Genomic DNA, 139204 nt, shown 5'->3' with positions numbered 1-139204 from the left:
CTGCGCCCTGGCGCCCGGCGCTCACGCGGGCCCTTTGTGTCTCTCCTCCTCCCGCAGCAAGATGTTCATCGGGGGACTCAGTTGGCAGACTACGCAGGGTGAGCGAGCCCGGGAGCGCCAGCCGGCCAGGCAGGGCACCCTGGACCCCCCGGCGCCCCGGAACCGGACACCCCAGCCCGGCCCTGCGCCCTGCTGACCCCGGGCGCCCCCGCGCCCTCTTTCGCGCCCCGCCCGGGGACCCCAAGAGCGCAGGGCGATCGGCGTGCGCGCACGGCCCAGCGGGTGGAGGGGAGGAGATGAGGGGTTCAGGGGGCATCGGGGGGTGGGCTGGGCCCCCGGGACCCGCCGGCGGCAGCGCCAACTCCGCTCGCACCTGCGGCTCAAACTTTTGTGAGGCGGCTCCCGGAGCGGCGGGAACCCGGCCGGAGCCGTCCCCCCTCCAGCCCAGCTCGGCCCTCGTCTTCCTGGAGCCCCCGTGGGCGCCAGGAGGCTCCACGGGAGCCGGGTGAGGGCTTGGAGGTGGGGGGGGGGGCAGTGGAGAGCGCGCAGGCTGCTCGGCGCGGGGGCGGCCGGGCCGTCGCGGGGTCACCGGGGGCAAAGGACGGGGGAGGGGGGGAAGGGCGCGGGGCCCGAGCTGGTCCGAAGGCGGGTGTGTGGTTACAGAAGGGCTGCGCGAATACTTCGGCCAGTTCGGGGAGGTGAAGGAGTGTCTGGTGATGCGGGACCCTCTGACCAAGAGATCCAGGTGAGCCCCTCACCCCCTCCTCCTGCTCCCGGCTCGCCCCCCTCCACCGCCACTCACTGCCTTGTAACCATCTGCCTCTCCCTCACTACGGCGCGCAGGGGTTTCGGCTTCGTCACTTTCATGGACCAGGCGGGGGTGGATAAAGTGCTGGCGCAATCGCGGCACGAGCTCGACTCCAAAACAGTGAGTGGCCCTCAGGGCTTCGGGGGTCCTTTGGGAGAGGGAGGCCGCCGGAGGAGAGGGTCAGGTCTCTCCCCAGGGGACAGTTGGACGGGGTCCTTAAGGAAAGAGGGAGTTTTCTGAGTAGAAGGGCTGCCAAGCTCTGAAACTTTGTCACTGGAGTCGGGGGGCAGAGGGAGGAGAAAAACCCCAGGCCTGCGGTGAGATGCTACATCCCCCAGCCCCTCCCTGTACCTACTAATCTTGATGCCTCACAGAGCAGCTTGGGGTGGGGCTAGGTCCCTCCCCTAGCCCAAATTGGGTGAGTCAGGGTTGCAGTGACCCACCCCGTGGCTTCTCTGGACTCTAACTAGTATTTGGCTCCCCACCACCACCGATCCGAACCAATGGCAAAGCATCACTGAATCCCCCCTCCCTCTCCCCCCCACTCCTTTGGTCTATGAGCTCCCCGCTTTGTGTGGAAGACGTGAACCTGCTTTGCCCAGGAAGGGATTTATGAGGAGGGAACTGGCTTGCCTGGAAACAACCCTTCTGAGGGCTGGATTTGAGGAGAAGCTGCTTTTTTGGCATTCAAACTCCTAAAACATTTTACTGCTGTCCCACTGCTCCCCAGTGTCTTGGGCCCTCCAGGGGGCGCTGGCCCAGGCCCCTGCTCTAGGGGAGAAGGAAAAGGAGGAAGTCCGAGGAGGGGTTACTCTGTGATGGGGTGACCCGAGGCCAGGGGACCAGGACAGTGTGATCTCTCTCCACACTCCCCCACTGTCCTCCAGCCCTGGGCCTCCCTGTGCTTGGGTCAGTCACTGGCTCCTGTTTACCTGCAACAATAGCTGGTTGTGCCCAAGAATTTGCTAAATTACCGCCTGTCCCCAGCTCCTGTTATCTCTGCCCAGTGGCTCCCACTCCTGCTTGCAGTAATGAGCAAATGAGGCCAGGCCTCAACTTTGCCGGCTCTGAAAGGATCTTCTTGGCGCAGACTGAGTGACCCAAGCTGGGAATGGAGAGACAGTGGCCTATTGTTTTTGGTGATTATCTGCCATCAAGCTGCCAGTTCTCCTACCATCCCCTGTCCTCAGAATGCACTGATGGCTTCTGCAGCGCTCAGGAAGCTGAGATTTAGGGACTGGGTCTGGGGGCAGGGTGGGGTCATGGAAAATTGATAAGAGAGAAGGGGGAAGGAGGGTGTGATGGGCATCCTTCTGAGGTTTGGGACTCAAAAAGGCAAGGGCTTTGTGTTTGGCATTCTCTGGCCTGGGAGAGAGGGGTGGGGAGGGAGGTTTATTGTGGGGAGTCTATTTTGGGTTCTGACTTTCACCTTTTATTTACTTGTTGGGTTTTATTTATGTTGCCAGCTGTGAGTCAGAGTGGAGGTGGGGTGTGTCAGGGATCGGGTGTGCGTGGGTCTGTGAGACGTGGCTTGGGTACCATCTCCCCATCAGGGTCTGTACAGGGGGACTGTTTGAGGTGCTCTGGTGGCTGGGGAGGCTGCTTCCAGGAGAAAAAGAAGGATGAAAATGTCCGTAGAGGTATGAAATCACACCTGCAGACAGGGGAAATGGGCAGTTGTGATTTTCCCTGGAGCCCAGTGGAACTTTGGGAGAGAGACGGCATTGCCCCAGCATGGATTTTAGAGGCTCCTTCTCTGTGGGCAGATCCACTGGAGAGCCCAGAGGAGGCTGGTCCCTGGTTCATGCCATTCAGGCAGAGAGGAACCAGAGCCGGTTGCTTAGAACGAGGCTGAGTTTTGAACAGAAGGAACTTTGGGAAAAGATAGATCTTCCCTGCGATTGGCTGGTGAACTTCTGAGTGGTATCCACCCATGTGGGTGGCAAGAAGCTCTGGAATGACCAGGCCCCATAGGTCCTGCCTTGATCACAATGTCTTGTGGCCTGGCTTCTGCTGTTTATCAGTGTGAGTATATACCCAGGAGCACCCAGGTGCATCTTGCTTTTCTCCTTTGGTTGTTCACAGCCAAGGGCAAAGGTGGCCCGCTGGTAATAGCACCTTTGTTTGCGCAATGAAGGGCAGTTCACAAAGGGCCGCTTTCACCCATGTTATCTCATTTGATTCCCTATGGCTGCCCCTGGGAAAAGTGGGTGTGATTATCCCCACTTTGCAGATGAGGGAACTGAGGCTCAGAGGGGTGAGCAAGTTACCAAGATCACAGGCTTGGCCGGGGCTCAAAGTTTCTGAGTCCAAGTCCCGTGCCCTTGTGCGTCACCAAAGCCTGCGTTCTGATTCACCCCCAGCCTGGCTGCATTATCAGGGAGCTGTTTGCTTGCAGCCTCGAAGAAGGCTGTTAGATGTCAGTAGTATTGGGGAAACAGAACTGAGTCCATTCCTGGTGATTTATGAACTCTTCTCTTGAACCAAAGAGTATTTCCATCCACTAGGCTTCCAAAGTCTGGATTACATGCCTCACCTAGACTGGTATCATCTGTGTGAAGTCGGTTAGGTGAGGAAGGCCCTTGAATACCTGGTGCTTGAAGAAGTAAGACTTTGCTTACTTTGTTGGGGTTCCTGCTGCGAGCTAGACACCTTGCCAGGTGCTTTGTAAGCATGATCTCAAGTAGTCTGCAGACGACCCCTTTGAGGTGGGTGTTACTATTTGTCCATTTTGCAGGTGAGCTTGGCCCTGAGGCTCAGAGAGGTTAAGTAACTTGCCCAACGTCTCACAGCTGGGAAACAGTGCAAGTGGGATTTGAACCCAGGAGCCTGGCACTGGGGCCTAAATGCTTAACGACTACACTTTTCTGCCAGAGGCTGTGGTGATTTCTGTCCTGTGTCATCTCTGTGTCCTGGGATGAGAGAAGTCCACAGGGCTGAAGGCTGTGGGGTCACCCATCTAAACTGTGATAACCAAGCCCCTTTACCTCTCCCTTCTCTTTCAGATTGATCCCAAGGTGGCCTTTCCTCGGCGAGCACAGCCTAAGGTAGGTATGTCCATGTCTGGGAGGAGTGTGTTATCACTACGGGCAGTGATTTTCCCAGCATTCTCTCCTATGGGAGATGCTTCTGGAACCTTCATTTGGAGTGTTATGGGAATAGACTGGGATGGGAGGAGGGAGGATTCTTAATGTCCTTCGCTCTGTGGATTGAAGACATCCTGCATCTTTCCATCTGTGCTCAGGGGTGGACTGGGAGGGGGCTGCATGTGTTGGGAGAAGGAGGAACCCCTCAGGGGATTCATTGTCCTGTATTTGAAGCCAGTACACTGTGGACCCTGAGTCGAATTCTGACCTCATAGATCACAGCCTCTAAACCCAATACCCCTGGGGAGGTCAAACCCAGGACAAACACCCCCTGAGGCTTAGCTAGAGTCAGGCCAGGGAGCTATCTCTGACCCCCCCTCCCCATCACCTTTCTATCTCTGGGGGTTCGGTATGTTCAGCTTGCAGAGGGGGAAGGGACCATGAGGTTGGTTACCTGTTGTCTTTCAACTTGGGTGAGTGGCTGCCCTCCCCGTGCTTTCTTTACCTAGTGCTGTGGCGAGTTCTTTTGGGTATATGGAAAACAGAATTCTGAGCAGTTGAGCAATATAGCATTCAAAACTTTTGGTGCAGGGTAAGGGCCCAAGATTTTATTCCAGGTCCCAAGGCAACTAGCCAGATCTTAATTTTTAAATGGTTAAATATAGGGGACAGGAAGGAAGGCTGATTACAGTACAGGGAGCCAAGGACCCCTGAGTCTGCTGACTTAACTTGTGTCCTAGGACTAGGTTCCTCTCCAGAAGATCTCAGTTTCCCCCTTTACAAGGGGGTTGGCAGGAGCCAGGATGCTGCCCAGCTCCTGTCACAGTGAAGGAAGAGGGACAGGTTTTAGGAGACAGGAAGGGGACATCTCTGGAAGGGTCCAGCAGAGGGCCTGAAAGCAATTATGGAGCAGGTATTCGAAGGAAGCCGCACCAGGGAGCACATGGTCGGAATTGGGTTAATTCCATTAAGCAGTTTGGTGACAGAAGGTGCTTTAGTGTTAGGATGGGGCTGGGAATTGCTGTGGATTAGCCATGCGCTCCTGGGGTAATTAGGACCATGTGTTCTTCCTAAAACAGGGCTGGGGCCACAGGGCTGCCGGAGGTTGGGTTGGGAGGAGGTTGATGAGGAAAATGTCGGCATTGAGTTCAGGGGAACCCTGTGATGGGCCTCAGTCTCTCCCAGGGGTGCTGGTGGGGTCTCTGAGTTACACTGTGGGTCTGGGTCACTAACCCGTCCCCTTGGTTCTTACAGAAGGCATTTTCCCCTACACAGACTCCAGGGAGGGAGGCACACTCAAGTCAGCCAGGGTGTGGGGTGCACAGCTGCCCATGACAGGCCTAGAGGCGGGGGTCCAAGGGGGAGCTCGTTGGGCGGGGGCTTCCGAGTCGCTAGGGCCACAGAGAGCTTGTCAGCTGGCGCCCTGGCAGGAGGGCTCGAGCCCCTGCTGGTGGCAGTAGGCCACAGGACTCAGATGCCCACTTTCTCATTCCCTCCCCCTAACAGATGGTGACTCGAACGAAGAAGATCTTTGTGGGGGGGCTATCAGTGAACACCACGGTGGAAGATGTGAAGCAGTATTTTGAGCAGTTCGGGAAGGTGGGTCAAAACTGGGGGTGCCTGCTGGAGGTGCTTTCGGGGGCTGTGGAAGCCCTGTAGAATTGGTCAGTATCAGGCAGAGTCCAGCCAGGTCATTCCAGTCCCTGCAAAAGGTGAAAAGGCGGCCGGGTCCTTTTTGTGGGTGAGCCCAGGCCAACCCACAGTCCAGGCTTCTGTCCTATCTGTGGGCCTCAGCCTCTGGATGCATCCCCGGGGAGAGAAGCCACATAGTAGCTGTCTCTGTGGTTGCCCTTCCCCTGTGTTTTTCTCTTGCTTATCTTCATTCTCCCAAGGGAGGCTGCTCTCCCCTAGCCAGTTCAATCCAGTCACCCCTGGGCCTCCTGGGAGTTTGCACCTGTCCAGGCCACGGGCGGTTGCACCTTCCCCCACTCCTTCCTGGTAAGGATGATAAGGAGGCAATAAATACGACTCCCAATTGCACTCAGCACCCTGCTTGCACAGGTGGGAGCTGGGGGAGGTGCTGATCCCCTAGCTATTTGGAGGGAGACTGAGGAGAGCACCCTAAATTTCTGATCAGGCCCAGCAGATTGGCTCTCAGCTCTGAGGTGCATTGAGCTTAAATTTCTGGATCGTTTAGTTTACGAAGGAGATGTGGCATCATCAGACAATAGGGTGTCCCCAGGAAGGTGAGTAATGTGAACATCAAGGTCCCATGGGGATATGACCAAGAGGGGGCCAAGTTTTAAGTCTAGGGGTGAAGGGGGGCTGCTGTGCTTAGTGTCAGGGTTCCTGGTCTTCTCTTACATGAGACGGGCTACGGGCTGTGTCTCCACCTTGCCATCAAGGCATTTTTCAGTTGCCTGTTAGGCAAAGGGCAGAGGAGAACCGCCCCTTGGAAATGGGATGTGAGCTAGGAACTGGGTGGGTTTCCAGGGCCCGGTCTCCAGGGGAGAAGGGGAGAGGGTGGGAAGCCCCCTGGCCAGCGGATGCTGCAGGCGTGGGGGCCACAGGCCTAGGCTCAGGCGCCTCCGTGGGGACCGGGGTACAGGACTGAGGGCAGGTCGGCGGCCTGGGCCCCAGAGGGAAGGGCGCTCCTGGGAAGCAGCAGGCCCGCTCGGCTCCGGCGGGGTGTCTTTGTGTCTGAGCGCCGAGCATTAGAGCTCGCACTAATCTGATCCAGCAGCTGTGATTGGAGGCCGCCTGCCCCCGGGGCCGGCGTTGCCATGGCAACCGGGCCCCAGGAGAAGCCGTCAGCGGCCGCGTCTTTTGTTCGGGCCTAAATCGGCGTTGGCATGTGAAACCGGCCCGGGGAGGCCAGGGGGAGCCGGAGAATAGGCTGCCAGGGAGCGAGGGGGACAGCCGGGAATGCCAAGGGCCCCGCGGCGGGGGGCCCCCCGCCCGGATCGAGGGGCCGCCGCCGAGGGGGGAACAATGGTCAGCCGCCATGGCTGCCACTCAGGCTTAGCGGCCGCCGAACTTGGCGGCTCCCACTGGTCAGCAGGCCTCGGCCGCCTCCCCTCCCCCTGCCGGAGCCCCCCTGCCCCCGGGTTCCCATGGAGACCAAAGCCTATTAAGGACACTGGGCTGGGAGCCTCCCTCCCCTCAGCTGGCCCCAGGAGGGGACACCAGTGGGGGTCCCTGGACCCCCAGCCACTTTCCTTGCTCCTTGCCCTGGCCTCAACCCCACTGCCCCACTAGGGGTCTGTCCAGCCAAGGCTCGAGTTGAAGGTTCTAGGGGGCCAGGAGTGGTGGAGTTGGAAGTCGGGTGGAGGAAGGCAAGAAGGGCAGTGGATTTGGGCTAAATCAGTTTGTGGGTCAGGCACAAACTCAAAGCTGTGGGATTAGGGAAGAGGGTGTGGCTTTTACTCATTCATTAATTCAAAAAATAATTACTGAGCACAAGTCAGGGTGCTCCATAGGATGGTCATCACCATAACTGACACATACTGTCCTCATGGTACCTTCAAAGCAAGGGGTGTTGGGCTGCTTGCTCTCTTGCTTTGCTTCTCCCCCATGTGACTGTAGGCAAGCCCCTCCATAATAAAGGTAATAATAGCTGTTACTTATTAAGCATTTACTGCAACCAGGTACTGTGAGTTCGTGTTACAGTGCTGTCATTTAACTCCTCCATACAATTGATAAACACCGTTATGCCCACTTTACAGATGAGGTAACCTGAATCTGGAGACATAAAGCCACCAGCCCAAGGTTCCCCAACCAGCAAATGCAGGATCTTGGGTTCCATTCCAGCCTGTCCTACTTAAAGCCTGTATTTTTATCACAACTCTCTCTCCTTTTTGGATTTCTCTCTTCTATTGTTTAAGCAAGGGGGTGGGGAAGATGTGCTGAGCCCAAAGTGTCTGCGCAGTTTGGACAGTGAGGCTGGTTTGGGATTGGGACTCAGCGTGCGTCCATAAGGGTGGGAGTGAGAATGGCACTCCGCTGCAGGCCCCTGGAGCAGAAAGCTTTTTGGGAGGGAGGGAGGTGTCATTTCCCTTTGAGATTCTCCAGGGGCCCAGGAGCCTCCTGGCTTAGTGGGGTCCTGGTTCTCCCAGAGGGACTTCGGAGGCCTGGTGCGGCTTGGCGCCTAAGGAGAGCTAGAGGACCACCCTGTTCAGGGGCTGCCCTTGCCACTTAAGCAAGGAAGATGACAGGCTGGAAAGAGAGCCACGGAGAGTCGGGGAGAGACTGTACCCCGTGGCTTCAGGAAGTTTTCCTTCATCCCTCGGGTGTGTGATCATTTGGGGGAAGGTCAGCAGCTGAAGTGGGCTGTGTGTGTGGGTGGGGGGAGGGTATCAGAAGCAGCCCTTGATTTCCACCAAGGACAAATCAGACCTTAGCTTAACCCCATGAGGTGGCTGACATTGGCCCAAGAATTAAGAGGACAGGGGGGAAGCACCAGATGTAGGCAAAGGGAGGGAGATGGGACCGTGGGAGGGAAGCTCAGGCCTTTGGCTATCCATGTATCCAAGGGATTGCCTTGAGGGAGCAACAAGAAGAGGAGACTGAGGTGCAAGGGACTGGGAATCATGTAGACCATCCCCTTTCCTCAGCCCCCTGCCCCTCCCCCAGTCAGTGGGAGGCAAGCAGCCCAGGCACTGAACTCTACTTGCTTTAATTACAGCCTCTAGCAAAAGGAAACCTCAATTAAAGGAAAAGATCTGTACCAGGAGAGGGGAGTCAAGTCTGGCTGGAGTGGCTGCTGTCCTCCTGGCCTTTTGCAGAAAGGGAAGAGGCTTTCATTTCCCCGTTTTTTATCTTGCTCCCATGTTTCCTTCTTTAGCACCCACTCCGTGCCTCCTTCTTCCAGGCTTGGTCTAGGATTTGCTGTGTGACCTTGGGCAGGTGACTTCACCTCTCTGAGCCCATTTCCTTATCTACAAAATGAGGATCTTACATTGCAGGGACTGTAGAGAGTCTGATGGGGCAAAGTGTCAGGCAGGTATTTGGTGTTGCGTATTTGCAGGCTGATCCTTTGAGAATCTGGTGGTTGAATGGGAGGTGCCTTGGCATCCAGTTGCGGGGTGTGGATGGAAAGTGGTCCCCTGCACAGGGAACAGGTTTAAGACAAAGCCTAGCCTGGGCAAGAGGGGAGTGGGTGTGGGAGCCCCTCCTGCTGGGTTGTGGCAGGTCCCCTGGTATCCGGTGGGTCCACCATGGCAGGCTCTGTTTCAGGTGGACGATGCCATGTTGATGTTTGACAAGACCACCAACCGGCACCGAGGTGAGTATGGCCCCCTCCCCCTTTCCAGGCCAGGCTGGGGGCCTGTGGTCAGCCAGGGGGCTGCAGGTCACAGCTGCCCTTTCATCTTGCCTCCTGACATCCTATCCCCAAGGATCTGCATCCTCTCCCGGGCCTGGCCTTACAGAAGGCTTTTGTCCCGCCGTTTCCTGTGCTAGAAACTTGCCCAATTGCAGACACCCGAGAGGAGCAGAGGAGCAACCTCCCCCCTTCCAAACTGAGTCCTCCACCCCCGCCCCAGCCAGTGTCTGCCCAGCCAGTGTCTGCTGGGCTTACCTTGTCCCTGGTAACCAGAGCTTAGGCTGGGCAGCCCCAGGGTCAGGCCGACTCCACAGCCCTGGGCGGTCTGCTCCTGCTCCTGTCTCCCACCCCCACCTAGGACCTGAGCCCAGCTCCCGACCCTCCCCCTTCCCCCCCCCCCCCCCCCCCCCCGAACCTGTGAGCATCTGGGCCACAGTGTGCATTGCCTGGTTGTTTTTCTCCCAAGGGCCTTGCCTTCTGAGAAATCCCATTACAACCCCTGGGGCCTCCCCAGGAGGAGGTGGGGTTGTTTCTCTGGTTGCTCTGGGGCTTTGGGTGTATTAGCCTGTTTGGGGATTGAGGTATGTGCTGGTGTGTGTGTGTATGTTGTACGTTTGTACCTGTGCGTGTGAGGGTGTCTACGTCTGAATATTTATATGTGCCTGGTTTGTCATGATAACTATCCACATGTAGGGGGGCCTTCGTGAGCACTGCCGAGTATTTGTGGGGCAGATGGGTACCGAGGTATACGTGTGTGTGTGCGCCTCTATGTCATGTATATGTGTGACTGTACAAACATATGTTTGGGTGTGCACACTTTTGTGGAAATGTAAATAAGTGTTTGTGTGTGTTCTTTCTTCCTTCTTCGGAAAGCACCTGAGAAAGAAAAGGCATGTTCATCACTGCTATAATGTTTTCTAATTTGCTGTGTGACCTCGGGCAAGTCCCTTCACTTTGCTGAGCCTTGGCTTTCGAGTCTGTAATTGGGGAGCTAGGAATCCTGTCTCAGCGGGTGGGTAGTTGAGAGATTCCCAGGCTTTTGTTAACTCTCAGGAATTTGGCCTGTGAGAGCCGTGGTAGTGTTGATATGACTCAGGCTGGGTTTTGACCACAAACCCTGGTTTTGTCCCTGCCTTTGCCCTCTAGGGTTCGGGTTTGTCACGTTTGAGAGTGAGGACATCGTGGAGAAAGTGTGTGAGATCCACTTCCATGAAATCAACAACAAAATGGTGAGGGGGGATTGGATGGGTGGAGGGGCAGAGAGGAGACGGGATGCTCGGAGGTTCTGGAGGCAGGCAGAGGGGCCTCACGGTCAGTGGGGCACAGCCAGCTCTCCCACCCTCTGAAAATCTGTACAGGAAGCCAGTGTCTCTTGGTGGTTAAAAAGCACGGCTGGTGGAGTCAGAGAGACCTGGATTAACATCCTCACTCTGCCGCTTGTTAGTCTAATCATTAGGCAGATGACTTCCCCGCTCTGAACCTCAGTTTCCCCAACCGTCAAATGAGAGTGGCAATACTACCTCCGTTCTGGGGTTGGTGTAAGCTACTACTGTGTGCAAAGCCATTTACATAACCTCTAGCAGCTAGCGAGCACTCCATAAGTGGGAACTATGAAGTTAATGATAAGGAGGCCTGCCAGGGAACAAGAGGGTCTGCGACCCTATGTCTGTAGGAGGAACTGACCATCAGGTCTCCTTGCAGGTGGAATGTAAGAAAGCTCAGCCAAAAGAGGTGATGTCGCCGACGGGCTCAGCCCGGGGGAGGTCCCGAGTCATGCCCTATGGAATGGACGCCTTCATGCTGGGCATCGGCATGCTGGGTATGTGCTAGGCCTGCACCTGTGGTTACTTCCTGCCCGGAACTGCTCCCAGGGCCACCGGTGGTGGGGGCGGGAGGGGGGGGGGGTTGGTGACGCGTAGGTGTCGCATCTCCTCTGTGGTCGGCCCTCCTGTATGAGTCATTGGGCGGGAGTGAGGACCAAGGAGCTCAAGTCTTGGAGCCAACCCAGGGTGGGGTGATTTGGTTATGGGGTGCTGCCCTCTAGTGGTAGCCAGAAAGTGGTCCTTATTAATTGATCCTTCTGTCCATCTGTCCATTTGTTCATCCATCCATCTCTCCAGTAGTTATTGAGTGACTATAAATGCTGGGAACTATGCCAGAAAATACAACAGTGACTTTCCTTGGAGTTTTGTGGTCTGGCAGGGAAAACAAATTAAGAATATAAATAAATAGGGTTAGGATGGAGAAGTATAGGGTGCCAAGAGAGCATGGTCATAGAGAACATGACCAAGATTTGGAGAAGCCAGAAAGGAAGTTACATTGAAGCTGAGTCTGTGGGTTGGGTAGGTGCTAGTTACAGGAGGTCAGGGAAGAAGGGAAGGGTAAAGTGTTCCAGACAGAGGAAACAGTATTTACAAAGACCCAAAGACTTTTGGGAAGGCAAAAAAAGAAGGTGGCTGCTCCTTGTTCATTCAACTAATATTTATTGAGCAGATTCTGAGAGGCAGGACCTGCCCTCCTGGGCTTCCCCATCAAGTGGGAGACAGGAGTCAATAGGCAATGATACCACATAGTGCTTGGAGGCTGTGGGAGGCCCAAGGAGGCACCCAAACCCACCTGGTGGTCAGGCAGGCAGGCTCCCTGGAGTAAGTGCAGGTTGCCAGGAGCCTGGGAAGTTGAGCGGGGGTCAGCAGTGCTTGGGGCCTACAACTGAGGGTGGAAAATCTGAGCTGGGCCTCCCAGGAAGCTCACAGTCTCCCTGGAGAGACAAGATGCGGACACACAGAAAGAGAACAGTACAAAGGAGTCTTTCTGCCAGGTATGGGGGGAGGGGTGCTCTGGGGATTCGGCGGAGGGGGCATGGTATGGGCTAGAGGATCAACAGGTAGAGTGGGTGAGGAGAGTACCCTCCAAATGGGGCACTGTCTTCTCTTGAAGTTTTAACTTTTTATTTGGAAGTAATTTCACACTTTCAGAAGAGTTGCAAAAATAAAATAGTACAAAGAGTATCCATATGCCTTTCACTGGATTCACCTGTTAATTTTATACCCCATTTGCTTTATCATTTGCTGTCTATGTGTGTGTGTGTATGTGCATGTGTGTATATATATACATGCATATATACATACACACATGCAATACACTCGTGATTTTCCACTGAATCATTTGAGATTAAGTTACATGCATTATGGCTATAGCCCTTTACCCTTAAATACTTCAGTGTGTATTTTCTTTTTTTTTAATGTTTATTTATTTTTGAGAGAGAGACAGAATGTGAACAGGGGAGGGGCAGAGAGAGAGGGAGACACAGAATCCAAAGCAGACTCCAGGCTCTGAGCTGTCAGCACAGAGCCGGATGCGGGGCTTGAACTCACGAACGGTGAGATCATGACCTGAGCCGAAGTCGGATGCCTAACCAACTGAGCCACCCAGGTGCCCCTTTCAGTGTGTATTTTCTAAAACTAGGGGTATTTTTTTTTTCATGAAGCCACATTATATCCAGCTCATACATTTACGTTCATACAGTATTTAAATCTATTTTCCAGTTTTATCTGTTGACCTAATAATGTTCTTTATAACATAGTTTTGCTCTCTCAAATAAGACCCAGGCTAGAATCAGGTATTGCATTTAGTTGTCCCATCTCTTTAACCTCCTTTGGTCTGGAACACTGAAACTGTTTTCTTTTCAAGGTAATTCATTAGCTGGTTTCACCTCCTTTAAAAAATAACAACAAAAAGAAGTGACACTGGTGGTTAAGAGACTTGGAACCAGTTAGCTCTGAATGTGAATCCCAGTTACACTATTGTTATTCACTCTTATCACTCGCTGTTACTCGCTATATGATTTTTCTTGTAAAGCCGCACATATTTATTAGATGCATACAAGTAGCAGGCACCAGGAACTTGTCCTGGAGATACTACAGAAATAAAAAAGATGGGGGAAGACAGAAAATCAGCTCTTAGAAAACCCTGGGGATGAGTTCAGATAATGATCATTGGTGCTATCGGAAAATAGATAAATATTGCAACTGATGAGAGGGAGGACTCTTGTGGAATGACCTCTCCAAAGAGGTGACATATGAGCTGAGACTTGCACAATGACAAGGACACAGTCATGGGAAGACCTGGGAGAAGCGTGTGTGCTCCAGGCAGAGGAAAGAGTATGTGCAAAGGCCCTGAGGTGGGAAGGAGCTTGGTAGATTTGAGAAAGAGTAGAGAGGCAAATGTGACTGGAGAAGATTGTAGATGACGAGAGGAAGAAGGCAGGAGCCAGAGCACAAAGCATCTTGGTACGGATTTGGATTATTCTTAGCCAATGTGTCACCTCTCTGAGCCTCAGTTTCCCTGTTTGTAAAATGGGTCTCCTAATAATACCAGCCTCTTAGGATTCCTGTGAGGCTTAAGGAGAGGATATGGTGTGCAATGGTAAGCACACTTGTGTTTGGTAAATTTGACTGACTATTACTTGTGATACAAGGTGGGGAAGGAAGTGGATGGCTCAGATCCTTCTCCTCTGAGCAGGGTCTGAGCAGTATGTGAGGCATCTGACACTAGCCCACTTGCCCTATCAGGTTACCCTGGTTTCCAAGCCACAACCTACGCCAGCCGGAGTTATACAGGCCTCGCCCCTGGCTACACCTACCAGTTCCCCGGTAAGTCCTGCTTGGTGTCTCTCTGCCGCCAGCATGTCCCCGGTTCCCGGGCAGTCTGACTCCTCAGGGCGGTGTCTGGGGGTGCATGGCTGGGGGTGGGGGTGGTCTGCCTGCTGGAGGCTTGGAAGGAAGGGCATGTCTGAGGAAGGAGCACCCCTCCCCACCCATCCCCTCCTCACCCCTTCCCTAGAAGCTGGGGGCTCCCCCACCCCCACCCCACGTGGTCTTGCATGGCACGATTCTCTCCCAGGCTCATCTCTGCCTGCGTCTTGCCTTTCTCTCCTCCTCACCCCGTCCTGAGTTGCCACTTCCACCAGAGAAGGCATCAGACTCATTCATGGTGGAGGCCTCCCTGAGGGCCAACGCCGGCTGTGTCTTTATGGACATGCTTATAATGACCACGTGCTATGCTGAGCTCCTTCAAGGCCAGCAAGACCTTTTGCGACCCTGAATGCTGAAAAACAATTTAAAAGCCTGACGATCACCACCCTCATTTGTAATTCAAAATAAAAATAACACTAGACCTTAGAATAAGTGGCAGGAAGCCCAACAAAGTTCTGAATTTTGCCATGATAACTATTCAACGTTGTTTTCTTTGAAATATCAGATATCAAATTTTTGCAAGCTTTTTTTTTTTTTTTTCCTGGCCTTATTTTTTTTAGAGGGTCCCTAAGCACTTGCATTCTTTGCCTTTCAGGCTGTCTAGCTTAGAGTCCTTTCTGTACATTATGTTGTCTAAGCCTGACAACACTCTCGTTGGGGAAGTGTGATCATCCTCCTTTTACAGTTGAGGAAATGGTCTCAGAGAGCAAAAGTGACTTGCTAAGAAGACCCACCTAGAAAGTGGTGGAGCTGGGAACCCAACCTGAGCCTGACCTGCTCCAGGGTCATTGTTTTTTATCAGTGCTGCCTCCCCAGCTCCTCCCCCTAAAAACAAAAACAGAAACAAACAACAACAACAACAACAACAACAACAACAGTAAAAGAGGAGGATTCTGGAAGGTGTTTTGGTGCAATGTCAAATCTTTTAAGAAACACCAGAACGGAAGCTCCGGCATTGCCCCGTGGCCAGGGTGTAGGGGGCAACTCTGCCTACTCTCTCTCTCTGTCTCTCCTCTGTGTCTTCTCCACCTTTGCCTGCTGGGGACCGTGCTCTCCCCATCCCAGCTCTCGGGTCCTGTGCATGGCCTGTCCCCTACCCAGTGTCCCTGTGGGTGCATTTGTCCTCCCTGGGCCATGCCCCAGGGGCCTCCCCTGTATCTTCCTAAGCTGTTTTACGTTTCATTTTAGAATTCCGTGTAGAGCGGACCCCTCTCCCGAGCGCCCCAGTCCTCCCCGAGCTTACAGGTCAGTCGCTCGGATTTCGTACACCTCACAGGCCTCATGGGGAGAAAGAGAAGGACCCAGGGATTTTCCCCGGGGAAAGCTAGTGGGACCCTCTTCTCCTGCCCACCAGCCCTCTGACTGTGGGGATACAGCAGACTCTGCCCAGGCCCTGGCCAGTCTGTGTAGCTACTTGGCCCTTAAGGGTGGGGCATAGGGCCAAGCCCAGCAGATGGAGGCAAAATCACTCATTCATCCATTTGGCAAATATTTATCTAGCGCCTCCCGTGTGCCAGGCACCAAGTAGACTCTGGGATCCAGCCGTGAAGAAGCCAGGGTCTCAAGCTCAGAGCAGAGTGGGCCGGGTGGGGACTTTGACAGACTTGTGCACATGCCTCCACTCCTTGCCAGCCGACCTTTGCCAGGACGGGATGCACACCTAGTACTTTCAGATCTCAGTTTCCAAGAGAAGCCAGGAACCCAGCTTTTGCTTTGGAATGGAGTTTCCCATCATTTTCAAATGTTGGCAACAAATTCCAAATTGTTAAACCACTGCAGGCCAAATGAAACCTATTCGAGGGCCAAATACAGCCCCCGGGGCTGCCCATTTGCAACTTCTGAGCAAGTGGATGAAGGTGCTTGGCCATCAAGAGCCTTTTCTCCAGCTGCAGCTTGCGCTTGGGCCAGTCAGCTCTGCTCTGGAGCAGGGGGGCCGAGTCCAAAGGGAGGGGAGGGGTATGTGCAAATGAGGTGGGCTGCAAGGGGTTTCTCTGTTCAACCTGCTTCTTTCCCCACCCCACCCTAGACTCTCCCCCCCAACCTGGCCGTGTGTGGAGGACGTGAGCATGGATGCTGCTTTAGATGAGACCTTCCTTCCAAGGGGTGCCCAGGGGTCCCTCAAAGTGGGGGGAGGGGAAAAAACAGGGGGTGAGGAAAGGGGAGGGAGTAAAGCGTCCTATAGGTGGGGGTGGTAGTGGCCCTTCCCTGAGCAGAGTTGGGTTCGACCCGCGATGAGGGGTTGGAAGCGGGGGTTCCTTTCTACTCATCTAAGAGCTTTGTGTTGAGGACCTACAGTGTGGGACACTCTGCCAGGCCCTGGGGGCACAGCAGGGGCAGGACAGAGCCAGGCCCTGCTCTCACAGGACTTGCAGCCTAGAGAGGAAAACAAATACTTATATAAATGAGTAATCCTTTAGAGTCGTGAAGCTCTTGCTCCGGTTGGCCATGCTGACTTTGCTTTGTGGAAATGCCTCAACAGACCAGGAACCAGACCTCAGAGCCCAGCCCCTGCCCTTAAAGAAGTGAGAAAGAAATGTCCCCTCAGCAGATAGCTTGGTGCAGGGGAAGGGGTTTCCCCTGGAGGTGTGGGGTCTGAACTTTTCTCTTGCCTTCAGGAGACATGGGTATTTTCCTTCACGCATTCAGTAGAGATTTATCATGTCAGATGCTGTTCCAGGCAGTGGGGATACCACAGTGAATGAGACAGACAAGGCCCCTGCCCTCCTGGAGCTGGAGAAAGACAGCAATAAACAAGTAGACAACCAAACGAATAAAATACTTGTGGAGGGTGAGAAGTTCCATGAGGAGAATAAAACAGGGAGATGTTCCAAGGCCTTGGGGCCAGGGGCAGGGGGCTGCCTTTGCGAGGATGGTCAAGGAAGGTGATGTCTGGACGAGGAGCCAACTGTATGGCTCTTAGGCAAGGTGACTTCACAGTGTGGGAACACTGCGGTCCCAGACTTTAAGCCCCCAGACCAAAGGCCTTGCCAGGAATTTTCAGGAGCCATTTCCAGGTCCCTAGCCCCAGGTCCAGTTCCAGTTCAGGGTCAAGGTCACCAAAACAGTCCCCAGAAGGTGCATCTTGGGATGGGAGACAAGTATTCCTGAGGGCAAACCAGCTCAGAAGATCCTGGCTCTGGGTGGGGTTGTAGCCTGAGGGGCTGCAGTGGCAGAGCCAAGCAGTAGGGGGCGCCCACCACCCCAAGCCAAGGGAGCACCAGGTTCAAGCCAATGGCTTATTTAAAAAGAGGTTCCGGAAAAAAAAATAAATAAATAAATAAAAATAAAATAAAAATAAAATAAAATAAATAAAAAAAAAAAAAAAATAAAATAAAATAAAATAAAAAGAGGTTCCGCCCCCCCCCCCCCCCCCGCCAAAAAAGAAGAGGGAGGTCCCTTTTAGGGGCGCATGGCTGGCTCAGTCCATAGAGCATGCGACTCTTGACCTTGGGGTTGTGAGTTTGATCCCCTGGATGTAGAGATTTTTTTTTTTTTTATCTTAAAAAAAAAAAATTAAAAAAAAAAAGGTTTCTTTTACTCCTTCGGCAGACATTTATTAAACACTACTGTGTATAAGGCACTGTGGAGGCGGACTGGAGGTAGACAGCAAACAAGGGAATAGCAATTATCTCTGTGTCTGAAGAGGGGATCTGAGAAAAGGGGGCTAGAGGAATTGGGGGGAGGTAGTGGTCACTTCTGGCTGGGTGGCGGTCAGGGGAACCCGGAGGCAGGAAATTGGGGTGCACACAAGCTACTGAGGGCGTGCTCTCAGGAGAGGGACAGTGAGGGAAACAGGACAGGCAGCAGAAGGGTTGAAGCCAAATTGTGGCCTTGACTGGAATCTGGCTTCAGCCTGATTCCACAGGCAGCTCTGGGGCACTCACCGCACCTCAGATAAGGTCCCACCTTGAGGCAGCAGGCCTGGCTTCTTGCACCCCATGTCAGTCAGTCACTGGCTGCAGTCGGCTGAGGTTGGGATGAGGGCTGTAACCTCCCGGGGACCTCTGAGCTAGGTGGCCCCATTCGGCGGCCAAGGGCACTCTCTGGAGAAGGGGACATCGCTCAGAGCAGCTGGGGGGTGGGGGGTGCCCCGCCCCCACCCTCTAGGAGTTTTATGTGGTTCATATGTGTCCCTTGAGTCCAGGGGGGAAACCGAGGTTCCATCCATTGCTAGGAGGCCATCCGCTCTCCCACCTTTCTCCATCCATTCCGTGGGTCAGGGCATAATTGGTGGCCCAAAGGAGTTCTTTCTGCCTTGGCACTGGAGCTGCACCGACCCTCTGAGGTGGGGTAAGGCTGGAGAGACGGCCCAGAGGGGGCCTCCGTTATCCACCTCCGTGCCTTCAGCCACCACACTGAAGTGACCATACCTTCCCTTTTAGCCATTCCTCTCACTGCTTACGGACCAATGGCAGCAGCGGCGGCGGCAGCAGCTGTGGTTCGAGGGACAGGTAAGGCCTTCTGGGATGCAGGAACCTGACGAGGGGTGGCAGAGAAGTCTAGAGGGAAGGGGAGGTAGCCACTGCCACCCTTTTGCAGAGGAACTTATTCATTTGCTCCACAAACATTCACTGAGCACATTCCTGGTGAGCCAGCCAGGAAGGGGACCCCTTGTCCTCAGCTTACAGGCTGGTGGGGGCATCAGGTTTTATTACAAAGGCAGTAAATTCTGGAGGATGATTCTGCTCTGCTGGGGGAAGTCAGGTCCTAGGGAAGCTCACAGCTGGAGCCTCTCAGGAAGGCTTCCAGGAGGAAGGGGCTCTTAACTTCTAATTTGAAGGCAAGAGGAAGAAAAGTGTCCCCCAGGGAGGTCAGTTAGCATTAAGGGGGAGCACAGGAATGGGGAGTGGAGAGAAGAAGGTAGGAGAAACCAGGTCCTGGGGAGACATGGATCATTTAAGCAGTGGAGTGATGTCGCTTTTAGAAAATGCACTCAGCTGCAGCATGGGGAGAAGTCTGATGGGGCCCAAGAGGGGAGGCCTGGAGGCCAGTGAGGAGGCTGCTAAATGGTCAGACAAGATGGTGGGAGTGGATGGACTTGGAGAGACCTCCAGGAAGTGGACCCACAGGCCCTGCTGGGATGTCGGGTTGAGGGAGAGGGAAGGGTGAAGTCAGGGTGGGTGGAACAGGTTTGAGGGGGTGTTGTGGGGCAACAGTGGGCGCCGCGGCTATCACCGTCTTCTTTCTGGGTTGCCAGGCTCTCACCCCTGGACGATGGCTCCCCCTCCAGGTTCAACTCCCAGCCGCACGGGGGGCTTCCTGGGGACCACAAGCCCTGGCCCCATGGCCGAGCTCTATGGGGCAGCCAACCAGGACTCGGGGGTCAGCAGTTACATCAGCGCTGCCAGCCCCGCCCCCAGCACCGGCTTCGGCCACAGTCTTGGGGTGAGTGGCTGGTCCTGGAAGACTCAGAAGTTGGAGGAGGGAGAGGCTTTGTCTTTCTGTACGGGCAGAAGGGAGCCAAGGGATGATGGATGGAAAAAGAGTGTCACCTAGGGGGAATAGTTGGGGGGGGGGGGGGGGGAGTCATCATTCAGTGTGCCGGGCATGAGGCTCTGGGGACATCACGCAGACTCACCATCTCTGCCCACCCAGATTCTAGCTCAGGAATGTCCTAATTTTAACCAGGGTACTGGTAATATACAGATTCCAGGCCCTACCTGCGGTGGAGGTGATATGCGCAGGGCTACAGAAGGGTCCGTGCTTCACCCTTGGTCTGAAGAGAGGAGCCCCGGGACCTTCTCTGCTTCCCTAAGAATCCAGGAATCAAATTTTTTTTCTTCCCAGGGCCCTTTGATTGCCACAGCTTTCACCAATGGGTACCACTGAAGCAGGAGACAGGTGGCAGGAGGTGAGGAGGTGGGCAGGGGTCGGGTGGGGGTGGCCCTGGGCAGGCTGATATGGGCAGCCCAATCTGGGCCATAGACCTTGTCCCTGCCTTCATGGAGCCCACAGTCCGGGGAGGAGACGGAACTTCCAGCAGCGGTCAATGAACCTGAAAAGCTGCTCCACCCGCTACCTAAAAAATGTAAATGAAAAACACAAGGCAGCACATACTACCTATCAGGCAAAGAGTTTTTAAGATTGCTAATGCCTGACATTGATGAGGGTGTAGGGGAAGCAACGTGTAAATTGACTCAGGGTTTCCAAAGGGCGGACTGACACTATTTATCTAGATTTTAAACATTCATGTCTTTGACCCAACAATTCCACTTCTAGGCATTTATTTGAAAAACTGCAAGGGACTGGGGCGCCTGGCTATCTCAGTCAGAAGAGCATGCGACTCTTGATCTTGGATCATGAGTTCAAGCCCCACGTGGGTGTAGAGATTAAACAAAAAATTTTTTAACTGCAAAGAACTGATATGCCCATCAAAAGGAGAGTGTTTAAATAAATTAGAGCATTTCCATACAATGGAATATTACACAGCCATTAAAACAGGATACTGTCAGCAGATATACACATCCAGAGAGTGTGAGAGAGATAACTCTGTACACACAGTCATATGAGGATACTGTGTGAACCTGGGACCTTTCCTTCCTTCCTTCCTTCCTTCCTTCCTTCCTTCCTTCCTTCGTGCATTCATTCAAACAACTAGTTATTGAGCCCTGTTTCAGGAAAGAAGGGTGTATGAGACAGATGAGTTCCCGCTCTCATTCTACAGACAAAAATCAAGCGAACAAATGAGATACTTCCAAATGATGTGAGAAGGGGTTACTTCAAATTAGAGATTCAGAGAAGGTGTCTCTGAGAAGTTGGCAATAGAATAAATCCAGTCATTGAAAATCTAGGGAAAGAGCATTACGAACTGGGAACAGAGCCTGCGAAGTGTGTGAGCAAAGCTCTTCTAGGAGAGGCTACCTGTGTTCTGGGGACCCTCAAAGAGAGGCTGGGGTGGGGAGGTGGCAGGTTGCCACAGGGTCCCCGTAACCATAATCTCCTGCTGTGTTCCAGCGCCCCAGCCTGCAGCTGACTGAGGACCACAGTGAGCCAGCGAGGGGGCGGGGACACCTCAGCCGCAGCCGCCGCCCCCTCCCCCGCAGCGACTCGGACCGCTACTGCCTGCCCCCAACTCCCTGGGCCCGGCCCCTGCCCTGCTGCCCCGGACAGCGTCTGGCTCCCCTACTAACCTCCTCCCTCTCTTCCGCCCTTGGCTTCCCTCCCCACCTGCTCCTCTCCTGCCCGCTTTTATTTATTTTGGATTAGCCGGTTGCCCCACCCCCACCCCTCTGGTTCTCCCCTCTCAGGTCTGCGCCCCTCCCTCCCTGCCGCGCCCCCATAGGACCCTCCCCCCCAGAAGGCTTTTGTATTTGTGCATAGCTAGAGTGAGGGCGGAGGGGGTCTGCTACAGGCCGCAAGCCCTACGCTTGTTTTTTATTCTGATTTCCCCTCCTTTTCTCTTTCCTTTTTTTTTTTTTTTTTTTTTAAAGAAACCGTTTTTTAAACTATTTCTAGGTTTGTGAATGTGAAGCCCCAGGCCGTAGGGGGCCAGGGGCCAGGTGCCCCCCACCAGCTGAGAACAAAATGTCTATGTGGGTGTGGGCTCCTGGCCACCTCCCTCCAGCCCTGGAAAGGAGGACAGGGTTGTGTAGGCCAGGCCAAGCCCCTGGAACCATCCCGTCCTGTATCATATGTAAATACTGTGAGGTGAAGCCCCTTCCCCTCTCTAAGACCCCTTGGGGGTGAGGGCATCGCCTCACCCCACCCGGCAAAGGTCTCCCCCTGTGTTTCTGTCTCCTCCTCAGACACCGTTACTGTAAGCTTGCAGGCCTCAACTGTGGCCAAGGCAAGCCCACTCACTCAGGCCCTAGGGGTCAAGGCCTTGGGCCTGCTCACCCCAAAAACCCAGCATGGGGGCAAGGGGTGAGGAAAGAGAAGGGCTCGCCCGGAACCACTGCTGGAAAGGAATTAACTCTCCAAAGGTCTCCCCTGCTCCCTGCCTAGGTCAGGCCTTCATGGTTTCTGCTCTGAGCCCCCCATGAGCGGGCATCAAGGGGGTACTTTGGGAAGGGGCGGACCCCAGGGGAAAGCAAAGGGCTTCTCAGGGAACCCCCACATTCTCTCACTGAAGTTTCCCACCAGGATGGTCCCATGGCCAGAGCCCCTTGGCATCCCCGAGCCCCCAAGCCCCCTTCAAAGGAAAAAGAGGCTCAGGGTCTGACTTCATGAACAGTGAGTGACCTGGCTGGCATGGCAGGGCTGAGGCCCACTTACCTGTTGTTGGCCCCCCCTCTATGTCCCTCACCCCAGGTCTGAGGCTGGGGACCTAAGTTCTCTTCCCCATCACAGTTCCCATCCCTAAAAACCCCTTTGGAGAGTTAATTGTCTGTGTGAGGTGCTTAACCTATTAGCCCTGAGAACACAAAGCAATAATCTTTGTTACTGAGATGCGCGGCTGTTCGTGGTTGTTTTTTTTTTTTTTTTTAATGTTTCCTAATAAAAGAGAAGCTGCATTTTATTGGTTTTTATTTTTAATTTTCTACACGTTTGAGCTGAGTCATGAGAGACTCAGCTTCCTTCTCCTCCCCTTCTTGTGACCCCATCCCACCCCACTGGGCCCACCTATGGGCTCAGGGCCCTGGAATTCCGTTTTCTGATTTGGGGAATTTTTAAAAAAGATGTTACATGGTGTTTTGAAGCCAGCAAGTTACCACCCTCCGGTGTCTCTTCTCTCCACATCTGTAACTTCTTTTTCCAGGTTTTATTTTCAGTTTTAAATTCCTAATAAATTATTTGAAAACGGTGCTGGGTTTGTGAATGTCTTGCATCTCTGTGTACATTCAGGTCCAGGTATCCCAATGATACTCTGTTTTCTCTTCTGCATTTCTTCTGAAAGTCTACACTGTCCACTTGGCCCAGCTTCCATGTACAACTTCTTGACCAGCCTCAAAGCTTCGTGTTGACGATGAGATACCACTTCACACCCATTAGGGTGGCCATTAAAAGGGCGGGGACAGGAGGGGCACCTGGGTGGCTCAGTAGGTTAAGCGTCTGACTTTGGCTCAGGTCATGATCTCAAGGTTTGTGGGTTTGAGCCCCACCTCAGGCTCTGCACTACCCATGAAGAGCCTGCTTGGGATTCTCTCTCTCCCGCTCTCTCTGTCCCTTCCCTGCATGCTCTCTCTCTCTCCCCGTCTCTCCCAAAATAAGTAAAACTTAAAAAAAAAACAACAAAGGAGGAAATTCTCTCTTTGGAAAAAAAAAAAAAAAAAACATGCTAAATGAGGGGCACCTGGCTGGCTCAATGAAGCATGTGACTCTTGATCTTGGGGCTGTAGGTTCGGGCCCCACATTGGGTATAGAGATTACTTAAAACTAAAATCTTTTTTTTTTTAATTTTTTTTTTTAACGTTTTATTTATTTTTGAGACAGGGAGAGACAGAGCATGAACAGGGGACGGTCAGAGAGAGGGAGGCATAGAATCTGAAACAGGCTCCAGGCTCTGAGCTGTCAGCACAGAGCCCGACACGGGGCTCGAACTCACAGACCGCGAGATCATGACCTGAGCCACCCAGGCGCCCCAAAACTAAAATCTTTTTTAAAAAGACATTATGGGGGCAACTGGGTGGCTCAGTTGGTTAAGCATCCGACTTTGGCTCAGGTCATGATCTCATGAAAGCATGAGTTGGAGCCCCGAGTTGGGCTCTGTGCTGACAGCTCAGAGCCTGGAGCCTGCTTCGGATGTGTCTCCCTCTCTCTCTGCCCCTTCCCTGCTCACACTCTGTCTGTCTCCCTCTAAAAATAAACATTAATTTTTTTTTTAAATAAAAAAAGACATTATGCTAAATTAAAGAAGCCAGACACAAAGGACAAATACTGTGTGGTTCCACTTATATGAGATACATAGAATATAATAGGGACAGAATGCCATATAGAGGGTACCGGGAGCTGGAGTTATTCCTTAGTGGGTACAGAGCTTCTGTTGGGGGTATTGAAAAAATTTTGGAAATAGTAGTGGTAATGGTTGTGTGACATTGTGAATATATTAATGCCACTGAATTGTACACATAAAATGGCAAAAAAAAATATAGTAAATTTTGTGTATATTCTACCACAATTTAAAAAAAATTAAGGGGCACCTGGGTGGCTCAGTTGGTTAAGTGTCCAACTTCTGCTTAGGTCATGATCCCACCACTCGTGAGTTTGAGCCCTGTGTCGGGCTCTGTGCTGACAGCTGGGGGCCTGGACCCTGCTTCGGATTCTGTGTGTGTCTCTCTCTCTGCCCCTCCCCCACTCATGCTCTGTCTCTGTCTCTCTCAAAAATAAATAAACATTTAAAAAAAATAAAACTTAGCATTGGACCCTTTGCTCTAGTTTGCCTTTAACTCAAAGAATCCTAAGAGGTAAGTTGGGAAACCAGCTCAGATTGGGGTGTGGGTATAGCAAATGGCTAGCTGTGGGGGCTCCAACACCCAGCTCTTCCCCTTCCTAGCTGAAGGACATTGAACAGGTTCCCCAACCTCTCTGAGCCTCAGTTTTGTCATGTGTCAAAGGAAAAGGAAAAAGAAGCCTTAAAGAATAAGGAAGCCATAAAGGTCTATGTAAAAACCACATATTGTGAGTTTCTATTGTTAAGACATATCCAGAAGAGGTGAATCCATGGAGACAGAAAACGGATTGGGAGGGGCAGGTAGGAGGTCAGAATCGGGGAGGGGGGGGACTGCTTAATGGTTAAAGGTCTATGGTTTTAGGTCTATGCCTAAAGGTTTATGCCTCGGAGGTCATAAACATGTTCTGGAACTGGAGAGCGGTGGTGGCGCAACACTGAATGTACTAAATGCTACTGACTCGTTCACTTTAAAATGGTTAGCTTTACGTGATGGGAATTTCACCTCAATAAAAAGCACTAGCTGTAACTTGGGCGACTGAGAATTAAATGGGAGGGCAAATGCAGAGGACTCAACACCAGGCAAGGCACAAAGGAAGTGCTTGGTAAATAGTGGTTACTATTATTAATATCGGGCTGCCCCAGATGCCTGGAAATGCGCGACTGGAGCTCAGCAGTGTCTGCCCTCTCCCAAGTGGGACCAGAAACTGCAGTGCACAAATACTCCTTTAGCATCGACTGTGCACAAAACACTGTGTTAGGCCCTGATAGGGCGACCAACTCATCCTGTTTTCCAGGGACTCAACCAGGGACTTTCCTGATTTGAAAAAAGGAAGCTCCAAGTACCAAGAACCCTTCATTCCCTGGAAAACTAGGACAACTGGTCACCTTAAAGCACTGATGTAGTATGGGTTATGTGGGTGGGGAGGTCAAGGACAACTGAGATTCAAAAGAGTAAGGGGCACCTGGCTGGCTCAGTCGGTAGAGCATACAACTCTTGATGTTGGATTCTTGATCTTGAGGTTTGAGTTTGAGCCCCATGTTGGGATGTAGAAATTACTTTTAAAAAAAGAAAGAAAATGGGCACCTGGGTGGCTTAGTCGGTTAAGTGTCTGACTTCGTTCAGCTCAGGTCATGATCTCGCAGTTCTTGAGTTCGAGCCCCACGTTGGGCTCTGTGCTGACAGCTCAGAGCTTGGAGCCTGCTTCGGATTCTGTGTCTCCCTCTCTCTCTGCCCCTCCCCTACTTGCTCTCTGTCTCTCTTTCTTGGAAGTAAATAAACGTTAAAAAAAAATTAAAAAAAGAAAGAAAAGAAAAGAAAAAAGGAGAAAGAGTAAGAATTAGGCAATGCAGTGGGAGAAACATACCAGGAGGAGAGACCAGCAGGTGCAAAACCTTGAAATGAAGAGAAGCATGAAGTGTTTCATTAAGGAGCTGAAAGAAGGTAGAAGGAGTAGAAAGTATCCTACCTCACTCCACCTCGACAGGTAGGTAGGGGCAGATGAGATTCGGCCTCTAGGCTGGTTTTGTTTCTTATATAAGAGCCATTTGAGAAGGCATTGAGGCTTCTAGGCAGTGGGGTGGGAGAGTGATGAATCAGGCTTACATTTGAAATACAATGGGGAACTGATCTGAGGGAGGCCATTGTGGAGGGGAGCAGGGAGACGTTGAGGAGGCTGCTGTGAGCAACTTGGCAAGAGATACCGGATGAGGACCAGGGTGTTGTAGGTTGAAACAAGGGTGTGGCTTGCGATGGGGCTGGATGGGGAAAAGGGTGAGGTGAGAGTGTTCGGATGAGCTTCTGGATTCCTTAAGGCGTGAGCTTTGAGAAAGATCAGCTTCCCTAGTGGTTGTGCTCCATTAGAGAAATAGTCTCAGCTGAGCTCAGATGCAACTGGAGACACGGTTTGGTAAGAGGAGGGATAGGAATCAGCACCTTAAGGAGCTCTTGGTCAAGTTAAACTCAGCCCAGGGTTACCTAAGGCCTTCTGGGAACCTCCGAACAGCCACACATGGTGCTCAGTGCTTTCTGTGCTTGATCACTCTAATCGTCCCAGCTCTTGCATCCTACATAGGGGGAAACAGAAGCTCAGAGATGTGGAGTATCTTACCTGAAGTCACACAGCTGCTGAGTGGCAGGGTGGTTTTTCAAAACTGAGTCCTTTTGATCCCACAGTTGTTTTGTTTTTCTTTATTTTTCTTCTTTCATACAATATTTGATTCACGTGTAAAAAGACATGTAGCTTATTTGGATATAATTTGGAAAAACTAACTGTAAAAAGACATTTTGAGACAGTCAAAGGTCTCCAAAAATGGTCTGGGTATTACTAATACTAAAAAGTTATCGTTATTTTTATTAAGTATGATGATGGCATTGTAGTTATGTTTTAAAAAATTCATACTGAGGAGGTGCCTGGCTGGCTCAGTCAGTGGAGCATGACGGTTCTCAGGGTTGTGAGCTCAAGCCCTATGTTGGGTGTAGAGATTGCTTAACAATAAAATCTTAGGTGCCTGGGTGGCTCAGTCGGCTGAGCGTCCAACTTCGGCTCAGGTCATGATCTCGCTTTGGGCTCTGTGCTGACAGCCTGGAGCCTGCTTTGAATTCTGTGTCTCCCTCTCTCTCTGCCCCTTCCCCACTCATGCTCTGTCTCTCTCTCTCTGTCAAAAATAAATATTAAAAAAAATTTTGGGGGCGCCTGGGTGGTTCAGTCGGTTAAGCGGCCAACTTCGGCTCAGGTCATGATCTCACGGTCCCTGAGTTCGAGCCCCGCGCGGGCTCTGTGCTGACAGCTCAGAGCCTGGAGCCTGTTTCGGATTCTGTGTCTCCCTCTCTCTGACCCTCCCCTGTTCATGCTCTCTCTCTGTCTCAAAAATAAATAAAAACGTTAAAAAAAAATTTTTTAATAAAAAAAAATTAAAAAAAAAACAATACAATCTTAAAAAAAATTCATATTGTGGGTGGTTCAGTCGGTTTAAGTGTCCGACTCATGATTTTAGCTCAGGTTATAATCTCATGGTTGTGAGATCGAGCCCCACGTCAGGCTCTCTGTACTGACAGTGTGGAGGCTGCTTGGGATTCTCTCTCTCCTCTCTCTGTCTCTCCTCATTCTGGCTCTCTCTCTCAAAATAAATAAGTAAACTTTTATTTTATTTTATTTTATTTTATTTTATTTTAAAGTAATTTATTTCCCATTTTGTGCACTGTTAGCGCCTCCTCCCACCCCCCATAATAAGTAAACATTTAAAAACAAAAATTTTCAAAATCCATACTGAAAGCTTTTCCTCTCAGATTAGGAGCAAGGCAAGGATGTCCACTCTGGTCACTTCTATTCAACATAGTATTGTAAGTCCTAGCCAGAACAATGAGGCAAGAAAATGAACTAAAAGCCATCCAAATTGGAAAGGAAGAAGTAAAATTATCTCTGTCCATAGATAACATGATTTTATATGTAGAAAACCCTAAGGATTCCACACACACACAAAAACTGTTGGAGTTAATAAACTAACTCAGTAAAGTTGCATGATACAAAATCAACACTCAAAACTCAAGTGTATTTCAGGGCGCCTGGGTGGCTCAGTGGGTTGAGTGTCTGACTTCAGCTCAGGTCATGATCTCACGGTTCGTGAGTTTGAGCCCTGTGTCAGGCTCTGTACTGACAGCTCAGAGCCTGGAGCCTGCTTCAGATTCTGTGTCTCCCTCTCTCTCTCTGCCCCTTCTCTCTCTCTCTGCCCCTTTCCTGCTCATGCTTTGTCTCTCTCTGTCTCAACAATAAATAAACATTTAAAAACATTAAAAAAGAAAACTTCATATGGAATCTCAAGGAACCCTGAATAGTCTGAACAATTTTGAAAACGTTGGAGGATTCACACTTCCTTTTTTTGTTGTTGTTTCAAGTTTTCATTTAAATTCTAGTTAGTTAACTCATACTTCCTGATTTCAAAGCATGTTACAAAGCCACAGTAATCAAAACAATGAGGTGTTGGCATACAGACAGATATAGATCGATGGAATAGAATAGAGAACCCAGAAATAAAACCCTTACTTACATGGGCAAATGATCTCTGACAAAGGTGCCAAAGCCACTCAATGTGGAAAGGACAATGTCTTCAACAAATGGTCTTGGAAAAATTAGATATCCACATGCAAAAGAATGAAGTTGGATGGGTAAGGGGCATTAAGGAATCTACTCCTGAAATCATTGTTGCACTATATGATAACTAACTTGGATGTAAATTAAAAAATAAATATTTTTTTAAAAAAAGAATGAAGTTGGGACCCTTATCCTATGCCATCTACAAAAATTAGCTCGGGGTGTGTGTGTGTGGGGGGGGTGCTTGGGTGGCTCAATCGGTTGAGCGGCTGACTTCAGATCTGATCATGATCTCACAGTTCGTGGATTTGAGCCCACATTGGGCTCTGTGCTGACAGTGTGGAGCCTGCTTCAGATTCTCTGTTTCCCTCTCTCTCAAAAATAAATAAATAAACATTAAAAAAAAAATTAGCTCAGGAGAACCTGGCTGGCTCAGTTGGTAGAGCATGTGACTTTTTTTTTTTTTAACTAATCTCTACACCCAACAATGGGGCTCAAACTCACAACCCCCCCCGCCCAAGATCAAGAGTCCATACTCTACTGTCCGTACCCTACAGCATATGACTCTGGATCTTGGGGTCATGAGTTCAAGCCCCATGTTGGGGGTAGAGTTTGCTCAAAAAAAAAAAAATTAGCTTAAAATGGATTAAAGACTGAAATGTAAGACCTGAAACTCCTAGAAGAACTCCTAGAAGAAAGCAGAGAGGAAAAGCTTCATGGCATTGGAGTTGTTAATGGTTTCTTAGACATGATACCAAAAGCACAGGCAACAAAAGCAAAAATAGACAAATAGGACTACATCAAACTGAATCATTTGTGTACTTAAAAGGGGCACCTGGGTAGCTCAGTCGGTTAAGGGTTCGACTTCGGCTCAGGTCATGATCTCATGGCTCATGGTTTGGAGCCTCACATCCAGCTCTGTGCTGACAGCTCAGAGCCTGGAGCCTGCTTGGGATTCTGTGTTTCCCTCTCTCTCTGCCCCTCCTCCACTCACACTCTGTCTCTCTCTCTCTCAAAAATAAACATTTAAAAAAATTCTTAAAAAAGATACAACAGGGGTGCCTGGATGGCTCAGTTGGTTGAGCATCTGACTCTTGATTTCAGCTCAGGTCATGATCTCACAGTTGTGAGATCGAGCCCTGTGTGAGGCTCCTCGCTAGGTGTGGAGTCTGCTTAAGATTCTCTTTCTCTCCCTCTCTCTCTGTCCCTTCCCCGACCCAAAACAGGACACAACAAAGTGAAAGGTGACCGACTGAATGAGAGAAGATATTTGCAAATCATCTATCTGATAACAGGTTACTATCCAGAATACATAAAGATATTCTCTGGATGGACTGCGTGTAGAAAAAAGGTTTAGATAACTTTGGTATACCGCCTCAATTTGCTCACCTGTAAGGGCACTTGATCGTAGGTTAACCTGTGTATAGCTCTTCATATCTTTCCTGGCCCAGCACTCGATGCCGCTGCTGCTGTTCCTGTTTTGTTGCTGTTGACGAGAGCTCTGGACTAAGAGGCAGGTGCACACAGGCTCAAATCCTATCCCTACCCCTTTCTAGCTGTGTGGTTTTGAGCCAGATACTTAAGGTCTCTGAACCTGTTTCATCATCTGTAAAATCGGGAAGGTGAGGACCACGATAATAACTGTGTCAGAAGGTTGTCGTTAGGCCGGAAAACAACGTATGTGAAGCTCTCAGCACAGCGCCAAGCAAATAGAAGCACTCAGCACATGGCAGCCGGTAGCTGCTTTTAAGCATTTCCTGGAAGCAAGAGCTTTGTCCTTCAGGGGCCGGGCAGGTGTGACCTTGCTGGAGTGTGGGTATGCTGTCACCTGAAGAAGCCGTGAAGCTATGCTTAGCTGTTCTTTCCACTGGAGAGTGTGTTTTTCCCAGGCTGGGAGAGGCTGGGTGGTACACACCTGTGCATGAATCTGGTGCAGCATAAGGTCATGGTACAAAGAATGTATGTAGAGCTTGGCGGGGTACTCAGTGCCTGCCGGGTGCATTCCTCCACCAACCCTGTGTCCCCTGCAGAGGTCTGGGTTGTTACATTTAGCACGTCTCTTTCCAGGGGGAGAGGATTCTAGTAGCACGACCCCTCCCCCACCGGGGCTTTGCCCAGCATGAAATACACCTGAGAATTTGTCCAGCTCACCTCTGTGGAAGGCCTCCAGCTGGTTGAGGAAGGAGGAGAAAAGGAGGGAAGCAGGCAGGACTAAACCTCTTTTGGGTCTCAGGGCCCTCAAGCACTCCCCCAACCCACTACCACCGTGCCTGGTCCTGAGGCGATACTGTGGTATCGTAAACACCAGATCCAACTCACATCTCAGTTGTGCTGAGTGACACTGGGGCTGTCCCTTAACCTCTCTGAGTCTCAATTATCTTCTCTGAAAAAATGGAGTTTGAAACTGGACCCATCTCAGAGGTTTATGCCAGGTTCTTAGCATGGGACCTGGAGTAGAGTTCGTTTGCAGTAAACGGTAGTTAATACTATTAGTCTTAGAAGATTTGTAGCACCAACTTCTCCTCCTTCCTCAGACCCACCGGGAGCAGGCTTGGCCCTCTGTTTTGTTCCGACCCCAAAGAACCCACACAAGAAGGATTTAGAATTTTGCTGGCCAAGCCTTCCCTTTCCTTAAGCAGTTGTCACTCATTCTGGAGGCTAACAGACCTACCCTTCAGTCAGGCTGATGTGGGGCCCTGAGCTAACTTTACTCTCCCAGCCCCCGCCCACCCCTTGGTGGGCACTGGGACAGTCCGTGTATCATCCTGAACAGCACTGTCCAATAGAGCCCTCTGTGATGATGGAAATAGTCTATATCTGTGCTGTCCAATACCGCAGCCACTAGACACACGTGGATTGAGAAACTATTTTTTTAAATGTTTATTTATTTATTTATTTTGAGAGAGAGAGAGAGAGAGAGAGCAGGGCAGGGGCAGAGAAAGGGAGAGAGAGAGAATCTCAAGCAGGCTCCTTGCTGTTGGCACAGAGCCCGATGTAGGGCTCGAACCCACTAGCCGTGAGATTATGAACTGGGCCGAAATCAAGAGTTGGACACTTAACTGACTGAGCCACCCAGGGGCCCCAAGAAACTAATTTTTGATATTATTTAATTGTAATGAATTTAAGTAGCTACATGTGGTTAATGGCTATCGTACTGGACAGATGTAGAAACCTTAGGCACATATGGGGCGCCTGGGTGGCTCAGTCGGTTGAGCGACTGACTTCGGCTCAGGTCATGATCTCATGGTTTGTGAGTTCGAGCCCCTCATTGGGCTCTGTGCTGACAGCTCAGAGCCAGGAGCCTGCTTCAGATTCTGTGTCGCCCTCTCTATCTGCCCCTCCCGCACTCATGCTCTGTCTCTGTCTCAGAAATAAATAAATATTAAAAAAAAAAAAAAAACAACCCTTAGGCACATATGAAGCAAAGGATGACTTAAAATCCTGGGTCCAGTGGGGGAAGAGTCAGTCCCAAGCAAACAAATCACTTGCCCTTGCTGGGCCTCAGTTTCCCCATCTGTTTACTAAAAGCTGTTTCAGTGTTATCTCATTAGCTGAAGGAATTTTCCTGGGGTTACTGGTTTGGGATAAAATAGGGGAGCCCTTCCAGACGGATTTCTTCTTTTTTTGGCCCCGGTACATGCTCAAAGGAAAAGTATAGACAGCTGGAATCCTAGAGGACTTGAGCAGAGGCCACAGGGTTAGAATTAGGCCAGTTGATTCTGTACTGACTCGGACATGGCATAACCTTACCCAGCGTAGAAGGAAATGGTTCAGCGGGAAGAAGCAGGTATGGGTTCACGTCTGGGCATGGCCATTTCCAGCCCTACCTCAGGCTGAGCCTCAGTGTCCTCATCTGGAATGTGGCCAAGATGCATCCCAGGACAAGAGATGATTAAACATAACATGGCAGTGCGATGAAAGTGGCACTTAACCTCTGATCTTCCTCCCGCAAACCTATAACCAATCTGTATTCTGATTAGAAGAGAAACATCAGACAAATTGTAACAGAGGGGCATCCTATGATATACCTGACTGCAATTCCTCACAACTACCAAGGTCATCAACAATAAGGGAGTCTGAGAAGCTATCACAGCCAAGAGGAGACTACAAAGACATGACAACTGAATATAATGCACTATCTTGGATTGAATCCTGGAACAGGAAAAGGACATTTGGTGAGAACTAAAGAAATCTGAATAAACTATGGGCTTGAGTTTTACTAATATCCTTTCTGATACTAATCATGTATCGATGTTGGTTCATGAATTGTAACAAATATACCATTTACTAATGTTAGATATGTTACTAATGCAAGATATTAATAACAGGTGAAGCCTATGGGAGAGGGCAAGGTGGGGGAGGAGGGTATGTGGGGACTCTTTACTCAGGAAAAGTAAGTAAATGAATAAACACATAAAGTAAAAATAATAGGGTCTGCCTCCCCACCTCACAGGGCTGTTGCAGAAATCATGTGAGTACTAAGTAGGAGAGCACCAAGTAAACTGATTATAAAATAGAACATATTATGTGAGGAGCGCCTGGGTGGCTCAGTCTGTTAAGTGTCTGATTTCAGCTCAGATCATGATCTCATGGTTGGTGGGTTTGAGCCCCACATCAGGCTCTGTGCTGACAGCTCAGAGCCTAGAGCCTGCTTCAGACTCTGTGTCTCCCTCTCTATCTGCTACTCCCCCACTCATGCTCTGTCTCTGTCTCTCTCATGTCTCTCAAAAATAAATAAACGTTAAAAAATTTTTTTTAAAGAACGTATTAGGGGCGCCTGGGTGGCTCAGTCGGCTGAGCGTCCGACTTCAGCTCAGGTCATGATCTCACAGTTCGTGAGTTCGAGCCCCGCATCAGGCTCTGTGCTGGCAGCTCAGAGCCTGGAGCCTGCTTCGGATTCTGTGTCTCCCTCTCTCTCTGCTTCTTCCCTGCATACACTCTGTCTCTCTCTTTCTCAAAAATAAATAAAGATTAAAAAAATTTAAAAAAAAGAACATATTATGTGAAATGTCTAGAATAGGTAAATCTATAGAGACAGAAAGCAGATCAGTGGTTGCCAGGGGCTGGGAGAGAATGACTGCTAAGGGGTATGGGGTTTCCTTTGCAGGGGTGGGGAGAATGAAAATGTTCTGGAACCAGAGAGGGTGGTTGCACAACACTGAATGTAATAAATGTCTCTGAGTTGTTCACTTAACTTTTTTTTTTTAAGTGTTTGGTTTGGTAATCTCTACACCCAACATGGGGCTTGAACTCATAACAACCCTGAGATCAATAGTCGTATATTCTTTAAACTGAGTCAGCCAGGCACCCCTGGATTGTTCACTTTAAAAATAAAATGGTTGAGGGGCACCTGGGTGGCTCAGTCGGTTGAGTGTCTGACTTCAGCTCAGGTCATGATCTCGTGGTTGGTGGGTTTGAGCCCCGCATCAGGCTCTGTGCTGACAGCTCAAAGCCTGGAGCCTGCTTGGGATTCTGTGTCTCCCTCTCCCTCTGCCCCTCCCCCACTCACACTCTGTCTCTCTCTTGTCTCTCAAAAATAAACATTAAAAAAAAACCTTAAAAAAAATGGCTGGGGCAACTGGGTGGCTCAGTTGATTTGAGTGTCTGACTTTGGCTCAGGTCATGATCTCACAGTTTGTGAGCATTGGGCTCTCTGCTCTCAGTGCAGAGCCCCCTTCAGATCCTCTCTCCCCACCTTTTCTGCACCTCCCCCACTCACTCTCAAAAATAAATAAAACATTTTTTAATGCTTATTGTTTATGTTTGAGAGAGAAAGAGAGAGAGAGAATGAGCAAGGTGGGGGGAGGAGCAGAGAGAGAGGGGGACAGAGGATCTGAAGCAGGCTATGAGCTGACAGCGGAGCCCGATGCGGGGCTTGAACTCACGAACCATGAGATCATGACCTGAGCCGAAATCGGGTGCTCAACTGACTGAGCCACCCAGGTTCCCCATAAAATAAATAAAACATTTAAAAAACAATAAAATAAAATGGTTAATTTTATGCTATGTGAATTTCTCCTAAAAAATGTTATACAAACATTTGATATGTGCGCTTTCATTCTACAAGTCAGATCCAAGTCTTTGGAACTCCAAAGTCCAGGGTGTCCTTGCAAACCCACACTGGAGAATGAAGGAGGGGTGGCATTAATGTAGTGCAGAAAAATAAAACATGTGCCTTAGAATCAGACATGCCTAGGGTCGCCTGGGTGGCTCAGCCGGTTAAGCGTCCAACTCTTGGTTTCAGCTCAGTTCATGATCTCACAGTTGTGGGATCGAGCCCTGCATCGGGCTCTGCACTGGCAGCATATAGCCTGCTTGGGATCCTTTCTCTCCTTCTCTTTCTGCCTTTCTCTCTCTCCCTCCCTCCTTCCCTCCCTCAAAAGTAAATAAATAAACTTAAAGAAAGAAAGAATCAGACATGCCTAAGTGTGGGCCCCTGCTCCCCACCATTAGATGGCTGTGTGACCTCAGGCAAGTTACTTCACCTCTCTGAACCCATTTGCTCATCTGTTAAATGCATGATTGATGGGACTATTCACTGAGACCCACAGCTCAGACCCATAAGACATGCAGGCAGGCAATGATAGAATTGGGCTGAGTGCAAAGGGGTGGGGGGAGGGTCAAGATTCCCAGCCATACAAATTCCAGAAATAATCCCTTCCATTAAAAGATGTCGATGACCCACACATATCCCCCTTTTTCCAATGATCCCTTGCTGGCAGGGCTTGCTACTCGGTAAAGGTTATTCCTGCAACAGACAGGTTCAAGGCCAATTCAGAGCAGGTTGGGAGCAAAGCAAACACTACAGCCTTATCTTGGAGACATGGTATGGGTATAAAGAGAGAGGCAGTAGGTGGCTTTAGTCCTTTCTCTTGCTCGGCAACTTAACAGGATGAAATTCCTTGTGCTGGCTGCTCTGCTTACAGGTAGGTGAGTCTCCTCAGCTCAGCGCTAAGATCTCACTTCTCTGGAATGGGGGTCACAGGTCACAAGGCTGGCCAGCCTTGGAGGCTTTTTTCGGGGCTCTCTATGGGGCTTAACAGCTCCCATAACAAATTCCCCCACAGTTGGCACCTTTCCAACCTCCAGGTCCAAATTCAGATGACCCTCCTCAGAAGGGCCTACCTGCCCTCTACCATATTGCCTTGGCCTGGGGTCTTCCCAGCACCTACATTTGCCTGCAATTTGTATCTTGTTTCTTGTTGATGCATTCCCTTTTCTTAAAGCTTTAATTTTTTTTTTTTCAGTAAACTCTACCAACACGGGGCTTAAACTCACAACCCTGAGATCAAGACCTGAGCTGAGGGGCTCCTAGGGGGCTCAGTCGGTTAAGCATCTGACTTTGGCTCAGGTCATGATCTCACAGTGCGTGGGTTCAAGCCCCGCATTGGGCTCTGTGCTGACAGCTCAGAGCCTGGAGCCTGCTTTGTTTTGGATTCTGTGCCTCCCTCTCTCTCTGCCCCTCCCCCACTGGCGCTCTGTGTCTCTCTCTCACACACACACAAAAATAAAATAAATATTAAAAAAAAAAAAGACCTGAGCTGACATCAAGAGCCGGACACTTAACCGACTGAGCCACCCAGGTGCCCCTCCTTTTTTATCCTCCACCCATATTGAAGTATGGGCTCCATGAGAGCAATGATAGAGCTGTTTGCGCCATTTATTGAATGAATCCATGGAATCAGATATATTGGAATTCAAATCCCACCTCATTCATCCATTCAACACTGATATATCAGAGCCTCCAAGGTATCAGGCTCTGGGTTGAGACTGAGGACTTCTAGATGGACGCGTTCCCCTCCCCTCCCGCCACACACACACACAGGCACACACATGAAAATTAGCTTTGTGTAGGTCTGGCCTGTGCAAAGAGCAGAGCTGGCTGGATCAGAGACTGAGAAAACAGGGAAGCAGGCGGGGGGGCGGGGAGGGGGGTCTGGAGATGGGCCAAGGTAGCCAGGCCACTCCTGTCTGTCTGCTGCCAGTGTGGAGGCTGCTCACAGGGGAGCGTGACCAGCTGCCACCCTCCCTTTGCCCTGGGGTATAAGCATATGGAGTGGCTCCAGTGCGCACGGCAGATCAAGGGAAGAAAGGGCAAGGCATGGGGCAAAAAGATGATACTGGTGGCCACGTGAATGGGACCCCAAAATCATGTAGCGCCCTCTTCAGGGCCCCAAATCTCACAGGGGCTGGCCCTGAAAATGTGAAGGGGTCCTGCCTCCTGAGTCTGCTGTGCCAAGCCTTGTGCCTGGTTTGGGCAGGCACTCAGCTACAAGAAGACTTTTTAAAAACTTATTTAATAGACACTTATTGAGCACCTACTATGTGTCAGACCCTGGGGAACAAAAGCCCTGAGGCCTGTCCTTGACTTTATGGTCCAGTGAGAGGGAGGCATAAATAAATGACAGATACAGACTGCTATAGGTACTGTGAAGCAAACAACATAAAGAAAAATGGTAGCAGAGGAGCCACTTGGCTTAGGTGGTCAAGAAAGAAGAGGTGGCATTTAAAACAAGATCCTCCAGCCTTTTGAAAAGATGACAGGTCAAGGCGACTGGGTAGCTAGGTTAAGCATCCGACTTCCGCTGGGATCATAATCTCCCAGTTCGTGGGTTCCAGCCCCACATCGGGCTCTGTGCTGACAGCTCAGAGCCTGGAGCCTGCTTCAGATTCTGTGTCTCCCTCCTTCTGTCTTTCCCCCTACCGCACTGTCTCTGTCTCTCTCTCAAAAATAAATAAACATTTGAAAAAAAAAAAAAGATGACAAAGTGTGCCAGTCAGAGGGAATGGCAGGTGTGTGGGCCTTGAGGCAGAAGAGAGCTTGTCCTGTTGAGGATGGAAGGCCACACAGGCCTCTTTATGCTCCTGCCCCATCTCAACCCCGCCACATCCCCACCTAACCCATCCTTTTTTTAAAGTTTATTTATTTTGAGAGAGAAAGAGAGAGCAAGCATGCACACGCACATGAATGGGGGAGGGACAGAGAGAGAATCCCAAGCAGGCTCAGTGCTGTCAGCACAGAGCCCAGCATGGGGCTCAAATTCAGCAACCGTGAGATCATGACCTGAGCTGAAGTCAAGAGTCGGATGCTTAATGGACTGAACCACCCAGGCGCCTCCCAACTAACCCATTTTATTTTTTTTTAATTAAAAAAAATTTTAAAAATGTTTATTTATTATTGAGAGACAGAGCATGGGAGGGGCAGAGAGAGGAGAAGGCACAGAATCTGAAGCAGGCTCCAGGATCTGAGCTGTCAGCACAGAGTCCGACACGGGGCTTGAACCCACAAACTGCAAGATCATGACCTGAGCTGAAGTGGGACACTTAACCCACTGAGCCACCCGGGCGCCCCTCCCACCTAACCCATTTTAGATTCCCCTTACCATGCTCAGAGCCTGGAGCTCTAACAAAGGATCCGATTTCCTTATTTATTTCATTTATTGCTTACTGTTTTTCTACCCTACTAGGGAGCTTTATAAACTCAAAAGCATTGAGCTTTATAAACTCAATGAGGTTACAGATTTTCTATTTGCTCACTGATGTATTTCAGTTCCTACAGCAGTGACTGGCCCATAATTGGTGCTCAATAAATATTTGCTGGATAAATAATGGGGACCTCATAGAAAACATATGTTTACACAAAAACTAGTGCACAACTGGTAATAGCAGCACTATTCATGAGAACCAAAAAGTATAAACAACCCAAATGTCTATCAAGTGATAAATGCGGTCTCTCCACACAGTGGAATACTATTCAACTATAAAAGGAATGAAGTATTGATATATGTTATAATGTGGATGAACATCAAAAACATTGTGCTAGGGGTGCCTGGGTGGCTCCGTAGGTTAAGTATCAGACTCTTGGTTTCGGCTCAGATTATGATCTCACAGTTTGTGAGTTCAAGCCCAGCTTCCGGGCTATGTGCTGATAGTGCAGAGCCTGCTTGGGATTCTCTTTCTCCCTCTGTCTGTCTCTCCTCTGCTCTCATGCTCTATCTCTCTCAAAATAAATAAACTTTTTTAAAAAAGGACTGGTAAACTTAAAAAAAAATTATTCTGTATGATTCCATTTACATGAAGTGTTCATAATAGGAAAATCCATAGAGTTTACTGGTTGCCAGAGGGGAGAGGGGAAAAGGGGAAGGAATGCTAATGGGAACAGGATGTTCTTTTGGGGGTGATGAAAATGTTCTAGATTTAGTGGTGATGGTTCCACAACTCTGTGAATATACTAAAAACCACAGAAATGTACATTTTTAAAACTATTTTTTATTTATTTTTGAGAGTGCGCAAGCGCGCTTGAGAGGGGAGAAAGGCGGGGGTGGGGGGGGGGTGGGGGGGTAGGGGGCGACAGAGGATCAGAAGCCGGCGCTGCACTGACATCAGCTATTCCAGTGCAGGGCTCGAACCCACGAACCCTGAGATCATGACCTAAGTCCAAGTCTGACACTCAACTGACTGAGCCACCCAGGTGCCCATGAAATGTCCATTTTAAGTGTTTAAATGGTGAATTTTGTTATGTGAATTTTATCTCGATAAAAAATATTTTTTTTTTTACGTTTATTTTTGAGACAGAGAGAGACAGAGCATGAATGGGGGAGGGGCAGACAGAGAGGGAGACACAGAACCGGAAGCAGGCTCCAGACTCTGAGCCATCAGCCCAGAGCCCGACACGGGGCTCGAACTCACGGTCTGTCAGATCGTGACCTGAGCTGAAGTCGGACGCTTAACCGACTGAGCCACCCAGGCGCCCCTCTATAAAAAATATCTTTAAAAAGCTTTATAAAAAGAAAAAATCCTCATTTACATTACCAGGTTTCTGTGTCCAGCTCTCTTCCGAGGAGGCAGCTGGAGGGGTGAAAGGCAGCGTGGGGCTAGAGAGCAGGCAGGAGGCAGTGGGGCCCCTGGGCGCTGGCAGAGCCAGTCAGGATGGATTTAAACTCTGGCTGTGTTTTCTTGCAGTGGGTGCTGCTGAGGGGGGCGTCAGCCCGCGGGCAGTGTGGCAGTTCCGCAACATGATCAAGTGTACGATCCCCGAGAGTGACCCCGTGAAGGATTACACCGACTACGGCTGCTACTGTGGCCTGGGTGGATCCGGCACGCCTGTGGATGAACTGGACAAGTGAGTGATTGATCGGCAGGGAGAGGGGAGTGCCCGTGCGGTGGGGGGAGGGCACAAGCCAAGGATCTCACGAGGAGGCACAGAAAATGGATTTCCATATTTGCTAAGGGTAACATATTTTAAACTCTTGTATAAACAAAAATGCTCCAAGAGGCCCCTGAATCCAGTGCTCTCGGTTAGGAGCAAAGGCGGAAGGTTGATGTCAAGCAATAGTGGATGCTGCTGCCCTCTAGTGGCAGAATATTGCATCACAAAACACCACAGCGTCGATTGGACTGTCCTCTTCCAGCAGTGGTTAAGACTCTCACTGCATCTTCAGAACACATACGTGATTGTACGATATTCCTGCAACCCATTTTTAAATCGCCTTCAATAAACACGATAAAAGGACTTACATTTTTCAAGCCACAGGATAAATATCTTCCGGAGCATGTCAGCTAAATCATTCCCCTTGATGAGCCTGCCCTGCTGCCCTGCCCCTGCCTGAGCTCTGTCCTTCCCCCACTCTTTAGGTGTTGCCAGACACACGACCACTGCTACTCACGAGCCAAGAAACTGGACAGCTGTAAATTCCTCCTGGACAACCCCTACACCAAAACCTACTCATACTCATGCTCTGGATCTGAGATCACCTGCAGCGGTAGGTTAACTCCTTTGTGGAAGAAATAATAGTAATGATATCCACCATTTATTGATCGTCTTGGTGCCAAGCTGTGTCTCCTTTAATCCTGGCAACAGTCCTATGAGATAGGTATTATTATTATACTTGTTTGACAGATGAGGAAACTGGGCACCCACTGTTTGGGACTTTTTTTTTTTTTTTTTTTTAGCAGTTTCAGAACTTTTGAAATTTTTAAATTAATGTTTATTCTATTTTTGAGAGAGACAGAGTGTGAGCAGAGGAGGGGCAGAGAGGGAGGTAGACATAGAATCCTAAGCAGGCTCCAGACTCTGAGCTGTCAGCACAGAGCCTGTTGCAGGCTCGGACTCATGAACCACGAGATCATGACCTGAGCAGAAGTCAAAGTCAGACACTTAACCGACTGAGCCACCCAGGCGCCCCATTTGGGTTTTTCTGAGGGTTTTTGTTTTTGTTTTTGAGAGACAGAGAGAGAGATAGAATGCGGGAGAGGGGCAGAGAGAGAGGGAGAGAGAGAATCCCAAGTAGGTTCTGCACTGCCAGCACAGAGTCCTACAAGGAGCCTATAGGGGCTCCATGTCACAAATTGTAAATTCATGACCTGAGCCAAAATGAAGAGTCAGATGCTTAACCAACTGAGCCACCCAGACACCCTGGGGTGTCTGGTTTTGAACAGGTTTATATGGCTCCAAGGTCTCTGTTCTTAACTGCCATGCTATATAGCTTCGTTATTTCATGAAAGGAGCTTAGAACTACCATTTATTAGTTTCTTATTACATACCAGGGAGTACGCTGAGCATATATATGTTTTATTAATCCCATTTTACAGGTGAGGAAGCTGAGGCTCAAAAATAGCTACTTGCCCAAAATCACAGAACTTGTAAGTGGTAGGGCCAGAATTTGAACTCAGTTGTTTCTGATTTCAAAGGTTCTGGTCTTAACCACTAAGTTATGCACAGCTCATGGTGAAATGTGTTCCTTTATGAAGGTGGTTCTGAAGGGCAGACAGTTCAGAGGTGAATAGTATTGTCATGCTAGGCTACCATTCTGGATTTTCACTACTCTTTTCTATGCACTCACAGACGGGTCCCACTTTCCAAAACTGTACATACATCATTGGAATAACTGTAACTCAAATCCAGAGGGCCAAGAAAAAAGTTACCAGGAATCCCACCATCTTTTTTAAAGCACTGTTAAAGTTTATTTATTTATTTGTTTATTTGGGGGGGGGGGGGTGGATCCCAAGCATGCTGTCAGCACAGAGCCTGATCTGATGCAGCAACTTGAGATCATGACCTGAGCCGAAATCAAGCATCAGATGCTTAACCGATGGAGTCACTCAAGCGCCCCAGGAATCCCACCATCTTAAGGAATAAATGATTTCATAGCTCTGTGTTCATTTGTGCTTATCCTTGGAATAACGTTTTTATCGTTTTAATCATAGCTAGGCACGTGCCCACCTCAAGTCCTTTGTTCCTTCTGCATGAAACACTTCCCATGTGAAGTCTCATTCCAGGACTTCAAATGTTGCTTTCTCTGTGCAGCCTTCCCTTTTATTTTTTTAATTTACTTATTATTTTTTTTTTAGAGAGAGAATGCAAATAGGAGAGAGGGGCAGAGGGAGAGAAAAAGAATCTTAAGCAGGCTCCATGCTCAGTGCAGAGCCCAAAGCGGGGCTCAGTCCCATGACCCTGGGATCATGACCTCTGCCCCTCTCCCCCACTCACCCTCTCTCTCTCTCTCTCTCTCTCTCTTAAAAAAAAAAAAGGATCAGAGAGGAACAAAACTTTAATAAGATTATTGAACGTAAGCAGAAGTACATAATTAAATTATAGATAACAAATTTGAAATGCATTTTAAAAGTTAGCATTGTTGTTTCTTTTGGCTATAAAAATAAACAAGGCCAAAGTAGTGTAATTTCAAACTCTACAGAAATATATCATGGAAAGTGGAAGGTGCCTATAATCCTGCTACCCAAGATAACTAGTTAGATGCATTGCCCTTCATTTTCCTTTAATAAAATATCTTGGAAACATTTCCACATATAGGTGTACTTAATTGTTTTAAATATCTGTATAATATTCTACTGTAAGAATGTTCTGCAATTTTTATTTTTATTTAAAAAATTTTTCTACATTCATTTATTTTTGAGAGGCAGAGTATAAGTGGGGAGGGGTAGAGAGAGAAGGAGACAAAATCCAAAGCAGGCTCCAGGTTCTGAGCTGTCAGCACAGAGCCTGACTCGGGGCTCAAACTCACAAACCGTGAGATCATTGACCTGAGCTGAAGTCGGACGCTTAACCAACTGAGCCACCCAGGTGCCCCTGTTCTGTAATTTTTTAAATGTGTTTTAAAGTAGAGAAATTTGCTTGCTAAACTTCACTAAGTTTATATGCACAATACTTTGCTGCTTCGAGTATATGTTTTAGTGTTTTCCATATTGTTTATAAATTGCTTGCCTATGTTATCAAAGATCTATAGCTCTGTGGGTTATAAGAGCTCATTTAGGGATGTGAAACAGATAGGACTTTCCTAACAGCATCGATCACACCTAGGATTGCCAGAGTAAACACATGTTGTCCAATTAAATTTGACTTTCAGATAGACAATGAACATTTTTTATTCTACATTCCAAACATTGCACTTTTTTTTTTGTTTTTCTGAAATTCTGGTATTTTTATTTGCTTAATCAATCAAACCCAAATTTGTATGAATGTAATGGCCATTATTTATTCCAGTTAATTCTTCCTTCCCTCCAGACTGGACAAAGCAGGATCTACCTTGGCTCAGTCCTCTCCTCTTGCTCTTTTCCAGATGAAAACAAACCCTGTGAGGCCTTCATCTGCAACTGTGACCGCAATGCTGCCATCTGCTTTTCAAAGGCCCCATATAACAAGGAGTACAAGAACCTGGACACCAAGAAGTACTGTAAGAATTGAGTGTCACCTCTGGAGAGCATCATCTCCACCCACCTCATGCCCTTCACTTTACCCTGTGTCCTCCAATAAAGCACTTTGTTGAAAAGCCTCACGTTTGCATATTGTTTTATCCTCTGTCTATGCAACATGACTAAGTCTCTTCCTAGTTCTTTGTAAGCATCATTAGTTTTAGCCTTGGACGTTGAACGACAGGGATATTTCTAGGAAGTGAACACCGTTAAGACCTGAATAATGATTAGCCACTGATTATTGCCAGATCAAAATATATAATCTATCCTCGTAGGTAAAAACCTACCTCTTTTTCATTACCCCAAGGGCTGAGGGAGAGAGAAAACAAATTCCTTTAGCAATCTTTACATGAGCATCTGATGGGTACTCATTAAAGGAAATGTAATACGGGAAACACTAGTACAGTGGCTGAGACTGAAATGAATACATAAGGGGCAGCTGGGTGGCCCAGGTGGTTAAGCGTTAAATTCTTGATTTGTTTCCGCTCAGGTCATGATCTCGCCATTCATGGGTTGGAGCCCCACATCGGGCTCCTCGATCACAGTGCAGAGTCTGCTGGGGCTCTCGCTCTCTCTCTCTCTCTCTGCCTCTCCCGCAATCCTGCGCGAGCTCTTTCTCTCTCAAAATAAATTAAAAAAAAATAAATGAATACATAAACAAACTTAATTGGGAGCGTTCTGAAGTAGCGATTATATCTCAGCAGCCGCAGTATCATCACAGTGCTTAGCACGTCACACACGTTCATTAAGTAATTGTTCAACGAGGGTACATCTTGGCGCCAAGGTTTGCAGCAGTCCAGGAAAAACCACGTGGCTCTATTTACCTTTTCAGATCACGTGATCCTGCACCAAACCCACTTTTCCCGCCCCCCCCGCCCCCCCCCCCGGAGGGATTTCAGAGTAGGAAATATGATTGGTATCTTGTGGACACGTGGTTCCCCGTTCCTCTTTTTATATTGGTGAAAAGAGGCCCAACCGCCGGCCTACCTCCGCACCTCCCAGGCTCTGGCCTGGCTTCCTCGCGCGTCAGCCGGGGCCAGCGCAGGCGCAGTCGCAGTGGTTAGTAACGGTTGCTCCAGCCGGCGTGCGGGTGAGGTGGCGGGCGACGGCCCCGTGCGCCGCTTCCTGGGTCTTAGGTGCGTTGCTCTCCAGGGTCACAATACGGCCGGAAGGACAGTGGGCGGGCCGAGGGTGAAAAAAGAGCGAACTCACGTGGGTATGACGTTGGGTCCCACCTCCCTGCCTTGCGCGTCCAGGTCTGGGTCTCTCGGCCCCACACACGCCCCTCCTCCCCCAGCCTCCCTGCCAGTTTCCGGTCGGTAGCTCCTCCGGGCTTTTATCCCGGAAAGGGACGAGGGGGCCGGGAAGTTGGGGTGCAGGGAGCCAAACTGGGGCGAGGAGAGAGGCGAATGGATATTGGGCGAACCAAGGGTTTTTGCACCCGAAGTCCGCACTTGAATCCCCAACCCCCGCTCTCAAGAGGGGGGAAAAAAAGGTGGAGGGATTTGCAGTTCTGACCTCCCTGCTTTTGCCTTTGTTACCTCCATTTGAAATGCTCCCCCTTTTCCCGCCTGGTGCTTGCCTGTTCATTTTTCCAGGACCTTGTTGGGGTCACCTCAAGAAGTTTCTTGAGCCTTGCCCTCCTTCCCTCCCAAAGTACAGTTGCGCAGTTACCCCATTGGGTTTCTAGAGCATTAAAGAAAGAGGGTTCAGAACTGGATGGACGGGATTTGATTACTGGCCTGGTCATGCCAGGTGACCTTGGGCTAGTTACATGAAATCTCCGAGCTTCAGGATCCTCCTCTTTCAAAAGAAATAATAGTGTTTAGATCAGAGGGTTGTGGGAATTGGGTGAGTCAATGCCTTGTAAAATGCTTCCTACAGAAATGCTTATTGTATAGTTACTGTTCATAAATACTATTTTCCCAAGGGGAAGCAAATGGAAGAATACTCTTTATTTTCTTTAGAAAGACGTTATTGTATCAAGCCAGACTTGGCTTCTGTAAATTCTTTTTGAAAGACAGACACACACAAAGGAAATGTGGCTCTGGAGAAGATCCATGGGAGTCTAGTTAAAGGAGTACTCAAATAGGAGACCAAGGTTTAGCCTATTGATAGCAGCTGATAACTGCTTACCATACGTGCCTCCGGTACTGGGCTATGAGCTTCAGATGCATCACTACCTTTTTAAGTTTTCATTAACAACCTAATGAGATAGCTACTAGCATCCTGATTTATAAAGATATTGAAGATTAACCACTTGCCCAAATTCACATAACTATTAAGCAGCAAAACAGGGATGGAAATCCAAGTCTGTCTATATACTAAGAGTTTCGATTCCATGCTATAATTCCTTTTGTAATAAAAAACCCACTCTCCTTTCTTGGACGAGTTTCTTTTTTTTTTTTCTTCATGAACTAGAATTTATGTTTTGTGACATCAAAAATTAAAAAATCTGGATCTCAGAGCACCCATCTTGAATTTCAACAAGGATAATGTATCCGGAATCAACTTTTATATTTGGTGGCAACCTCTGCTATTCCTAGGAGTGGAGTAACTGACTCATCCTGGTTTTAGCACTGAAAGTCCTGCATCCCAGGAAACCCCCTCAATACTGGGCGATATGGGACAGTTGGTCACCCTGCTTAGAGGAGTGTTGAATTTCCTAATGGTCCTTAAAGCGATCCTCTCAGGAAAAGTCTGACATTCACTGAAGACTGATTCTTATGCATGGCCAAGCACTTCTTGTGGGGTTAACTCTTAGTAAGCAAATGTGTTATAAGATATTTCGCATAGCGCTTGGGATATAGTGTGCTTAATAAATTCTATTATTTAAGAGAGAGGTGAGTGAAAGAGAGGACCTAGGCTGGCCGACTCCATTTTGTTCTGTGTCCTCCATCTTGAGTGACTGTCCCCGACATGGCCCCCTTTCCAGGAAAACTGCAGAAAGAAATTCCCGCTCAAACTTCAGACCACGCCTCCTTGAGTAACTTCCCGCTCACCCCTTCAAACTTCCCGTTCAAACCATGCCCGGCAACCTGCGCATCGGGACTCTGAACCTTCCCCAGCCAATCGGCTAAGGGCATGACCATTACCCCCACCAACTGTCCCTAGATCCCTATAAAACCTTTGTGCTTTTTGAAACTCGTGCTCGCTCTCTGGCATCTCATCGCTGCGTCGGTGCAGGTAGGGGATTGAGCTCGAGCTAGCTCAAATAAAGGCTCTTAGCTTTTGCATCGGACTCGGCTCCCTGGTGGTCTTTGGGGATCACGAATTCTGGGCATAACATTTGGGGGCTCATCCGGGGTCCCCAAGACCCCCGAGGGGCCCCCGACCCAGAGAGCCTGACTGGCCACGGTTAGTGACTGTTCATTCCCTGTCTCTTCTGTGTGAGCTCATTTCTGAAATTCTGGTAGTGCCCGGCGCGGTCTAAGTGGACACATGGGAGGACCACGGGCCGGGAGTTTCGGAAGACGTTCCGATACTCCCTTCTGGAGGGACGTGGATTCCCCTCAAAGATCTGAGACGAGGCGGGTCACTCCCGCCAGTCGGTGTGAGGCCGTCGTCTAGCTTTCAGTTTTGCTTCCACGGAGTTGGAAGACTTTCTAGGGGCCCTCTGTTTGTCTGTTTCTGTGTTTCTCTGTTTTGTTCTGTGGACTTACTGGACGGACGTTATGGGACAGACTCAGACTACTCCTCTACTGATCATTTTAAGGATGTCAGGGGAAGAGCTAACAACCTCAGTGTGGAAGTCCGAAAGCGTCGGTGGCAGGTTTTTTGTTCTAGCGAGTGGCCAGCTTTCAATGTCGGATGGCCGCCAGAGGGAATCTTCTACCTCCCTACCATCCACCGAGTCAGGGGTATCATCTCTTGGCCTAAGACGGGCCATCCTGATCAGCTCCCTTACATTATCACTTGGCAGGACCTTGTAGAAGACCCACCCTCTTGGCTTAAGCCCTTCCTAGCTCCACGCCCTCCGGAGCCGAAACCCATTCTTGCTTTGCAGGGGACAGAGAAGAAGGAGAACAAGAAAAGTCTTACCCAGCCTTCAGTACCCTTCTACCGTGTCCTACAAGGGGGGGACTGAAGAAGAATTAATTTTTCCTCCCCCGTATAACCCCCCTAGGATGCTGGAGGAACACCATCCTCCCCCTCCGGGGGAGGCAGACACTGTTCCAAGAGCGGGAGGCGGAAATGCTCCAGTGGGAAGCCCGCCCTTTACCAGACAAAGGGCTCAGAGGGAGCAATCCGACTCCACTACTCTGCCCCTGCGAGCCACCAGACCCCCAGACGCGGAGGGGAATCAGCCCCATCACTATTGGCCTTTTGCCACTAGTGACCTCTATAATTGGAAAGCTCAGAATCCTAAGTTTTCTGAGAAACCGGCAGGGCTTATTGATTTATTAGACTCTGTTCTTTTTACTCATCAGCCCACGTGGGACAATTGCCAGCAGCTTTTGCAGGTGCTGTTTACGACTGAGGAGAGAGAAAGAATCCTCAATGAGGCCCAAAAACTAGTTCCGGGCACAGACGGGAATCCCACCACCAACCAGGCTCAGATAGATGCCTCCTTCCCCTTAACTCGGCCCAAGTGGGATTTCAACACGACAGAAGGTAAGGAGAGGCTCCGGGTCTACCGCCAGACTCTAATGGGGGGTCTCCGAATGGCTGCTAGGAAGCCAACCAATTTGGCCAAGGTAGGAAATGTGCAACAGGAAAAAGATGAATCTCCGGCTGCCTTTTTAGAATGGATCATGGAGGCATTCTATACCTATACCCCCATGGATCCAGAGGCTCCGGAAAGCAAGGCAGCTGTTATCATGGCCTTTGTAAACCAATCGGCCATAGACATTAGAAGAGAATTACAGAAAATAGATAGACTAGGAGAAAAAAAGTCTGCAGGATTTACTGGTGGTAACCAAAAAGGTATATAATAACCAGGAGCCTCCTGAGGATAAGCAGGCTCATGCCATGGCGGCTGCCAGCAGTAAGCAGACTCGAGACTTGGCCAGAATACTACTAGCTACCACTGCTGACTCCCCCGAGGAATGAGACCGCTGTCTCCGGCAGCTGGCAGACGACTCAAGAGGAGGTAAAGGAACCACCAAGGTGGGGAAGCAGGGGCTGCAGAAAGATCAGTGCGCATACTGCAAGGAGATAGGGCATTGGGCCCAAGATTGTCTGAAAAAGGCCAGCGGGAAGGGAAGCAAGACTGATTGAGTAAAAGTCTTAAGAGCTAGATGAACTGAGTGATTAGGGCAGTTGGGGTTCGGACCCTCTCCCTGAGCCCAGGGTAACTCTTAAAGTAGAGGGGACCCCTGTTGACTTCCTTGTCGACACTGGAGCGCAACATTCGGTCCTCCGCACCCCACAAGGAAAACTAGCCAGCAAGAAGTCCTGGGTACAAGGGGCAACTGGTATGAGCCAGTATTCATGGACTACCCGAAGAACGGTAGATTTGGGGACGGGACGGGTATCCCACTCCTTTATGGTAATACCAGAATGCCCCCACCTGCTGTTAGGATGGGACTTACTGACCCAATTGGAGCTCAGATAACTTTCAGACAAGGGGGGGCCTCGGGTCACCGATGGCAAGGGCCACCCCATTCAGGTCCTGACCATGAAACTAGAGGATGAATACTGCCTCCACCAGGAGGCGCTCCCGAGAGAGGATAATATAGACAGATGGCTACAAGAATTCCCCTCGGTTTGGGCAGAGATGGGGGGGATAGGACTAGCCACTCACAGGACCCTGGTCCTGGTAGAGCTCAAGCCAGGAGAAGGTCCGGTAAGGATCAAACAATACCCCATGTCTCAGGAGGCCTGGAAGGGGATCCAGCCACACATCTGGAGACTACAAAGCCTAGGGGTACTAGTTCCTTGCCAGTCTGCCTGGAACACCCCCCTACTGCCGGTCAAAAAGCGTCACACAAATGACTATCCACGTACAAGGTACAAGACCTCCAGGTAGTAAATAAGAGGGTCACGGACATACACCCAACTGTTCCCAACCCATATACTCTTTTGAGCTCCTTGGCGCCCTCCAGGGTCTGGTATACTGTACTAGATTTAAAGGACGCCTTCTTCTTGGCGTCTGCCGCTGGCACCCCAAAGCCAACCCTTGTTCGCCTTCGAGTGGCATGATCCGGAGGAGGGCTACAGCGGGCAACTCACCTGGATATGGCTGCCTCAGGGGTTCAAAAATTCGCCCACCATCTTCGACGAGGCACTACACAAGGACCTGGACACGACTACAGAAAGGAGCACCCTGGCCTCACCCTCCTACAGTACGTAGATGACATCCTGATTGCTGCCGACACGGCCGAGGACTGTGAGCAAGGGACCCAGGACCTGCTGGCTACCCTGGGGCCCTTGGGGTACCAGGCATCCGTGAAGGAGGCTCAGATATGCAGGGAGAGGGTAAGTTACCTGGGATATATCCTGGAGGGCGGGCAGCGGCAGTTATCAGATGCCAGAAAAGAAACTGTCCTGAAGATCCCTACTCCCACCTCCCGAAGGGAAGTAAGGGAATTCCTAGGATCGGCCGGCTACTGTTGCCTCTGGGTTCCGGGTTTTGCTGAGATCGCCAGGCCCCTATATGAAGCTACCAAAGAGGGGAAAACATTTGAATGGACTGAAAAAGAAGAAACTGCCTTTAATCAGTTAAAAAAGGCCCTCCTAAGTGCCCCAGCCCTGGGCCTGCCAGACATTATGAAGCCCATCCATCTCTTTGTAGACGAACACAAGGAAATAGCAAAAGGGGTTCTAACTCAAGCCTTAGGCCCCTGGAACTGCCCGGTGGCTTACCTGTCCAAGAAGCTAGACCCAGTGGCTGCTGGCTGGCCGCCATGCCTAAGAATTATTGTGGCAACAGCACTCCTAGTCAAGGACGCAGACAAACTGACCCTACGACAGGAGATCTGGATCACAACCCCACACACCATTGAAGGGGTCCTGAAACAGCCTCCTGATAGATGGATGAGCAACACACGTATGGCTCATTACCAGAGCCTCCTACTCAACCCTCCACAGGTGCGGTTCCACCCCAGTGTGGCCCTCAATCCTGCAACCCTGCTGCCCGACCCTGACCTAGATGCTCCACTACATGACTGTGCGGGGATCCTGGAGCAAGTACATGGATTCTGGACGGATCTGACCGACCGGCCCCTCCCCAATGCCGAGGCTACTTGGTTCACTGATGGCAGCAGCTTTGTGCAGGACGGAAACAGGTATGTGGGTGCAGTGGTTGTCACCGAAACGGACACCGTATGGGCAGAGGCTCTACCCTCCGGAACGCCAGACCAGCGAGCAGAGCTCATCGCCCTCACCAAGGCACTGATGCTGGGAGCTGAAAAATGGCTTAACATCTACACAGACAGCCGTTATGTGTTTGCCACAGCTGATATTCATGGGGCAATTTATCAGGAGAGGGGGTTACTGACGGCAGAAGGATGGACTATAAAAAATAAGCAGGAGATACTTGACCTGCTTACGGCCTTATGGCTTCCTGCCAAGCTGGCCATTATCCATGGCCAAGGGCACCAGAAAACTGATAACCCGGTAGCTAGAGGTAATCGAAAGGCTGACCAGGCAGCCAAGGCAGTAGCCCTTACTTCAGTCCCCACCATGACCATACAACTCCCAGACCCGGGAGACCCAGTTTTACCAGACCAGCCCAAATACTCCCGGGAGGAGTTACAGTGGATCAAGAAACTCCCCATGGCCCAGGAGATAAAGGGATGGTGGTATACACCTAACAAGGAGCTCGTGCTGCCAGGCCGGCTCAGAGTCTCACTATTAGAGCACATGCATCGGTCTACTCACATGGGGGCCTGAAAATTAAAAGACTTAATCCGACATGCCGGAATCCAAGAATCACCAACAGGACACCAAAATAGAGCAAGTTGTATCTGCCTGCAAGACCTGCCAACTCACCAACGCGAGAGCCACATCAAATAAAAGAACCAGGCTCAGAGGCACCAGACCGGGAGCCCAATGGGAGGTCGACTTCACTGAAGTTAAACCAGGAAAGTATGGTTATAAATATCTTTTAGTATTTACAGACACCTTCTCTGGCTGGGTGGAGGCATACCCAACCAAGCATGAAACAGCTCAGATGGTAGCTAAGAAGCTACTAGAAGACATCTTACCCAGGTATGGTTTTCCTGCCATGGTAGGATCAGACAGTGGACCAGCTTTTATCTCGCAGGTAACGCAGGCAGTAGCCAAGGCTGTGGGGGCAAACTGGAAATTACATTGTGCTTATAGGCCCCAGAGCTCAGGACAGGTAGAAAGAATGAATAGAACCCTAAAAGAGACCCTTACCAAATTAACCATGGAGACTGGCAGGGACTGGGTGACTCTCCTACCGAATGCCCTTTACCGGGTTAGGAACACTCCTTACACCCTGGGTTTTACTCCCTACGAGATCATGTGTGGCAGGCCACCCCCTATTATTCCCAACCTTCGAGCTGAACTTCTTGCTGAGTTTAAAGATCAAGAACTTTTTCTTTCCTTGAGAGGGTTCCAGAGGGCGCACGAGGACATTTGGCTGCGCCTCCATGCCATCTACAAGGCCAGCCCAACCCCGACACCTCATCAGTACAGGCCGGGAGACTGGGTCTACATCAAGAGGCACCGCCAAGAGATCCTCGAGCTGTGCTGGGAGGGACCCTACATCGTGGTGCTGACAACCCCCACTGCTCTCAAAGTAGACGGCATTGCAACCTGGGTCCATCACACCCACGTTTGGCCAGCGGACCCCTGCTCAATCCGGAAGGACTTTGTCACGCAATGGGCTGTCAATCGAGACCAACACAACCCGCTCAAGCTCAAGCTACAGCGCATTCGACCCACCTAATATTGGTAACTCTGTTAGCTCTGCTTGTCACTGCTCATGCTGTTGAGAGTCCCCACGTCCCCCAAAACATCACCTGGCAGATCATAGACACCAGCTCGGGGACAATACTTAATCAGACTTCCCAGAGCCACTCCAGGGACACTTGGTTCCCAGAACTTTGCGTAGACCTCCAAACTCTGCTCCCCTTGTCACCATATGCCCCCGGATTCCATGCACAGAACCTTTATTTCTATGTCTGCCCCAGCCACTCTCGCTCAAGCACATGTGGGGACGCGGCTGACTACTTTTGCGCCTCCTGGTCATGTGTCTCAACAGGGCACATCTGGTGGACCCCACCACGCACCGGAGATCTCATCGTGGTAAAGCGGCCCAGTGGCCCCCAACCGCCATATGCCTGGGGGCGCGGTAATCCCATAGTTATATCCTTTACAAGCCAAGGTAAAAAAACAACAGGATGGGAGAGTGGAAAAACCTGGGGACTCAGGATATACGACTGGGTTAGGCTGGGAGCCAAGGACAAGGGAACGTTATTTACCCTCCGAATGCAAGCAACTCCCCTTGCCCAGCAGTCCCCCACGGCGGTAGGACCCAACTAGTTACCTGACCTGCCCCCGCCCGGATGGCCACACCCAGAAACACCCAGGCCCCGGCCACACGGCCCTCCACATCCCCTGTCCCTACTGGAGTGCATCCGCATCTCCTGCGCCGGGTCACAACTTACTATCTGATACAGACCCCCTGTGGAGCACGGTTGTCAGAGCATACCAGGTACTAAACACTTCTAGGCCCGGCCTGACCAAGTCCTGTTGGCTCTGTCTAGATGTCCGGCTCCCATATTACGAAGGTATTGCCATTAAAGGCAATTATACAACAGCCTCCAACTCTAGCTCCTGCAGATGGCAGCAGGCTACTGCAAGACTAACCCTCCAGGCAGTAACAGGGCAGGGCACTTGCAAAGGCCACGTGCCCCCCGGGCAGTCACATCTCTGTAGTGAAACCCTAACAGTCCCCAGGGAGACAGTGTATCTACTTCCCCCCAAAAATGCATGATGCGCCTGTTCCAGTGGCCTCGCTCCCTGCGTCCACTCCCAAGTCCTTAACTCCTCGAAGGAAGGCTTCTGCGTACTCGTGCAGTTGATCCCCAAGCTGGTGTACCATTCGGAGGAAGAAATATTTAACAGGTTAGGCTCTACTAACTCCCGAAGTAAAAGAGAGCCCATTACAACCCTAACTCTGGCTGCGCTCTTGGGACTGGGATTAGTGGAGGTAGGGACCGGAATATCCTCACTCGTCATCCAGGACAAAAACTACAGAACCCTAAGGGCAGCCACTGACTTAGACATAGAAAGAATTGAGAAATCAATTTCTCATTTACAGAAATCCCTTACTTCCTTATCAGAAGTAGTACTCCAAAACAGAAGGGGATTAGACTTATTATTCATGCAGCAAGGAGGACTATGTGCAGCCCTAGGGGAAGAATGTTGCTTCTATGTTGATCACTTGGGGGTCGTAAAAGAATCTATGGCCCTCACAAGGGAAGGGCTGCAAAAGGAAAGTTAGAGAGAGAACAATCTCAGTCCTGGTACGAGTCTTTGTTCAACTGGTCTCCCTAGTTAACTACCCTCATCTCGGCCCTTGCCGGACCCCTCACCATCCTGCTTCTACTAGTAACCCTCGGACCCTCTATCATCAACAGGCTGGTCCAGTTTGTCAGGGACCACGTGGGGGCTGTCCAACTAATGGTCCTCCGTGCTCAGTACAAGCCCTAATAACAGAAGAGGACAAAATAGAAATGCAGCCGGTCCCATGATTGGGTCTGTAAGCTACATGACAAGGGGGGAATGAAAGAGCGGACCTAGGCCGGCCGACTCCATTTTGTTCTGTGTCCTCCATCTTGAGTGACTATGTCCCCCACATGGCCCCCTTTCCGGGGGAAAACCGCAGAAATTCCCGCTCAAACCTTAGACCACACCTCCTCCCCTTGAGTAACTTCCCGCTCACCCGTTCAAACTTCCCGTTCAAACCACGCCCAGCAACCTGCGCATCGGGACTCTGAACCTTCCCCAGCCAATCGGCTAAGGACACGACCATCACCCCACCAACTGCCCTTAGATCCCTATAAAACCTTTGTGCTTTTGAAACTCGCGCTCTCTCTCTGGCATCTCACCGCTGCGTCGGTGCAGGTAGGGGATTGAGCTCTAGCTAGCTCGAATAAAGGCTCTTCGCTTTTGCATCAGACTTGGCTCCCTGGTGGTCTCTGGGGATCACGAATTCTGGGCATAACAGTGAGAGATACTCCATTTACGACAGTATAAAAGAAATAGGAGTTCCTGGGAAGGAGGCTTCAAGTGTTATGTACTTGTTTGCCTTTGTGACTTCTATTTCCTAAAACTGATAGCAGAGCCATGGAAGCATTTGAGGAAAGTCATGCCCAAAGCTGGGCTTATGTGGTCAGAAGCCTATAACCAGGGCGGTGACAAACTGATAGCACCCACCAGTTGGTTTGTTATTCCAACAGAGGACACTTATGGTGGATTAGGACTGCCATGCTGGTAAAAAGCAAAAGATGGAAAGTGAAGAGACATGAGAAGCATCAGCTTCAGGAAATGCCAAGTTCCTCTTGGGACAAATTTTTGGGGAAGAATTCCAGCTCAGGAAGAACTATGAACAAAATGAATATTCCTAAGGTCCTGAAGACTTGGTTTCATGAATTGTGTCGGCATTAGGTGATGGGAAGAGCCTGCCTTCCTCCCTAGCAACCTTACTACTGGACTTTAACCATTCCTGGTCTCCTTGGCCGGTTGTACTGCTGGCTTCTACTTCAGGCTGACTTCTAACCATAATCTTCAGATAGATAAGAAGCTGTTGTTTAAGAAGAAAAGAACTGGGAGGAAAGTCTCGGATTCTAGTCCTGGCTCTGAAAATATGCTGCATGGCCTTAGGTTCCTCCAAAATAAAAATGAGGAGGGATGGACTTAATTTGCTCTCATTCTGCCATTCCGTGCATGAATCTGGCCATTTTCTGGTAGAGAATAAGAATGGGGGAACAGCACATTCTCTGTGAGCCACTTGAAGCCAAGAGGTTGTATCTTTGTAGCCTTAGTACCTTACTACTGTTATTAACCATTGACAAAATTGTGGTGAGAATGGCTTGAGATTCAAAAGACCCAGATTTGAATACAATTATTGGTGCTGACTTGGTAACTGAGCAAATCTGATCCCGAGCACCTTAGGATCTTCATCTGCAAAAAAGCTGGAATGAGATTTACAACAATCTTACACCTCTTCAGAATTAATGACTGTGGGAAAACAGAGTTGTGCACATGAAAAGAACTCTGTTGGTTTCAAGCTCTTGGATTATCCTAGGTAACTATAATTTACTTCCTAGGTAGGTGCAGGATGACCATGTATTGCTTGCCCTAATTTTAGACAAAAGACTATCCAGAATAGGCTGTGATTCTTTCATCCGCCTCACTTTTGATGAGATTGTGCTGAAAGCTTTAGCCTGGTACAATGATTCTTTTGGGCTAACACAATAATCAAACAAGGCTTACTGCCTTGCTCAGCAGAAACAAATCAGCTTAAGAGCCCACTTGGGAATTCAGTTTCCTCTCTACACATCAGGTTTGAGGCAAGTGTCTCATCTGGCAGCTGAAATCCAGCAGAAATCTTTAAAGAACCATGTCATAAAGCCTCATTCTCTTTTAGCTGATTAAAAAAAAGAATATAGGGGCGCCTGAGTGGCTCAGTTGGTTGTGTCAGACTTTGGCTCAGGTCATGATCTCACAGTTCATGGATTCAAGCCCCGCATTGGGCTCTGTGCTGACAGCTCAGAGCTTGGAACCTGCTTTGGATTCTGTGTCTCCCTCTCTCTCTCTGCCCCTCCCCTGCTCGTGCTCATTCTTACTCTGTCTCTCAAAAATAAATAAAAATGTTAAAAAAATAATTTAAAAAATAAAAAAAGAATATAAACATACAGCCCACATACCTGGTGTGCAAATGATTTCTTTATTCCTTAGTTAATAAAAAATTCATTCATACCATTGCTCATCTTTTAGAAAAATATACCAGAATGTTTCAGTTAAAGACATTTAACCATTTGGAATTCTAAATTAAGTCCTTCTCCCCTCAAGCCCCACATTAGTGAGATTCCTGCTTAGTGCTCCAGAGACCATTCTGGCCTAAGTATTTCCCCAGGCCGTTTCTTCTGCCTGGTGAGATAAAAAGGAATCGAAAACAGTTTACCTATCAATAGAAGCTGCTGCTTTGAAAAAGTCTTTCTTCAGGGGCAAATTTCATCAGCCTGACTGAAACTTGCCCAGTTCATAGGCAGGCTGGGAGAAAGATGCTGGTTTGCTGCCCTCTACAGGCTGCACTCAGCGAGCAGTTAGTTGGAGGAAGGAGGGAGGAATCCTCAAGGATCTGGAAAGAAATGAAACAAGTTAATGCCGAATAAGCCGAGAGTGGGTGGGGGAAAATGATTTGTGAACATCAGCCTACCATTCAAGAAACCACAGCATTTAGGATATGTAAAGAGGGCCACTATATCTTGTTAAGTGAAAACATGCACAGCTTGATTTGACTTTCATAAAAACAGACTTAGTTATACCAGAATGTTAAACTTTGGTTATCTAGGTGGTGGAATAATAGGTAATTTGCATTATATTCTTTTTACTTATCTGTTATCACCTAAACATTCTATAATATATATTATTCTAGTAACAAGCTAGCTAAAAAGTATATTAAAAAGTGTCTAGGCAGATATCATATGACTTTGCTCATATGAGGACTTTAAGACAAAGAACAGATGAACACAAGGAAAGGGAAGCAAAAAATAATATAAAAACAGGGAGGGGGACAAAACACAAGAGACTCTTAAATACGGAGAACAAACAGGGTTACTAGAGGGATTGTGGGAGGGGGGATGGGCTAAACAGCTAAGGGGCATTAAGGAATCTACTCCTGAAATCATTGTTCCACTATATGCTAACTTGGGTGTAAATTTAAAAAATTAAAAAAAAAATTTTAAAAAGTGTCTAGGGGCTCCTGGGTGGCTCAGTTGGTTGAGCATCCAACTTTGGCTCAGATCATGATCTCATGGCTCGTGGGTTCGAGCCCTGTGTTGGGCTTTGTGCTGACAGTTTGGAGCCTGGAGCCTATTTTGGATTCCTTGTCTCCCTCTCTCTCTCTGCTCTTCTCCCACTCACACACTCTCAAAAATAAACATTAAAGAAAAAAAAAAATTAAGTGTCTGTACTAAGGGGACTTCCTTGGTGCTAGTAATATTCTGTTCCTTGATCTAGATGCTTTATGTCTTCATCAAACTGTCCACTTATAACACATGCACTACTCTGTATAGTATACTTCAATGAAAATGTTTTTTTTTTTTTTTTTTTAAGTTTATTTATTTACTTTGAGAGAGAGAGAGGCAGAGAGAGAGGGAGACAGTAAATCCCAAGCAGGGTCCATGGTGTCAGCAAAGAGCCCGACGTGGGGTTCAAACGCACAAACTGTGAGATCATGACCTGAGCTGAAACCAAGAGTCAGATGCTCAACCGACTGAGCCACCCAAGCGCCCCCAAAATGATTTTTAATAGGTGGTTGTACAGGAACTCTCATTCGTTGGCGGGAATGCAAAATGGGACAGCCACTTTGGAAGGCAGTTTGGCAATTGCATACAAAACTACACAAACTTTTATCATATGATCCAGCAGTCTTCCTCCTTAGTATTTACAGCGACTTTATTCATAATTGCCCAAAACTTGGAAACAACCAAGTTGTCCTTCAGTAGGTGAATCAAATGTTAATACTGTGTGAGTGTATAGGGACAAGGGGCATATTGGAACCCTTTGTATTTACTGCTCAGTTTTGCTGTGAACCTAAAACTAAAAATTAAGGTCGCTTTTTTAAAAAGTGGTTGTACTTCCCTTAGAATATGCTAAAAACTACTGAATTGTACATATTACATGAATAAACTGTGTGGTTTGTGAACTATCTCAATAAAGCTTTTTATTTTACTTACTTATTTTTTTTAGAGAGAGAGTGTGAGCGAGGGAGAGGGGCAGAGAGAGAAAGAATCCCAAGCAAGCTCAGCGCAGAGCCCGACCTGAGGCTCGATGCTATGACCCTGGGATATGACCTGAGCCAAAGTCAAGAGTCAGCTGTTCAACCGACTATGCCATCCAGGTGCCCCAAAGCTTTTTATTTTTTTAAGTGGTTGTATCCATAGATTAAAATAGATATAAAAGTACCAATACATGCTACAATATGGACGAACCTTGAAACTATTACGCCACGTGGAGAAGCCAGACACAAGAGGCCACATCTTCTGTGAAATGTCTAGCATAAGCAGAAACAGACTAGCTATTGCCAGGGTAGGGAGAAGCGGAGGGGCTGGGGAGGGTGGAGTGACTGCTGATGGGTACAAGGTTTCTTCCTGGGATGATGAAAATATTCTGGAATTAAGACAGCTGTGAGTCATGTATAACTTTGTGAGTGTACTAAAAGCTTAATTGTATACTCTGAAAGTGTGAAAAGCTGTTATTTAAAAACAGGAAAAAAAGCAGTGGTGGATTTTGAAACCTTCTAAATAGCTGTGTGCATAGAGCTGGAAAAGAAATATCTTTCAAACACTGTAGCTTAATGCACATTAAAGAATTAGTTTTAATTACTAGTGGCCATACATTAAGACACCTATTTATTTTTATTTTTATTTTTTTACATTTATTTATTTTTGAGAGACAGAGGGAGACAGAGCACAAGTGGGAGAGGGGCAGAGAGAGAAGGAGACACAGAATCCGAAGCAGGCTCCAGGCTCTGAGCTGTCAGCCCAGAGCCCGATGCGAGGCTTGAACCCACAGATCGCGAGATCATGACCTGAGCCAAAGTCGGACGCTCAACCGACTGAGCCACCCAGGCGCCCCAAGCTGCCTATTTTGTCAGTGCTCTTGGTTGAATGGGAACTGGAATCAGTATCTAGGAAAGCATTTACCTTTAATAGCAGGATTCAAGTGAAAGTCCCAGTTTCTGACTCAGGAGCATCAGACTGTGGTCAGCAGGGGTCTATTAGAGGCAGCAGTTCTCCGCAGCGAGAATCCAGTTTCAGACACGCCAAGTCATCTGACCGTGTGGGCCCAATGTTAAGTATTGCAATTGGGAGCTTCTTCTCTCGGGCAGTGAGGATGAACCTGTAACCAGAGTAAACCTTACAAGGAAAAGACACAGGTAAGAACTCTCAATGCAGTTAGACGTAAACCTAACAGGGAGCCTCTCCAGGGCTCTCCAGCCCGCAAAAGGGGCCATTCCCACCCTGACCAAGTCAGATACCTGTAAGGATGATCCCACTACCAAGAGGGAGTCAGCTTCTTTTACACGCCTGTGCACAAAGTCAACCTTGTCAGGGTTCACTGTGTCCCCGAAGAAAACGACATCTGGTTTCAGGGGGCCTCCACATCGGCAGGACGGGACCCGAAAGCTCCGTACCTGCTCCTCTGTGAGAAAGACGTCGCCGTCAGGAGCCAGGCCATGGGCCTCGGCACTCCAGGTGGGGTTCAGAGCTTCAAAACGCTCTTGTAACACCCCCCGGGGAATCTGTTCACCACAGTTCAAGCAAAGGACCCTGAAACCAAAGAAGAGGCTGACTGAACAACTGGTCCCGAGAAGGCATGAAGCTGCCAAAAACATCTCATCCCCAACCAGTTGTAGCTCCTCCAACACTGTTCACTGTTTCTAGCACCCAGTCTTTCCCCCAAGGTAGGAATACCTTCTCATGTTAACTACCACCATTCCTTACCTTCCTCCTACTGCCAACTCTAGAACAAGCAGTGTACCTCTGCTTTCCTTACTTACACGGCCTGCTTAACCTGTTGGCTCATTTTTATCCTTAGTGCAACTGCAAATGCTTTACCAAATGACTTCCTTAGTGCCCAGACCGGTGCTTTTCCTCCCTCCCTCTCCTCCTCCAGGGTGATTGTTGCTGTCCATCACCACCGTCCCTCTAAAACACTCTTCCCCTCGGTGTCCTAACCCAGTGACTCGCTTCTCTCCTCACTTCCTTAATCATGAGTTCGTGTGAGGGCAAGAACTTTGAATCCTTTGACCACTGTGCTATGGCCACCACCTAGACTCCACCTAGGAGTCTATAGGCTCCTGCCTATAGACAGGAGCCACTCAATAAATAGCAGTTATTTTAAGAGACCAGCCGGGGGGCGGGGGGAGGTAAAGTAGACATGATATAATTTTTGTATCTGAGTGATGGTACATGGGAGTTCATTATACTACTTTCTTATTGGGAAGATTTGGAACTTTCATCAGGAAAAGAAAAGTTTAATGGGGCCAGGGCCATCATTAGCTCTCAAATTCCCCTGATACCACCTTGATCTGGGTCCTTCAGGCTGACCTCCCTGAGCCACACTCTCTAATCCTGTGTGGCTTTCCTCAAATGCTATTTTTATCACATTGCTTTCTTGCTCAGAAACCACTAATAGTCCCTTTTGGTCTCTCACAAAAGACCCAAATTGCACTGTACTATTTTCAGATGCACCCATGATTTGGGTCTAGCCTTTCCAGACAATCTGATTTCACAGTAGTCTCCACAGAGGCCAGGCCAGACTCCTCTGGGCTCTACAAATCCTCTTCATTTAGAAAGCCCTCTCCCCTCTTTTGTTCAGTCAGACCTGAGCCAGACTCAAGCCCCACCTTTCCCATAAAAGCTTGACCGATTACTCGAAGCTTTACTAAATCTGTTTCTCTGAACCTCTAAAGCAGGTCTATCACGGACCACATAATTTAACAATCACATATGGAATTGTCTGTTGTTAAACATGTTATTTTTGGATCCCCCCCCACCCCCAGGAGATTACAAAGTTCTCACATATAAAGTAGAGCATGTTTTATGCTCTTTGGTTTTGACCCTTCCACACCACCAATAGCACACCACACGTTGTGGCACCCGATAAATATTTTATGATTGGCAGGAGGATCTCTGGGGCTTAATAATAAGGAAATGGTCTCCAGTTAGCTTCAGGTTAGTTCCAGGGCTACATGTGTTCATTCCATCAATATTTACTGGGTTCTATTTGCCAGGATGTACTGTGTTCTATGTGTCCAGGCATCAGAGATCCACCAGCTTATAGACTATGCTGTTGGTGCTTTGCTCATAGTCCCCTCAAGACACCCTACAGCCACTTGTACACAGTTCTCTTATAAGCAACTTCTTGCATCTCTCTTGCTTAGGGGGTTTACTGGCCAAGGAGTTGCAGAGTCTGTGTTAGGGAGTTAATTCCCCTAGAAAGACCCTCAACCGTTAAAGGATGGGACATGGTAGATAAATGCCCAAGCTTCCTCAACTTTCAGTGAGACAATTCTGAAGTATGCTCCAGACAGAGGGCCCCTCAAAGGATTGAGTTCCAGCTCCCCAAAGCAGCAACCCATTCATTAACATGCTCTTTTCTTGACTTTTCTTGCCTACCCTGTTTCATTTCCCCACTCCCTCAATGAGTTTGCTGGGATCAACTCCAAAATAAACAACTTGCTCCCAAATCCTTTTCTCAAGATCTAATGAGGACAAAGTGGTCAAGACAGCCAAGGTCCTTGCTCTCATGGAGCTCACATTTCTGCATTCACACTATTTAGACCTTCCTGCACCTGTGCATGCATCCATGGAGTTCTGTCAGGCGCTGACTCCCTGCTTTAGTGTGCAAGGCATCCACATTTTGGGTCACCAACCAGTACAGCTTTCCGAGTCTCTCCCAGTTGCTCAAGGCCCAATGTGCAGGGTTAGGCTGCAGGGAGGAGAACCGAGGCCAGCCGACAAAGTTTCTTGCCCAGTACCGCTGGCGGACTGGAGCACTCCGTAGAAAATCCCCATGCTGGATGGGTTTCCGGTCAGTGCGGGCATAGAGTCCCACCTTTTCTGACCTGTAGTCTGGGATCCCCGACTCAGTGGAGATTCCTGCCCCAGTCATCACTAGGAGTCTCTTGGACAGGGTGATGAAGCGCTGTAACTCTCTGATCTTCTCAGGGTCTAGAGGTGGACTCGGTGGCACAAATAACCCAATGGATCCATGTGAGCACTGCTGGCTGATGTTCACCATCCAGCGGCCTTTCGCTGCCCTGAGAGTCCACCTACAATTCATCTTTGTTCTAGAGAGAAAGAAACCTGATGGGAGAAAACAAATTTTAAAAACTAAGGCCGCCAAAGGGTACCTGGGTGGCTCAGTCTGTTGAGCGTCTGACTTCGGCTCAGGTCACAATCTCGCAGTTAATGAGTTCGAGCCCCACATGGACTCACTGCTGTCAGTGCGGAGCCCACTTCAGATCCTCTGTCCCCCACCCCACCCCACCCCTCCCCTGCTTGCATTCTCTCTCTCTCGAAAATAAACATTAAAAAAAATATATATATAATATATATATATTATATATATATATTATATATGTAGGGGCACCTGGGGGGCTCAGTCAGTTAAGTGTCCTACTTTGGCTCAGGTCATGATCTCATAGTTTGTGGGTTCGAGCCCCGCGTCAGGCTGTGTGCCGACAGCATGGAGCCTGGAGTCTGCTTTGGATTCTGTGTCTCCCTCTCTCTCTGCCCCTCCCCTGCTTGCACTCTCTCTCTCTCTCTTGCTCTCAAAAATAAATATTAAAAAAAATGTTTTATATATAATATATAAAATACATATAAATATATAGATATAATATTTATAGTATATGATATCTATATAAATAAAACTAAGGTAGCTGAAACTAAAAACAGAACTACCCTATGATCCAGCAATTGCACTATTAGGTATTCACCCAGAGGATACAAAAAGACAGATTTTAAGGGGTACGTGCACCCCAGTGTTTATAGCAGCATTATCAACAGTAGCCAAACTATGGAGAGAGCCCAAATGTCCATCAACTGATGAATGGATAAAGATGTGGTATGTATACATAATGGAATATTACTCAGTCATCAAAAAGAATGAAATCTTGGGGCACCTGGGTGGCTCAGTAGTTAGGTGTCTGACTCTTGATTTCAGCTCAGGTCATGATCTCACAGTTTGTGAGATTGAGCTCTGCTGGCGCAGAGCCTGCTTGGGATTCTCTGTCTCTTTCTCTCTCTCCCTCCCTCCCATGCTTGTGCATGTCCCCCTCTCTCTCAAATAAATAAATAAACTTTAAAAAAGAATGAAATCTTGCCATCTGCAATGACGTGGATGAAGCTAGAATGTATTATGCTATGCACAATAAGTCAATCAGAAAAAAATACCATATGATTTCACTTATTTGTGGAATTTAAGAAATAAAACATATGAACCTAAAGGAGGGGGGAGGAAAAAAAGAAGAGAGGGAAACAAACCACAAGAGACTCTTAAAAAAAAAATTTTTTTTTTAGGGGTGCCTGGGTGGCTCAGTCAGTTGGGTCTCTGACTTCGGCTCAGGTCATGATACCAAGTCTTGTAAGTTCAAGCCCTGCATCGGGCTCTGTGCTGACAGCTCAGAGCCTGGAGTCTGCTTTGGATTCTGTTGTCTCTCTTTCTCTCTCTCTGATCCTCCCCCACTCCCACACTGTCTCTCTCTCTTTCTCTCTCTCTCTGTCTCAAAAATAAATAAACATTAAAAATTAAAAAAAAAATTTTTTTAAGTTTATTTATTTTTGAGACAGAGAGAGACAGAGCATGAATGGGGGAGGGTCAGAGAGAGAGGGAGACACAGAATCTGAAACAGGCTCCAGGCTCTGAGCTGTCAGCACAGAGCCCGACGCGGGGCTTGAACTCACAGACCACAAGATCATGACCTGAGTCGAAACTGGATGCTTAACCGACTGAGCCACCCAGGTGCCCCTAAAAAAATTTTTTTTAGTATTTATTTTTGCAGGAGAGAGAGACAGCATGAGTGGGAGGGAGGCAGAGAGAGAGAGAGGGAGACACAGAATCTGAAATGGGCTTAAGGCTCTGAACTGTCAGCACAAAGCCTGACTCGGGGCTTGAACTCAAGAACTACCAGATCATGACCTGAGCTGAAGTCAGACGCTTAACCGACTGAGCTACCCAGGCACCCCAACAAACCACAAGAGACACTTAATGATAGAAAACAAACTATGGATTGATGGAGGGAGGTGGGTGGGAAATGGGCTAGATGGGTAATGGGTATTAAGGAGGACACTTGTGATGAGCACTGCGTGTTGTATGTAACTGATGAATCACTGAATTCTCCTGAAACCAATATTGCACTTCATGTTAACTAAAATTTAAATTAAAAAAAAAAAAAGACCCCCAAAACAAAAACAAAAGTAAGGCAGCCATCAACTGATGAATGGATAAACAAAATGGGGTCTATCCATATAAGGAAATTTACCTATAAGCATAAAGTTCTGATATATGCTATAATATGGATAAACATCAAAAACATTATGCTAAGTGTAAGAAGTCAGTCACAAAAGGACAAATACTATATGATTCCACTTATATTAAATTTCTAAAATACACAAATATATAGAGACAGAAAGTAAATTAGTAGTTGCCAGGGACTAGAAGATGCATCAGAACTTTATTTATTATTTTTTTTAGTCTTTCCCTTAGGCTTTTTTAAAATTCAAGGATAATTAACATATAGTATTATATTAGTTGCAGGTGTACAATATAATGATTCAACAATTCTATAAAGTAGTCATTGCTCATTACTAGAAGTACATGCTTAATCCCCTTCACCTATTTCACCCATCCCCTCACCCACTTCGCCTATGGCAACCACCAGTTTTTCTCTATATTTAAGAGTCTGTTTTTGGGGTGCCCGGGTGGCTTCAGTCAGTTAAGTGTCTGCCTTCAGCTCAGGTCATGATCTTGCAGTTCATGAGTTCTAGCCCTGCATTGGACTCTCCATGCAGAATCTGCTTGGGAGCCTCTGTTGCTCTCTCTCTGTCCCTCCCCGACACATGTTCACATTCTCTCTCTGTCAAAAATAAACAGACATTTTTTTAAAAAAAACGGGTTTCGGGGCACCTGGGTGGCTCAGTGGGTTAAGTGTCCAACTCTTGATTTCAATCAGGTCATGGTCTCACGGTTTGTGGGTTCAAGCCCCTTGTTGGGCTCTGCACTAGCAGTGAGGAGCCTGCTTGGGATTCTCTCTCTCTCCCTTTCACTCTCTCTGCTCCTTCCCCGACTCACTCATGCACTCACATGTGCTCTCTCTCAAAATAAACTAAAAATGTTTTTAATAGAGTCTGGTTTTTTGCTTATCTCTTTTTTCTTTGTTCATTTGTGTTTTTTTTTTCCTTAAATTCCACGAGTGAAATCATGTGGTATTTGTCCGACTTATTTCACTTAGCATTATATCCTCTACATCCATCCATGTTGTTGCAAATAGCAAGATATCCTTCTTTTTTTAATAATTTTTTTAATGTTTATTTACTTTTGATAGAGACAGAGCATGAGCAGGAGAGGAGCAGAGAGAAAGGGAGACAGAATCTGAAGCAGGCTCCAGGCTCTGAGCTGTCAGCAGAGAGTCCGACGCGGGGCTTGAACTCACCAACTGTGAGATCATGACCTGAGCCGAAGTCAGATGCTTAGCCAACTGAGCCACCCAGGCGCCCCAAGATATCCTTCTTAAGGCTGAGTAATACTCCTGTGTGGAGTGAGTGTGTGTGTGCATGAGTGTGTGTGTGTGCTGACATCTTTATCCATTAATCTATAGATGGACACTTGGGTTGCTTCCATATCTTGGCTATTATAAATAATGCTTTAATAAACATAGAGGTGCATATATCTTTCCAAATTAGTGTTTTTGTTTTCCTTGGGTAAATATGCAGTAGTAGAATTACTGGATCATGGAGTAATTATATTTTTAATTTTGTGAGGAAACTCTGTACTATTTTCCACAGTGGCTGCACTAGCTTGCATCCCCACAAATAGTGCACAAGGTTCCTTTTTCTCCACATCCTCACCCACACTACTTATTTCTTGTCTTTAATTTTAGCCATTCTGTCAGGTGTGAGGTGATTATCTCATTTATAGCCGAAAAGCAAAGGCAGCATATAGGCATCAAACATCAACAACTTCCTCCAATTTCAACATTAGGAAAAGAGAGAATACCAGACTAGACTCTTCATGGAGGAGCACACCACGCCTCAAGATGTGGTCTTGGGAGAAAAAAAAAATTGAACTCGACAGTGATCAAGTCTCTAGAGTTTAACAATTTATAGGAAATACAGAGGCCAAAGCAATGTTAGATGATATCATCGGTCCATCCATGAAGTTTAGGCCATGGGAAACTCTACAGGACAGAAAAATCAGCTTCTTCAACAAATAAACTGCAAGAGATAGAAGTAGATCTGAAGGGGGAATGATAGATTAAAGAGCTTTAAAGACATACCAACCAAATGTAATCTGTGGGCCTTATCTGGAACTTTACAACACTAATAATTGGAAAATTGAACATTAACTGTATGTTTGATATTAAGAAATTATTGTTTTGGGGGCGCCTGGGTGGCTCAGTTGGTTGAGTGACCGACTTCAGCTCAGGTCATGATCTCATGGTTTGTGAGTTCGAGCCCCGCGTCAGGTTCTGTGCTGACAGCTCGGAGCCTGGAGCCTGCTTTGGATTCTGTGTTTCCCTCTCTCTCTCTGCCCCTCCCCCACTCGTGCTCTGTCTCTGTCTCAGAAATAAACATTAAAAAAAATTTTTTTTTAATAAAAAAAAGAAATTATTGTTTTTTACGTATGGGGGCTTCTGGTTGGCTCAGTCAGTAGAGCATGCAACTCTTGATATCAAGGTTGTGAGTTCAAGCACCATGGTGGTCTTAGAGATTGCTTTAGGAAATTTAAAAAATACATATTTAAAGAAGTGTTTTATGTATGACAAATGGTATTGTGATTTTTTTAAAAGTCTTCATCCTATAGAAGTTACAGACTGAAATATTTGGGTGAGATGATATGTCTGGGAGGATTTATTTCAAAATAATATAGAGGGGGCAGAGTAGATAGAAATATACTGTATAAATGAAACAAGATTAGCCAAGAGTTGTTTATTTTTGAAGCTGGGTGATATGTCTGTGAATGGGGTTCGTTATATTATTCTATCTCCACAATAAAAAAAATTTTTATATAGGGCACCTGAGTGGCTCAGTCGGTTAAGTGTCCAACTTTGGCTCAGGTCACAATCTCACGGTTCGTGAGTTCAAGCCCTGACTCAGGATGCATTGGTGGTGCTGAGCCTGCTTGTGATTTTCTCTCTCCCCGTCTCTCTCTGCCCCTTCCCCACTTGCTCTCTCTCCCTCTCTCTCTCTCCGAATAAATAAATAAACTTTAAAAAAGAAACAACAGAAGTGCCTGGGTGGCTCAGTTGGTTAAGCGTCTGACTTGGGCTCAGGTCATGCTCTCATGGATCATGAGTTCAAGCCCCATGTCGGGCTCTGTGCTAACAGCTCGGAGCCTGGAGCCTGCTTCGGATTCTGTGTCTCCCTCTCTCTTTCTGCCCCTCCCCTGCTTGTGCTCTCTCTCTCTCTCTCTCTCTCAAAAATAGATGTCCTAGTGTGCCTAGGATAGTGGTAGTGCTGAAATGCCAAAAGCTATGAGATAAAGTAACAATGCTTATATCTTTTGAATACTTTAAATGTGTAAGAGATATGATCTGAAAAGCGAGGGGAAAAAAAGAATGGAGTACTTTGAAGAGAAGCTAAAATGTGGAATGTTTCACCTTAAAGGTAGATAAAACTCTAATATCTGGACCCTATCAGCAGTCATATAGTATTTGAAGAAAACATATTTGAAATTAAATGTACAAAGTGAACTAGGATAGGTAACTTAAAAGTATGCCTCCCTCATGTTGCCCTGGATCTAAACAAAAATAAAAGCAAGGGTACATGATTATCAACAATACAGAGATAAACAAGAACTAAACTTAGCCTAAAAATATATGGACTAACTGTAAGGAAGGAATTGCAAATAAAGAAAAGCTTGGGTAGCACTGTCATTTCCCCCAAATAGTCCACCCTAAATGGGATTTGGGAGGTTACTGATGAGATTTCAAAACTCATCCAATTTATACCTATAAGCTGACAACCCAAAAGGTATCTGATAATCAGCAAAGTTGTACACTGAAATATTTATGGGATGGGTGATGAGAGCCAACAGCATGATATTGAGAAATGACTGGGGAGTAGGAATTTGTTGGCATTGCACATAATACTGTCCTCTTGAAGACAAAATCTAGGTTTAAGAAAATGTATCAGAGAGGAGTACAGGTTTTTGCATAATCTAAGAAGACTCTCCATCCAGACCATACTACTTCTGGTGGCAGATTGCATGCTTATCTGAACAACCTACAAATAATGAATTAATCAGTGACTTCAGTATCTTAAAGGATGGGCCCCCCAAGTAAACAAGAATATCTTTCCCTGGAAAGGTGCAGCCTCCTCCCCGCCCCCTCCCCCACCCCCCAACACACACCTAGAGTGTATTTATAACCTTACTTTGTAATCCAAATCAATCTTTTGCAGAATTTGGGAGGGTGTGAGTTAGCTCAGGATGTGAGAACTCAAGAATGTACTGAACACTGGGGCTCCAGGCTTATAGAGTAAACTGACCCTTGCCAGGGGTGTACTACCTTCTCCCCCACTATCCCCACAAAAAGATATGAGAAAATAATCCCATCATGGCCAGTTTCAGGCTACCAATGGTTTAACAACTGGCTAGCAAGTTCCTAAATGTCTAACAATTGGCCTTCACCAGGAAAAACTGATTCCGGCCCACCTCCCCTGAGTCCCATGAAGTCCGACCTGAAACAACAAGGCTCCCTTTTTATATCTTTTTAAAAATTTGTTTTGGTCAAGAATTTCTAATACCTTCCACAAAATAAAATCTTGTCGCCACAATGGACTATTGCATAACAACCCAAGCCAATCTTGTCTTCTTGACCTCTTAAGAACCTACAACCAGAGGTCTACTATGCTTGGCCATCAGATGGAAATTAACTTAAAATGGTTGGTGAATCTTCCAAGACTTTTTGCATTCAAGAAAAACTGTACATTTTGGTTTATTTAAAAAATGGTGGAAGGGACTCTAAAAAAATGTGGATTTTAAAAAGGGAGTGTAAAATAAAAATTGGTAAAGCAGGACTCTAGCATAACATAAGACCTATTCTGTCTGTCCCAATAAAACCTGGCTGGTCAGAAATAAACTTCTTATAAACTTCAAAAGAATAATAGCTTACTCCCGATATCTTTTAAATCTTTTTTTTTATGTTTATTTATTTCTGAGACAGAGAGAGACAGAGCATGCGTGGGGGAAGGGCAGAGAGAGAGGGAGACACAGAATCAGAAGCAGCATCCAGGCTCTGAGCTGTCAGCACAGAGCCCGACGCGGGACTCGAACTCACAAACCGTGAGATCATGACCTGAGCCAAAGTCGGTCGCTCAACCGACTGAGCCACCCAGGCGCCCCTCTTTTAAATCTTTTAATAGGGAATTGTTATTCCATCTATGTCTACATCTAAAGACGTCTCCCTCAGAGGAATACACTTACAATTTTAGTTACTACCATCCCTTGGGAAACCGTGTGTTCCATAAACCTACTTCCTATTTTATAAATCAGAAATATTTCTTCATAAGCTAAGAAGCATATTTGAATTCCAGTATGCCAAGTGTTGATGCAGTTGCTGTTCAGACTTTTCTGACTTTTGATTTTTATGGCTTTTGGCTTTATTACTGTAACTAAGCACATGCACATCTTTTATTCTACTTTCCCCATATTCTTTTAGTCTACCCTCAATTGCAAACACGACATTCTAACAAAGCTTTGACGTGTTATTTAACATAATGCAGAAATTCTCTAGTGACACGCACCCCATATGTAAACATTATTTTATGCCTGGCTTTCCAGATCTAGTTTCAGGACCCCGATTTCTCTAGAAATCCACAGCAACGCTTGAACCGCTGAACAAATACAGTCTGGATTCCTGAGACCAAAGGGCTCGGGAAAATCGCTGAAAACCCGCTATACTGGAACAGCTGCTCTCCGCCAGGTACTACTAAAGGGCAAAAAGTTTATATAGAATCCCTCACAACAAATTCACAACGTCTAGAAACCTGCAACCCCCACAGAACACTTACCTTCCACACCTTAAAGAACACTTTACGTCTGACGACGCGACGAGCTGGCTCCTTTTGCATTTTGGGAAATGCAGTCCAGGAGGCAGAAATGATGCCAGGAAAACTACAAGTCCCACAATCCTCTGGGTGTCACAGATGAGGGATCCAGATTGTGTAGTAGCGCCCCCATCTGCCTTTCCTGGTCAGAGGTGTTGAACATTCACAGGAGCGAAATGTGCCCGCTGTCTCCTAAGCCAACATGTTAGTGTCCCTTTGAGAGAAGTTGTTAGAGTTTGAAGACGAGTGTGCTCAGTGCAAAATAGTATATCTAAACAGTACTAAGTTACGAATTCATTGTTAAGATAGAAGCTTTAATAATGTATCTAGATTAGACTCATACTGAACTTCAGTGATTATGATCCTTTGCACTCACTGTGAGGAAATCAATTTCCCACCTTGTAGTGGGGTGTGAAGAAATACATTAATATCTGAAAAATTCATGTTTTTGCAGTTTATATGAAAAACTAAAGCCACAGATAATATACAAGGAATAATGTGTTTACTCACTTGGCTTCTCCAATTTTCTTTATTCTCTTTTGTGGTTTTATTACATTAACCAACACAGTGCCCAGGTCTCACTCCCAGAGATTCTGATTTAATTGGTCTGGGGAGATGCCTGGGCATCAAGACGGTTTACAAACTTCCCAGTTGTTTCTAATGTTTGTAATAATGAGAACCACTGTTCTGTAGCATCACCTAAATAAGACATCAATCAATTTGTGTTTTAGAACATCAATCAAAGGGCAGCTTACTGGAACTTTGAAGACCACCTAAGGAGCTACTTCCCCTGTTTTAAGATAAACTGAAGCCCAGAAGTGTATTGTGGAAGCTGGAGTCAGAGTTTGTCTCCTGATCCTCTCACTGAATGTGTGGAGGTAAATATCTGTAAAGTCACCCAGTTTAGGAGTTTGGGAGCAATACCTACACAACAACTCAGATAGGTCACACTGCTGGGACAATCACCTGACATGACAGGTTTTTTGTGCCTTAGTTAACCTGACCACATTGGCTGAAGGAAAGGACCAAAATGTAGACTGGAAATTTTTACTAAGTCAAAAAAAATTGCAATCAGGAATATTTCCTGCACATATGGGTATTGGATCAAAACCTATTAAAATGCCAAAACACTGACATTTTCTCCCCCCACCCCAAGTTTATTAAGAAAAATTTCAAACTCATGTTGTTTTTTTCAGTTCGCCAAGTAGAATGAACATCGTTAATTGAGAGACTGACTAATACAGAACTATTGTGCTTTTAGGCCCCCCAGAATCTCATGTTCCTGGGAGAAGTTAGCTGACTTTTCAATTTTTCTTAGTGCTGGAAAGTCATCCGTGGAGGATGAAGTCATCCAAGACAGCTGGTAAAACACACAGTGTCACCATACCAGGAATTCATGACTACGTCCTTGATTGGATCAAAGTAAAATAATATAAAATTAATCAAGTTACTAGTCTTTTTTTTTTTCTTGATAATTTTTCCTACCCTGGCAGTTATGGCTGTGGGGGGAAAAAAAAGCTACACATCAGCATCAAATAGGTCTTTTAAAGATGTCATTTTCTCACCTAGATGATGATTATATGAATGATCACTGAGGAATACTTTCTTTGAACGTTTCATGTTTGAATTTTTTTTTTAAGATTTTAAATAATCTCTAGATTTTAAGTCACCCTAGGGCCACCTAGGTGGTTCAGTCAGTTAAGCCTCTGACTCTTGATTTCGGTTCAGGTCATGATCTCATGGAACCAAACTGTGAGATCAAGTTGGCTTCAGCACAGAGCCTGCTTGGGATTCTCTCTCCTCTCTCTCTGTCCCTCCCCCTGCTTGTGCAAGTGCACACACACACTTTCTCTCTTTCCCCAAAATAAGTAATCTCTACACCCAACCTGGGGCTGGAATTTACAACCCCCAGATTAAGAGTCACATGTTCCACAGACCGAACCAGCTAAGTGCCCCTCATGTTTGAAATATTTTATAATAAAATGTTGGGGGAGAGGCGCCTGGGTGGCTCAGTTGGTTAAGCGTCCGACTTCGGCTCAGGTCACGATCTCTCGGTATGTGAGTTTGAGCCCCGCGTCGGGCTCTGTGCTGACTGCTCAGAGCCTGGAGCCTGTCTCAGATTCTGTGTCTCCCTCTCTCTCTGACCCTCCCCCGTTCATGCTCTGTCTCTCTCTGTCTCAAAAATAAAATAAATGTTAAAAAAAAATTTTTTTTTAATAAAAAATAAAAAAATAAATAAAATGTTGGGGGAAATGTAATTTTCTTAGAGACTATTTACATCTTAATGAGTAGCAAAAACCAAAAGTATTTTGGAGAATATAGTTCAGGGATGAAAGAAGTCTGAATATAGGTTTCTGACAGCTTTCCATTTGTCAAGGGAAAAACAGGCAGTGGGAGCGAAAGTTACTTCAAACTTCGTGAACTGTGAACATTTCTATGAAAATAGCCTTTTCCAGCTTATCTCCTCTGAATTAAGGTGTCCAACAGAAAACCCTTTGGGATTAAAAAAGAATTCTTAAAAAAAAAGAAAGAAAGAATTACCATATGACCCAGAAATTCCCCTTCCAACTATGTACAGAAACGAATTGAAAACAAGGATTCAGATGGATATTTGTATGCCACTGTTTGTAGAAAGATTGCTCACGAAAGCCAAAGATGGAAACGAAGCAGATTCATAGAATAATGGATGGATAATTAAATTCCACACAATAGAATATCAGCCATAAAGAGGAATGAAATTCTGATATATATACTACAACATGGATAGACCTTAAAACATTATGAAATAAGCCAGACAGGCGCCTGGCTGGCTCATTCGGAAGAGCATACAACTCTTGATCTCGGGGTCCTGAGACCCGCGCCATGAGTGGGGTATTAAGTATTATTACTTAAATAAATAAATAAACTTAAAACAAAAAAAAAGTCAGACGCCAAAAGTTAAATAGTGTGATTTCGCTTATATGAGGTACCTACTGGAGTCAAATTCAGCGACAGAAAGTAGAATACAAGTTTCTAGGGGTTGGGAGAGGGAGAAATAGGAAAGGGAGTTAGTGTTTAATGGGTACAGAATTTCGGTTTGGGATGATGAAAAAGTTCTGGAGAGGTATGGTGATAATGGTTGCAAACAATGTACATAATGCCACTGAACTGTACACTTAAAAATGGTTGGAATGGTACATTTTATATTACGTATAGTTTACCACAATTTTTTTAAAAACACTATTTTGGAGAAGACAGTTACGCTGTGAATCGGGAGCCAAGTGAACAGCATGCTGATACAGCCCATTTTCATCTGCCGCAATTCATTCTATGAATTAAGTTATTAGCATATTTCTCTCCCATAATGCTTTGCTTCAGGCTCCATCAAAGCTTAGTTAAGTGAAATCAAGAAACGAAATCCTTAGAAACAGCTCAGGCATTTTCAAGAGATCTTCATATGGTTGTATAATTTTTAAACAAAGAACAAGTCATCATTTTCCAGTACGACTCAAAAATCACTTTTCTGTAATGGGAAGCTTGCCTATTGGGGATGATGAGTAGGGGGCGTTGCTTGGTAGCTTTGCGCAGTGGCAGTATCGTAGCCAATGAGGTTTATCCGAGGCGCGATTATTGCTAATTGAAAACTTTTCCCAATACCCCGCCGTGACGACTTGAAATATAGTCGGCATTGGCAATTTTTGACAGTCTCTACGGAGACTGAATATTTCAGTTTAAAAGAAAAGGTGTTTTGTTTTGTTTTGTTTTGCTTTGGGCTGCTTTAGGGGGTGGAAATGACAAGTGATCTCTAGTTTTCTGTTTTTTGGAAGTTGTTTTTTCCCGTCTTTGTTTTGGAGGCAGGAATGCAGTTCGCGGTTAGTTACCTTCTTTTGGTTGTATCTTAGTTCTCTCAGCTGTTGGTGTTGTATTCTCTCTATTGCTTTTTGCCAGGCGGACGTCCGACATTGCACGAATACTTGCTGTGACCCTTGCCCACGTAGTCAGTACGTAGCTACTTGTCCTTTTTCGGTTCACTCTGGCTTTTCCTGTCTTTCCACTGATCACTTTTTTTCACGGTTTTTAACTCAAAATTCATTTAATCTGGTCATCTCTGTGATGTCATGACGATTTGCATAAGATTACCCAGCATCCCCAGCGAATGCACTGTCACTTACAAAATCTGAATATTCGACACGAGTCGATCCAACAACAAGAAGCCTCGGGTGCAGACCAGTCTTAAATATAATTGCTGGAAGCAGAACGCATCTTATACACGAATTCGCCTGGAGTCGCCCACCCTCACTGTAAAGGTGGTTGTCATCTGTGGGGGAGCAGGGTGCGTGGCTACGATCTCCAGCTTTGCGCAGTGGCAGTATCGTAGCCAATGAGGTTTATCCGAGGCGCGATTATTGCTAATTGAAAACTTTTCCCAATACCCCGCCATGACGACTTGAAATATAGTCGGCATTGGCAATTTTTGACAGTCTCTACGGAGACTGAATACTTATGTGTCGAAAAAAAGTTTGTGGAACAAGTGGCTGTCACCTGAGCTGATTTTTTTCCAGTGCTGAATGTTAACTGTTTCCAACTGAGCATGAGCACGTATATAGTACTCGGTTCCCCAAAAATGTGAAATGTGTATGAGGATCTTTTATTATGGTAAAGTAACGTGTTTTATAATTAGGTATCTGACCCCGTTGAGAGGTACGGATTTCCCAGGGTTGGAGGGAGTGAATCTTGACCAAGTGCTTCTTAAAAGCCCCGGAGGAAAAAGATGCTCTACTTTTACTTAGTCCCCATTGTGACGTTCCAGGCAGAGCTGTGCTGGAAACCAAGTCACTTTAATTCTAGTGTTGTACTGGGTTCTGCTACATTGGCTACCTCTAGTCTTGTTCTCTCCCTAGGGAGCCCAGAGGTGTCCCAGGACAGACGCCCTCAAGAGGCCCACCCTTGCTCCTGGCAGATCCAGGTGGACGTGCGTAGGCCATCTCCCATGAAACACTCCTCCGGTCTGTAAGCAAAAGGATTTGGTTATTAAGGGCTAAGGTGTGGTGGACAGGTATCTATTGCTTCAGGGCAGCCTTGGGGAAAACCGCCCCAGCGGTAAATTAGACCCAATCGCTGCTTCGGGGAGTTCAGTTTTGAGACAGGCCACAAGTAAACGAACAGATGAGCTAGAAAATTACAGATTATTTCAGTGCTATGAAGAAAATAAGCAGGGAGCTGTGGTGGAGCCATCATTCTTTTCTTTTTTCTTTCTTTCTTTTTTTTACAAACAGCTCTTTTGAGTTATAATTGACATTCAATAAACCACACATTTTTAAATACACAATGTTATTATTTTTTTAATGTTTATTTATTTTTGACAGAGGGAGAGAGAGACAGAGCATGAGCGGGGGAGGGGCAGAGAAAGAGAGGGAGACACAGAATCCGAAGCAGGCTCCAGGCTCTGAACTGTCCGCACAGAGTCGGATGCGGGGCTCGAACTCACAGACCGCGAGATCATGACCTGAGCTGAAGTTGGACACTCAACCGACTGAGTCACCCAGGCGCCCCTAAAGCACACAATTTTATAAGTATTGAGACATGTACACCGAAGACACCATTACAATCCAGAGAGTGAACACATTCATCACTCCCCTCCCCACCTCCCTGTGTCTTCCCACTCCCTTCTGTTGCTATAGTTGGCAATTTCCAGAGTTGTATATAAATAGAATCGTATGGTATGTGACATTTGGACCATGTGACTTTTTAACCAAACATAATGTCCTTGAGGTCCATCCAGGTTGTATGGATTAATAGCTCATTCATTTCTCTTGCTGAGTAGTATTCCGTTTATGGAAGTACGGGTTTATTTCAACCATTCACCCTTTGAAAGACATGTGACTTGTTTCCAGTATTTTGCCATCACCAATGAAGCTTCTAAGAACATTCCTGTACACGTTTTGTGTGAACAAGGGTCCCTGGCTGGCTCAGTCAGTAAAGCACGCGACCCTTGGTCTTGGAGTTCAGGCGCCATGTTGGGCCTAGAGCTTACTGAAAAAGGAAAAAAGGGGGGCTGGGTGGCTCAGTTGGTTAAGTGTCTGACTCTAGATTTTAGCTCAGGTCATGATCTCATGGTTGGTGGGCTCGAGCCCCCTCTTGGGCTCTGTGCTGGTAGTGTGGAGCCTGCCGGGGATTTTCTCTCTCTCTTTCTCTGCCTTTCCCTTGCTCAAGTGCCATCTCTCTCTCTCTCTCTCTCTCTCTCTCTCTCTCTCTCAAAATAAATAAACTTAAAAAAATTTTTTTTAAGGAAAAAACCAAGTTTTGTGTGAGCATAAATTTTTAATTCTTTGGCCATATGGGAAATTACATGTTTAATTTTGTAAGAAATTGCCAGATTAGGGGCGCCTGGGTGGCTCAGTCGGTTGAGCGTCCGACTTCAGCTCAGGTCACGATCTCGCGGTCTGTGGGTTCGAGCCCCGCGTCGGGCTCTGTACTGACTGACGGCTCAGAGCCTGGAGCCTGCTTCCGATTCTGTGTCTCCCTCTCTCTCTGCCTCTCCCCGTTCATGCTCTGTCTCTCTCTGTCTCAAAAATAAATAAAAACGTTAAAAAAAAAAAAAAAAAAGAAATTGCCAGATTACTTTCTAGAGTGGCTGCATCACTTTACTTTTCTTTCTTTTTTTCTTTTAAAGTAGGTTCCATGCCCATCATGGGTCTTGAACACATGACCCTGAGATCAAGGGTCACATGCTCTCCTGACTGAGCCAACCAGGTGCCCCCACTTTATTTTCCATGTGAAGTCTTTAAAAATCTAGACAAACCCCCCTGCCTTTTTTCTTTCCTTCATGACATTGATTTTTTGGAAGAATCCAAGACAGGTATCTTGCAGGAGTCCCACATTCTGACTTCATCTGATTGTGTCCCAAGGTGTTGATTAACATATTCCTTTGTCACCCTATATTTCCTGTAACCAAGACTTCCCAGCTTGATTAGATTCAAGAGAACTTCAAAGGTGGCTCTGTGAACTTTGTACTGTACTTTCCATTTTTCAGTGATGCTGAATTTAAGCACCTGGTTAAGGCAGTAACTGCTCTCTCTCTACTGTAAAAGTAATCCGGTGTCTGTGGAATGAACACTTGCCATAGGAACCATTTGATACTAAAAGCCCTTTGCTTTCCATGACCACTCTTCTCAACTACTTCCTGATCAACCATCAAATCCGGCTGAATAAGATAAATTAATGTCACTCCTTCTCTAGAACCCAGGATAGGTTTCCTAGGACTGGGGGAGACCCTGCATTTATGACCTATGGTCCCAGGAACTCAAGAAAAGTCCTCAGATAAGCCAATGTATCAGAGCTGAGCAAACCTGATGGAAAGAAGAGGTCAGTGATAATTGCTCAAAGGGGCATCCTGGAGACCCCATGTCAAGAACTTTAAGAGGAACCAGGTGTGCTATCCAGAGGCTGAAATTTCCTTTCTTTTTAAAAACTTTTAATGTTTATTTATTTTTTTAATGTTTATTTATTTATTTATTTATTTACTATATGAAATTTACTTAATGTTTATTTATTTATTTTTTAATGTTTATTTATTTTTGAGACAGAAAGAGACAGAGCATGAACGGGGGAGGGTCAGAGAGAGGGAGACACAGAATCTGAAACAGGCTCCAGGCTCTGAGCTGTCAGCACAGAGACCGACGTGGGGCTCGAACTCACGGAGTGCGAGATCATGACCTGAGCCGAAGTCGGCCGCTCAACCGACTGAGCCACCCAGGTGCCCCTAATGTTTATTTTTTAAGAGAGAGAGACAGAATGTGAGCAGGGGAGGTGCAGAGAGGGACGGAGACACAGAATTGGAACCAGGCTCCAGGCTCGGAGCTGTCAGCACAGAGCCTGACACGGGGCTCAAACTCATGGACCACGAGATCATGACCTGAGCCGAAGTTGGACGCTTAACCAACAGAGCCACCCAAGCGCCCCACAATATAAGTATCCTTGATGGTGTGATCTGGAAATGCGCCCCAACCATTTCTTCCCACCTTAGTTGGTTGCCAGGATGGCTAATCAGGGTGTCAAACCAGGTCTGAAGGAAATAGACAATGGTGCTCCCTCCCATGGCAAATTTTGTGTTGATGAGAATGTCAGAGGATCCTCTGGCAAACACTGACCCATGTGGTGTGGGGGTGTGGGTGGGAGTGAGTTTTTTAGAATTTATAATAGCAAGTAAGTAAAATAATGACTAATTGGTAAGCAAACACAAGAGAGAAAAGCATGGAAAAACCACTGGAAAGATGAACAAATAGCTTAAGGAAAACAAAATGATGTTTTTATTTTTTAAAAAAGGTAAATTTTATAAAATATCCATGTGATATTTTGCTCTCAGCTCTATCAGAATCCTCTTTTGGCTGGGTAATTTGAGTTGCAATGACTTTTTTCTTAAATTGAAGTAAAATTCACGTAACATAAAATTAGCTGTTTTAAAGTGAATCCATGTGATTTTAACATATTGTTTTCTATTTTTCAACCTAATTTTTTTCTGGTTACAAAATTATTGCATGTTTGTATGTAAAATCCAAACATCCTATATATATGAAGAGATAGTCAAAGACTCCCACCACCCCCCCCCCATAATCCCACTTCAACCACTAGAAGAGAAAGTCACAGGTAGATGAGACTATTCCTCCAAATTGTTCTATTCCTATATTAACATAATTGTTAACAAACATTGAATTATACTCTACATACAGTTCACCATTTCCTTTTCCTTTCGGAAAATGCCTATGCACGGGCATTTGGGATGTTTCCAGTTTTTCCTGATTATAAGCAATGCTCCAATGAACATCCTTGGATGTACAGCTTTGCCTGCTCATGGGATATTTCTAGGAAAATTCTCTGTAAGTCTGATCGCCTGCACAAAGGCCATGTGTATTTTGCATTTTGCGAAGTGCCCCCAAGTCAGCTTCCCCAAAACTATACCAGTATTTGCCCACAAAGCCACGTAGGGAGAGCATCTGGAGAATGTTTGATGTATATGTTTGGACGTGCTCTGTAGATTTCACAAGGCTCCACCCGGTTAGGGAAGGAAAGAGGGAGGGACATGAATTCACATCCAGTTCCAACACTTGTTTATTCCCAGCTCCTTTCCAGACAGAGAGCAAGGAGAAGAGTCTGGGTTGGGTGAGGTAATCCTGACCCCATCCCCCTCCACCATGTAGGGAAATATCTTTGGAAACATCAGCTCCTGTGGAGCCAACACTTACCCCACCCTCCCATCCTGTTGCCCCAGCCATCCTGGACCCCCTGGCTCCAGAGCACAGAAAGCCTGGGCTCCGAGGGCTATCTCAGCAAGAAAAGGACTCACTAGCCCCCAAACAATCTTCTTAGTGTCCAAATCACTGCAGACTGTCTGCAAGAATCTCTGGCTTCTCGAGGTTAAAAATATCCTGTGCCGGAGGGGCCATCAGTGTCTGGCTCAGAAGAGAACTGGCTCTCCATTGCTGGGGAAATTAACTAAAACCAATTGACTTTTTTTCTATGAAGCTTTGAAGCCAGACTTTCAACTGGGTTAAAATCCTTACTCCACTATTTGCTAGCTATGTGACCCTAGGCCACTTCCTTAACTTCTCTGTGCCTCAGTTTCCCTGGCTGTAAAAGGAGTGTCGTGATCTCATCCATCTCAGAGGCCAGCGGGTCTCCATCCTGGCTGTGTACAAGAATTGGCTGGCAAGCTTTTAAAAATCCTGGTGTCCAGGCTGTATTCTAAGCCAATTAAATCTGAGTTTCTGAGGGCTAGTGTTCTGGGCAAAAATGTATATATTTTAAAGTTTCCCAGATGTTTCTGATGTGCCGTAGAGATTTTGTGAGTATTGCATGATATTGTCAGTATTGAATGAAAAGTGCTTCTGCTGGGGCCTGACACAGAGTTGAATGCTTTGGTAGGGGTTGTGGGACCAATCATCTAAGCCTGGGTGGTGGTCAGGGAAAGCTTCCTGGAGGAGGGGTTAGCTGAGCTGTGAACCAAAGGAGAGGAGTTACCCTGGCCAAAGAGAACAGGATGAATTTTAGCAGGAGTAACAGCACCTGCAGGCATCTGGAGCCTGGGGGATGTGGCCTCCAGAGGAATTGAAAATCATTCTCTGTGACTGGAGCTGAGAAGGGAGAAAGTAGACATATTGGGTCCCCTGATGAGGTTAGAGGTCAGAGAAAATCACTGTTTTATGCTGGTATCCTGAAGGATTATTTCAGCAGGATGGTAAGATACCCAGACCATGTCTTCCCTCCCAATTCAGAGGCAGCAGGGCCTTCCTAAGGCACTGTGTCCAAGCCAGCTGGGGAGCTCCAACTTGCCAACAATCGGCAACACCCGCCCCCCACCCCCCACCCCCCCATGCTCCCATTCACGAGCCGGCCCATGGACTCTCAAGTCAGAGAGTCCTGGCTTTGAAACCTAACTTTACCACTTTGAACCTAATGTGGCCTCTGGCAGGTGACTTCACTTACAAGCCTCAATTTCCTGGCCTGTAAAACAGGCATGAAACCCCCATTAGATTTTTGCAAGGATTAAATGAGGTGATGTAAAAGATAGCACGGTGCATCCCACATGTCAAACAGTAAATGTTTCCAATGATTATTCTTTTTAAAGATTATTATTATTTTGTGGTGCCTGGGTAGCTCAGTCGGTTAACTGTCTGACTTTGACTCAGGTCATGATATCCTGGTTCATGAGTTCAAGCCCTGCATAGGGCTCTGTGGCAGTACAGAGCCCGCTTCAGAACCTCTGTCCCCCTCTCTCTCTGTCCCTCCCCTGCTGGTCTTTTCTCTCTCTCAAAATGTATAAACTTAAAAAATAAAAATAGGGGCACCTGAGTGGCTCAGTCAGTTAAGCATCCAACTTCAGCTCAGGTCATGATCTCACAGTTTGTGGGTTTGAGACCCGCATCAGGCTCTGTGCTGACAGCTCAGATCCTGGAGTTGCTTCAGATTCTGTGTCTCCCTCTCTTTCTCTCTGCCCCTCCTCTGCTCGTTCTCTCTCTCTCTCTCTCAAAAAAAATTTAATTTAAAAAATAAAAATAATTATTCCAAATAATGATTCTGTAATGACAAGTATTAATATTATTAATAATACTCACAATCTTGATTCTGCAACCCTTTGGTGGCTGGATAGATTCCCAAATCTGTCCTTTTCTCTCCCAGCCCTAAAGTCCCACTTTGGTTCTCCCATGATAATTAGAGCTTTAATTTCTCAGCTCTTTTTCTGCACTTTTCTTGTTGTTCAATCTACATAACAGCCTTGGGAGGCATATGTTTTATTATCCAGATTTTACAGTTAAGGCAACAGAGGCTCAGAGTGGTTAAGCCACTTGCCCCAAACCACCCAGATACATATTACACCTGCAACCTCATACACATTCACTGATGAGAAAACTGAGGCTCAGAAAGATGAAGTATCATGCCCAAGGTCACACACTTGGCAGGTGGCAAGGCTGGGATTTAAACCCTTGTCTGTCTTATGACTTCTGGACCCTAAGGGTTCCTCCCAGAGGACTGAAGTGCCTGCTAGGATTCACCTTCTAAACCACCTGGAGAGATAAGCAGGGGAGGCTGGAACCTTTCATTCTTGCTGCCCTTACTCTGGGGCTCTTTTGAAGACCAGCCCCTTCTGGAATGCCCTTCCCACCAACTGCCTCCTGTTCTTCAAAAATCAGGTCAGTGTTCACTCTTTTCCAGGAAATATTTCCAAACCTCAATTGAATCACTCTTAAGCTATTGGTTCCCCTTCATGCAAACACCTGCAGTGTCATATTTACAATGTTATTTTATTTTATTTTTTTATTTGAGAGAGAAAGAGAGAGAGAGCACAAGGAGGGGAGGGGCAGAGAGAGAGAATCCTAAGTAGGCTCCACGTTCAGTGCAGAGCCCGATGTGGGGCTGAAATCAAGAGTTGGATGCTCAATTGACTGAGCTGCCCAGGTGGCCCTGTGTTTTATTTTTAATGTTATTTTTTATTTTTATTTTTTAAAATGTTTATTTTTGAGAGAGAGAGAGAGAGAGAGAGAGAGAGAGAGACAGAGAGAGAGAGAGAATGTGAGCAGGGGAGGGGCAGAGAGAGAGGGAGACACAGAATCTGAAGCAGGCTCCAGGCTCCGAGCTGTCAGCACAGAGCCCAACGTGGGGCTTGAACTCATCAGCCTTGAGATCATGACCTGAGCTGAAGTCGGACACTTAACCAACCGAGCCACCCAGGTGCCCCTATTTTTAAAATATTAATTTGGGGCGCCTGGGTGGCTCAGTCGGTTAAGCGGCCGACTTCGGCTCAGGTCATGATCTCGCAGTCCGTGAGTTCAAGCCCCGAGTCGGGCTCTGTGCTGACAGCCCAGAGCCTGGAGCCTGTTTCAGATTCTGTGTCTCCCTCTCTCTGACCCTCCCCCATTCATGCTCTGTCTCTCTCTGTCTCAAAAATAAAATAAATGTTAAAAAATAAAAATAAAAAAAATATTAATTCATTATGGGAATGGGTAAGATCACATATGTGGTTCAAAGTTCAGAAGATTCAATAGGGTGCTTGGGTGGCTCAGGTGGTTAAGGGTCTGACTCTTGATTTCAGTTCAGGTCATGATGTCACGGTTCATGAGATCAAGCCCTGCATCAGGCTCAGTGCTGACAGTGCAGAGCCTGCTTGGGATTCTGTCTCTCCCTCTCTCTCTGCACCTCCCCTGCTCACTTGCACACACACACACACACACACACACACACACACACACACTCTCTCTCTCTCTCTCTCTCTCTCTCTCTCAGAAAAAAAAGTTCAGAAGACTCAAAAGGGTATTTAGTGAAATTGCTTCGCACTCCTGACCCCCAACCACTTTGCTCCCACTCCCCCACCCCCTGCCAGTTAACGATAGTGTTTATGTATTCTTCCAGATCTCTCAGCATATAGGAGCATCTCATAAACAAATATATTGTTTCCCACCTTCCCCCACAAATGGTACACATGTTACACACACTGTTCAGTTTTATTTTTTAGATCTTGGAGACTGTTTCATATTAGTACATAATGATCTTCCTGGATCTCTTCTGTGGCTACACAGTTTTCCATTGTAGGACTGTATGTAGTTTATTTAACCATTCCCTTGTGGATGGACATTTGGGTTGTTTCCCGTCTTCTGCTCTTAAAAACAGCACCGCAGGAGCGCCTGGCTGGCCCGGTAGAATGTGTGATTCTTGAGCTCGAGGTCATGAGTTGGAGCCCCACGTTGAGTATACAGAATACTTAAAAATTATATCTTAAAGGGGCGCCTGGGTGGCTCATTCAGTTAAGCATCCGACTTCAGCTCAGGTCATGATCTCACGGTTCATGGGTTTGAGCCCCACATTGGTCTCTGTGCAGACAGCTTGGAGCCTGGAGCCTGCTTCAGATTCTGGGATTCTGTGTCTCCCTCTCTCTGCCCCTTCCCCCCTCAAATGAATGAACATTAAAAAATATTTTTTAAAAATTAAATCTTAAAAAAACAAACAAAAAAACAGCACTGCGGCTAAGGTCCCAGTACCTGAGACTTTGTTGTCAGTCCTGGGAAACTCTGTGAACGGTCTGTGGTGGAGTGGCTGAGGCTGGGGTCTCATCCTGAGCATGCAACTAAGCCCACAGCCCAGGCAACACATCTCTTTATGCCTCGGAGTGTCCCCACTCTTTCCTTCTTTCAAATAATATTTACCAAACAGCTGCCATTCTGGACACCGGTGAAGAAGATAAGCCCAGTCCCTCTTCTCATAGTGCTGACATTTTAATGGGGGAGGGAGAGACACATAATCAACAGGTAAACAAATAAATATAGAACATAATGTCAAAAGGTGAAAGTAATTAAAATAAACCAGCATAGAGGGATATAGGGTCTGATGAGGGGGGTGGAGGGATTGTAGATAAAATGTCCAGGACCCACAGAGGTGACTCGTGAAATGAAACCTCAGTGATGAGCAGGAACAGCCGTGCCAAGATCTGGGAAGAACATTCCAGAAGGAGTCTTGCAGCTGTGAAGTCTCCAAAGTCAGAACTAGTTTGCGGTGCTCGAGGGACATAACAGAGCAACATGAATCAGGAAAGACGAAGAAGACAAGATCTGGGGTGTAGCCTTGGAGATCCTGGTGAGGATTTTGGGTTTATTCGCAGTGCAACAGGAAATCACTGAACTGGTGAAGCAAGGGAATAATAATGTGACAATGTACATTTTTTAGACATTACTTTGTGACCCAGCCATTCCACTCCTAGGTGATTATCTAAGAGAAAGGAAAACATATGTCCACACAAAGACTTCGCTAAGAATGTTCATAGCAGCTTTATTGATAGTGGCCAGAACTGGAAAAACAGCCCAAATATCCATCAGTAGGACAGTGGGGAACCAAAGTGGCACATCCATACAAAGGAGTACTACTCTGCAAAAAAAGGAGCAAACTCAGGGCACGTGGGTGGCTCAGTCGGTTGGGCGTCCAACTCCTGATTTTGGCTCAGGTTGTGATCTCATGATTTGTGAGTTCGAGCCCCTCGTCGGGCTCCATGCTGACGGTGTGGAGCCTGCTTGGGGTTCTCTCTCTCACTCCCCCTCTCTGTGCCCCTCCCCCACACACAGGTGCACTCTCTCTCAAAAATAAATAAAGATTTTTTAAGTTTATTTTTGAGAGAGAGCGAAAGCGGGGGAGGAGCAGAGAGAGAGGGGACAGAAGATCTGAAGTGGACTCTGCACTGACAGCAGAGAGCCCAACGTGGGGCTTGAACTCAAAGCTCATGACCTGAGCTGAAGTCGGAAGCTTAACTGACTGAGCCACCCAGGTGCAGAGCAAACTCTTGGTGCATACAACGTGGTTGAATCTGAGGAACATGTTGGGGCAAAGAAGCCAGACCTCCCCACACCATGCAAAAAAGAGAATACATATTGTATGATTCTGTTTCTGTAAATACATTATAAAGAAAATCCAAAGTAATCTCTAGTCACAGAAAGCAAATCAGTGGTTATCTGGGGCCAGCAGTCAGAGGATAGGGGATCAAATGCAAGAGGCAGGAAAGAGCAATGGAATGTTCTGTATCTTGATTGAGGCAGTGGTTACATGGGTGTAAACATCTATCAAAGCCCATTGAACTAGTACACTTGAGACAGGTGCGTTTTATTAGGTATAAATTATACTTCAATAAAGTTGATTTTTAAAAATGCTTATTTATTTATTTCTGAGAGAGAAAGAAGTGGAGGGGCAGAGAGAGAAAGAATCTCAAGCACATTCCGCACTGTGTCAGTGCCGAGCCCAACGCGGGGCTTGAACTCATGAACCATGAGATCATGACCTGAGCAGAAATCAAGAATCAGTCCCTTAACGACTGAACCACCCAGGTGCCCTAATAAAGTTGATTTTTAAAAAAGGATACCATTGGCTTCTGGGTGGAAAATAGGCCCCAGGAGGCCAGTTTGGAGCTTAGTGCAGTAATCCCAGGTGGTGGCTTTGTCGCCACTACAGAGATGTCATTGGAGGTGGAAATAGGAGAGGGCTGCGGATTACCCTTGGTAGGTGGTGAGCAGGACTGGCTGTGGGAGGTGAGGACAAGGGGGACTAGTGATGACTTCCAGGTGTGCACCTGTCAACATGTGGGGCCCTTAGCTGACATGGGGACACAGAGGGTGGAGCAGCTTTGGAGCAGAAGCCCAGCCCCCTTCACCCACCGAAAGCCTGGACGGTCTCTTGAGATCCCTTCTGTCCCAGTGATTCTTTGTGTGAAATTCCTCCCTCCCCAGGCAGGTACGGAGTTGTCAGTCACCGAGAAGAAGACTCACCGCTGCCACCTTATGGAGGAGACTGGTAACGGGGAAGCTGGGATTTCAGCTGAGGTCTCCCTTTAAGTTTCATTGTTCAGTTACCCCCCCCCCGCCCCCCCGCAGTGCTTCTCTGTCGCAGCTCAACTCCTTCAACCACGCAGTGCCCTTGAGGAGTGGCTGTGCATCGGGAAGGGTCCCAAGCTCCATCACCAGTTCTGCTGTCACTAAGAACTCACTGCGCTGTAACTTTAAATATTTCTCTGTAAATGACCTACTTTTTCATTTAACTTGGCCTCATCCTAAATTGCAATACTGTATTTATTGAAAAACATCCACGTATAAGTGGACCTGCACACTTCACAGCTATAGTGGTTTTATGGGCTATTTAGGTAATTTTCTAATACACATGAATACGTAACTATTAAAATGAGAATTCTCGGGGCACCTGGGTGGCTCAGTTAGCTCTCTGCCCCTCCCCCACTCATGCTCGATCTCTCTCTCTTGAAAATAAACATTAAAAAATGTTTTTAAAAAATGAGAAATCTTGGGGCTCCTGGGTGGCTCAGTCAGTTAAGCGGCCGACTTCCGCTCAGGTCATGATCTCGCGGTCCGTGAGTTCGAGCCCCGCGTCGGGCTCTGTGCTGACAGCTCAGAGCCTGGAGCCTGTTTCAGATTCTGTGTCTCCCTCTCTCTGACCCTCCCCCGTTCATGCTCTGTCTCTCTCTGTCTCAAAAATAAATAAACATTACAAAAAATTTTTAAAAAATGAGAAATCTCTATCTGTGTACCATTTACACATCTCTCATTCCTCTGGTGGTACTTGTACCCCATCCGAGGGGAAGGGGGATTCTTCATGGGGTCACTCTAAGGTACTGTGCACCAGTCGGTGCTCACGAAATATCGATTATACATTTATCTGGACACAACTGGGATGGACAGCACTTTGTCAACACTCAGCAAAAACACCGACAAACAGAGCACTTAATTTCTGATACAGCACTTCCACTCCTAGGAAACAATCTTCAGGAAATAATTAAGGATGCATGCCAAGCTCTTTTTACATTACGGACATTTAATTTTTATCTTTTAGTTGATCTGTTTGTTTTGTTTTTTTCCCCTAAATCTCTTCCTACAGTGAACAACTAGTATAAAGAAAACTTCCACATCTATATTGTAAGGTCTGGAATTTACTTTTCTAAATCTTTTTTTTTTTAATTTATTTTTATTTATTTATTTTGAGAGAGAGAGAGAGAGAGAGCTGGGAAGAGGCAGAGAGAAAGGGAAAGAGAAATCCCAAGCAGGCTCCATGCTGGCAGCACAGAGCCCAATGCGGGGCTTGAACTAATGAACAAGATCACGAGCTGAGCCAAAACCAAAAGGTAGATGTTTAACCAACTGAGCCACCCAAGTGACTCACCTTTCCAAATCTTTTTTTTTCCCCCTTGAATCCCTTCTTTCTTCTGCGTGTCAGTCAGTGCACTATTAAGACATGGTCTCTGCCTTCCTGGTGTCTAGAGTCTAGTACGTATGAGATGGGAAAATGCAAACGACCAGTGCATAGGAACTGTTTAATTATAATTCTCAAGAGTGCTTCCAGGGCCCTAAAAAAAGATCTTAATAACAGGGGCCCTGCAGGTCAGGGAGTGATTTTCTAAGGAAATGGCTTTTAGATTGATATCCCCCCAAATAATGATGCCAGCTCACATTTAAAGCTGCACTGTCCCACGGGGTCCCCACTGGCCATATGTGGCTACTGAGCACTTGAAATGAAATGTGGCTGGTCGAACTGAGATGTGCTCTAAATGCACAATACATACTGGATTTCGAAGACTTCACATGAAAAATAAAAAGTGAGAAATCTCTGACGTTGTTTATACTGATTAAAAGTTGAAATGAGAATATTTAGGATATTTTGGATTACATCAAATACGTTAATATCCATTTTACCTGTTGCTTTTACCTTTTTAATATGGCTACTAGAAAGTTTTAAATTACATATGTGGCTTGCATTTTGTTTCTAGTGGGTAGAGTGGAGCCAGAGAGTGCTTACTGATAACAAGGACCTTTCTAAGTCCTAAATGTGTAGTATTTCATTTAGTCCTACGATGATTCTGGGAGGTGGCTTTTTTTTTTTTTTTAATTTTAAAAGTTTCCTTATTTTGAGAGAGAGAGAGAGAGAGAGTGTGCACGTAGGGGAGGGGAGAGAGAGAGAGAGAGATGGAGAAAGAGAGAATCCTAAACAGGCTTTGCACCATGTGGAGTCCAATGCGGGCTCAAACTTTGGTGAAGTCAGACGCTTAACCAACTGAGCCACCACCCAGGTGCCCAGGGAGGTGGCTATTATTCGTCTAACTGCAGAGGAGGAAAACTGAGGCGCAGAGAGCAAATGGCCAGAGATTTTCACCACCAGCAAGTGGCATAGCTGAGGTTTGAACCTAGGTGGAGTCCCTCTGCCTGACCAATACGCACTTAACCTTTACCCCATGCTACTGAATACAAGCACCACTGTGCTGGGACATCCATAGCCATCGGGGCAGAAGGAGCAGCACAGAGATAATCCACAGACTAGATGGGCCTCTGCTCATTTGGCGATGGAATGACCCTGGAGGATCTGCTTTCTCCGGGGCTGTTTCCTCACCCTGGGGACCTTGAATTCAGCACTGTCTGTCAATGCATGTTAATCTTTAGGAAGCATACTTATAATGGCCCACTAAGCATTCTCTAACTCAGACATATCCAGTGGAAACAAAATGCAAACCATATATGTAATTTACAGTTTTCTAGTAGCCATATTAAAAAAGATAAAAAGAAACAAGTAAATTAATGTTTTATCTAATCCACTATATCCTAAATGTAACTGTATCAACCTGTAAGCAACATAAAAAAATATGTCCCTGGTGACCCGTCTATCTTCCTATTATCACTCCCTGCCTCATATTTCATGCTGCGAATTCCTTCTAGTTCAATGCACCTTGGCCGCTGTCTTGCCCACAGACATTTGCATATGCTGTTCTAAGCAGTGGGGAATGATGTGAGACTAGCCATCCTTCATACAGGCCTGTTTGCTTTTCTGCCTGCCCTTTTGGACTATAAACCTGAAGAAGGCAGGCACCATATCAGATTTATTCATCGCTGTATCCCCACCCTGAGCACAGCTTCTGGTACAGTGCAGGCACCGTTAAATGTCTCACCTTTGAGTGGTTAATGAATGACCTCACTACTTATTTTCTGTTTCTTCAGTTAAACTGTGAACTTTCTGAGGAAAGGGACTATGTGGTTTGCTTTGTTCCAAGTGTCAGGTATAGTGCCCACTAGTCGTTCAGAAAATATATATTGAGCAGCACCTCCTATAAGCCATGCACATGCTAAAGGCTATGTGGTGAGCTGAAATGGACATGGTTCCTGTCCTCATGTGCGAGACATTGATCCAAGAATCCCACCACTAAATGTAAACTGCAGTAGTGAGTAGTGCTTACAAAACAGGTACATTACAGGTGTTGGAAGGGCAGCCTTGGCTCTTGAATTTTAACATAGGAGGACCTGGTAGCCAAAAGTGAGCTGCCTGGTTCTTCCTTTAAGAAAGAACTTGTCACTCAGATCGAGAAGAGGCTACACTCTTCCAGGGCATCCCCAGCCAATGGCTGAACATGCTGGGGGTCCTGGGGCTTGAACACTTCTGCCCAATGGAGATCCTCTAATGAGTTTTTGTTCTGGTGCTCCCTGATAGGTTGTCTATCTTTGTCAGATGAGCCCTTGTCCAATTCTGCTTCTTCCTCTTTCTCCTTCATGGGCGTTACCGCCGCTGACCCCCACCCCCGCCGGCCACCAACTCTATTTCAACATCTGCTTCCTGGAGGATCTGACTTGACCCAGAGGGGCTTGGGGGCTGGATTCTTGTGGGCAGGGGAACTTGAAGTGTTGCTTTCAGGGTATTTTTATATAGAATCAACAAACTACCATTGCCCTTTGCAAAGAATGGGGAAGGGCTGATAGTAATAACTGCCTCTATGAGAATTAACTTAGATAATAGCTGTATAGTATCTGGCACTCCATGAACCGCAGCTGTTATTATTACCGGATCTCTGAGTGAGTGGGTGTTTCAGGAAACTGTGCCTGGCACTGGGTATTATCTCCTTGAAGTCTTCCCCTTTATATCTAAGGTGGGGTCCCCTCTGCTCCTTGCAGAGATTTGGAAAGGTCTCCCTCTAGGGAGGGTAGACAGGTGGAAGATTAAAGGATATATAACTTTGAAAGTATTGAATCCAGGGGGTCCTGGGTGGCTCAGTCGGTTAGGCGACCAACTTTGGCTCAGGTCATGATCTCGAGGTTTGTGAGTTTGAGCCCCACGTGGGGCTCTGGGCTCTGTGCTGGTAGCTCAGAACCTGGAGACTGCTTTGGATTCTGTGTCTCATTCTCTTTCTGCCCCTCCCCCACTTGTTCTCTGTCTCTCAAAAATAAATAAATGTAAAAATAAAAAAGAAGAAAGTATTGGATCTGGCCCCAAAGGCTGGATTGCAAGCTGCACTGCCATCGGTCCAGAGGGCAACCCCAAGAAAGGTCCTCCAAAGGTTCCCTGCTTTGCCTGGTACTGATTTATGGTCCTCCTGGGAGATGACCTACTGGTAGGTAGACAGACAGGTGGACAAATCTGACTCTCCAGTGGATTGATATGTGATGATTGAGTGACCGATGGATGGACAGACACAGATCAGACTGAGATGTCAAGACAGGAGATGGATCTGTCAGCCAGACGGTCAGGCTTGTGACTTTGAGACGGACAGAAAGGCTGACAGCAGGGCCGGAAGGCCTGGGCGGGGTGAGGGGGGTGGGGGCCGCCGTCCGCCAGCTGGGCCGCTAGGGGGCGCCGCCTCCCCGCCCGGCGTGGCCCGCCGCCGGCTGGGCGCGCGCTCGCGGGCCTGCGGCGGGGCGGGGCTAGCGTGCGCACGGGGCGGGGCCAACTTGCTCGCGGGGGCGACCGCGGGTGGGGGGCGGAGCGCGCGTGCTCGCGGGGGCGGGGCACGCGGCGGGCGCGGGGGCGCGCGGCGGCGGCTCGTTCCGTTCCGGGCCGAGGCTCGCGGCGGAAAAGTTGCGGGGCGGAGAGGAGCGGCCCCGGGACGGGCAGCGAGCGCGACGCCGAGCCGGCTCCCGGCGCCCGCGGTCCCGCCATGGACGACCTCGGTGAGTGAGCGGGAGGTCGAGGAAGGAGGGTGCGAGGGGCGCGCGGCCTCGGGCCGGGCGGGAGCGAGCTGGCGGCGGGGGCTGCGGGATCCCTCCTCCGGCGGCCCGGGTCCTGGCTCTGCTCGCTGCCTGATGGAGCTCCGCTGGGCCGGGATCCCGGGCCCGGCCTGAGTCCTTTGCCAGGCCGGCCCCGCCGCGGTCCTCACAGCCGCCACCCCCCGCCTCGGGGACGGCTCCACCTCCGGACTCGGGACCTCGGGGACCCACCCCCATCTCCCAGACCAGCCTCAGGGGCCAGCTTGCGCCTCGGGGACCCGCCCCGTCCGCCCCAGGGACGGACCCCCGCTGCCGGCACAGCACCACCTCCCCCCCCCCGCTGTGGGACCCTCCCTTCACAGACCGCTCCCTCACCCCCCACCTCACTGATCGGCCGCCCAACTCGGGGAACAGCTGCCTGAACTCCTGGTTGGTCCCTCATTTCCAGGACCTGCTCTCACCCCTTTGAGGACCCCACTTCACAGACTGGCACCCCCACTTCAGGGATAGCCCCTCCAAGCCCACCCTTTTCATTTCACAAGTTAGAGATGAGCCTCCGATGACCACACCCCCACAAAGACAAGTTTCTCATCTGTCCCCACTAACCACCCCCCCACCCCAGGTCTGGGCACCCTGTTTCATGGGCTGCTCACTCCATTTCGCTGACTGTCCTGTCCACTCTGTGGGCCAGCCCCTCCCCTTTCCTATCACAGATCAGCCTAATCCTAGAAGAGTAAGCTGGGGAGACATGATTCTTCCCCCACTCCCAGATTCTGGTGCAGTGCCAGGGGAATGCGGTGGGAAGTGGGCCCCGAGGTATGGCCATCTCTGGACTCGTCCGGGGCTGGCAGAGTTCCCCCCACCCCCTAGCATCAAACCTTGCTGGAGGCCACGCAGGTAAAGAGGACAGGATGCCCAGAACAGAGTTTTACTGTTTTCTTGTTATCGGAGCTCCAGAACTACCCTTTTCAGTGCTGTGTAGACCTGGTGTTAGGGCAGGGGAAAGTATCTCCTGAAACCAGACACGAAACCCGAGGGGGTTGAGGCCAGGGTTCTAGGAATGCCTTGAGTGGCCTGAACCCTATGGTGAGAGGATTCACTTCTTCACTGTCTGTCCCTCCCCTTCATGCCTGTAGCTGGAGGGCCTCCGAGCTGGGGAGGTGAGGGCGGGGGGGGGGGGGGGGGGGGGGGAGTTTCTTCTCTGTAGGAGCCTTGTCTTCCCTCTCTGGACTGTGGGTGGCTTGTGTGACCATTGATGCTTTCTCTGTCCCAGGCTCTGAGGAGCAGATTCATCAGACAGCACTGACGGGCCTCCCCCAAGCGCACAGGGCACTAAGTTAAGACTGGCTATTTGTAGGTACTGGACTTCCAAGCGGACAGGGAGGAAGACCGCCAGCTTCCTTTTCAAAAAGATCAGGGCGCTGCTGAGAGATCCTGGCGCTGGGGATGGTGTCCAGTCCTGCCTGTTTTGTGGAGTGCGATGCCTGCCAAGCATAGTTCTCTGCCTTCGGGTCAGGCTTGGCACCCATTTTTCCAACACCAGGTTGGCATGCCTTGCAGGCAGGTTTTTTTTTTCCCCCCACATAAAAGATAAGCTGAAGGGGGCTGGGGGGGATAGGTTTAGTATCAGGATCTGAAAGTCTCGATGCTCTCCCAGCAGGAACTGGGGAGCAGAGTTACAGTTTCTAAAATGCTGATGTGGTTCTGTTGCTTCTGTGCAGTCCCTTCCACACAGTGCTGTTTGAAGGTCCGAGAAGGTTTTGTAGAGTTTGCTGTTGGAGTCCAGAATTCCTGTCCCCTGATGGTCTTCCATTTGGGGCCAGGAGACTGAGCTTGTCTCAGGGAAAGAGAGGAGAGTGGTATAGGGGGTGACAGGAATTGAAATTTGCAGTTTATGGAGGGCTTCCCCGTACCTCAGCATGTCCCGCTCTCACAGCAGCCCTTCATAAGAGCCCCTTAGGGCCACTGCTGTCATCACTGCCTGCCTTTTATGAATGGGAAAAACTGGGAGTCAGAGAGGGTGATTCACTTGTCCAAGGCTGCACAGCCACAGAATGACAAAACCATGACTAGAGAGAAGCCCGGTCCCGCAGCTCTCGTGGACCAAGAGGCCTTTCTTCCTGAGGAGGGGGGTAGGCAGCATGTGAAGGAGGAGTCTCAGGGGGTGACGGCTGCCACCTGTAACTTCTGCTGCCTTCCAGCACAGACTCTGCAGTTGTTTCCGGGCTGCCGGACTTCCTGGGCCTCAGCTCCCGGGAGGCCAGCCGTGCCTGGCTGCCCTGGAGTCCCAGAGCCCCGGGGTGGGAGCAATGGGGCGAGCAGGAAGGGGAGAGGAATTTGCCTCTGTGCTCAGGCCCCATCAGCTGTCTGGATGGCTGCTCAACACACTGCCTGTCAGCTGTTTTCCTTAGTTTGGGTGGACACAAAGGCCAGCCTGCTTATTTTGATTTTTCTCCTGAGAGTGCTCTCAGCTGTGAGCCTCCTGGTCCCTGAAATGGGAGAGTTTATGGTCTGTCCTGTGGCCAAGGCTAGAGGGGGCAGAGACTCTGCTGTGACTTTGTTTTTTTGGGTCTCAAAACAAAAATTGGGGAACTCTTCCCTCCCCTTAGCTGCTGGTGACAGACTCACCACGTGCTGTTTAATAAGTTACGAATTTATAGCTCTTTGGGCAGAAAAACATCAACACTGCCCTTGCCTGTGTGTTCTCTCTGCTTTGTGCTGCGGGGTGGCTGCTGGTGGCTTTTCCCATTACTGTTTAGACGCTGGTTTGGCCCGGAGTTCGCCCTGTTGAGTTCTGGCTGGAGTTTCCTGGACAGAGCTCCCACAACACTGAGATGCACTCTGATTACCGTTTCCGACCCAACTCCTCACTCTCCCTCGTTCATGTTCTTTAGTGCACTTGGGGGCTGTGACCACAGCTGCGGTCCAGTAATAGTCACGTGTGCTTGATGGGAGACAGGCATCAGACTCAGCACTTTATGGGTATGATCACCGTCATTCCGAGAGAGAGAGAGAGAGAGAGAGAGAGAGAGAGAGATGTTTTATCTCCACTGTGCAGATGTGGAAACCTGAGCTCTGGGAGGTTCACTGGGGGGAGCTGGGATTGGAACCCAGACTGATCCAATTCCAGATCTGGTCATCAAAATCATAATAAGGTTAAATGCTCAGTGAGGTGACTAACCGGAGGATGAGCCTTGAGCCTGCTGAGTAATTGCTAGTTACCTTTGAAATTTGTGTGCTGGGAGCCATCCCGAGGAAATGGCCTCTGTGGCAAAGGGTGGGTCCAATTCAGACCTTGATAGCTTTGCCTTCCCATCTCTTCTAGGGGGGACAGCCAGCTGTTGGCAATGCCCAGTTGCTTCTAGAATCTGGACATGTCTTCCTTCAGCTTCTCAGCAGTCTGGACCCTCTGAAAAACAGTGCCTCATTGTCCTTAGGGGGAGTGTTAGGGGGGCAGGGGAGTTGCTTGGGGCATTCCGGACTACGGAGCCTCCCTGTTTCCATGGAAAGTCTGGACTTCAGGCTTGTCTGTCTGTGGTGTCTCTGTGTGTTAGGCCAGGGTCAGGGCATCCAGCTGCTGGGCCTGTGGCAGGGGCAGCTGTGGAGTGATGTTGTGTTCTTCGTCAACACCAGATCTTCTGGGCAATGCACCAGTGAGGTGCAGAGCTGGGCTCCAGACCCTGGTGTGTTTGAGTCCTAAGCAGGTGCCCTTTCTGTTGTGCTTAGCTGTCTGCTGTCTGGACAGCCTCAGCGCAGTGTGGAGAGGTTTGGGCTGCTCTGCCATTGTGGGTTGGAGGTCTTCCAAGAGAACATCGAAGCACTGCTTCCAGCTTCCCCAGTGATGGCCCTGCGTTGGGAGGCTGGGGGGGTCCTTGGCAGGAGAGGCCTACGAAAAGCCAGAATTACTGCTGAGGCACTCACGCAGCGCCTCTCCGCCATGTTCACGTTTTGCATGGAGTGTGCTGACCCGGCAAGGGCCTGTTACCTTGCTCCGAGGCCAGAGAGTTGAAAGACTTCCTCCTACCTTCACACTCGTTCCAGCTCTTCCCTGTGTTGTCCTGGTCTCAGCACCTTCACTAATAATAACAAACATCTGTAGAACTCTTTCTCATAATGTTTAAATGTTTAATGAGAGCACTTATTATGTGCAGGCACTGTGCTGGGCACTTTACACACATTGTTTCATTGACTCCTGTTGGCCACAGGAGGCACAGGTTCTGTTCTTAGTACTACTACTACTACCCATTTTACAGATGGGGAAACTGAGGCACAGAGAGGGTTAGCCCCCTTGCCCAAGTTCTGTTAACTAGAGAATAGCAGGGCTGGGGTTTAAATGCAGAGTCGAGGGGCGCCTGGGTGGCTCAGTCGGTTGGGCGTCCGACTTCGGCTCAGGTCACAATCTCGCGGTCCGTGGGTTCGAGCCCCGCGTCGGGCTCTGGGCTGATGGCTCGGAGCCTGGAGCCTGCTTCCGATTCTGTGTCTCCCTCTCTCTCTGCCCCTCCCCCATTCATGCTCTGTCTCTCTCTGTCTCAAAAATAAATAAACTTTAAAAAAAAAATTAAAAAAAAAATAAATGCAGAGTCGGGCTTGTAACCATTTTTACACCTCTGCTCGTGATACTGGATCGGATCTTGGTTGCCTGTTGGTTTGATTGTGTTACATTTCTAGATGCTAAACATCTTTCCTGGTTCCTCCCCACACGCCTCATCCTCTGTTCGGTGTCCCATATCCGTCTTCTTCCTTCCTGTTCCCTGTGGCTTCTCTGGTTGGAATCAAGCTCTCTGTGCCCCTGCTCCATACAGATTTGCTCCTGTCTTCATTCAGGTGTTTGTCCTTTGCTGCACCAATGCTTTTCCAGAGCAGAAAGTTGTTGAAAACTTTTAAGGAGGAAAATTGAAGACGTACTCTGGAAGGGAGAGACAGAGAGAAAGAATTAGGGGGCTGAGGTTTCCCAGAAACCTTGACAAAGCACCTGATGAAAAGGGGTATCTCCTCACTCAGGATAGGCCCAGAACCTCCTCAGCCCTGACGTCCACTTTTCCTCTTCAGTTGGGGTCTTGTTGGGAGTCTCACATCTGGCCTGAAATGTGCATTCACGTCCTGATGAATCTTCCAACTAACAAATTGATTGCCTAACCAGTGGGGCTGAGGGATGGCCTCTCCAGGGAGGCCGTGGATGCTGGGCCAGTGGCAGGCTGAATGTGTGGTTGGCCAGGCCCCGCAGAGCCCCCGGTGGCCAAGTTTTCCCTTAAAGACAGCCTTTTAATGCTTATTTCTTGTGTGATTGTGGTATTGTGGTTTTATGGGAGAATATTGTCATTGTTAGGTGCATGTTAAAAGTATTTGGGAGTAAAATGTCATGATGTCTGCAACTCAGTTTTAAATGGTGGAATAAAAAAAGTGGATGTATACATACGTATACACAGAGAGAGCTCCTAAGCACATGTATGTGTGTTTATATAAAATGGCAAAAAATGTTTTTAAATTTTTTAATGCTTTTATTTATTTTTGAGAGAGAGAGGGAGAGAGGGAGGGAGAGAACGAGCAGGAGAGGGGCAGAGAGAGCAGGAGAGAATCCCAAGCAGGCTCCTCACTGTCAGTGCAGAGCCTAATGTGAGGCTCCATCTCACAAACCTCGAGATCACGGACTGAGCCGAGATCGAGAGTTGGGCACTTAACTGAGCCGCCCAGGCGCCCCCAGAATGGCAAAACATTAATGACTGAAACTAGGTAGAGGGCATATGGGTGCTCATTGTATTGGTCTTTCAACTTCTCTGTATGTTTAGACACTTTCATGAAAAAAAGTTGGAAAAAGTAAGAAGACACTGCTTTTTTCCTTAGTGGGCTCAGGGTTATTCAGCCAGGGGTGTTCATAAGTGTTTACCTGTGACTCTTGGCCTCCCGTGACTCTGTGCAGGCGGTGACTGCGTGGGTAGACAGGAGCCAAGGGGGCCTGGGATGAGAATGACTGGTAACTAACTCTCAGCTCGGGTGGGGGCACATAGCCATGGCGACCTGTGCAGAAAAAAGGACAGGGCCAGCCAGAGGCAGACAGCTTCCACAGTGTGGAGGCAGCCTCCGGGGTTATTTTGGGTGTGGTGACATTAATGAGACCAGGGTCAGGGCGAGGGGGATGCTGGGCTCTGCTTTGGAGTTTGGAGAGGGTTGCCTGGGTGGGATGCAGAGCAAGGCCTTTACAGAAGAAGAGCCTCTGGGCAGCTGGAGCCTGGGGGAGGGGGTGAAATGCCATTTGCTTCACATCATGAACCTCTTATCTGTGGCCAAAAGGACACCACTAGCCTGTGGGCAGCATGGGCCAGAGTGGCCCCGGGCTCTTCCTTGCAGCCCAGATCTAGCCGTCCAGTTCTCCAGACTTCAGGTTCCCACTCCTGGAATCCCCACTCCCAGGTCCCTCTTGTTCTGTGCTGACTCAAGGCTGGGCCACTTGGGCCTCCCATGTGTTTGGGAGAAAGAGCTGGATTCCGGTGCCAGCAGCCCCCTTGGCTTTGAGGCCCTGGTGCCCACTAGAAACATTTTGGGCAGACTCTTGTAAGGGGAGCACTTCACTCTAGGGTCTTCTTTGAGACTCGTGTCCGTCTGCCGGCATGCAAGGATGCACAGGCTGGCCACTTGGTAGGGATCGAGGGATCTTCCTAGTGAGGTCTCAGAGTGGTGCGTCATGGCCTTTCTCTGCCTGTTTGAAACGCAGCACGATGTGTGTTTTATGGGGGGGGGAGGGGTGGTGCTGTGAGGAAGCTGTATGTAATTCTTGGCTGGGACTCAGGTAATTGTTTTAATGAAATGGAATGCAGCTTATTCAGAACTCACTTGGCAGAGACAGCCATGTTCTGTTCTGTTTTCTTCTCGGGGAGAGGGGGGCGCACATTTCCAGCTGTTTTGAATAGTGGAACCCTGGGTGAGTTCGGAGGTGGGTGGAAGCCTCTGGGGGGCTCTTTTCGGTTTAGCTCACGGATCCTCAGACTGCCGAGACTCCTCTGGACAGCAGTCTGTGTATCCTTTCGAATGAGCTATGGAGACCTGGGTCTCCCGACAACAGAAAAGTCCTGTTGGAAGGTGGCTGCCTCCTGCCTCCTGCCTCCTGCCTCCTGCCTCCTGCCTCCTGAGTCCACGGGAGACCAGGGATGTGGGAGTGTGTGGCACACAGCAGGGACACCCTCCCTGGCTGTCTGTTCATTCGCCCCACACATCTCTTTCCACCCCAACACCTGTTATGACCTCCGGTGCCTCTCTCCCCCCATACACCCCTTCAGGGTAGACCCCACGTAGCCATCTGTGGGTCCCTTTTTCTTCTGGTTCCCTCTCTTTACCTGCCTGCTCTTCCAACTTCCTCACCCCTTCTTTGCTCCTTTTCTGTTTTTAACACAGCTTGAACCATTCTTTCATGTTTTCTCTTTTGCTAAGAGTGCATCCCTTTTTTTTTTTTTTTTTTTTTTTTTTTTTGAGAGAGAGAGAGAGAGAAAACGAGTTGGGGAAGGGCAGAGAGAAAAGGGGACAGAGGATCTGAAGTGGGCTCTTTGTGGACAGCAGAGAGCCCGATGTGGGGCTCGAACTCACAAACCATGAGATCAGGACCTGAGCCGAGGGCAAATGCTTAACTGACTGAGCCACCCAGGTGCCCCTACATCCTATCCTTTAGTGGCCATATTTCCCCCTCCCTCCCTTGAGATCCACTTCTCTACAGACCCCTCCACCCCCCAGATTCCTTCTCTGATCCCTTTGTGGGGGTGCACCTCTGTGTTATTCCAGAGGCTTCTGCTGGCTCCCTGTTTTTCTCCTAGGTACCTAGGTCAGTTTATCTGCTTGCGTGACCTCTTTTTTCACTTGTGTGTTGGCGACTCCTAAATTTATATTTCCACCCCTGACGTGGATTCTATTGTGCAGATTCTTCCGGCCTGCACGCCAGCAAAGACCCAGCTCATTTCCTTCTCACTCTCTCTTCTTGGCCTCATCCATTGTCTACTTTCTCTGTTACTGTCCCCTCTCTTCTCTGGGCCTGTGTGAAATCATGGGCCTTTGTGCAACACTTTGAGATTTAGGCAACATTTTCACGTGCTTCCTCATTTTTGATGCTATTCTGACAAAAACCCTTTGGAGTGAGAGATAGTTTTCCCTGTTACAGAGGAGGAAGCTGTAACTGCCGCTCAAGGGACTCAGAGGAAGCAGACACACCCAGTATCACCACAAATCCTGATGCAAGAGCTTGACCTTAGAGCCTGACCTTAGATCTTCTGGCACCAAACCCATTCTCTTTTTGGTTCTTCATACTGGAATCACAGGTTGGATTTTGGCCTGCTTGGCCTTGGTAGTATTTAAAAATGTCCTAGGGGCTCCTGGGTGGCTCAGTCAGTTAAGCGTAGGACTCTTGGTTTTGGCTCAGGTCATGATCTTATGGTTTCCTGAGTTGGAGCCCCTCGTGGGGCTTAGCCTTGGCAGCGAGGAGCCTGCTTGGGATTCTCTCTCTCCCTCTCTCTCTGCCCCTCCCCCCACTCACACTGTCTCTGTCTCTTTCAAAATAAATAAATAAACTTTTAAAAAAATTTATTTTATTTTTTTTAATGTTTATTTATTTTTGAGACAGAGAGAGACAGAGCATGAACGGGGGAGGGTCAGAGAGAGGGAGGCACAGAATCTGAAACAGGCTCCAGGCTCTGAGCGGTCAGCAGAGAGCCTGACGCGGGGCTCGAACTCACGGACCACGAGATCATGACCTGAGCTGAAGTCGGACGCTTAACCGACTGAGCCACCCAGGCGCCCCATAAAATAAATAAATAAATAAACTTTTAAAAAAATCTTAAAAAATTATTCCAAATTACAGTTGTCCCTTAAACAACACAGGTTTGAATGTGTGGGTCAACTTATACATGGCTTTTTTTTTTTTTTTTTTAATATATAAATACAGTACAGGGGCTTGTGGATGGCTCAGTTGCTTAAGTAGCTGACTTCGGCTCAGGTCATGACCTCATGGTTCGTGAGTTCAGGCCCCACATCGGGCCCCCTGCTCTCAGCTTGCAGCCTGCTTCGGATCTTCTGTCCCCCTCTCTCTGTCCCCCCCCTCACCCCCCAAATAAATAAACATTAAAAAAAAAAAAACAAAACAATTCTGTCTTTCTGCCCTGGGTTTATAGCAAACACGGAGTTGCAAAGTCTCAGTGGTTTCCTTTTTTAACTTTTTTGAGACTTTATTTATTTATTTATTTATTTAAAAGTCATCTCTACCCCCTTGTGAGGCTCGAACTCGCAACCTTGAGACTAAGAGTCCCGTGCTCCACTGCCTGAGCCAGCCAGGCGCCCCATCTAAGGGCTTTCTCAAACTGCATTCTTGAGTGAGATGTGACTTCTGACCACTTCCAAGCACTTAGCTCCACACAGAGTCTGGATCTTTGTCCAGGTTGCAGAAAATTGCCTCCTCACCTGTCTCCCCTCCTCCTCACCAATCTCCCCTCTTCCTCCTCCTGGAAGGTCTCTGCAGCTGCCACCTTGAGACGGCTTTGTTCTGGTTCAGACCAGCCAACCCCTTGACTCACCCATGGCAGTGTAACAAATCTATGTAAACGGGGCTTCTTTGGTCTCCCCTCTGCCTGGTAGGCCCCTTCAAGAGAGGGATCTTGGGTGCTAAGTGCCAAGGACAGCTACGCTGTCTGCAGTTGCTTAATATTTGGTGGTGGTTGATGATTAAATGGGTATGAACTGCAGACACCCACTGTGATGCCAGACCTCCAGCACGCCTCTTCTGCTGGAGAATCTGAGCCAGAGACCCTCTGGGTTCTGGGTTGGTGGGGAGGCAGTCTAGTGCCATGGGCAGAAGGCAGGCTCTGACATCAGCCACTCCAGGGTCTGAATCATTACTGCCACTTGCTAACTGTGTGACTGTGGCCCGTCACCTTACACCCATAGCCTCGGTGAAACAGGCACATTTCTTGAGATGCCTTAAAGCACTTAATAAATAGTAACGATTGTTATTATGATTCCTCCTTGGACAAATCTAGATATTGCTTTGGGGCCTTGGCTTTCTCTGTCACCCCTCCACTTCACCAGTCTGCTGCCTGTGCTTGCTGTGGCCTTGGTGGTGAACATTTAGTGCACATGAGCCGGGTTGACCATTCAGCTTGGTCTGAGGGAGGAATCTCACATGGGTTATCTCCTGGGAGGTTGTGATTTGGGACTCTTCCTGGCCCCGTGGGGTAGAAGCCCGGGAGCGCAGCTCTGCGGACGGAATGGCTGTTCCCTAGTGCTGGGGGTGTCAAGTTGGGTTTTGGTTAAATGACATTTCATTTCCCCAGAGCCTCTTTGGTGGCTTTGGGGCGGAAGTGGCTGGGGAAGGAGGTCATTCCGTGGCTTGGTTTATACTAATTGCTTATCTAACACTAATGTTTGAGAGGTGTCACAGAGAGCCAGTGAAAGATGCTCCGTGACACCTACAAAGCCTCGAAGGATGGGTCTAGGCCACTGAGGCTCCTATGAGCAGTAGAGAAAGGGAGAGTTTGGTTTTTTGGACCATGAACTGAGGTTTTTGTCAGTTGAATGAGCCCAGCTAATAGCAAGAAGCTGGCTCACTGGTTGGGCTGCCCTGCCTGCCTCTGTGCCTTTCTAGGGGCAGTTGATCTGTTAGGTCAGCCCTGGGCCCCGTTAGGAGGTAGAAATGGTTCAGAGAGTCCCGGCCAGGCTTTTCCTTGCTCTCTGTTTCCAGGAACATTCCTCTTGCTTAGGTGGAAATGGGAGTGTCCCACGGCCTGCTCTTGGTTTCCTCTGGATTTACCATCCCCCACCCCTGAACTCCTGGCCTGGCTGACCCACTGGGGTGGGTTCTCATCACTGCTAAGCTCCAGGACAGCCGAGTCAGGCTGGCCCCTCTGGGGTGGGCTTGAAGGAGAGGCCATGGCTTCTGGAAAACTACACTCGTGCCTCACAGACCTGACGTGGCTACCTTCCTGGGCTTGCTTGGTCACATGCTACCCTTCTTGGAAAGTTCTTGCTTGGTCACAGGCTGCCTGTTTTGGCCCCATGAGTGGATGTGTGGTTTCCTTACCATTTCTTAGTAGTGTCAGCCTAGCTGCACCCGTGGGGTGAGCTGCAGGGATAGTGGGGTGGCCTCATTTCCTCGCTGCCTCACCACCTCAGATGGCCTCCTCGCCTCTATCCTGAACTTTCCAAGGATTCCTGCCCCTTGTCACTCTTGGGAAGTCGGCACTTGAAGTCTTTTTGCCTGCCTGAGGCAGTCACGCGGGAAACGAGCTGGGGAAAGAAGAGAAGTGTCACCTGGAGGTGGTTGTCACAGCTTCCTGTGGTTACTTGTGGTCATCTGCTTCCAAACATCCTGTTTGTGCCCCAAGAGCAGCAGGAACACTGACCTGGAGACAGCTGTTCTCTGCCTGGCTTCACGCACAGGCTTGGGGGCCGGGGGTGTCCTAGTCCACCTGTCCCCAGGGACCCTTGGTTTGCTGGTTTGTTGGCTGGTAGCAGTGCCTTTTGGTGTCTCTAGCTTAGACGTCACCTCTGCCCTGCCCTTCCTCCTCTCCCTGCTCCTTCTGCCTGTGAGATTTGTCCTCTGAGTGTTCTGTTGGGTGTGATCGGTCAGTGCTCGCCTTTCTGTGGCTCTGGACTGATCCCGTCTTCCATAGACCCTTCCCGACGCTTCCGGAACTGGAAAGAGTCTTAGGGTATCCCCTCTGGGTGTGTGCGGGGCATCTTCAGCCCGTCAACTTCCTCAGTGAGAGTGACTCACTTTTTATCAGTTTATGTAGTGGACTTTTATCAAAGACTGCAATTGCACAAGGAGTTTTGTGGCTTAAAAAAAGAAAAGTTTATTTATTTATTTTTGAGAGAGAGAGAGAGGGAGGGGTAGAGAGGGAGACAGGGAATCCCAAGCAGGCTTCACACTGTCCGTGCAGAGCCCAGTTTGGGGCTCAAACTCACGAACCGTGGGATGGTGACCTGAACTGAAACCAAGAGTCAGATGCTGAACTTACTAAGCCACCCAGGCACCCCCGCTTTTTAAAACATTGAAAATAACCGTGTAAAAACATCGGAAAGTCGTTTATAAGGTTCAATCCATGTGTTTTATAGGTGGACAAACTTAGGTCCTCTGAGGAGAAAGCATTTGTCCAGGACACTTAGAGGCAGAGTAGACCTGTGCTTTTTCCTCTTTCTTGCCCTTTTTGGGGAATATGTGGGGTCCTAGTTTTCCTCATTTCTAGAACTACACACCTTGCCACAGTGTACCCCTAAGCTTTCTTTTCTCTAGGGACCCTTCTCAAGCCATTTTGTATCTGATACTGTTACTTCCTTTTGTAAGAGTTTTTATGTCGAAAAGATACATGCTTATTATATATACATATATTAAAAAAAAAGATACAAGAGTGAAAGTCCTTTGTCCTTTTCCCACCAGGGGTAACTAGTAACTATTGTTAATAGTTTGGTGTGTATCTTTCCCAGCCATTTTCTGTACATTTATAGATATGTAAGCATACATATGATTCACATACCCTTCACTGTGTTGTGTTTTTTTTAAATTAAGATGAAATTCACATAACATACAACTAACCATTTTAAAGTGTACAATTCAGGGGCGCCTAGGTGGCTCAGTCGGTTAAGCATCTGACTTCAGCTCGGGTCATGATATCAAGGTCCATGAGTTTGAGCCTCACCTGGGGCTCTCTGCTGTCAGCTCAGAGCCTGGAGCCTGCTTCGGATTCTGTGTCTCCCTCTCTCTCTGCCCCTCTCCTGCTTGGAGTCTGTCTCTCTGTCAAAAAATAAGTAAACATTAAAAAAATAAAGTGTACAATTCTGTGGCATTTAGTACATCCACAGTCTGTGCAGTCATCCCCTCTGTCTAGCCCAGCACATTTTCATCACCCCCAAAGGAGTCCCTGTAACCATTCAGCAGTCTTTCCCCCCTTCCCCCCTCCCCCAGATCCTGGCAAACACTAATCTGCTTTCTGTCTCTATGGATTTGCCTGTTCTGGATGTTTCATATAAGTGGAATCTTACAAAATGTGGCCTTTTGTGATTGGCTTCTTTCATTCAGTGTAATGGTTTTGAGGTTCATGCATGTTGGTAGCATGAATCAATATTTCATTCCTTTTTATGGCTGAATAATAATTACGTTGTATGGATATATACTGCATTTTGTTTATTCATTCATCAGTTGATGGACATTTGGGTAGTTTCCACCTTTTTGCTATTGTGCTTTTGTGAACCTTTGTGTTCAAGTTTTTATTTGCATACCTATTTTCAGTTCTTTTTAGTTTATGTCTCTTCATTGCTTTTTAAAAAAAATTTTTTTTATTAAGTTTATTTATTTATTTTGAGAGAGAGAGAGAGCACAAGCAGGGGAGGGTCAGAGAAAGGGAGAAACAGAATCCCAAGCAGGCTCTGCACCATCAGCGCAGAGCCTGATGTAGGGCTTGAACTCACGAACTGTGAGATTATGACCTGGGCCGAGATCAAGAGTCTGACGCTTAACTGAGTACGCCACCCAGGCGCCCTCTTCATTGCCTTTTTTTTTTTTTTTTTTTAGTGTTTATTTATTTTTGAGAGAGAGGGAGAGACAGAGTGTGAGCCAAGAAGGGGCAGAGAGAGAGAGGGAGAGAGAGGGAGACACAGAATCTGAAGCAGGCTCCAGGCTCTGAGCTGTCAACACAGAGCCTGGCACGGGACTTGAACCCACAAACTGTGAGGTCATGACCTGAGCCAAAGTCTGGTGCTTAACTGACTGAGCCACCTAGGCACCCCTTCATTGCTTTTAAAGTTTATTTTTCTAGGGGTGCCTCGGTGGCTGAGTTGGTTAAATGTCCAACTCTTGATTTCAGTTCGGATCATGGTCTCATGGTTCTTGGGATTGAGCCGCATGTCGAGTTCTGTGCTGACAGTGCAGAGCCTGCTTGGGATTCTTTCTCTTCCTCTCTTTCTGCCCTTCCCTTACTTGCACACATTCTCTCTCTCTCTCAAAAATAAATAAATATGTGTTAAAAAAAAAAATCCCCAGCAAACCACTGGGGATTGTGGTGTGAGCTGAAGTGCCTCCCTCCCTCCAGGGGAGGTTGGTGGGCCCAGCAAAAGGAAGGGAGCCTTTCCTGCTTTGTGGCCACCCCTCAGCTCCTCTGCTTTGGTGAACAAAAGTCTGGGGTCCCTTGTGTTCCTCAGACTAGCAAGCAGTCTGTTGGCCCAGTGTCTTGTTGCTTTCCAGTTCTTGGGTTCTTTCTTTCTTTTTTTATTTAAAAATTTTTTTTTAAATGTTTATTTTTTAGAGAGAGAGATAGAGAGAGAGAGACAGAGCACCAGTGGGAGTGGGGCAGAAAGAGAGAGACACAGAATCTGAAGCAGGCTCCAGGCTCTGAGCTGTCAGCATAGAGCCTGATGTGGGGCTCAATTCCAAGAACCATGCTCTCAGCGCAAAGCCAGACACGGGTCTCAAACCCATGAACTGGCATATAACGAGCTGAGCCGAAATCAAGAGTCAGACGCTTAACTGACTAAGCCACCCAGGCGCCCCAGTTATTGATCTTAATTAGAGAGTTGAAATCTCTGTGTCCGATTTTGGATTTGTCACTTTTTCCTTTCAATTCTCTCCATTTTTCCTTCATCTAGTTTGAAGCTCTGTTACCAGATATATATGCATTTAGGACTATTACATATTCACGATGAATTAACCTTTTTATCATTATGAAATGTCCTTCCTTGTCTCTGGTAATATTCTTGCTTGGGAGCCTACCACATGTGATAGTAACAGAACCAATCCAGCTTTCTTGTTGGTGTGATATGTTTTTTTTTTTTTTTTCTCCATTGTTTTATGCATATCAAACTGGTAAGAATTGCTTATCTGTATCTTTGTAATTAAAATGTTTCATATAGATAGCACATACAGAATCTTGCATTTTTATCCAGTCTTACAATCTCTGCCTTTTTTTTTTTTAATTTTTTTTTTTTAACGTTTATTTATTTTTGAGACAGAGACAGAGCATGAATGGGGGAGGGGCAGAGAGAGAGGGAGACACAGAATCAGAAGCAGGCTCCAGGCTCTGAGCCATCAGCCCAGAGCCCGATGCGGGGCTCGAACTCACGGACCGTGAGATTGTGACCTGAGCTGAAGTCGGACGCTTAACCGACTGAGCCACCCAGGCGCCCCTGCATTTTTTTTTTTTTTAAGTTTATTTATTTTGAGTGAGAGAGATTGAGCAATTGTGTATGCAGGGGAGGGGTAGAGAGAGAGGGAGAGAGAATACCAAGCAGGCTCCATGCTGTCAGTGCAGAGCCAGACGTGGGGCTCAATAAAATGAACTGTGAGATCGTGACTCAGCCAAAATCAAGATCCAGATGCTTAACCAACTCAGCCACCCAGGTGTCCCTGTTCCTTTTTTTTTTTTTTTTTTTTTTAAGTAAGCTGTATGCCCAGTGTGGGGCTTGAACTCATGACCCCTGAGATCAAGATCAAGAGTCAGATGTTCGACCAATTGAGCCAGCCAGGCACCCCTATACCCTCTGTTCTTTATTTTTTCTTCTTTTCCTGCTTTCTTTTATATTAGGATTCCATCTAATCTCCACTATTGGCTTATTTAGCCATACTTCATTGGTTTACCTTTTTAGTGATTGCTGTGTGGTATCCAGGTGTAACTCATACGCAGTGTACCTTCGAGTCATATCCCCTTCTTGTCCTTTGTGTTACTACTGTCCTAAATTTTACTTTGGTGTATAGTATATCATAAACCTCACACTATGTTGTTAGGCATATTTACTGTTTCTGGTACTCTCTGTTCCTTTGTAAAAAAGGCCTTTTATAATCTAAAGAAATTAACAAAACTGAGGGTATTCAGGTGGCTCAGTCAGTTGAGTGACTGACTTCCACTCAGGTCCTGATCTCGCAATTTGTGAGTTCAAGCCCCGCGTCGGGCTCTGTGCTGACAGCTCAGAGCCTGGAGCCTGTTTCGGATTCTGTGTCTTCCTCTCTTCTTCATGCTCTGTCTCTCTCTGTCTCAAAAATAAATAAACGTTAAAAAAATTTCTTTTAAAGATAGCAAGAAAACTGTTTGCAAAACCTTTTCTCCCCCCTTTCCTCTCCCTTTTCAAAAAAAGTTGTTTTTTTCTGGCTGTCTTTCCCTGCCCATAGAGCTTCCCCCAGCATTGCTGTCTTCTGTGTATTCTTTGTGGTTCGGCTCATCTGTGGCTCTGTCATGATAATCAATGATGTTATCAGCCACTCCAGGCTGCAGAGCCCATGACTGGTGTCGCTAACACATTCCAGTGGCACACATTTCAGAAAATCTTCACATCCCAGCATATGTCTCCTGCCCCCACTGCCCCATGGGGAGAGGCGTGACACCACAAGATCTGCTGGGAGATCTGCTGGGCCTAAGGGCTGCCATTCTCCCTGTTCTTTCTTGCCCTGTCGCTTGCTGATGCCCCTCCTCTCTTCCTCCAGCACCAAGTGAAAGTGCCACCTTGTCCCAGGTCCTGACTCCGCCTGGGTTGCCCAGGTGCCTCCCTCCTGGGAGCCAGCCCACCTCACCAACTCCTCCTCCCCCATACACAGAGGAAGCTAGACAAGCCATACAGTGAGTTTAAACCTTAAGTACCCACAAGGGGCTGCTGTGTTCTGGCCACAAAGTCTTGTGGAGTGTTCCCTCCCCCCCTTTTTTTTTAGTTTATTTATTTATTTGACTATTTATTTATTTATTTATTTATTTTGAGAGAGAGACAGCATTAACAGAGGAAGGACAGAGAGAGAGAGAGACACAGAATCTGAAGGAGGCTCCAGGCTCTGAGATGTTAGCACAGAGCCCGACTCGGGGCTCGAACCCATGAACTGTGAACTCGTGACCTGAGCCAAAGTCAGACGCTTAACCGACTGAGCCATCCAGGCGCCCCTAAGTTTATTTATTTATTTAGAGAGAGAGGGAGAGAAAGAGAATCCCCAGCAGGCTCCACCCTGTCAGCATGGAGTCCGATGTGGGGCTTGAACTGAGCCACCCAGGCTCCCCGTCCTTTTGTTTTTTAAAGTTGAGAATGGTGCCGGTTGGGGAGGGGTGGGGGTAACTAGATCACTGGAGAGGGAGATTTCCGGGGTTAGATGAATAGAGAGGTCTGGGTCCTGTACGCATGCACTGCTCACCCTCACTGTGCTTTGCATGTAGCGAGTGCTCATGAAGGGCCTGGAAGAGGCGCAGACTGAAGCGGTGAAGCCGATGTCTGCAGCACATGGGCTTGGCAGGGTCATTCATTTGTTTGCTACTTGTCCATGGAGCTCCTGTTATGTTCTGGGCTCTGTTCAGTGTGAGGAGGTGAAGACAGATAAAGACACACTTCCTGCCTTCCCTGAGCTCTCATAGGCTGGTGGGACATAGACACTTCGGCAGATGGTTCTTACCAGTTGGATACATGCTTTACATGCTCTCAGAGGGGAGGTGCATGGTGCTTTGGGAACCCAGAGGAGAGGGGCCTTGAACCCTGTGCAAAGAATGTGGTCATGGAGGGCTTCCTGAAGGAAATGGTATCCTAAGCTGACTCTTTGTTGTGTTTATTTTAATTGGAATGTTGACATTTATAAAAGCCACAAACCTTCATCCTTTAAATAGATAGCCATTCCATAATAAGATTTGGGAATCTTATAGAAAACCACACATTCCTTTTTTTTTTTTTTTTTTTAAGGTGGGCAAAGCAGATCCTTTTTTTTTCCCCTAAGTTTATTTTTTTATTTTGAGAGAGAGAGAGAGAGTGCACAAGTGGGGAAGGGGCAGAGAAAGGAGAGAGAGAATCTCAAGCAGGCTCAGCACCATCAGTGCAGAGCCCAATGCAGGGCTCAAACTCACAGACTGTGAGATCATGACCTGAGCCAAAACCAACAGTCAGATGCTTAACCCACTGAGCCACCCAGGTGTCCCAAAGGAGATCCTTTTTATCCTCATGTTGCAGAAGAGGAAACTGAACTGTGATGAATCTCCAGGTATAAGAAAGGATTTAGCCTGGAAAAGAAGACAAGAGGGTGGTCTAGGCACAGGGAACAACATGTGCAAAGGACTGGGAGGGAGGAGGCTTTTGTGCATGTGTGCTGACTTTATTGGCTGTGATTTGGCACCCTGTGGTCTCCCAACTGATCTTACAAACTAATCGAACAGCCTGAGCTGGAAAGCCAAGAACAGTCACCAGCCTTTGCTTCCTCAGTGGCACGATCTTTTGAGGTGGCCTTGGTATGACAGCTGAGATGGGGCCAGCCTCTGGGGGCTCCTTTCATCCTCAGGTCAGATGCTGAGCTCTGTCTATGCAAACTGCCTGGGCTTAGCTGGGGCCCTGGGCCAGTCCAGAAAGGCGTTTCCCTGAGAGTTTGGGGCCTGAGATTTTGTCCTGGGCCCGCTGGCCCCAGCGGTGAGCCTGTGTGCTCATGTGGCAGGAAGGCCTGGTTCCTGTGATAAGAGGCTTGGCCTAGCCCCTCTTCCGGAGGGGGCGCTGTTGGGGGATGGAACTACCTCTCTGTTTGGATTTCAGGACAGACTTCACCAAAAGTGGGCCAAGGGAGGGGACCCATGGTACTAACTGGTCACTCTGAGGACCCCAAAGCCTGTGGTTTACGGCTCCTGCAGGGGGCCAGGCTGGGCAAACCACTGTTTTTCAATGGAAGAACAAACTGGAGTAGCAGTACCGTATCATTTCCCAACCAGGTACCTTCTGGGCCCTTAAGAGATTCATAGGTGACATGGCCAAGGGAAAAGAAAGGCCCTGGGGCCTGGCTCAGTGGCCCCGTGTCCTGCCTGTCCTCGGTTGCTGACCCTTCCATGCTCCTCCTTGGCCTCATCCTGCTCCTCCTCCTGTCTTGCAGTCTCATCTGGTGGACACTCCGTCCTCCCACAGGAAACAAACGTGGGAGGCATCTGTTCCTCCCTCTTTCTCCCGAGCTGCTCAATTACCAGGTCCCATTGATTTTACCTAGTCTTATCTAGAGCCTTCCTGCAACTAAGCCCCCCTCCTTCCCCTCTCTCCTGTATACACTGCCTGAGTGATCCAGAATGCAAGCCTGGTCCTGCCTTCCCTGTTCCCTGCCGACAGCCTTGCATGGCTTGCCCTTCTAAGTCCAGACTCCACAATGGGCCTTGGGTCCTTGCTCCTCTTCCACCAAGCTGGGGCTTGTACCCTGGGCTCCAGCCCCCTCTGTCTGCCAGGCTGTTTCTCACGTCTGCCTGTGCTCCTTCCTGGGCCTGGAAAGCCCCTCCTTCCTTCTCCCTCTGTCCAGATTATGATGGTCTTCGACTGGTTAGTGCTCCCTGGGGACAGACACTGTGTCTTTGTTCCCCCAGTGCTCAGCATGGCATCTGTGCATAGTACTTGTTGATGGACATTATCGGGACACGACTGGTAAAGACAAGATGGCACCCAGGGAGAGGGCTGGAGGGGCCGGGGGAGGCAGGTGGGACAGGTATGTGGAACTCACCCATTTTCAAGGTTAGCCTTGGATACCCAGATGGGGCCGTCCCTTCCCATTTTGTGCTTTCTGAATGGTGGTGCCTTTGCTGGAGAGGAGTGTATGTGCACTTCCTGGGTCAGTGCCCAGCAAGGCTCATTCCAGAAATTCCAGTCACCTGGGATTGAGGCAGAGATGAGGCTGCTTCAGCTCCAGGCAATTGGACTTGTCTTCAAAGGACCTGCCAGTGAGTTGAAGGTACAGAGTGGCCACTGTCAGCCCTTGTTTTCCACAATCGTTTCACCTCTGCGGATCCCCAACCCCTCTGGACCATGAATATTGTGAACTGTCTCCCGAGAGTAATGCTGTGGGGATGCGCACAAGACGTTCTGTGTATAATTTCAGGTGGTCTGCACATCCCCTAGAGGGTCATCTGTGAGTCCTCTGGTGTCAGGTGAAGCTCCCTTGCTGTGGGGGCTCCATGCCTCTCTTGCCCTGGAAGGGGGAATGAAGGCTCCCTTTGCCCCACAGGTGGGGAGCTGAGCTGAGTCCGCAAGAGGAGGGGGATGGCGGGGCCAGGTGCAGGCCAACCTGAGCAGGCAAGGGCATTTCCTGCCTGACACTCAGGGGCCTGGGAGGAAGTCCGGGACAGGCTCGTGTCAGTGCTGCTCCAAAGGCCGAGCCGTCTGGCCCAGTTAGAAGTTAGAGTCCTTAGACGGGCATGTGTGGCAGGGACTGCCCTGGCCCATCCCTAGCCTCCTTCCGTGGAACTTGGATTGTTGGGAGCAGATGGTAGTCGGGCTGGGAGGATGGACTTGGGCCGGTCCCCCTGGGCCGGACCGGTGGTGAGTACCCTTCCTCCTGTGGGCTTTGTGCGCTGAACTCCCCGTGCCCTGAGCACAGGGCACTCTGGACGTTCCTACTTGGCAAGTCTTTGAACTCAGGGATGGCTTTGAAGCCAGGGAGAGAGATCACAGTTTTCATTGGGTCCTGCACCAGGGTGTTAGCTTTTTAGCCAAAGTCTGTTGGCACAGACCAGCGATCGGCCCTTGTGTATTCACAGCTGCATCTGGGGGGCCATGTGGTGGCATTGGGCGGCCCGCCTGACATCTTTCAGAGTGCCTTCTCTGCAGTTGCTCATGGATTGTAGTGCGGGGTGCTCTCCCACACCTACTCAGGCGGGGCAGTCAGGGATGTCAGCTTTGTGGGTGGGACAGCCACTCAGCCCCTGTCTGTCACCTGCTGTCACCTGGTGAGGGAGGTAGGCATGATGTGTATGGACTGTGTGCCTGTGATATGCCAGATATGCTTTCTTTTTTGTGTCTCTTTTATCTATCTATCTATCTATCTATCTATCTATCTATCTTATTTTTTTCCTGAAATAGAGATAGAGTGCGAGTGGGGAGGGGCAGAGAGAGAGGGAGACACAGAATCCGAAGCAGGCTCCAGGCTCTGAGCTGTTAGCACAGAGCCTGACACGGGGCTCGAACTCATGAACTCACAGAGGTGCGGTGCTAGCAAGGGGCAGAGCCAAGGTTGTTCAACTTCAAAACCCACACTACGTTGTATTGCAAACTCACATACCTGCTGAGGTCAGGCAGGTGTTGTGTGTGCACAGATGAAGTAGGCCAAGGGGGAAAGCTAGATCTTATTGTGTCAGCCAGTGGTTGCCCGGCAGGAAAGTAGACCAGTATTGCTAGCCCTTCTGACTGCTCCCAGAAAGCCAGAAATCTTGGCTTTCTAGTGAAATCCCTTGATTTCTTTAATAAAAATATTTTTTAAATGTTTATCTTATTTTTGAGACAAAGAGAGACAGAGCATGAGCAGGGGAGGGGCAGAGAGAGAGGGAGACCCAGAATCCGAAGCAGGCTCCAGGCTGTGAGCTGTCAGCACAGAGCGCGATGCAGGGCTCGAACTCATCAACCTTGAGATCATGACCTGAGCCAAAGTCGGACGCTCAACTGACTGAGCCACCCAGGCACCCCTGAAATCCCTTGATTTCTTAAGACAACCTCAGATTTCTGAAAAAGTACAACCACATTCATGTGAGGAATGGGGTGCAGCCTGCAGGCCCTGGGCTGGTGACCTTTGCTGTATTCTCTGTTGCCTCCCTTCACCCTCCCTTCCCTCTCATCCTGGAAGGAGAAGAATTAGAGTTCATTGCTGAAAGAGATCTTGAAAGATTATTTGGGCCAACCCTTAGCCATTTATGATGCCTATTTCACCAAAAAGATAGTAGGGAGGTGTGGAAGGGTGAGGAACTGTGAAGTATGCACTCAAGAGTCAGGCTCCTGGGCCAGAGCAGTCTGGGCTCGGCCTTGCCACTCCTGGGTGCCTGTTCCCCAGCTCTAGAGGCCACTGGCGCTTCTTGTCTGCCACTCTGCGCTGAGCTGCCCGTGGCTTTAAGGGTGTCATGGCCTCTGAGCTCTTCCCTCAGAAGACCTGGGCACCAGGGGGGGTAGTGCTATGGCTACCCTTTGTGCCTGGGTTTTAAAATTTGTCCCTGTCATATAGAAACTAGAGTCATTGTTCATAGTCAGTGAGATTTGACCCCTACCATCTCTCTTCCTACTTCAACTAGCTGTGGGGGAAGAACATGGAATGGGGTCAGGCAACCCCCACCCCAACCAAGGGACGGTGCCCATGGAGGAAGACGCCGCAGTTAGGGGCACAACAGGGTGGGGTGGGTGGGAACTAAGACTTCCACTGTGGGAAAGGAAAAACAGTGGTGTGACAGAGGGCAGTAGTGGATGGTGAGGAATCGGCTCGCCGACTTGCTTGGTGACCACTTCCTTTCTGGACATAGAGGCAGACTGGAGGATAGGCAGAAGCCCTCACTGGCAGGCTTGTTCAGATCAGAGGTTGTCAAGTTAACCACAAGGCTCCCTCGTTTTCCAGACAGTTCTTTGGGTGCAGGAGCACAGGATTTCCTGCCTGGTCCATCCGTGAAAAGTTTAGACCAGGAGCATCCAGGGCACACACACCGCCAGGCACAGAGCAGGCCCTGTGAGAGAGGAATAATGGGGTTCAATGCTCCTGACTCATGCTGACCTGCTCCCTGCCCCAGGTGGGCCTTCCCCTTGGCCCCTCAGAGTCAGAATGCATTCCCTGCTGACCCTGCAGAGCCTAGTGTCCAGTGGAGTGATATAAACGGTCTACCAGAACAGAACCCAGGTCTTCCCCTTAGAGAGTTGTTTCTATTAGAAGACGTTGCCCTGGTTCAAATCCAGCTTCCAAGCAAACCTTTGGAATATTCTCTACGTGTACATTGGAGGTTTCCTGTGTGATGTTTCTGGGCATTATGGCTGGGCACTGCTGTTGCCATCTGGTCGGTTGGATTCCCGGAGCCTCAGAGTGTCTCCTGCAATAAAATCCAAATCAGCACTGAGGTGGACACTTCCCCCTCCTCCCCATCAATCTCCTGGTGTAACCAGCTGGGCCTGGTGGAGGGAGGCCAGCCTTGCCAAGTCAAGCTGGAGCCCTGGGACCCTCTCTCCTGCATGAGCCCCGGGGCACAGAGGCTTGGGGTCTGCTTCGTTGCTGCCTCAGCTCTGGGGTTGGTGGACTTCTTGCAGGCAGACTACAGGGTCTTATTGTGGTTCTGTTCCCACCCTGTCCTCCTCCTCTGCACCTTCATGGCCTTACATGTGGGCCTTGCTGGCAAGGCCCACAGCCCAGAAGTCTCCCTGGACATTTTTTGTTTCTGGGAAGTCTGTCTTTTCCTCCTTCTTTTCTATTGTGGTTTCCCAGTGTGACTCTGGTTAGCCAAAGCTGTGAGGACTGCGGCCTCCATCTGCTCCCTCCCTGTCCAGGACGAGGCTGATTTCCTAATGTGGAGAGTTGGCAGGGATCTGGGCTTTCAGAGAAGTTCGTCTGGCCCTCCTCAAGACAATGGCCAGAGGTATCCCTCTTCGTAGATTAGTGACACCACCCCCAAAGGCCTGCCACCTGCAAGTGTGGGGAGCTCTGGGGAGACTAAGATGAGACTTGGGGGCTTCTGTGGGTGTGACGGGCCCTCCCTAGACCATCCACCCCCTTACTTAGGACGTGCTGACCGTCACTTGTGACACTAGCTGCCAGATGGCCTCTGGAGAACTTTGTCTTGCCCAGAGTGAAGCAGATGGCTTCCAAAATTTGAGAGACTGAGAAGACCAGGGCTGGATGGTGTGATGCCTCTAGGGAAGTGAAAGTGTCCTTGGAGGTCAGCTGAGGGTTGCAGGGGCAGCTGGCTCCATGTCTCTCTGTCTCTCTGTCTCTCTCTCCTCCTCTCCTATCTGCCTCCTCTTCTCAGAACTCTTGAGTATCTCAGAGAGTGGTTCCAATTTTTGTTTGCCAGGACATACCCCACAGGTGACACTTCTGGCGGGTAAGGATCACATGCTGCCCATCTTCCTTCCCGAGGGTGTGCCTGGGCTCTGTATACTTCCAGCTCTTTCTCTCAAGAAAGCAGATGGGAACACACGTGGGGGGAAGGACAGTCACAGAGTAACCTTTTTTTTTTTTTTAATGTTTATTCATTTTTGAGAGAGAGAGAGAGAGAGAGAAAATGAGCCAGGGAGATGCAGAGAGAGAGGGAGAGAGAGAATCCCAAGCAGGCTCTGCACTGTCAGCGTAAAGCCCAATGTGGGGCTCAGTTCCACAAACTGTGAGACTGTGATCTGAGCCAAAGTTGGGCAGTCAGCTGACTGAGCCACCCAGGAGCCCCTGTCATGGAGTAATCTTGAACCCACTTCAGTTTATTTTCTTAATATTTCAGATTTAAAATTTTTAAAAAATTTTTAATATTTATTTTGAGAGACAGAGCGTGAGCGGGGGAGGGGCAGAGAGAGAAGGAGACACAGAATCCCAAGCAGGCTCCAGGCCCTGAGCTGTCAGCACAGAGCCTGACGCGGGGCTCGAACTCACGAACTGCACAATCATGACCTGAGCCGAAGTTGGGTGTTTAACCGACTGAGCCAGCCAGGCGCTCCTCAGTTTATTTTCTAAAATTAAGAGCAAATCAATTGCAAATGTCAGTAGTTTATGAGTGTTAGCCCGGGACGGTGGTGGCACCCCTTGCAGCTGAGGACCAGTGTGAGAACCAGTGTGAGGCTGGCTTGTGTTTCCCTGCACCTCTTCCCTCCAGTGTGGGGTAGGTGGGCACAGCATTTACAGAGGAAGGAGGCCGGAGGCTGCCACTTTTTTGCTTGGAGGAGTGAGATGTGTGGCTATCTATTGAAGGAAGATCTAGGTTGACTCTGGGTTGCAGAGTCTAGGCCAGCTGTCTGTCCGTCCCTCAGTTGGCTGTTTAGTGACTTCAGTGGAGCCCAGAGCAGCTCTCTGTCTCCTGATGGTTCTCATGCTGCCTTTGCCTATTTCTGGTGGGGACTGAGTAGCCACTGATCTGTCTGTGCCCTCCAAACAAATGACCCAGGCCCCTCCCTCTCATCCAGAGAAGGCTGCCTGGTGGTAAGGTCAGAGGTCAGTGCTCAGGGCAGCCCCATCTTGCATCATGCCACTCAGATCTGGTAGCTGCCAGTGTGGCACGGGAGGGAAACACTCAGGCCGTTCAGCCCAGGAGCGCATTAGCCTAGACCACAGCACTCCAGCCTTTGAGTTTTGAGCTCTGAATGCTACCACCAGGGGCTCAGCAGAGGCCCAGGGCGCTGCTGGAGACTGAGGAGGGGGGAAGGAGTGGGGAGTGGGGAGCAGAGAACGGGGGAGACCCAGGGCAAGAGGCCTGGAGGAAGCAGTGGTGGGGTAGCACCCCCGTGGCCAGCTTTTTTGGGTTACTCCAGGGGCTCCAGAGACTGCGCTATAGACATGGGAGAGCGGTGACAGGCAGAACAAGGGATGGCTACAGGAAGCCATCACTCCTCTCTGTTGGAATGTCATGGAAAGAACATGGATGAGCAGTGAGGTCAGGCAGAGCTGCCCTCGCTGGGGACTCCACTTGCTGGTAGAAGCACCCATTGGACATCTCTGAGCCTCTTTGTCCTAATCTGTAAGGTGGGGTTGTGAGGCTAGGCGCCTGATGGATGCTCAGTAAAGACCACGCCTCCCCCTCTCCCCCTGCCTGAGCTTCGTCCCGGCCCTGTGGCTCCGTCTTTGGGTTCCTGTGTGGCACTCCTGGGCTTGGAGCCTCAGTGGCAGGAACAGGGGCTGCTCCGTCCTGGGGTTACTCCTCTGGGAGTTGGGAGGCTGAGCTTCCCTGGAGCTGGGGCAGCTCCTGTTGTCCCTATTCTAGGTTCAAAGCCACAGGGGTCTCTGATGGCTGTGACTTCCCCGAAGGTGTGGGGGTGGTGGGTGCAGGAACCCTGCAGCTTCTCTCTTGCCTCTGGCTTGCTAGGGAGGCTTCTGGGCTCAGCCAAGGAGGACTTGGAATGAGCCTGAGGCACGAGGCACGGAGGGGTGAGGTCAGTGGTTTGATCAGCAAGGAGGCCTGAGTTAGGGATGGACCTGTCATAGCTCCCAACATTCCTGGCCGCTATCCCTGGCTCCACTTCCCCCTACCCCCATCCTTAAGGGAGATGTGTCCCTCTGTGTCACAGTGGGAGGGCAGAGGAACTTCTCCCCACCCCTTAGGTGGCTTTTGCATGTTTTGTCATTGATTACGTACCACATGTTCTACTAGGAGTTTTCTGAGTAACTAAAGCCCAGAATGATCTAGTAAACTGCCGCCCCGGCTGGTGAATGGTGGACTCTAACCCTTCCGCCTCACTGGAGGGCCTGTGGCTTCGGATGCCAGAGGGTGTACAAAGAGCTATGTGACTGTCCCCATTCCTAGTGCCACCAGAGCAGCCAAATTTGTGGTATGGACAGTGGTGGCTTTGTGGTCTTGCTTAAAACTCGTTCACCAAAGTCCCTGAGTGCATATGCAAAGAGTCTCTTTGAAGCCTCACTTCTTATCTTACAATTAATTTGCATTTTGCGTTTGGTTCCTTAAGGTAGCCTTGCTCTTTAAGGGCAGTGGTTTAAATTTCTCCTGAGTAAATTTGATCCTCAGAAGGTTGTTTATCCCGAGGTGGTTCCTGTGCCCCCTGGCTCCGTGTGTCCTCTGGGGGTATGGATATCCCTGTAGAAGATGGTAGGGGCAGGGGCATGTTGTGAATAAAGGCACACAGCTGGGGAAAGGGAAGAGGGGGCCCAGTTTGTCTGCAGAGGCAGGTTGCAGTGAGTGCTCCAGGAGGAGGTAAAGGCTAGGTTGAGGCCATATTCTGAGAAGCTCAAGAATGCCAACCCCAGGGCTTCCGATCTTCTCCTGCAGGCAGAGAGGGCCACCTGCGGCTGAGCTTTGTGACTCCTTGCTTGGCACCCAGGCACTCGCTGTAGGAAAGGCTTCTGGGGGTATTCATGTTGTGGATCTGGCGAGGAGGAAGGGAGTTCCTAGAAACATAGGGTGTGTGGTCTGGTGGGCAAGGCGACACACAGAAGTTCCAAAAGTTCACACTGCTGGTGTTTGCTGGAAGAGGCAGAGCACAGGGGGTGGGGGAGGGGGGGGACCTGGGCAGGGGGATGCAGGCAAAGCTTCAAAGGGACTGAGCGCGGATTTGGATGCTGGTCTAAGCTGTTGAAAAGAAAGGAAGCCAGTGAAGGGAGAAGCACCTGCCGTGGCTCTTAGGGTTTCTGTCAGAGAACCCGAAAGGTGCGAGAGAGCTGAACTAGGGAAATGGTTGCCTGAGATCAGGAAGCACTGGCCTGTTCTGTGGCTACCTTGGGCTGTGTGTGTGTGTGTGTGTGTGTGTGTGTGTGTGTGTAATTGTCATTTATTTATTTGAGAGAGAGAGAGAGCGAAACAATGAATTCCAAGCAGTCTCTGTACTGTCAGCGCAGGGCCCGACGTGGGGCTCAATCTCCTGAACTGTGAGATCCTGACCTGATTTGAAATCGGGAGACACTTAACTGACGGATCCACCCAGGCACCCCTGGGCTGTATTTATTGATCAGAACTTGGCTGGCAAAGAAATGACTGCTATGAAATCCACAAACATTGGGAAGACTACAGCGCATCCTCGGAACAGGCAAACTTTTGAACTTTCTGTTCGGGTCTCTGTAGGGCAGATGACTCACTTCTGAGCCCCTCCTAACCTCTGTTGGTGATTAGCGGGGCTGAGAGGCCCATGGAGCAGCCCCGCCCTGCAACAGTCCTGCAACAGCCCTGCAACAGAAACAGACCGACTTCCCTGGAAGAGCCTGATTGCAGGAGTGGATTGGAGTGGGTGTGGAATAGCTGAGAAAATTTCCAGCACCTGAGCCTCCCGGGTTTGAGCCTCTTTTTGCATGTAAATCCGTGTTGAAGGAACTGTGGGATGGGCCTGGAGTTGGGCCGTAGCTTGACCTTAAAAAGTGCAGTCTCAGGATGACCCAAAGAGGTGCAGGAAATCTGGCCAATGAAATGCATCCACGGTGGTTCTGGGACCTCTGGAGGAGGGCGGGGCCTACTGATCCTGGACAGAGGGATGAGTTACTTACAATAGAAAAGAGACTGTGGGTCTGGCCAGCCTGGACCTGCCCCTGTGCCCACAGGGAGGTGTGCAGGGTAAATCTGGGCGCCTCCTCCCATTTGCTACTGCGTGGGGAAGCCTCAGTAGCAGCCAGGGGCCTGACCAGGGGGGCCCTGTGTGCGTGCCTGGTGCAGATGGGGCCGTTGGGCTTTTGCTTGGAGCTCAGGGTGACCTCTGGAATTGCCTTTCTGCCTTTATTCTCTTGAGTCTCGGATTACTCTGTGTTCTGTGACCTTGGGCGCAAGCCAGGCACCCAGTAAAGGTGACCCAGCCAGCAAGGCACACTCACGTTGTCTCAGCCTCTTCAAGGAAGGGCTCCTCAGCAGACAGGAAACCACCCTCCTCTGGCATGTGGGAAGCCCAGGGAAGAAATTCCTTCTGCAGAGGGCCACCTCCCAACTTTCCCCGCAGCAGATTGGAGGACTTCGGCCTTCTCCCCTGGTTTCCTGTGTGTCACCCCCAGCCCACACTTCCGTTAGGGCTGGGAGAGTAAAATGGCAGTTCCTGTTGAGTGAGGCATGAGTCAGCTAAGGAGAATGGTGGCTAAGTCTTCATAACCTCCAGGCACGGCTATTAAATATTTAAATATCACTACAGTATTGATTGTTTCTCATCCATCTCCTTAGGGAGAGCAGTTCCTGTCCGGGATTCAGATAATAGCAATGCCTTGGATTCAGACAAACTCCAAAGAGCTCAAAGGTGCTATATAAGTCTTACCTGAAGTTATATCATCTCCTCCCTAGAGCTTGTTTCCAGGAATGGGGACAGATTGGGTTCTGCCCATTTTATAGACAGAGAAGATGACCCATGTGGGTGGTCTGACCTGCTGACTGGCACCCTGGGCCTGGAATCCTTGTGTCCTGGCTCTTACTCTCACTGGTCATTTTCTCTGCTCCCCATTTTCCTTCTCCTCATAGGCTCTCTCATTCTGCCTGCTGGGGATAGGCATCAAACAAGATAGCCCAGGCCCCTGCTTCCAGAGCTTAATTCTTGGAGAGGAGACAGTGGACAAGAACCCAAATTGGCAGGGAAGGCCTCTCCAGGAGATTGACCTCCTAGTCAGTGTCCAGGTCCTGGGTCCCTGGGCCCGGTGGGAGCAGAGCAGATCTAGCCTAATTGTGGATTGGCCCTTACTGGTCACAGATCTGTCTTTCCTCGGAGGACAGTTATCAGGATAAATATACCCAGCTCCCCATTCCTGGGGAGTTACTCACCATGTAAAAGTACCCCGCTGTGGATTAGATTACCTCTGCTCTAACTGCTCATGTGCTCAGGGCTGGGGGAAGGGGGACCCGCCTTCTTGTCCTACTCTCCTTCCTAATCTGGAAGAGTCTCAGCAAAGGGGCTGAGATGAGACCATCCCTGAGGAGCTGTTCCTGCTGTTTACATAGCAACTTCTTTAGGAAGGGCCGAGCCTGCTCACTGCTTGGATCCCTGAGCTTGGGCGTCCTTCGGAAGGCTGGGCAGCTTCTCCTCTGACACTTGAGGCCAGCCGCCCCAAGCAGGTGGTCAGCAGGGGGGCTGCAACCTTCCTGGCCCAGAGTTCTGAACCCAGCAGGATAGACAGTGGGAAAAGAGCTTGCTGAGCCAGCCTGATCTCCTGTTAAATGGCAGGGATGCACAGCTGGCCCTGGGCTGTCGGGAAGGCCCTTGTGCCATGGCAGCCTCTTGCTGCCTGTGCCGGAGCTCTCAGGGTGGTGCCTGCTGCTCCTTCTTTCTGCTTGTCAGCTCCTAAGGAAACTGTGCCAGCCCTCGCCCAGGGTGACGAAAGCTGAGTTAAGGCCTGCAGAAAGAAGGTGGGTGAGCAGTCTTGAAAAGATTGAATTCTTACTGGGGGCTCTCCTAGGCCAGGCCTCAAGAATACACGGCATTTTGAGGTGGCCAGGGGACCCCCACCTCCTCTAGTTCAGCCTAGCTCTGCCGATAGAGGAGTGGCCAGGGGCCCAGCATTGGGGCCCGTCTGGCAGGGGGAGCCTGTGAGCTCTGGGAAGGGATGATGCCCCCACATATACCTGCCCCATCTGTGGGGATGAGGTGGGGAGGCTTCTGCAGGGTGACTTTGTTTTCCACAGAGTGGTGCCCCTAACCCTCATCCAGGATGGCAGCATCCTTTGCCTCAGGCACGGGATAAGAAGGAGAGGTGCTTTCTCTTGCCCCGTCAGGGCTAACCATCTCTCTGGGAGCCGGCTCCCCTAAGTTTAGCAGTGTACCGTATGTGCTACTCCAGGGACAGTGCTAAGCAAGCACTGTGTATCCATTTTTCTCATGTTATCCTTGCTCCTGTGAGTAAAATGATAGGATTCCCATCAGACAGACAAGGAAACTGAGGCACAAGAACCTTTAAGCAGCCCAGCTGAGCAGCTCGGCCATTGAGCAGAGTGTGTGACTCAGAGTACCCCTGTGCAAGATCTAACATCAGTGTCTTTGGAGCCCGGGAGGAGAGACTAGAACAGTTGTGGGTCCTCCCTGACCCACACCCCCTACCCCCCACCCCCACACTGAGGGAGTCTGGTGGACAGACCTTTATCTCTTGGCATCTGTCCAGCTGTAGCTCTGCTCTTGACAGTCTATCACACACTCAGAGGTGGCCAGGGCTTGGGTAGGAGGAAACCAGGCTTGTGAAGGAGTCTCACTTGTTTTTTTTTTTTTTTTTTTTTTTAATTTTTTGTTTTTAATTTTTTTTTCAACGTTTTTTTTAAATTTATTTTTGGGACAGAGAGAGACAGAGCATGAATGGGGGAGGGGCAGAGAGAGAGGGAGACACAGAATCGGAAACAGGCTCCAGGCTCCGAGCCATCAGCCCAGAGCCTGACGCGGGGCTCGAACTCACGGACCGCGAGATCGTGACCTGGCTGAAGTCGGACGCTTAACCGACTGCGCCACCCAGGCGCCCCTCACTTGTTTTTATACTTCATTGGGGGTGGAGGTTGAAGGGGGTTCATTGATTCTCTTTAACTCATTATACGGTGTCGTGTGTCAGTGGGTCAGCCAGGGTCCCCAGAGCTGCAGTCCGGGGAGCATGAGGCGGGCCGGGGCTGCCCCTGTCCTGCGTCCCCGGGCTGGTTTGGGAATGTGAGGGGCGCAGCTGCAGCTTGCATCTTGGAATGCGGGCAGACCGGCCCCTCTATCCTCCTCTCCCTCCCTGGGCAGCCAGCCGTACGGTACGCCTGCGTCTTAACCCCCTCGGGGCTGCAGACCCCGAGGCCCCCCCCCGCCCCCACCCTCCTCCCCACTCGACCCGCCTGCCGCCTGCCGGGAAGGGCCTCTTCGCTTCTGCCCGCCCGGTGCTGCGAGCCACCCAGGCCGCCTGTCCCCAAGCAGCCTCAGAGCGGCCTCTGGACCCGAAGGCGCTTCTGATCTGAGCGGCTGCTTGGGCCCAGGCGCGGCCGCGGGGTGGGGACGGGGCGCCCGCTGGCGCTGCGTCTGCGGAGGGGCGTGCGTCCCTGTGGGTCTCCGGGGCCCTCGCGGGGCTGCGTCACTCTTGGGTCGCGCCTTCAAATGGTGTGCCCCAGGCACGGGTGAGAGGTTTGGCACCCAGGCCGCCTCGTGCTCCTCCCGTAGCTGCTCCTTCCTTCCAGCTCAGCCGAGCTTTCTCGAGATTGAAGCTTCCCCAGGGAACCCCTGACCAGGGGCTCCCGGGTCTTCCCCGGCTCGAAAATTCGGTGGTTGCGCCGAGTTTACCTTTGGTTACTGCCTGCGGCAGGAAGCTGACGGGCCAGTAGCGCCCTCTGGCGGGAAGCAGCGGACGGACCGCACCCTTTCCTCGCCAGGGCATAGCTGGGTGTCCTTTGCCCGCGGTGGGTTGGAAGTCTTTGCACCGAGCCAGCCATCCCTTCCCTCACCTACCTAGAGAGGAGAACCCTCCTCCGACACACACGTTGGATGGAAGTGCAGGACATGCACCAGCTGGCCCAGAGAGGCAAAAAGCCTGCAGAATGTAGGGCGGTTTCTTCCAGAAAAGGAACGGGAAGCCCCAGGAAGAGCCTCCTTCCGCAGAGTGGCTTGGGTGCTCCTAGTGGCTCTGACTTGTTCTGGAGGTCTCAGGCTTGGAGCCAGAAAGTTAGTGGAGAAATGCTGAGGAAGTTTGAAGCTTTCCTTAGCCTGGATGAGGGAGCCCTCACTGCTTCAGATCCTGCTTCTGTGTATCTGGAACGTATTCTACAAACACTGGGAGGGGGGAAAGTGTTCCAATGGGCACCATTTTCTCTGACCCCTTTTTTGGGATCTGAGTAGGACACTGAGCCTGGCCCCCGGGTGTTTAGAGCTAAGTACCAGGCAGTAGCTGTAGCTGAAAACTGGGGGACTCACCCATGTGGTGCTGCTTGCAAGTGGACTCCCTTGATCAGTCCTCTTCCTGCTGCCTCTGTTTACTCAGCAGGGGAGGAGTTTGCCGAGCTTTTGCAAGGAGACTTTGGCCTGTAACCATTTTCTAGGCCATGGGGACATAGCAGTCTTCTGCACCTATAGGAATCCAAAGTAGAGGCCAGAGTCCTCCTTGGCTGCCTCCTCTATTCCTGGCTCCCTTTCTTGAGGCATTTGGGGGAGCCTGTTGGGGGACAGTGATGCCAAGTCCTGTGCAGTCACTGAGCAAAGACGGTGCAGAGAGAGAAGGAAGCTACACCAGAGGCCCTGTGGCTTGCTGGCTTGTGCGTGCGCTCTCTCTCTCACTCAGATAGACGCAAGTTTGATGTGCTCTCTCCCAGGCATCCACACAGGTTTCACTCTGAATGTTACTTCATCACTTTGTTTTTCTCTTCCAGATTGCCCTTGTCATGTTTTGCCCAGATTCTACCCATAGAACATGTAGGAGAAGTCAGTACTTTGCATCCTATCCTGATCTCCTTAGAGGAAGATGTTTTTCACAATGTCACAAAACAAATAAGATCTGATGTTTGTAGCTTCCCATGTAGCGTAGCATCTGCTGGCTTATATAAACCTTACACCAGTGCTGCGAGGTAGGAATCACACTTGCCAAGGCAACTGAGGCTGGCTCAAGGAAGTGAAGGCATTTGCTGTTTGGCCGTGGATAGTAGATAGAGGAACTGAGACTTGAACTCTTGGGATCTTTTGTTTCTGTCCCCTAGGGCTGCTCCTTTTGACCAATAGATGTATCAGTGTTCAGAAGAGTCAAGTGAGGGGCTCCTGGGTGGTTCAGTGGGTTAAGCGTCCGACTTCGGCCCAGGTCCCGATCTCCTGGTTTGTGAGTTTAAGTGCGCCACGTTGGTCTCGCTGCTGGCAGTACAGGGCCCGCTTCAGATCTTCTCTCCCTCTCTCTCTGCCCCTCCCCCACTGGTTTCTCTCTCTCTCTCTCTCTCTCTCTCTCTCTCTCTCTCTCTCTGTCTCTCTCTCTCCCCCTCTCTCTCTCTCTCTCCCCACACACACACACCCCACTTCTCAAAATAAGTAAATAAACTTAAAAAAAAACACACAAGTGAAATTATAAACCAGACTTAGAGTCAGCTCATGACTAGGGGGGATGGGGTATTCAAGGCAGAGGGCAGTGGAGGCCCTCACTCAGAGGGTCTGATGGAATGGGTTAACCATTTGTCTTCTACTGAGTGTTTGGAGCCTGAGAGAGCCAAGTTCAGATCCTGGCTGTGTCATGGCAGCAAGCTTCAGCAGCATGGGGACGTGACTCTATCTACCTCTCTGAACCTCACTTTCCCCTCCGTGCTAGCTTTGCTGTGAGGAGGAAGGGAAGGAACACAGGTAAAGCTCCTGGCATGTGGTGGGTGGTCAAGCATGGCAGCTACTCCTTTTAGTCTCACTGGTATTGCACTTGTTGCCTGCTCTGGGGAGCCCTTTGGGGTTTTCCAGCTGGGGGTTGCCCCTGCTGGATTGGGCCCAGAAGAAATGGGGATGCTGCGTGAAGCCAGGGCAGCAGGTGAGGCTGTGCAGAGGCCACTGGGATTGGCCCTGGATGCTGGGTCCTTTTCTGTCATTACCTGGGTGCACACTGACTGTCTCTAGTTCTGATTTGGTAGAGACAGGAAGCCAGACATCTCCTAGAGGATCCGGAGTGGGAGGGGGCTGCAGGAACTTCCTTGGAAGTCAGGAGACCCTTGTGCTGCGCTACTGGCCCCAGGGTCCTGGGCCTTGTGACAAGCTCCCCCTCTGACCAGCTGGGTAGGGGCCAGGGGTAGGTGTGGCCAGCCTTGGGGGTGGGAGGACGGGGCAGGCACCTGGGGGAAGGTGTGGGCCCCCCTTGCTTCCCTCTGCTGAGCTGGGGTAGGGTTGGGGACAGAGCCCTTAGGAAGAATGAGACTGGTAGCTCTCTGATCCTGGGCGCTGACATTCAGGAAATTGTGCTGTTTAAATGTGGCATCATGTCGTGATCCCAGCAGACTCTTGCAGGCCAGATTTTTGGGGTTTGGGGCTTCTGAAGAGCCAGACAGTCCTGTCTGTCACTGGCTTTGTTATCTGGGAAAGCCCCATCACCTGTTGAAGCCCCTTTTCCCATCTGCAAAGGGAGGATCAGAATTCCAGGTTTATCCAGGATTAGGATTAACAGAGAGACCATGTACACACAGTGCCTAGCACAGTGCCTGTTACTAGTAAATGGCAGTAGGCACAGCCATTGCTTTCTGATATGTAATATCCTAAGGCCCACAGGGACTGAGCGTCATTCCTGACCCTCAGCAGGTCGGCAGGGAAGTGAGAGTGAGCAAGTCCCTGAACATGGTAGGAATGAGGGTGTGGTGTTGGGGCCAGGCTCTCTGGGCTGTGGGGCTGTTGAGGGTCCCAGGAGGGGAGGATTGAAGTTGGGGGGTTTTCCACAGTTCCTACTCCTGCCCCTCGAGCTGTTCCCTCGTCTGGGGACTGGGGAGATCCAGGGCCCCCCTGTTGGCTGCCTGGTGCCAGAGTAATGGAAGCTTGTACTCGATTCGGCTCCCTTGCTGCTGTTAAAAGCAGAGTAGTGGGGCCCTGGAGTCTCTGGGGCCAGGCTGCTTGCCAGGCTTCCGCAGAAACAGCCTACAGAGCAGTCCTGCCCCCTGCTTGGCTGAGGGGGTGGGGAACACTGCACCAGCCTCGACCAGCCCCCACCTCCTCGCGTACCTCACCCCAGTAGCCCAGAGCCTTGCCCAGAAGTCTCAGGAGGAGCTCGGAGCCTGGGGTTTTACTTCTACCTAGCCAGAAAGGCAGGTACCACACCCCCGGGACTGCTCTAGTCGGGGTGGGGGGGGGTGGGGGGGGCACTGAGAAAGCCTAAGCTCCTGGAATTTAAGTGGGACCTGGCACTGCCTGGGCCCCTCCCCGTGACGTGTGGCCCCTCCCGCCCATTCTCCCCGCCTTGCCCTGTGAAGTCAGAGTGCCAGGCAGGCATTTCTGACTTCCAGCCAGCCAGCTGCACAGCCCTGTCGGCAGGGAACACAGGTGCCTGACTGCCAGAGGTAGGAGAGCCCCAAAGGCAGCCCACGGAGCCTCCATGGCACCTTCAGTCCTGGGCTGGGGAGAAGAGGTCAGTTTTGGAAGCTGGTTCTTAGCCAGACTGGTCTGGGCTGACAGTTTCCTGTCCTGAGGCTGGTTATTTCTCCCAGGGGTGGGGCAGGTGCTCAGAAGTCATTAACTCTTGGGTGCAGCAAGCAGGCAAGGCACTGCCGCTGGACTGTGCGGTCCAGGATCCCTGGTTCCTACCGGCTCTCTGCCTGTTCTCTCCACAGACGCCCTGCTGGCAGACTTGGAGTCCACCACCTCCCACATCTCCAAACGGCCCGTGTTCTTGTCTGAGGAGACCCCCTACTCATACCCAACTGGAAACCACACATACCAGGAGATTGCCGTGCCGCCCCCTGTCCCTCCACCCCCATCCAGTGAGGCCCTCAATGGCACGATCCTTGACCCCTTAGACCAGTGGCAGCCCAGTGCCTCCCGATTCATCCACCAGCAGGTAAGGTGGGGGCAGTGGCTGGAAGACAGGGAACAGAGGCTTCGGGACTGTAGGCGTTTGGGGAACCGGGGGAGGAATGGGGTCGAGGGAGAGGGAGAGGGGCCAGGAAATATCCAGGTCTCCCAGATGCCACGTGAGGGGGCAAGTGACCAAGTGTTAATCACCTGTCTCCCAGCCAGAGTGGAAATTCCCTGGTGAGACTGTCTGTGAGCAGGAACCTCCTGGGGGTGACTCGGGCTCTTCCTTCTCCTCCCCTTGGGGGAGGCTCTGAGCGTTCTCTTCCCTGCAGCCTCAGTCCCCGTCACCTGTGTACGGCTCCAGTGCCAAAACTTCCAGTGCTTCCGTCCCCCAGGACGGCGGCGGCCCTCCATGTCCCCGCGCCGGTGAGGAAGAGCACGTCTACAGGTACTGCCCCGGTACCTGCCTGCCTGTCTCCTTCCCCTCCTGCTTCCAACAGCCCGCAGAAGGCCCTGAGGCTCCCGGCCAGCTCCTAATGCCTCTGGACTGGCCCGGTGGCCTCAGCATTGCCATCTCCACGCAGCAGCAGGGTTGGGTTGTCACAGCACCTTGTGTCTTTGAGGAACTGAGGCAAGACTTTTTCCTCCTCTCTTTTTACCACATCCCTTCCTCCCTCTCTAATCTCTTGCTGGGGGGAGACTTTGTACGCCTTCTGCCTTATTCTCCTTGAGAATTTGGAGGCCACCAAAACTACGGGGGTGGGACGCCTCTCACTGTGACCTCCCCTTTGCCTCTCAGTTTCCCCAACAAGCAGAAGTCTGCCGAGCCTTCACCCACAGTGATGAGCTCCTCCCTGGGCAGCAACCTTTCTGAACTTGACCGCCTGCTGCTGGAACTGAACGCTGTGCAGCATAACCCCCCAGGCTTCCCTGCAGGTAGGACTGAATCCCTGTACACCCTCTTGCCCCCTCCAGATCCACCTGGCCTCTGGATCTCCAGAGGGGTCAGGGCTGACCAGCCTTTCTCTCTCACTCTTCCAAGATGAGGCCAACTCCAGCCCCCCACTGCCTGGGGCTCTGAGCCCCCACTGTGGCATCCCAGAGAGTAACAGCCCATTGGGGGGCAAAGCTGGGCCCCTGACCAAAGAGAAGCCCAAGCGGAATGGGGGCCGTGGTCTGGAGGACGTGCGGCCCAGTGTGGAGAGTCTCTTGGATGAACTGGAGAGCTCTGTGCCCAGCCCAGTGTGAGTATCACCGGGCTCTCCCGGCAGGGAAGGTCTCACCCAGCCAGTGCCCATGCCCCGGTGTCTGTCCACTTAGCCGAGTTGTCACCCATTCCCTCTGTGAGTGCTTGTTTTTTGCCAGGTCCCGTACCTGGCGCTGGGGGGTTAGTGGAGTCCCATGAACACCCTCCCTGCCTCCAGTGAACCACCACCTATCAGAAAAGATGACATTGTGCATGACAAGGGCGCCCATAGCTTAGTGGCTGTCTGCACAGGCTTTGGAGCCACACTATAAGGGTTCACATATTGGTTCTGTCCTTACTAAGCATCGTCTCTCAAGCCTTAGTTTTCCTGTCTATAAAATGGGATGAAGGGATATAGGACAATGGTGATAAGATCACCTACCTCAATGGGATGAGAGCCAATAATACGTGTCAAGTGTTTGGAATGGTTTCCGGCTCATAGCACATGATGCACGTGGTAAGGGCTTACTGAATGTTAGCTCTTCTTGCTGTTACTGTGTTGCTGGAACAATCTCACATGTACATCCAGTGTCGTGGGGGATACGCAAGGGATGAACAAGTCCTTTATCCCATTTGGGCTTGTTTAACAGGCAAGCTTGAAGCCAGGTTGGGAGGCCCAGAGGTGTCTTCCTGGGGAAGGTGCCCCCTGAGCTGCCCTCCCTTCTCCCGTGCCGGCCGCTCACCTCCGCTCTGGCCCCCAGGAGAGATCGGGAGCTGGCGGGCTTCTGTGGAGTCAGGGGCGGGAGGACCCCGCTGGGAGAGCAGAGATGTTGGTACCCTGAAGAGGAGAGGGCCACTCTGGGGGCACGTGGACCTGACCCCGGGGCCCTCGCTGATGCCGTGCCTGCCCTGCAGCCCTGCCATCACTGTGAACCAGGGCGAGGTGAGCAGCCCTCAGAGAGCCACCTCCAGCCAGCAGCAGACACGCATGTCGGCCTCCTCTGCCACCAGGGAGCTGGACGAGCTGATGGCCTCGCTGTCGGATTTCAAGGTGCCCCAAGACCCCTCCTCTCCCCCGCCCTGCCCCCTCATTCTTCTCCTCCTGTACCTCAGTGTGAGTAGCCAGAACTCAGTCCCTCAGCGTCCGGGTGCCTTGCCCTGAGCCGGGGGCCTGGAAATGCTCTGGCCTTGCCGGGATGCGGGAGAGGGAGGGTCCGGCCAGGCTTCATGGGGACTGGGCTGCCTCACAGCCTGTGAAGGCAGAGAAGCACTTTGCAGGGACATTCCTTCCTCCCGGGTTGCTCCCAGCTCCCAGCCACCCAGGCAAGGGGATCAGGAGGCTGGGACAAAGGGCTCTGTGTTGATGGTTGCTCTTAGTGGGGGAGGGCATTCTCTGATGGGCCATGTGGGACTGGGATCCTGTGCCTGAGAGGTCATTTGCCCTGGAGTCCCGTCTCCCACGCTGGCTAGCTGTCCTCAACACGTCCTTTTTCTTTCTGCCTCTGGCTCCTGAATCCATAGGCCTCCAGCCATCAGCCTCCCTCTATCCTTCTCCCCAACTCTCCACAAGCCTCTGAGTCCCCATAGGTTCTGTCCTAACCTGTCAGGCTACTGGGCTTGTTCTGCACGAGACCTCCCTTCCCCTCCCATCCTGGGCTTCCTGGGCCTGCCAGGCCCAAGATGTTTTATTTAGAAGATGCAGTGCCTCCATGGGGATTGATATTGACTGATCTCCAACAGTTGCTGACTTCATCCTTCCACGTGGGTCTGCCCGAGACCTTTGGGGCATGATACAGGGAATCTGAGAAGGGGAGCAAGCAGTCTGAGTGCTCTTGGCCCTGAGGGTACCTCCAAGAGTCCCTCCAGCTGGGGATTCACAGTGGGGGATGGGAGCTATGTGGGCTTGTGACCCTCACGGTTCTAAGTGGTGAGTAGCCACTGTCAGACTCTTACGGTGTTGGACTCTGGTGTTGGCCTTGGAGAGCCATGCCCTCCTTCCCTTTAGGCTCCTTTTGCTTTCTGAGACAGCCAGGGTCGTAGTGTCCTACAAGAAGCTGCACTGGTTCTAGCTGTGCCCTGAGAGCAAGGTCTTGGGGGCCATAGGAAGGGTAGGGTTGTCTGGGAGAGACAGCCACGTTGGGCCAGGTTTGGCAGAGGAGGGCAGCTGCCTGCGGCCGACTCTTTCTCGATCGGTGCTTGGGCTAACCTCCTTGGCCACCTGTCTCCTGTGGTCCACTTCTCCATAGCGTTTTCTCCCTTGTACCTACTCTGACTGGGGTGGTCCCACAGGCATGGCTTTGATGGGAGCCAAGGATGTGGAGCCCAGGAACACCTTTTTGGGGTCTGGGGTCTTTTTCTCAGGCCAGTACTCACGCTTCACCTTCATAGCCACCTCGGCGTAGTCTAGGTCAGTGTTGATGGTGGCTCTCAGAGCCCTCAGTCCAAGCCCATCCCTTGCGGTGAGCGCCTCCCCTCCCCTCTCCCGTCTATCTCTCCTCTCCCTTCTGTCTTTTGTCTTTCTCCTCCTCCAGACCAGCTCCTCTGCTGTGGCCTTGAGCTCCCCAGAGCTGCTGCCCAAACCAGCTCCATCCCCACACCTCATACGTTCTCCTCCTCCTCCTCCTCCTCCTCCTCCTCCTCCTCCTCCTGGGCCCTCTGTATTCTTGCCATCCATTACCAAACCCTCCTCTGGAGGCCACAGTCCCAGCCAGGAGGTCCTCTGCTCTGAGGACACTGATAATGGACGGGGCCTTCTACCTCCTGTGGCTCCCAACTGGCTTGATTTGGCTGGCCTCCGGGTGACGCCTGATACTCCCAACTCAGGGTCTCCCTCTGTGGAGGGGTCTCTGGGGCCATTAGGTGCAGAGAGCCAGACTCAGGTTTGGAAAGATCTACCGAATCTTATAAGTGAGCTTGCCGGGGGCCCCCCCTGCCACACGCTACCCGGCCAAGCTGGGTATATAGGTCCCCAGGAGCCTGGAGCCCCCCACGGGCTGTTGGCCAACCCTTTGTACCCAGAGGAGGCTGTGGCTGCCACTCGGGAGCAGCCATGGGCTTTGGAGGCGCTCAGGCCTGAGACGCCCCACGGAGCCACATGCAGCTTCCAGGAAGTAACTGAGCCAGCTGTCGTGGCCGTGGACCGTCAGGCCATCTTCCCAGATACCTGGAGTCTCACCAAGGAATGTGGACAGCGGAAGCAGAGGGCAAAGCCAGAGCCAGGGGAGCTGGAAAGCAGCAGCCCGGCCCCAGTTGGCAAGGAGCAGTTAGGTGGACAGACACTCATGAAGGGAAGCCTGGTCAGGCCAACCCAGGGACCTGAGACCCCCAGGTGGCCAGAGGGCGTCACTGAAGCTGCTGCCAGGAGGGAACAGTCGGAGCTTCCACCTGCCGTGGTCATGGACACGCCCAGCACCACTGAGAGGATTTCCACCTCAGGCCAGGCAGGCGCAAGCTCGCACGGCTGCTAGGCATGGTCCTCTGCCGGCCCAAGTGTGGGCCCCTCCTGCCTAACCGCATGTAGCCTCCCACTCTGCATGTCTGCTTGGGCAGCAAATCCGAAGATCGCGTGGCCTGTGACCCTGATGACCAGGATTCAGCAGTGGAATTCTCTGGGCCCTGGAATGATCTCTTAGTGACAGTCGCCTCTTGCTCGTTTAAGGCTTTTTCCTTTAGATGGGCTCCTCCTTTCTGATGTGATGTGTGCAAAATGGTTAAAAGCATGGGCTTTGGAACCAGACAGTACTGAATATAAACTGTGCTTCCAGTACTTGCTACCCTGTGTGACCTTGGGCAACCCCCCACCAGCCTCAGTTTTCTCATCTTTAAAATGGGGGTAATAGTAGGGTACCTGCCTGGCTCGTCAGAGCATGCGACCCTTGATCTTGGGGTCGTGGGTTCAGGCCCCACGTTGTGTGTGGAGCCTACTTAAAAAAAAGAGAGAGAAAATGAGGGTATAATAGACCATTTCCCCCCAAGGTTGTCCAGAGGATTAAATGAGATAATGCCTGTGAAGTGCTGAGAATACAGCATGTGGTCCTCAATAAGCCATGGCTAATGTTACTGTTTTTATGTGCTTCTTGCGTGATTAAAATTTTATGTCCTCTCCCAAAACAAAGTAAAGCAAAAACAAAAAAGCCAAAACCACTACAAACGAGCAGGTTATAATATACATAAGGAAAAAATTAGAAGATTTATTGGAAGAAAGATCACGTTTTTCTATTTCAGATCAAAAAAAGAAAGAGCCTTATGCCTTTTCAAGAATGTCCACTTAACATCCTTTCAAATAATGTGATAACCCTGTAAGGCAGCCAAGAAAGTACTCTAACCCCATTTCAAGGATAGAGAAGCTGAGGCCCCTGGAGGTGAAGTGTCTTGCCCAAGGTCATTGCCGACATGGAGGTGAGCGCTGGGTGGAGGGAGTCTGCTCTGCCCCCTGCCTCCACCTCACCCCAGCTTGGCTCTTTTCTGGCAGTTTTGTCCTGCCTCTTCCCTGGGGCACCTGAGTGTGGACTGAGCAGCATCGGCTGAGCCCAGAGTGGGACTGTGACGGCTTCCCCCTCCCCCCTCAGATCCGCTCTGTGATCAGGAGGAGCCGGGAGACGGGCCACGCGCACCCCATGTCCCGGGAGCCCTCCCCTCGCCGCCGGCTGGACCCCGCCACCCTGAGCAGGACCCCATCCCAGGAGCGGCTCATCGCAGAGCTGCAGGGTCGGCTCGGCATCCAGCCGGAGGCAGAGGAGGCAGCGGGGGCAGCGGGGGCCTCTGCTGAGGACTGGCTGACTGAGGGCGTCATCATCACTGTGCAGCCTCGAGGGAGGCGGGCTGGGGGGCAGCTTGTAGAGAAGGTAGCGAGGAGGTGCCCGGGGCTGGGCCAGGGCCAGGGTCAGGGCAGTAGGCATCCCGATTCTTCCCCAGGATGGCTGGAGGGGAGATGTGGGGTGTGCGGGGAGGTGGGGGGAAGGGGGTCCTGCACCCTGTGGCCTGGTGAGGCTGGCCTCATGGCCTCATGGCCTCATGGCCTCATGACCTCATGCTTGGTGCCAGGGTGGGAAAGCCCAGGGGGAGCCTGGGGATGGCACCGCACCCTGCTCCTCTGCTCTGCTTCATCTCTCTCCCTCCTTTCTTCTTCCCAGGTCGTCTTCCCTCCTGGCTCCCCTGTTCCCCTGAGAAGAACCTTCTCTGTTCTGGCTTCTCCTCCTCCTGTCCCTTTGCTCCAGCAGCGTAAAGACTCCTCAGCCAGCAGCCCTTCTCCCCCACCCAGCCTGCCCGGCCCCTCCTCCCTGGGGCCCTCCGCTCTTGCCCGAGGTTCCCCTGGGGACTCGAGTGCTGTGGCAGGGCTGCAGGAGGAGGGTGTGAAGGGCCCCACCCCTCCCCCTCCTGTACCCCAAACTTGGAGGTCCGTGGGCTGCCAGACCGACGAGGACCCGCTCTTCCCCCCGATGCAGGCAGGCCTCCCTGTCCCCGTCCTGCTGCCTGGGCCTTGTCCCTCCCCTGCACACTTGCAGGCCCCCCCCCCCCACACACACACATACCCTGTGGCACACTCCCCCATCCCCGCCCCTGTGCACACGTCAGGACAGTACCACAGTCCTTCCGTAGACCTCGCTTTGACCCGGGACCCTCTCCTAATCTGCCGTTCACTCTCCCAGCCCTTTGATGTCATCTGTCCTCTTGCTCCCCGGTGCAGCTTCTCTCTGCCTGTTCCTGCTTGGTCCTGCCCCACCCTCCTCTGAGGAAGCCATTCCCAGAAGGGAAAGCAAGCCTTCTCTCCCTCCAGCCCCTAGACCAGTATCTGGAAGGCCTCTTTGCTCCTGGCCCCAGTCACCTTCCTTTCCTGTGTCTGTGCCTTTAGCTGGCTCACCTTTCTCCCCTTCTTCACATCTGCCTGGGCCATCCTTCTCTAGACTTTTCCTCCTTATTTTGGTACTTCCAGTTGGGGGGGTGGGGGCGGGATCTCTTATCTCTCTTAGATTCCCTTTTGTGAAATGGTCCAATTCCAAGATCTCTTTTTCTTTCTTCCTTAATTAAAAACAATTTTCTTGTCCTCGTTTCCTCCCCTACCCAAGATCCAGGGCCTGGAACAGATTGCGGATGGAGAAGCATGGGCGGCCGGCTGGCCTCCGAACGGCAGGCAGAGCAGTCCCGAAGGGCAGGACGAGGGAGGGGTCAGTGCTGAGGCTGGGGGCCTAGGGTCCTGCTTGCCCATTTTCTGGACGTTGGTCAGGCCGGTGGGGTGCCTTGAACCCCTGTGACCACCAGGATCTCTTGTGGATGCCATTCCCACCCTCTGGGCTCTGAAGGCCCTGGAAGAGGTGGCCCTGCTTGCCTCTATCAGCCCAAATGTCCAGGAGGGAGAAACTCCCCCAGTGCCGCGGTGCTGCAGACGTCGTCCCCAAGCCTGGAAGTCCTGACCACCTCTCTCCCTGTCTCCACAGTTCATGGCCCAGGGGAAGACAGGGAGCAGCTCTCCCCCTGGGGGGCCTCCAAAGCCTGGAAGCCAGCTGGATAGTATGCTGGGGAGCCTGCAGTCTGACCTGAACAAACTGGGGGTCGCCACGGTTGCCAAAGGGGTCTGCGGGGCCTGCAAGAAGCCCATTGCCGGGCAGGTGATGAAGGTCGAGGTGGAGAGGGGAGGGAGCCGCAGGTGGTCGGACCTCTGCCCCTCAGGGGAGGGTGCTCCGCGGCAGGCCAGGGCCCGGAGCCGTGTTCTGCCTCCTTCCTCAGGTTGTGACTGCCATGGGAAAGACGTGGCACCCGGAGCACTTTGTCTGCACCCACTGCCAAGAGGAGATCGGATCCCGGAACTTCTTTGAGCGGGACGGGCAGCCCTACTGTGAAAAGGACTATCACAACCTCTTCTCTCCACGCTGCTACTACTGCAACGGTCCCATCCTGGATGTGAGTCCCTGTCGCGTGGCGGGAGGGCAGCCGTGCTGGCACATTTCTTCTTCGCTATAGTTCGTGCCGTCTGATGCTCAGAGAGGTCACTCCCGTGCTCGAGCTCACACAGCCAGGAAACGGTGGGGCTGGGATTCAGGCGCAGGCTGGATGCAGGGTCCCTCTGCCTCCCTTCCACCTCCATCCCAGATTCCCTCTGGGGAAGCTCCCAGGAGTTTGGAGCTCCACCCTGATAAGTGGAATGGCATGCTGGTGCCCTCACTCTCCTGCTGTGTGATGTTTAGGGAAACGCTCAACCTCTCTGAGACTGTTTCTTTTCTTATAAGATGGGGGTCACAGTACAGCCTGTGACCTTAACCTTACCATGTGAAGATTCAGGAGAGAGAGTGTGTTGGGCATGTCATTTCCTTCAGTGAATTGGAATTCCCCGTAGTAATCCAAGCACAGTGAGGAGAGACTTCATCTCTGGATGGGCTGGCGGGGCGGGGGGGGGGGGGGGGCGGGTCTTGCCTGTGAGTTTCCACTGTGGAATCTGTCCAGTGGGTTGGCAACTGGGCTCTGGGCCCACGCTTTGCTTTCACAGAAAGTGGTGACAGCCCTGGACCGGACGTGGCACCCCGAGCACTTCTTCTGCGCCCAGTGTGGAGCCTTCTTTGGTCCCGAAGGTACGACTGGCAGGCAGGCCACCTTGCTGCCCCTCCTTCTGCCCCCCACCCCCATCCCCAGCACTGGGGAGGCAGGGGCAGGAGACTTTGCTAGAGTCAGGGTGGCTCCTCCTTTGGAAGCCCTAACTCTGCCCCCCCAAACCCCTGCTCCTCAGGGTTCCATGAGAAAGACGGCAAGGCCTACTGCCGGAAGGATTACTTTGACATGTTCGCGCCCAAGTGTGGTGGCTGTGCCCGGGCCATCCTGGAGAACTACATCTCGGCCCTCAACACTCTCTGGCATCCCGAGTGCTTTGTGTGCCGGGTAGGGAGCCCCCTGGCCTACTTGTCTGGAGGGAGCTGGGAGCGGGCAGTGGGGAGAGAAGGCCACCCCTCCACCCCCTGTGATGCTCTCTGGATCTAACTTGGGCGTCATTAAAGAGGTAGCAGATAGGGGGTACAGTTCCCAGGTCCAGTGGATCCTGGGCCAGAGCTCATACTGAGGCGGGGAGAAACCAAGAGGAGTAAGGTAGACATGTCCCCAAGCCTTGTCCTGTGTGGTGGGCGGCCCTGGCACTGGTCATGTTTGGTAGAAGGGCACGTGAGAATTAAATGAGATCAAGCATTTAGCAGCCTCAGTGGAAATATTGGGCCATGGTCTCCAAACTGCATTCTGGAGGTAATGGGAGTCCACAGATGTTAGAGATCCAGCAAGGGCTTTCAGACTAGATAAGTTTGGAAAACACTGCTCACTGCAAGACTTCTCAGTGCCTTTGACACCCAAGTGTGCAGGTAGGTTTCTGGGCACAATGTTATAGCCACTTGCCCAGGAGCCTAGTAAGACCTGTGTTTGAATCCAGGCCCTGCAACTTAGTAGATGTGTGACTGTAGGCAAGTCACTGAACTTCTAGGTCTCAGTTGCCTCTTCTGTTGGGAGAATCCAGTGCAGCACGTGGCACATAGGAAACGCTCAGCAAGGGGGAGTCATGACCTTGACGGACTTCTGCCCATGCCAGTGGCAGATGTCCCAGCCTGAGCCCCCTTTCCTGTGCCCCCCCCCTCTTCTGCCTGGCAGGAGTGCTTCACGCCCTTCGTCAACGGCAGCTTCTTTGAGCATGATGGGCAGCCCTACTGTGAGGTGCACTACCACGAGCGGCGAGGCTCACTGTGCTCTGGCTGCCAGAAGCCCATCACAGGCCGCTGCATCACCGCCATGGCCAAGAAGTTCCATCCGGAGCACTTCGTCTGTGCCTTCTGCCTCAAGCAGCTCAACAAGGGCACCTTCAAGGAGCAGAACGACAAGCCTTACTGTCAGAACTGCTTCCTCAAGCTCTTCTGCTAGGCACCCTTCATGGCCCCCCCTGCCCTGGCCCAGCCACCCCCCACCCCCCGCAACTGCTACTGTGACCCAGAGGCCTTGCCCAGGGGTGAAGGGGCAAACCTGATCGAAACTGGAACCCGTGTCCTCGGCTGGTGCAGGATGGCAAGAGGGCCCACTCTTCTTTCGCCTGCCAGAGCCTCTGGGCTTTCCTCCTCCTGCAGCCCCCTCCCAGGCTGCCGACTCTTCATCCTCCCTGGACGTGTGTCCCCACCAACCCGCCTGGCCATGCCAGCACCCGACACTGGAGCCATCTCTTACTCATGTTTTGGCAGTGGAGCCAGGGGGAAGGGCAGGCAGGGTCTGATGGGGTCTTTTTTTTATCCTTCTTACCCTGTCCCGACCTGATTATCCTTGTCCTGAGAGTATTGGGGGACACCCAGCTCCCTTCAGACAATGCCAGCATAAATCTATCTATCCAAGGGTGGAAGTGGTCAAGGGGCCACCCAGAAGGTTTCTTGTGCTCCTCCTGTCCTTCCAGTCTCCCCAGGCCTGGGCAACTGCCCCCTGCTCCCCCCATCCCCCCATAACTGCTCTGGTTCTACTGAGAGAGGCCTCTTCAGCAATAATGTTTTATAGTCACTTCCTCCATCTCTGGGATGGCGCGAGGTGGGGAGTTTTGCCCCGTGCCTGGACACTGTACCGACTTTGATAGATTTCTACACTGAGGTTTGAATTCATATCGTCTTGAGTTGCTTTTACTTCTCTATACAAAATGATTTTGAAGAGATTTTAAAGATGTCCCCTTTTGTACTCTCCTCCTCCATGGCCACTTGTCCTGTTGGTGACAATGGCCGTGGCATGGCATTTGCCTTGTACTGAGGGCTTGGGGTAGGGAAGCAATTTGTATTTTATTTTTTCTTAGCACAAGCAGGTGAATTCGGAGCAGCTCTCTGACTCCCCTTCCTTAACTTCACGGCTCACCAGGACTGTTTTATATAAACTGCTGTATTTTAAAACCCCTTCCTTACTACCTGGGCCAGCAAGCTCTTAACTGAAACTGGCCTTAGGGTGTCTTGCCCTTTGGGGCCTAGAGTTCTGAACCTCATCTGTCCTGTTCCTGAGGGGGGAGAAGGGGAAAGTACACTTTGGGGGTGCTGCTTCCTGTCCGAGTAAGCCATCAGGAGCATCTGCTCCCCTGTGAACTTTTTGGCAGCAAAGAGAACCTGCCGAACATTCTCGGCCTCCTCACTGCTTCTCTCTGGCTTTTTCTTCTGCCTTCTCAGGAAAGCTGGTATCTGATTTTGACCATTGGTCTTGTTGATTCCACTGGGCCCCGCATTTCCCCAAATTTCCCCTGCCCTCCTGGGAGACTGGAGGTCTGGGGAAAAGGGCCCAAAAATTTTTGCAAGGGGGCCTGATAGGACTCCGGGCAAAGGGGACAGGATCCTGCTAAAGCAGTAGGAAGCCCTCAGAGCTCTGTCCCCCAAGGATGAAACAGAAACAGGCAAGCCTGGCGTTCCAGGTCCGCAGAAGGGGTCCCGGCGGGGGTCTGACGTGAAGACGATCCAGACCACTCCACTAGCTTCATAGCAAAGACTGAGTGTGCCGGGGTCTCAGAAGAGGGTCCCCCTCCTTTGAGACAGGGCTAGGAGCAGCCCCAGTCTGGGGAGGTCAGCCAGGCCCCCCCAAAGGTCTGATGTCTCCACTTCCACCCATAGGCCTTATTGCTCTGTTTACAGTGACTGGCCCCAGGCCCCTCCCTTAGGGGTACTGGGGTTTCTGGGGTCTACCTTCTGGGGCAATGGTTATTTGAGGATTTTATTTTATTTTTTTTCTCTGTAAACTTTTAACCTGGCTTTTCCCCATTTCAATTTCTGTGACTTATGCCAATAAAGTTTGCCATTATTTTCACCTATGCCTAGTGCCTTTTCTTGGTGAGGAAGATCCTGTCTGAGGTAACAATTTAGTGCCAGAAAAGAGACCAAGCCCTCCGCGGATTCATGGAGACCATAGTATGAGAGTGACTCAGTGATGTTCCCCTGCTTGAGGCAAAAAGCCCCCGGAACAGATGGGATCCCTGCGTGAGCTTGGCTCTTTTCTCAGCAGTTGGTGAGGAAAAGCAGGGAGAGCAGTGCTGTTGGGCCCTGCATGGATCAGGCCCTGCCTTAGTTTTGCTGTAGATTCCCTGAAGGGCATCCTCACATGGGGTCTGTGGGTGGCCTCACACTCATTTACAGATAAGGGAAGGGGTTCAGAGAGAACTGACGTGCACAACACAATTCTCTGAGTGAGCCCAGAGGCAGGATGTGAACCCAGGGCTTGCCTCTGCCTGGGTTCCTGCTTTGACCAGATGTACCCCCCACCGCCACCCT

The 139204-nt window shown here is 49.7% G+C and overlaps 4 protein-coding genes, 1 long non-coding RNA gene and 2 other non-coding genes across 15 annotated transcripts in view; 6 read left to right on the top strand and 1 right to left on the bottom strand.

Moving 5' to 3' along the window:
* The window catches only part of MSI1 (musashi RNA binding protein 1), a 21362-nt gene extending 220 nt beyond the window's left edge, over window positions 1-21142 (top strand). Inside the window, exons 2-15 of one of the 4 annotated variants that reach the window (XM_042962777.1) lie at window positions 58-98; window positions 664-745; window positions 844-928; window positions 3814-3855; window positions 5401-5493; window positions 9130-9178; window positions 10364-10446; window positions 10919-11036; window positions 13789-13869; window positions 15160-15216; window positions 18354-18422; window positions 19202-19356; window positions 19759-19822; window positions 20926-21142. In XM_042962777.1, coding sequence (XP_042818711.1) covers window positions 58-98; window positions 664-745; window positions 844-928; window positions 3814-3855; window positions 5401-5493; window positions 9130-9178; window positions 10364-10446; window positions 10919-11036; window positions 13789-13869; window positions 15160-15216; window positions 18354-18422; window positions 19202-19356; window positions 19759-19800 — 997 coding nt within the window. In that variant the 3' untranslated portion in view covers window positions 19801-19822; window positions 20926-21142. Of the gene's footprint in view, window positions 1-57; window positions 99-663; window positions 746-843; window positions 929-3813; window positions 3856-5400; window positions 5494-9129; window positions 9179-10363; window positions 10447-10918; window positions 11037-13788; window positions 13870-15159; window positions 15217-18353; window positions 18423-19168; window positions 19357-19758; window positions 19823-20925 lie in introns of all 4 variants that reach the window. The other 3 variants (XM_042962776.1, XM_042962780.1, XM_042962779.1) reach the window with 3 other exon arrangements.
* Window positions 21143-35257: 14115 nt separating this feature from the next.
* Window positions 35258-43172, top strand: PLA2G1B (phospholipase A2 group IB). Its single transcript, XM_015542636.2, has 4 exons — window positions 35258-35315; window positions 39352-39511; window positions 40024-40151; window positions 42966-43172. The coding sequence occupies exons 1-4, from the start codon at window positions 35282-35284 to the stop codon at window positions 43088-43090; spliced, it is 447 nt and encodes a 148-aa protein (XP_015398122.1). The 5' UTR covers window positions 35258-35281; the 3' UTR covers window positions 43091-43172.
* A 12775-nt stretch (window positions 43173-55947) lies between these two features.
* Window positions 55948-70331, bottom strand: SIRT4 (sirtuin 4). 3 transcript variants are annotated; one of them, XM_007093547.3, is made up of 5 exons: window positions 70047-70331; window positions 61604-62117; window positions 59285-59576; window positions 58950-59162; window positions 55948-56380 (listed from the first exon to the last, which is right to left on the bottom strand). In XM_007093547.3, the coding sequence occupies exons 2-4, from the start codon at window positions 62092-62094 to the stop codon at window positions 59010-59012; spliced, it is 936 nt and encodes a 311-aa protein (XP_007093609.1). In that variant the 5' UTR covers window positions 62095-62117; window positions 70047-70331; the 3' UTR covers window positions 55948-56380; window positions 58950-59009. The 3 variants fall into 3 exon arrangements, with proteins under 3 accessions (XP_007093609.1, XP_015398121.1, XP_042817952.1); XM_015542635.2 differs by having other exon boundaries at window positions 61604-62101; window positions 70047-70056; XM_042962018.1 differs by lacking the exon at window positions 55948-56380 and having other exon boundaries at window positions 59006-59145.
* On the top strand, window positions 57494-71477 carry LOC122232525. Of its 2 annotated transcripts, none has more exons than XR_006209853.1 (4): window positions 57494-58144; window positions 69817-69958; window positions 70814-70960; window positions 71344-71477. It is a non-coding gene; the product is annotated as an uncharacterized LOC122232525 (long non-coding RNA). The 2 variants fall into 2 exon arrangements; XR_006209854.1 differs by lacking the exon at window positions 57494-58144 and adding an exon at window positions 69290-69318.
* A 2160-nt stretch (window positions 71478-73637) lies between these two features.
* LOC122232874 lies at window positions 73638-73778 on the top strand. The gene has a single exon (XR_006210272.1). It is a non-coding gene; the product is annotated as a U4 spliceosomal RNA (small nuclear RNA).
* A 635-nt stretch (window positions 73779-74413) lies between these two features.
* On the top strand, window positions 74414-74554 carry LOC122232873. The gene has a single exon (XR_006210271.1). It is a non-coding gene; the product is annotated as a U4 spliceosomal RNA (small nuclear RNA).
* Window positions 74555-90862: 16308 nt separating this feature from the next.
* On the top strand, window positions 90863-138743 carry PXN (paxillin). 3 transcript variants are annotated; one of them, XM_042963231.1, is made up of 14 exons: window positions 90867-91015; window positions 126601-126827; window positions 127117-127232; window positions 127584-127720; window positions 127827-128028; window positions 128886-129021; window positions 130502-131410; window positions 132539-133414; window positions 134036-134134; window positions 134405-134575; window positions 134694-134867; window positions 135451-135532; window positions 135688-135836; window positions 136587-138743. In XM_042963231.1, the coding sequence occupies exons 1-14, from the start codon at window positions 91003-91005 to the stop codon at window positions 136851-136853; spliced, it is 3558 nt and encodes a 1185-aa protein (XP_042819165.1). In that variant the 5' UTR covers window positions 90867-91002; the 3' UTR covers window positions 136854-138743. The 3 variants fall into 3 exon arrangements, with proteins under 3 accessions (XP_042819163.1, XP_042819164.1, XP_042819165.1); XM_042963229.1 differs by lacking the exons at window positions 130502-131410; window positions 132539-133414 and having other exon boundaries at window positions 90863-91015; XM_042963230.1 differs by lacking the exons at window positions 130502-131410; window positions 132539-133414; window positions 134036-134134 and having other exon boundaries at window positions 90863-91015.
* The last annotated feature ends 461 nt before the right edge of the window (window positions 138744-139204 follow it).

This window comes from Panthera tigris, chromosome D3, assembly GCF_018350195.1.
Source record: "Panthera tigris isolate Pti1 chromosome D3, P.tigris_Pti1_mat1.1, whole genome shotgun sequence".
Lineage (NCBI taxonomy): Eukaryota > Metazoa > Chordata > Mammalia > Carnivora > Felidae > Panthera > Panthera tigris.
This window is presented reverse-complemented; position numbering and strand designations above follow the sequence as displayed.

Bases quoted from the DNA above. Each gene is read 5' to 3' on its own strand.
- PLA2G1B (XM_015542636.2), top strand. From the start codon at position 35,282: ATGAAATTCCTTGTGCTGGCTGCTCTGCTTACAG. The intron at 39,512-40,023 runs GTGAGTGATTGA...CCCACTCTTTAG, and splicing joins CCTGTGGATGAACTGGACAA to GTGTTGCCAGACACACGACC. The intron at 40,152-42,965 runs GTAGGTTAACTC...GCTCTTTTCCAG, and splicing joins ATCTGAGATCACCTGCAGCG to ATGAAAACAAACCCTGTGAG.
- SIRT4 (XM_007093547.3), bottom strand. From the start codon at position 62,094: ATGAATTGTAGGTGGACTCTCAGGGCAGCGAAAGGCCGCTGGATGGTG. The intron at 59,577-61,603 runs GTGCAGGAAGGT...CTTTGGTTTCAG, and splicing joins CTCCATGGATGCATGCACAG to GGTCCTTTGCTTGAACTGTG. The intron at 59,163-59,284 runs GTATCTGACTTG...TTTCCTTGTAAG, and splicing joins TAGTGGGATCATCCTTACAG to GTTTACTCTGGTTACAGGTT.
- PXN (XM_042963231.1), top strand. The intron at 129,022-130,501 runs GTGCCCCAAGAC...CTCCTCCTCCAG, and splicing joins CCTCGCTGTCGGATTTCAAG to ACCAGCTCCTCTGCTGTGGC. The intron at 133,415-134,035 runs GCAGGCCTCCCT...CCCCTACCCAAG, and splicing joins CGCTCTTCCCCCCGATGCAG to ATCCAGGGCCTGGAACAGAT.